The sequence below is a fragment of the Theobroma umbraticum genome, unplaced genomic scaffold (genome assembly GCF_002168275.2).
Source record: "Theobroma umbraticum cultivar Fairchild unplaced genomic scaffold, ASM216827v3 scaffold_4.1, whole genome shotgun sequence".
In the NCBI taxonomy this organism is placed as follows: domain Eukaryota; kingdom Viridiplantae; phylum Streptophyta; class Magnoliopsida; order Malvales; family Malvaceae; genus Theobroma; species Theobroma umbraticum.
Window position 1 is genome coordinate 6,109,162 of NW_018397258.1, and position 139,284 is coordinate 6,248,445.

The following is a 139,284-nucleotide window of genomic DNA, read 5'->3' on the forward strand; positions in this document are numbered from 1 at the left end:
AATATTAAATGAACAATGAATAAGCAGTTAAGCACTAACATGAGTGCAACGATAAAGGATGGATTCTTACAAAAAGTTAGAATTTTTGAAGAAACCAAACAAACTCGGTAAACAGAATAGAACAAATACAAAATAGAAACACGTTTCCCGGACTATATTAAAAAAAAAAACCAATGTACTTATGTTGAAAAGGAAGCAACCCAACACAGAGAAACTGATATAGAGGGGAAGCCTAGACAGAGAACAAAGACATGAAACAAAGCTTAACGAAATAACAAAAAACATGCAAAAATCTCTGAGCTAAGCAGCAATAATGCTAAAACGACAAAAAGATAAGAAACCCCAGAAAAAAAAAAAAGAGAAGAAGAAGAAGAAGCAAAGATGATGAACATACCCTTGAGAAGAAGCTGAAACTCTACAGAAATAGTCAGACAATATTTGACAAGGAGCAAACAACAGAAAAAACAACAGAGGAATGGGGAACAAAGGGGGTGGGACAGAGAAAGAAGAGGTGCACATAAATTTGCAGTTACTCAAAGCTTTTATGATCACTTGCTTCTCGAAGAATATTGTTTTTAATGATTTCTTTCGGGAAAAAGAAATAAAAAAAAAGTAGTATTTATTTTACAAGTAAATACAGGTGGTGTTTAAATAGTTAATTAAGAGAAATAAAAGAGTTAGGGAAATTAAATAACGAGGTGGAGTACTAGGTAATTGGAATGGTTTAAGATTCTTATCCGTACTTGAAATGCTTTGATTGGTCAGGTCAGAGACGGCTTCCGTTTAGTTCTCCCCTTCGAGTGGCACGTGACTAAGTTAAACACGTGGAGTTTTGTCCCTTGGATTTTAGTGTGTCCTGCCGAAGAACACCGCACTAGTTTTGATTTCACGACGGAACAGAGAAAACAGGGGCAACATGAATAATTCCCTTTTTTTTTCTTTTTTTTTCTTTTAAGAAAATATGTGTGAAAAATTAATAGCGTTCAATGTTCAACGAGTTATTTGGCTTTATTTAAGGTAAAAAATCTGAAAGATCTAAGGAAAAGAGACAAAGTTTGAAAGACTCAAACACTGTTATTCCCGAATCTTTCTAATAAAATCTTAGACAAGATAATCACACACTAACACAATTACTTGTTTAGTTTAGGTTTTGTGTACAATGTTATGATCTTATCATTTTGCTCAACCTTCCTTTTCTCCAATGCAAAATGTTTTAAATCCTAAATCACTGAGATTTACCACTAATGAAAAATAAAAGATCAACTTGTTCATTAAATACATACAATTATTCAACTCAATTATATAAAGTATGAGTGCTTTATATTTGTGTATCGGTATATGTTAAATTTGTTTTTTTTATATTCTAAATAAATTTATTTTTCCTTTTTCTTTTTACTAATTTTAATTATTTATTTGACTAAATGAAATATTAAAAAAATAAGTCCACGGAGGCCGTGATCATCTTAGAGCCAAGTAGTCCTTACTTAGCGTTACTAATAAATGGTTTAGCCTTAAGAAAAATCAATATATCAAATCTTCATTAGAACTATATGAAAAAAAAAATGGCACTGAAATCATTATAAGCACAAGTAGTGTAATTTACTTAGCTATTCATATATCAAAAACCGCCAACAAGTAAACTTAGAGATGAAGGAAATGATTAGGGACATACTTTACCTCCAAATCAAGAGACTGTCATAACTAATCATACCAAATACCACTGCCAGATTCTCCTACACTTCCTTTGCAGACCACATATTCATTATTTTATTTTATTTTATTTTATTTTATTTGGGTTGGTAATAAAAAGATCTCACGTTGCTTGATTCATAAGAATATGATAGACTAGAACTTGAAGTCACTTTTGAGAGTGGTTTGATTGGGATACAAGCTGAAATGCAGAATAACGGAGGGGTTTCTTCCCCTTTGGTTGGTGGCTGCTCTCGTTTGGGTCTTACGTTAAAGAGCTGATTTGTTAAGAATTAAGACCAGATTTTGCTGTGTCAACAACTCTCTTCTTTTGGTGAAAAACAGTTATCAACTTATTACTATATAATGTTCTTCTTTCTGTTTTGTCATCTTTTGGCTTTGGGTTCCTCTTCCTCACACAGTTTTATTATGTCGACACATAATCTGAAAAATTAGCCACCAACATTCTCATTTTATTCTATATATATATATATATATATATAGTATTCAGACCAAGATAATAAAAGAAAAATACTAGTGACAATAGCTTAAAAACGTTTCCTATTGTAAGGATTTACTTTTCAATCTCTTAGTATCACGACCAATTCCAAATCCACGTGCATAAATGGACATTTCAAGCCGTTAACCATTATATATACTAGTCACGCTAATTATATATAGAACAAATGAAGAATACAAACGAAAATAGCTAAAAATTGTTTTCTTTTATAAGCATATATTTTGATTTAAATAGTAAGTTATAACCAATTCAAAATTCACGTGCATAAATTTGACATTTTAAATCATTAAACAAACAAAATTCAAAAAGAAATATTAGCAAGGATTACTTAAGAATGTTTTGCATTCAAAAAATAAAATTTAATTTAAATCTGTTAATTTTGTGACCAAATCAAAATTTTAAGAATTGTATACTAGTCGAGGGAAAATTTTACCGAAAAACACTAATTAAGTTAAGTAGTGGTATTAGTTACAATACCCTTTTATTTTTCTATTAGTTAATGCTATATTATATTAGTTAATTAGTATTGTATACTAATTAAATTGTTCATATCTCGATGGGTTTTGTTTAATAAATTAAATTCGAGTACATGCAGTGGCCCTCGTCCAAACATTAATGCTCCATGCAGGCGTTGTTAGGTCATTCGTTGGAATAATATAGTAGTGTTAGTTTAGTTTGGCAATTGTCCAAGAATTTTGTAATGACCAACTTTGAGTTGATTTTTGCTCAATAAATTTGACTTTGGATCAGATCTGCAGTTAAAGAGGGAGATACACAAGTACTCCACCTAACCATTAACAATTCAGACAAAATATAATATTTAATTAAAGTCAACAGTGAACTTTCTTTTTTTTTTTAATTCGAAAATTGAGAGATTTCATTTTAACTTTTGGAATTGATAATAGCAATTTTCAGTTTTATAAATTAATTGGTCATTGTAATTTGGAGTTACATATTGAAAATTATTAGACTTATCATTACATTTTTCGTCGTGTTAGCTCATTAAATTTTCAAATCAATTCTAAAAATTCATAATTTACATGTTTAAATGAAGTATTTAATAGAATATTCACTAAAAGTTTTGATCAAATTAAGTTATTGAGTACACCATATAACATCAAAATCATTCCAAAAATATAATTAATTTGAATAAAATAAATAATAAAAATAACAGTAAATGATATTTAACGTTATTTGTTGAGTTTTATGGCTGAGGTCAAGTGCCAATTTAAAAAATTTCATGAAATAAACAAATTAACTACAAACAAATCTAAATACAGCGTTAAACCGAGGTTAGGGGGACAGGAAGGTCGGAGTGAAGAAATTAAGCAGGCCCAAAGTGGTTCGTTAAAAAGGTGAAGTTATTACTTTATTTATATTTAATTTAATAATGAATAACACAAGCAGCTTGTTGTAATCCAAGTAGGAGAACCAGAGTAAAGCAGCCTGTAACAGTCCAAAGCTCTTTATATATGATGGTTAATGCTGAATTCTATATAATAGTTAAATTAATTAAGCTGGTAAGAGGACAGGTTTCCCAATTCCTTAGCTTTAAAAATTTGAAAATAATTAAATATGTTTTTTCTAGGGACCATATTGTTATGATTGGTAGCTTTATTGAGACGATAACATGCCAGGGTTGCCTACATTCTTCAATTATTGGAGAGTTACACTCGCTTTCAAATAAATAAATTGCACAAACAAAGTTATTATGGTAGTTACACCTGATTCATGATTTATAGCTGTACATATATATATATATATATATATTTATAGATAGGTATTTCAAAGTGCTAGTTGAAATATTATATTAGGCTCCTATTGCTTCCTCTGTAGTCTTTCCCTACTTCCACAATTTATATATAAATATATTTCAGTGTTTAAATCGTGAAAGTTAAGAATATTGATTCCTTTTTTTGGATAATATTTGAATATTTAATTTATTGATTAATATATTATTTTAAATTTTTTGAATAAAGAAAACAGGGATAGAGACTTTTATGTTTGGATTAAGTAAGGAAATAAATATGTTCGAATCTCTTTTTTTTTTAAATAAAAAAATTCGCTTCCGTCGATATATTATGTTGAATATATGTAAAATTTGATGTCCATTGATCGCCCATCGAAGCATTTATCAAGGACTGCAGCGTCAAATCCGAAGCAGCATGTGCTTCAGGCCAATTGGTTCTTACCAAAGACTGATGTTGTTGCAAACAGAGAGGTAGAGACTTTGGTGTTTGGATTAAGTTTAAAAAAAACACAAAAGGAAACATTGATCATATAATGACATAAAACTTACGACGAAAAATACCTATCAATATAAAATATTTACATAAAATATTTTTATTTTTAAAATTTAATCAAAATTATATAAAGATATATTAATTTTTAAAACAGATATTTTATTTTAAAAAAATATTTTTCATTAGACATGTAAATTTAATCCTTAATCAACTGTTAATATTTTTGTTAACTTGTTAATTAATAAGAGTAAAAAGATAATTTTATTTTTAATTAATTTTTATAATAATTTTTATATTTTTTATTTTTTATTAATTAAATAAAAAAAGCTCCTCATGTGATAGCACTAGAGCTCCCTTTGGAAACCTGGGTGCTCCCCTTTATTGGTGAGTTGGAAAGCACTGATAGATGTTTTTTATTTTTTAATTATTTAAAAATATAATAATAATTTTTAAATTAATAAAAAATATATTTTTTAATATTTTTATAATTTTTAATAACTGTATTTATATTTTTAAAATAAAATATTTATTTTAAAAGTAATAAATTTTTATATAATTTTGATCTAAACTTAAAAAATAAAAATATTTTCATAATTACATAAGAAAAGTACGGAAATGGAAGAGAGCTAACCTCATCAAGTCATCACGTATTGTAAACAAAACAAAATTTAACAATTTCGACATCAGTTAAAAGTGATTTTCAGGCAGGGAGGGTTAATTGTTTTTGAGTTTTCATTCATGGGTTATTGTATTTGGTATAAAAATATAATTTTTTTTAATTTTAAAATATAAAATTTAAATTTTACTCATTAAATATAATATTATGTATCAATTAATGAATCAAATATTAAAAATATAAGTTACTTACCATATTTAAGGATGAGACCAAAGGCAAAGATTATTGAAGTTTGTCATAGTTGGATGCTTGGTTTCTACTTTCAACGACGGAATCCAAAACGTCTTGTTTGGTCGGGAAAGGAAACCATGTAAGAAGGCAGAAAAGCCCATAGTGGCAGACTACATCGAACAAAAACGCACAGCAAGAGGGGAACAAGAAGCAGCTTTTTAGAGGGATGGTTTTGCTTCAAGGGTGAAAGTTCATATTGTTGGCAGGCAAAGGCATCTGGAACCTTATTCTGAGAAAAGGAAATATATATCCATGGCCACGGGGGACCATTTCTGTTGTTCCCCTCTGCTTGAACCAGTTTCAAGGGTAAAATTGTTTTCGAAATGGCACAACTCAAAAATTGAGATTCTTGACTTCCTTGCTCTGATTGGATTCCGTCCGGGGACTGAACTTTGTAGCGTGGCATTGGGATAGAAATACGCCATATGTTTCATCATAGACATTAGCCGACAGCACCTTTGCTTGTAATAAAATCGTATTAGTCTCTGTCTATTTTGATTTCAAGAATATTCTCGTTCTATTGTCGATAATATTTTTATATTATACAAGGGATTGAAATTTAACCATACATTAATAAAGAAAATAAAAGACATTATGTTGAATTGAAAATTATTTTAACTTTGGAATTTAGCACAACCTTGTTCTTTTCCTTTTTTTTTTTAAATTCTTTCCTATACAAATACTGATCAAATTTCATAACTCATTGCAATAACTAAGCATTTTTCTTTCTTTAAACAATTAGCAATAGCAATTAGAATATCTAAATGGATTGATTTCTAAGGAAAAAAACATCTGACTTATATACAGGTCAACATCGACTTAAGAAGCAAAAACCAACCACGTCATTAAATCGACGATATAACACGACACAACCTTCCACGAACTTGCCAGCTCGTTCTCAGCCGCCCCTCCCCCCCCCCCCCCTCTCTCTCTCTCTCTCTCTTCACTTCACTGTTCTTTTGTTTTGTTTTACTTGCCTCTCTCTCCCTCCATCCTCTGATGCTGATGGCGTAACACAAGAAGCAGCCCGCGTTGCTCTCGCAGCAGTGTCTGTCTCATTAATCACGTCTCATCTCCAACTTCTCTCCTTTCCTTTCCTCTTTACAAGTCAAAGCTCACTAAGTACAACTAAAATTGAAAACCAAAACCCCTCCCAACAACTCCCACTTCTCTCTCTGTTCATCTGCATCTCCCCAATGAATTGCTAACTAATAACCAATTCCTCCAAATGTCCGTTCAGTTTCACCATCTTCTCTTCTTCCTCATCCTAACTTTCTTCCCATCGTTACCACTTGCTCAAGACAGTAACGTATCATGTCCTTTAAACTTCACCATCCTGCGCCCGATCCTCTCCAACCCCAACAGGCTCCGACAAATGAACACCTCCATGGAGTGCCACTACATTCGCCAGGGCCTCCGCCTCGTCCTCTCCGACTACCTTAGACGCACCGGATCATTCTTTCCACCCTTAAACTCCTCCGAGTCTTGTTGGCAATCTTACCAATCCCTCGTCCCAAACTTCGACATCCGTTCCTCGTGCGGTTTCGAAACCGCTTGGATCTCCCAAGGTTGCATGAACCTAGCCACAAAGTCCGAATTCGAAGGTTTGATCCCAAACACTACCTTGGCTGACGTCGTTTCAAACTGTAACCAGTCTTTGCAGGGTTCCGCTTGTGCTTCCTGTACTAGAAGCTTAGCCACTGTGCAAGCTTTGTACTTGCCGGACAATTCAACTGCAAACGTGTCCGACTGTACGGCCTACCCGTCTATTTATGCAGCTGCTGTTGCTAATTACTTGGGACCGACTGATGAAGGTACGGCCTCTTGTTTGTTTTCATTTGATCTTAGTGATAATAGTACTGGCAAGAGTAAGAAAAAAGGTGTGATTTTGGGTGTTTCAATCGGGGTTGGTATCGGTTTAGCCGTTTTGATTGGTGGGTCTTGGTTTGTTTATAGGAAATATCAGGATGCTAAGAGGAGAAAAAGGAGGGACAAAATTAGGAATCTTGAGATGGGTAGTTTGGGTGGTTCTGGGTTGGGTTCAATTAGTGAAAGTACTAATTTGATTAAGTTTACATTTGACGAGATTAAGAAAGCTACTAGGAATTTCTCTAGAGATAACATTATCGGAAGAGGTGGTTATGGCAATGTGTACAAGGGTTACTTGCCTGATGGCTCTGAGGTTGCTTTGAAACGGTTCAAGAATTGTTCTGCTACCGGTGATGCCAATTTTACGCATGAAGTTGAGGTTATTGCTAGTGTTAGGCATGTGAATCTTGTTGCTTTAAGGGGATATTGTACAGCTACAACTCCATTAGAGGGTCATCAGAGGATAATTGTTTGTGATTTAATGAAGAATGGGAGTTTGCATGATCATTTGTTTGGTTCCATGGAAGGAAGACTTAGTTGGCCTATTCGGCAAAAGATTGCACTAGGGACAGCTAGGGGACTGGCTTATTTGCATTATGGGGCACAACCTGCAATCATTCATAGGGATATCAAAGCGAGTAATATACTTTTGGATGAGATGTTTGAGGCCAAGGTAGCAGATTTTGGACTTGCAAAGTTTGCACCTGAGGGAATGACACATTTGAGCACTAGGGTAGCTGGGACAATGGGATATGTAGCCCCTGAGTATGCGTTGTATGGGCAATTGACTGAGAGGAGTGATGTGTATAGCTTTGGTGTAGTGCTTCTTGAGCTGTTGAGTGGAAAGAAAGCGCTTACGATGAGTGAGGAGAACCAACCTTCTCTAGTTGCTGATTGGGCATGGTCGTTGGTGAAGGATGAGAGAACTTTGGATGTTATTGAAGATGGCATGCCAGAGTTGGGGCCACCAGAAGTTCTGGAGAAGTATGTGTTGATTGCTGTCCTTTGCTCTCATCCAGAGTTACTATGCCGGCCATCCATGGATCAGGTTGTGAAAATGTTGGAAACAGACATTTCAGTCCCCTCAATCCCTGAACGCCCAATTCCTCTGGTAGCGCTTATTGATGACATTGAAAGATCTATAAGCAGTAACGGCTCAGGTCAGCTCTCCAGTCCTGCTGGCTATCAGATGTTTACACATGAAAGTAGCCATCATTCAGGAAGTAAGGAGGAAGGGACAAGTTCAGGCTCTTAAACAGAAGGTTTATATAAGCACATCCTAACATGATAGGATCATTGAGCTCTCCAATGGTGCTTCCCCTGATTGGTATGCTCACCTTAATTTTTGTTGGTTGAGATTTTGTGCCTCATAAGTTAAAAATTGTATCAGATGTTGTAAAAATACAATAGGTTTACAATCAAGTTAGATTCATTTGAAATTAAGTGATATAGGGCACAAAATAGTCATTTCACATTTGTAAGTATTTAGTGGTGTACAGTTTAGCAACTTTCTCTATAACATCAATGATTTGTTGAACAAATCATGAGCTGTGTTTTCCTGAAATTCTTCATATATAACTTGTTTTTGCCAACCAAGCGAGCATGGAGTTTTGGTCTAATGTAACAAAGGTTATTGTGAGAATTTGATTTATAACTTTGTTGCTTCATTTGTAGCTTTTTGCAAATTTTGTGGCTGTTGCTCGATTAAATCCTATATTAGAGAATGTAGGCATGGAATTTGATGCAGATGAAACTTTCTGACAGCTTCTTTTATTTAAAGGAGAAGCAGTTTAGTACTTCTGTTGATGGATTCTCTATGTATTTGTTGTTTGAACATTAGAATGTTGGTATAGTTGCCAAAGCAAATCACATAATGTTTGACAGGCAAGATTGTGCGGCATGTTGTAGAACTCATGCAGCTCATACTGGAGTAAGCTTCGCTAGAAAGTGGGTGATGCTGCTATGGCACGTTCTTTGTATGCTCAATCAACAGAGAACAGTGATATCTAAAGCTTTCACTTAAGAATTGTGCATCTTGAGATAGAGGTAAGTAGAGTGAACCAATTGCGGTTGGTAGGAGCTGGGTTTCATATGGAATGAGGATACCTCTTAATAGACCAGGAGGAATAGCTTGAGGATTACTGAAGATAGTTGGCTGGAACCTATGGGAAAGGGTATGAGAACTGAGAAGCGTGCGAGATGGTGAGGTGTAGTTGTTCTTCCACACTGTCTGATTCTAGAGTAGACCAACAATATTGTGAAGCACCTCTCTTAAACCTGAATTCAAATGTTCTTATGAAATCTGTTTGCAGCAGTTATTGTAGATATTATGTTGCTTAGGGTGTTAACAGAATGAAGAAAGTGTGCCTCGGGATGTAGTAATCACTGTGAATTTTGTTGTGTAAAGAAAAAAGATCTCTGAAAGGAGATGAATTACCATGAGATATTGTGCTATTTAATATGGAATCTCATTTTTGTGATGAGCTGCTCCTAGTCCAAGCAAATGTGGGTGGCTTAAGTTATCAATTGAACATTGTATGAGGTATATCGGCTGGAAATGCTAGTTTTGTCAAGTCTGGCGGATTTACTCGCAATCTCAAGTGGTTTCACGTCTTTATAGTCTCTTTGACTAGTCAAGGCAGAAAAGAGGCTGGTAACCATTAATCATATTATTTGCACTTCTCATAGTTGACAGATTTGACCTGAATTCGGAGGCCAGGAAAATTGGATCACCCAATTTCGTTTTACTTCCATTATTTGGAGGGAGACATTTCACAGTGGCATCCCCCAACCAAAAAGGAGGCAGTTCACACCAGAGCTCTCAACATGTTCCGAAACTATGAAGGAGGCTAAATGCTCAAATAACCTTATGGGCTATATTAAAAAAAATTTTAATGAAGTCTTTAATCTTTTACTATATTTAATTAAAATTTTAAATTTTTTATTTTAAATTAAATAAGTTTTTTTTATTAACAATTAATTAATTTTCATTAACTAACAGTACAGTTGTTGATAATTTTGTCACATTTGTCATGTACATGTCACTTTGATGACGGTAATATTACATGTGAAAAACATTTATCACTTATAAATTGTGTTTTATCTTTTTGTGGTTAGAGATTTGAAACAATAAAAACCCAAAAAAAAAAATCAAACTAAATCTTCATTATTATCAAATATGTATCTTTATTTAGGGTTTTAATAAAATTTAATAAATTATTTAGAAGATAACAAAAATTTTAAATTTTATTAAAATAAATTATAAAAAAAACCCTAAACTTAGAGATTTGTTTGGACACAAGCAAGAGGAGAATGTCTTTGCATTGAAGTATTTAATTAATTAGTTAATGTGTAATCGTTCTATTTTAAAAATAAAGTTCGAATTTTTTCTCGTTCAGTAAACTTGGTTTCTGGTATGCGTGGGATACTTCGTTTCCCTTCAAGCCCCTTTCCTCCCAATTAAAGTATGGCTTCAAATTGCCAACAATGATGCATTCTTACATCACATTCATGTGGAAACTTATTGTTTTGACGATCGGGTCCAGATTTGACTTTGAGAGCTCAGATCCAGCCTACATTTTCAATGGCATGACGCCGCCAGCCACATGTTTTGCTCCAGATTTCTCTGGTCTGGCTTCTTTTCTTTCTCTTGTCAAACGGATGAAAGTCGAAAATTCAACGGAAAATCAAAGAGAAAATAGATCTTGGATATCCTTCTTCATATAGTCTTAAGTGGTGGCAACTCCACGACACACTTAGCCAACTGCCCAAGTAATCCCCTTGGAACATAGCGAAGGACACAAAGATGGGATCCATAATTAATGGGTTTAAGCTTAGATCCGCCATGGATATGTACAAAACTAAGATAGAGAGTTGACTGAAAATGAAGAAAAATGGAGAAGAAAGACATTTTTGAAGGGAGAAATAATAAGGTGTTACAAGGCTCAGACATTGTGCTCAGTCTTGGATAAATTATTTAAGATGACAAAAAATTCCTAAATTTTAATAAAATAAATTATTAAAAAATCCTACACTTTGAGATTTCTTTTTGTCTTTTTATATAATTTTATTAAATTTTATTAAAAACCCTAAATCAAGGTTAAGGAACATATCCAATAAAGACCTAGTTTGATGCTTTTTGGGTTTTTCTTTTCAAATATCTAAACTAATCATTTTTAGACATATATCAAAATAAAAAGATAAACACACAATTCTTAAGTGACAAGTTTATTAGTATGTGGTAGATGATATGGTATAATATTATCAACTATAATGTCGACTAACTTCGTTAATTAATAGTTAGTTAAAAAAGTTAATTTGATTTAAAATAAAAATTTAAAAATTTAATTTAACGTGATAAAAGATAGAAGATTAATTAACTTTTTAATTTAGGGGCTTATTGAGTATTTAGGCTAAAACTTATCATTATTTCTATTCTTGTTTCCTTGATACCAAGTATTTCTTGCTTCCTATTGGTTATTCATTTATCCAATAAAAAAAGTTATTAGTCGTCTGATTTTGATTTTGTATGAAGTTTAAAAAATTTTAAGTTAAATTTTGGCTTTCATTAATTATAATTTTTTTAAAAAATTTATCCTTTGCTTGAAAGAAAAAAGTGGTGGTTATTTTAAGAGTAATAAATGAGAGTAAGAGTTTTTTTTTTTAAATTTTCAAAGGAGATATCAAATGGGACAACGAAAAGTATGTAAACAAAATCGAATATATGAAACGGAAAAAGAGGGAGTATTATATAGAAAGTAATTTCAAAAGAATTATTACTCAAATAGAAATAATAGCCTTGAATAGATTTGGTAATTCATTTTAGGTAAATATTAAAAGTTAACATAAACATAAACACAATATTATTAATTAAATGAATTAAGATCTTAAATACGTACACAAATATGCTTATTACATGTGTTATATGATATGACATGATTAGCACATTGAATTGAATTTTATATGACATTATACAGTTTAGGATAATTAACCTACTTAAAATTTTTTTGAAAGAATCACAGGTTTAAACAAAAAATTAGTTCCTAGTAATACTTTAATTTTAATATATACAAGAATAAAATCATAACTCCATTATTCAAATTTAAAACTAATAATCATAAAACAATCATGACAAAGTAATAATATTATTCAAACGATCTTTATATATTCACATTTAAATGGGTATCATAATCAAGTTAAGCTTGTCATATTATACGTGTTTATACCATAACATGATTAATCAAATGAGTTAGACGTGACATATTTGTATTAAGCTTAGTTAATTTATAAAATTATATTTGATACATTGACAATGTATACTTTCTACATATTGTCACGCCATGAAATAGTACCATTTCTTAAAAAAATATAATTCTTTGATGAACTTAAAAATAAATATTTATAAATTTCTTAAAAAAGATAATTTAAATAACAAAAAAATAAATATTTTTTATCTCTCTTCAACTCTCTCTTACCCAATTTCATCTTCTTCTCTCCTGTTTTGTCCATTATCAACAATAGAAACCTAAATCTAGTAATTGTTACTATAATTAAACTTAAACTCAATCAAAACTTGAACGAAAAAGCTGGTGTTTGTAATCATTTATAATCAACCTAGTATATTTCAATTAGTAACTCTTAATTTTCATATTGGAGTAGATTTTGTAAAGCAAAGCAAATACAACATGTAATGAAACATTGATGTATCATGCTGTAGTTTAATTAAAATAGAAAAAAGTTATTAGAAAATCACCAAGAAAAACTGATTCAAAACTAAAAATAAAAGAGGAAATAAAACTAATTCAAATTCATTTTAAAAAATAAACCTTAAGAAATAAAGTTGAACTAAAGTCATTGTCCTGTAGATACTACATCTAAATTATCAGCCATCTAGTAAAGACACCAAAAGAATTAAAGTCAAAGTAAGCTTAATCATTTAATAGTTGTTAATTTTCCATAATTTTCCTTTCATTGAAAATTAATCATTAGTTTTTCTTGTTAATTTTTCTGATGAGTACTCTTTTATCTTTCTGTTAGATAATCGGGCCTCAATGTAGCAGTTTCACAATATTTTATATTTGCTTTTACTTTACAAAGTCTATTTCAATGTGAAAATTAAGAGTAGCCAATTAAATTTTATTTGTTCATTATGAATGATTGCAACACTAGTTTTTCTGTCCAAGTTTTGATGGAGTTTGAGTTTAATTATAGCAATGATCATTGGATTTAGGTTTCTGTTGTTGATCATGGACGAAAAAGGAGAGAAGAAGAAGAAGAAGAATAGATTGGATAAGAGAGAGTTGGAAAGAGATAAAAATTTATTCTTATTTTATTAAAAACATTGATAATATTTATTTTTAAATCTCTCAGTGTATCAAACATAATCATTTTAATCTATTATCTACATGTGAATGCATTTATTATATGAAGTATGATTAGTTTAAATATAAACTCGTTTAATTACAATATCATAATAATGTGTTATGATTGTGTCTAAACTATACATATGATTTTTTTCTCTCAATAAAAAATTAATCAAGAATATAAATATACCGCGAAAGGAGACGGGATCATAAATATGGTAAAATAAAGGATTGAAATCAATAAATTTACATGAAAATAAGATAATGCAGTTTCATTCATTATTTTCTTATGGAAATACAGATAATAAAATATAATGTATTTGATTTCTCAAAAATTCAAGTTCTTGGAAATCCTGTGGCTTTTATTCCAATCTTTATGCATTTAACAGGAAAAAAAAAAAGAAAACCCTTCAATCTCTTATTCTTCTCCTCTTTTAAGGTCAATTGATTGTGTTACAAGTATTTAAAGATTATCTTAAATTATACCAAGTGCCCTGTACCTTCCCCTTTTGCTCTTGAAAACAATCCTTGTACAAACTATTAGAAATAAAGCACGTGCAGTGCACATGACCAGTATTTGTGTATATCTGTAAATAGTTACAAGTGTAAGGGCTGTGTTTTGCGATTGTGTAACAAACTGATGATGGCAGACTTGTAAATGCTAGGGGTTAGCTATTGGTACATAACAGAAGTTGTAACAGAATTCTTGGATGGAAAAGATCAGCGAGTGCATTAATCTCTCAATTCCTCACGCAATTCCTTCTATAAACTCTCACATGCTAAAGTGTGCATCTTACTTGTCTGCATTCTAATCCTCACGCAATTCCGTCATCTTACTTGTCTGCATTCTAATCCTTAACGTGCTAAAATGTGCGTGGCTCATAATTTTTTTAATTTAGAGAATGGAATTTTAATATAATTTTTTATTCATTCCAGCTGTGTAGCAAGTGGTTTTTGACTTATACGGCAAATTAAAGCTCTAGTCATCACATGAAAATCAAGTTTCATCCCGGATATGGAGCTTGACAGATTAACTAACAGGGATATATACATATATATATATATATATATATATGACGTGATCATAACTTTGATGATCACTGCACATCTTTTTTAAATTTGGGTGCATCTCTCTGTCCATGAACTTGCTCAGATATCATACACATGTCATGGGGTTACTCTTCTTTGTTAGTTTAAAATTGCTTGTCAAGCTTTGATCATGGACTTTTGAAGACAAGAGTTTGGCGGGAACAAAACGTTGCTATCCTTCATTAATTACTTCATGGTTATCTCTTCAATGTTATCATGTTGGTTGGTGTACGATTCTTGGACAATGACACATCTCAACTTCAATAAACTTACTGCATATGGTAAGAATAATTAATTGACTGCCATTAAGCTTGTGGTCTTTGCCCTCCCCATGACACCGTTTCATCCTCAGGACAACTCAGATCCATTTCCAAGAAAACAGAAACTAATTTGTCGTTGTCCAACTTTGATTAAGAAAGATCTAACAGACTCACCAGATTGGCTGATAATGTTTCTGCTTTTTGATAGAGGGTGACAGCGCTAGGTTGCCTATAAATATCTTTGATGGATATTGATCGACGCTGCAGAAAAAACATTAGAACCGAAACTACCAGTCATTTTACTAAAACTGGTAGCTATATGTGCTCACTGTTTGCGAAGATGGCAACTGCTCAATCGTACAATTACAAAACTCCATAATTGAAGAGAGAGATTATATGTAGCAAGCTGTCTACCTGTATGATTTACCCTCCGTTTTCAATGGTCTTCAGTAGTTCTTGAAGCAGGATGCTTGTCTTGGGAGTTCACCAGCAGGACAACTAGCAAAGCATGTTAGCCACAGAAGACAGAGTTGAAAGGGACCTTCTTGTCTCGATGAGGAAACGAAACGAGCATGGACCACAATGGCGGCCTGTCTTCATACTGAAAAAAATATTATTGATTTCTGAGATGGTGTTTTTGTTTAACAACATCATGGATTTTCAATTCGTGCCTGCTTTGCTGTGACATATCTCTGTTAAAAGTCAATTCTTTTGTTATTCGAAATTTGCATGCATACCACAATGCTTTATTCACCTGCGTCAAAGTATTGTACTGCCTTTTAATTACCCAAAAAGTTTTTACAGAAACGGGGAGCCATTGAATGAAGAAAACAGATAGCACGCCTATACACCTCATCAATACACATAAGCAATAACACCAGTGGGAAAAGCAGCACAGAAGAAACGTAGTAAGTTTGAAAAACAAAGGATATTCTGACCTGGATTTTCCACCTTCCATTCTCTAAGGTGCCAGGAGATCCATTTTTGCGTATCTTCTTGATCTCGAACATATTGCGTCAAGCTTCTTCTCTTTTCAATTTGAATCAATATACAGAGGTACCGAAGAAGACATCCAAAGTTAAATAGAGGAACAAGAACATGGCCATCAGGGAGGATATAGAGAAGGGTAACAACAGTTTTCATGAAGAGGCAAGCGTACCTCTCTTGCAGGAACAGAAGAATATGGCTGACGAGGAAGATGGGCATACCGATCAAACAAGCAGCAAAGCAAATTTTTGGATGGTTTACGTCAGCACCTTTGTTGCAGTGTGCGGCTCCTTTGAATTTGGATCCTGTGTAAGCCCACCGCCCACCCCGAAAAAATGTCCGAGAATGAGGTTTGCTACAAATATTACCTTTTAAGTTCTAATACAAAATGTCAAATCATTTTCAGGCAGGCTACTCGTCACCAACTCAGACTGCCATCAGGGAGGATCTCTCTCTTACTATTGCAGAGGTATTATGGGAACTCTAGCTCTTTTCTTTTTTTTTGAAAGGCTTTGAAAACTCTAGTCTCTAGTTACTTTATAAACATTCTAGCCCATTTAACTAATAACAACCATAATTGGCTTGTTTTCTAGACTCACGAGCATAAAAATGAAGGAAGCCATTAATGCTTATGCAACAGTTCAACAAGCAGTAGGTAGCGATAAACAGAACATGTTTTTTATTTTAGCAATTTAGTAACAAGAAATAGCAATATCAAGCTATGGTTAAACTCTGGTGACCTTTTAACTGGTCCAAGGAATTCCTAGATCTCCAATGCCATACACTATCGACTAACATGGTGGATAGTGCTCAAACTGTTCGACTGACTTTGTCCAGACGACAAACTAGGATACCATAATTATCAAATTCCAAGTGAAGTTTATAAATTCAAAAGGATTTGGGTACGTATACAGTTATGTCAAACATTATTGACATCTATCATTATGTCTGTGTAGGAAAATAATACAGTTGATGCAATTGTATAAAGGCTGGTGACTAATCAGCTGAAACACAATAGGAACAAGTTGCATAATTGAAACCCAAGATGTTGAATGGTTTTGAACATATTATGAACAGATTTTAGCAAGAAAAGAACACAGCAGAGAACAATTCTTAACATTTCATTGCAGCTTAATAAGATTGGGTAAAGCTAGCATTCTCATAACATAATCAGTATGCTCATCACAGAAGCAACTTCAAACTGATGCACTTGATCTTTGGATGTGCAGTATTCAGTGTTTGGATCTATATTGACTTTTGGTGCAATGATTGGCGCAATCACAAGTGGGCCAATTGCTGATTTTATTGGTCGGAAAGGGGTAAGCAGATGAATGGATCGATCAATCCATGCTAAACTGCTCTTCCATTGAACATCTGTGTCAGTGATTTTGCTTTGGTATGGACACCAATGATGTAACATCATGCTCATTGCTAAACATGTACAGGCAATGAGAACAGCTACTGGCTTCTGTGTTGCAGGGTGGCTTGCTATTTACTTTGCAAAGGTTTTAATTAATCTCCGTCCTGAATTTTTCATTGCTTAAGCTGCAAATTAACCAGAACCAGTTATCAAAAATATGACTTTATGATCTTTGTCTATGTCTTGATTGAAACAAAAGGGGGCTTTGGCTTTAGACATTGGAAGACTAGCAACCGGATACGGGATGGGAGTCTTCTCATATGTGGTGAGTTTCTATATCTCATCTCAAAGTTCACTTCTAAACCTTCTTCAGTAAATGATAAACTACCGGTTATAAATGACTGTGATGCCTTTATTGGATATATGACCAGGTACCAGTGTTCATTGCTGAAATCGCACCAAAGAATCTTCGAGGAGCACTAACAACTATAAATCAGGTAACATGTGCCTGTTAAGCAGCAGCACTCATTATCTAAATATCATGACAATTTCTTGAGTTGTGAATGTAAATTTATGGAAAGGCATCAGTTGTCTGAATGTGCAATATAAATGCATAACAAAGATAAAAAACAATGAATCTGCACAGATTTATCTGATTATTCTCATCTCATTCTACAGCTTATGATCTGCTGTGGAGTGTCAGTTGCCTTCATAATAGGGACAGTTCTAACTTGGAGGACTTTAGCATTAACTGGTAAAAGTGTTTATCAATTTATTTAAACTGAATGTTCTTCTGCAAAACCCTGCATGTGTGTTTGTAAAGCTAGATGACACAAACTGAGATTCACACGTGGGGTGATTGCAGGACTTATTCCTTGTGCAATTCTGCTTTTTGGACTCTTTTTCATTCCAGAGTCTCCCAGATGGCTGGTATAAAATAGCAGTGAAAAGAGGGTGGAATGTTTTTTCTTTACCCTGAATTATAGTAACAATAAATGGGCATTGGATAACAATCTCAGATTAATGCAGGCAAAGATAGGACGTGAAAAAGAGTTTGAAGCTGCACTACAGGATCTTCGTGGCAAGGATGCTGATATATCAAAGGAGGCAGCTGACATTCGGGTTCTTAATCTAAACTCTATCATCCTAATCAACACTGACAATGAGTTAGAGCACTAGGGAGAAAATGATTAAGAAAAGAATTATTTTATTGCTTGACAGGACTATATAGAGACTCTCCAACGGCTCCAGAAAGCCAAAATGCTGGATTTGTTTCAACAAAGATACTTGCGCTCAGTCATTGTAATTATAACTCTTTCTAAGCCCAGTAGTACAATCAGACCATTCTGCTTCAACATTAGCAAACACAACTTGTCACTCTTAATTAATGTTTTTTTATCATGCATTTATCTATGACCAGATAGGAGTTGGATTAATGGTCTTTCAACAATTTGGAGGAATCAATGGAATCTGCTTTTATGTCAGCAATATTTTTGAGTCAGCAGGTAATGAAACCGTTGAGTTACACCTGATGCACAGGAAAATGAGTAGAAAGAGCCTGGCACATGCATTTCATAAGATGATGATGACAAAGAAAGTGAACCTCGGGATTTTGACCTCTAAAATATACATCCTGGATCTAATTGGATAAAACACTTTTCTCAGATAGATTCTTGTGTCTATAACATTAATAGAAATTCAACTTTTAAACCTAACAAATAACAATAACAATAAAAAAGTCTTCTATAATTAACACAGTTGCTTTTGTACTTCAAATATCTCAGGATTTTCTGCCAGTGTTGGGACAATAATTTATGCTATTCTTCAGGTTTCACCTCTCCCTTTCCTTGATATCTATGTACTTCTTCCTGGCAAACAATAGCTTAAAACAATCACCATTGCAGGTTGTGATTACTGGTCTTAATGCAACTGTGATTGATAAAGCTGGAAGAAAGCCTCTATTACTGGTAAATTCTAGAGCAATTTAAATTGCTGGGCTAAATACTTTCATGGATAGAAAGTCAATCTCATTTTCTTTTATTCTAGGTTTCTTCAGCAGGATTGGTCCTAGGCTGTATACTATCTGGGATTTCATTCTATCTTAAGGTTAAAATGCTGAACTATATCATCTATAACTATACTACCTTTTATCGTTGTCAAATGCTAATATTTTGAGAAAAATTGCCAACATGCAGGACCATAATTTGGCACTCAATTCAGTTCCCATTCTTGCTGTAACAGGCATATTGGTAATGTCAAAAATTTTTATCAAGTCATATACCCATTCGATTTCTTCATTGGCAAAGTATGGCTTACCAGCTCCCCTTTGTTATTTCTGACACATATCTTGATTGAGCTCAGATGTACATAGGATCCTTTTCAGCTGGGATGGGTGCAGTGCCTTGGGTCGTAATGTCTGAGGTAATGAAAAAGTAGTATGCAAGATTTACCATTCTACTTGATGTACTAATCATTCCAGTCCTCTAACTATGGCATTTGGTTGCAGATATTCCCAATAAATATTAAAGGAGTAGCCGGAAGCTTAGCAACACTAGTGAACTGGTTTGGTGCATGGGCAGTTTCTTACACTTTCAACTTCCTTATGAGCTGGAGCTCCTATGGTAAATAGAATGAAAATTTCCTCTTTTGATTCTATAATCCCAAAAATTAAGCAGTAATTGATACAATCGAGATTGCAAAGCAAGTTAATTTATTCAACAAAGAAAACTTTGAATTTTGAGAGCCAAGTTTTGTAAAGAGTACATGCACAAACTATGAGGACGACCTCCAACAAAAAATAAGACGTGAATTTACCTGCACCTCTTGTTGATTTCAGGTACATTCATTCTTTATGCTGCAATCAATGCACTGGCTATATTGTTTGTGGTCACAGTGGTTCCTGAAACAAAGGGGAAAACCCTGGAACAAATTCAAGCAGCCATTAATGCATAGAGAATCAAGAAGATGAAGCAGCTCATTCTTCAGTGAAGCAGATGTCTTGAGAGATTGGAGATGCTTCCTAGCAGTGAAGAACATTTACTGATGGTTTCAAAATCAAGCAAATTGGATGCTACATTTGGGGTAATACAGGTATTTTACCATGGAAATGAGATTTTATTAACACTGAAGGAGATGCAAATACAAAGGCAGCACCTCTTCGCGAAAAGAAAGCAAGTGAGAAAGAGACATCAGGCTCTGCTGGCTTTCTTAGAAGATGAATTGCCAATCAGAAATTATTTACAACCCAAAACGTTATACTCATAAAACTAGAGTATTTTCTACGCAATTTTTTTTGGTGTTTGATTTTAATATTATTATTAGTGAATCATGGTCATGGATCCTTACATTCAAAGTCGAAAACCACTTACACAAATCAGTGAACCATTCCTTTCAAAATGATAGTTCTTGGGGTCTACCTAACTTGCTGAAAGTGCTACATCACCATGATGATTAACACAATTATTAAAGAAGGTAGCAACAAGAATCATTCTGCCAAATACTTAAACATAATCTATTACCAGGAAGTTTGTAAACCGTACAACTTGTTCCACGCAACCAGTTAAAACAATCTAATAAGCTCATTGGCAAAAGTCAAAATTACAATAATAAAATTTACTTAGTTTAGCAACAGCTTATTGCTTATTCATTCCTTTTGGAGAAAATATGACATTTTTTGCTTTCTACATTTTGTGGCCAAAATTATTAAAAAATAAATAATGGAAGAACAAGATAAAACAAGCAACAAGAATATTTCAGTTACATTACAATTATGATGATAGATTACATCTGATTTCTAGTTAGCATGTATGATATTTCAATGCTCATAAATATTTAGGAACTGATAAATTGAGAGAAATTTATGCTCTTTAAAGCATATAGATAACTCTATCGAAGATTCACCTTCTAGTTATTCCATTAAGCATAAAAAGGGTAGCAAGTCATTAAGCACATAGAGATTCTAAGCATACAGTCACAAGAACATATCCTTCCATAACATTGACAATGTCACAGTTTCTTATGATCTTAGGTGGCTTATATTGACTAGCTGCTCCATTCTTGATTGCTCCTTGAAGTAACCTGTCAAAGCTACCACATTTCAAAATTGATAGTGATAAAGGGTGCATCTCGCCTTTATCCCGCTGCACCTTATAAATACTTCCCAAGCTATCTTCAAGAGCAAAACAACACTTTCTAAGGAGCAGAATTGACTCCTGCAACTTGTCCTGTGAAAACATATCACAGTCTTTGACTTCAACAAAAATCTTCAGCCTCTTAGGACTCAAATCAAAGTCCAAGAAACTAGTAAACTCCACAATCTCTACTTCCATGCCCATGATACTTCTCAGCAAAGGTTGAAAACTTTCCATGGCAGCCATCAAATCTCCCTCAGACACAATCTCATATGAAGTTTTAGGAGCTCGCATCACAAACTCCAGCAACGGAGATGAGTTATAGAAGTCAACAACTCTTACAATATCACCCAGTCGATATCTATAAAATCCTCTATAAGTAGTCACAACCACTTCATACATCTTCCCTACCTCAACACCGCTAATATCTACAGTTTCTTCACCAACAACCTTGTTCTCAGTTGAATCAAACGGAAGGAACTCGAAATATGCGGCAGTTGGAAGCATAACAAATTTGGTCATATCTGGTGGTTGCTTGATATCCAAGTTAATGGCCACACAGCACTCTGATGAAAAGTAATCCCCTCCTAACAGAGGTATCACTCCTGCATAGTACTTAAGTTTGGAATAATACTGCTTCATACTCCCAGTTGTGATGCATCTAATATATCGAACATTAGGCCATAATTTATGCAAAATTCCACCCCAATCCTTCTCTTCACAGATCAATCGAATTCTATTTGACAAATCCGGTTGTGGTCCACCAAGAACCTCAACAACAGAATCTCTCATCAGAACATCCTCAATCTCCAAACATGGAAACCCTTTTCTGATATCCTCACAGAGTTGCTCCCACTTAGATTCCAATAAGCCCAAAGCTTTAATCAAACCCGGCGCATATGGGGCATGAATAGCATCCACAAAATCAGAATTCCTAAGACCACAGAGAAGGTGGCAGTACATTTGGTGCTCAACATTTGAACCAAGAATCACTTCCTTGGGGCTAGTGAGAGACGTAAATAGAGAACGATTTGCATTACTGCTACTATTCTGCAAAGGGAAAGAAGAAGCAGCCATTACCTTGAAACCACCTTTCGTAGTTGTAATATTATCGGCATATATAAATGCCAGTCTTCTATTCACTTCAGGCCTTGGAGGAAAAAACCTAAATAATTGAAAAAAAAAACTAAATTAATAATTATATTATTAACAAATGTCTTTGAACTGAAAAGAAGACTAAAATTATAAGTTGTTACTCTCTCCTTTTCACTTTTCTCAAATCCAAAAACTAAAAAGAAATTGAATTTGAGTAAAGGTCATTTCTTTTCACTTACCTAACTTAAACAAATTACAAAAATAATAGTAATAGAAATAGTAAAAGTCTTTACCTTCGAAGAACAGCGGCACTTCCTTGATGAGCTATATACGACGCCGCTTTTGAAAGCGCTGATTCAAAGTAAGGTATCAGTTTAGGCTTCATCGAGCTTGTTCCAGAACTACTCAAAAAAGCAAATAAATAAATAATTAATTAAAAACTCTAATGTAACTCAAATGTATTCAAATATTTATTAACTGTAAATAAATCGTGTTTACCTATAAAAGAAGCAAACCAGAGGATCAACGGACAAGAGATGATCATCACTGCTGGCTCCGTCGGCTAATTGATTGATGTAATCAGCGTAATCATCGTAGCAAGATAACGGCACGGAGCGTCTAAAAGTGGCAGCGTCGATCGGGGCATTTTGATCGTCAACGTCGGAGAGGTAGCGTTGAAGATAACGCACGCCGCGCTGGTGTTGAAGAATTGAATGGAGAGTCTCGGCCTGATGACGCACCGCGTCCTTCGTTGATTCCTCTAGTTGCTTCAGCAACGCGTCGTCTGCCATCTTCAAAGTGAGGCTCGTGCGCTGGATAAGCGGGTTCGCTCACTGGACAACTTGGCGGTGGAACAAGCAGCGAGGTGGTTTGCGAAAGAGATAGGCAGATCGCGCGATTGTTTTAATAGTCAGAACTTGTCAAGCTTTTTCTTTTGACAATTTGGTCTCAGAAATGGAAAATGTAAGTTGGACCAAAACAAAATTTTGTCTTTTCTCGTGAGAGACTAATATACCCTTCAGATTTAAAGAGGTCGGCTATCGGCTAACGGTCGAGCTTGAGGATATTTGTGTCATCTCGATGGGTCAACCGCTCGAAATAATTGATTATCAACTTGATTTTCAAGACAAAAAAAAAAGGAAAGAAAATAAGTACGGTATTATTTTTACTCTGGTACTAAATAGTATTTTTGGTAAAGAAAAATAAGGACAATTTAATGTTTTCATTTAAAGTAATTAATCCGACCTCCCATGATTTACTACTGCTCATCAACACGTGAATTGTCTTCTGATTTTTGTGTTTTCCTCTTGCTTAATTGGATAGGATAAGGTATACAAACCCCATTTTGTTGCAAATCTTTAGCACACGAGTGGGACAGTTTCTCACGTGGGCCGGGCACACAAAAGGAATCATATTATTTGAACGACTTTAGGGCCATGGGGGTTTAGGGCAGGGTGCCCTGTGGCGTCGTCCATTGCACCGAACTGGGGTTGGGTGCGGTGGCAAAGCCTCTCACTGTACCGTACCGTGTCCAGCCTAATGGGCTCTTAAGAATCCAATGATTGGATTAATTGGTTGTCACTTTCTTGCCTTGAAATTGCAACGAACCGCTTAAACTAAAGTTTAAAAAGCATGATTCTTGGGAAAGAGTAGCTATCATGCTCTTTACTCCATTGACAGGCCACTAGCAGGTGTGATCCATCAAGTTTGGATGATTACGGCAGGCAGTTGCTCCTTAAATGCGTGCTGAGGTATTCATAGTACAGTGACAAAAGAGAAGCACCAAAATAAATCAAACTGTTCCAGTTTTCTTTCAAGGACTGTACAAATTAAGTTCCACACCTGATAACAACCCTCAAGTTTTCTATTTAAGCCCATGTAAATGCAAAGTTAATGATTTACAAAGCATAGTAGGATGCAAATCCAAAATCATCTGCTGCTCCCTAGAGTTACTATTGGATAAAAAGAAAAAGGTAAAAACAAAGTCAATCTCTCATGTATGTATTTTCCATACACCCTTTGATGGAGAAGTGTTTGTAATCTTTACAACTTTCTGTTTTGGTTGCCGTCGCTTTCTACTGACATTTTCTTCAACATTCTCAGTTACTTTTATTATATCAACTTTTACCATGTGATGATCTGAAGTCCCTTTGGAAGAAAGGACTGAATACGACCCTGGAACAAACTTGTACGGTGAATTTGGGGATGCCAGTATGTAATCTACCCGAGTCCCATACTTGCATGTGCCCTGCACGCCTGCATCAAATCAATGCATTTGTTTCATGTCAATGAGGGGACTATTAATCAACTAACTGTAAAAAGTAAGAGGAAAAGTTCAAAGAGAATGGTTTGCTATTTTTTTTTTCTTTTACTTTGTCCTTTGGCAATCACGACCACTGGCTCACATTCCCCTGCAAAGTCCTTAGCATCTGTGTATTGTTTATTCTTCAGAAATTTCATCACTTCAACCTTCGGTATTGGTTTTCCCATCTCCTCGTAGTACTATAAGATACAAGTTCATTTAAAACATGTCACTCTAAAATCCTGTATGACAGATTTTATTCAAGGAAATGTCCCCCCACATATACCTTAACAATATCCGTCCACCTCTCCGTGGAGTAATCTGTTTCCTCCAAGGAATTGAGGCCTCCAGCTAAGATGTGTGGACCATCATTAGTCTGAATTATTGCATTTATCTGCTTCATGCGCCAGTTCTCATCAAGATGATCAAGGTGTGTGCAGTGGAAGTCGACTTCACCTGCCTGGGGCACATCAATAGTTGCCTTGAGAACATTCCTGTCAAGGAAGTCAGCATAATGCATTATTTCTTCCCTTGTTACTTCATAACTATTCCAAGTTTCAGTCTCTTCTGACTTGCTAAGAAAATGAATTTCCAAGTTTTGTGCTAACTACAGAGGCAGTAGCGTTCATGGCAATTCAGAAACAGAAATTTGGATGACAAGTCACAACAAACCTGATTGCTACTACTTTGTTGTCAGCACTAGGGTATAAATATTTGATCACGATAATGAATTTTATATATACAGTTAAGAGGAGTCTCTTTCCATTGTGTTTTATCTTCTCGCAATGCTGCTTTTTCAAGAAACATGCATAACTCTATGTTCTTCATTCTTCTCAGTCAAGTCAACGATTTCTTAACAAAGCCTACCCATATTGCAGATATACCAGCATACATCTTACCTAACTTCATTTGTTTTACTTCAAATCATGATTTCTTTCTCCACTGAAACAAACAAAAAACAAAGTTGAAAAGTGTATAGCACTATATCTTCTCAACTTCAAGTAATTTTAACAGCTATCACTAACCCTTGATCTTTGTCATAATTTGATAATTTCCCCACAAGAAAAACAATGCCAAAAACTGTGTGTTTGGTTAAATGCATTATTCTTCTCTAACTACACCCACATAGACCACTGCTCCAATCGGTATACCCGATTGCTGACACTTAAGGAAGATTTAGAATTACTTGGAATGATAAAACTTCAATCATTCAATATTTAGAAGATAGCTAAGAACTTATCCCATACGAGAAGAAGAAAACAACTTTGGAAAAGAGAAAATAGGCTGCAACTAAAGAAACAACTTAGTACTTTTCTTATAGTTCGGAACCTTTATTGGCTGCAGTTGGAAAATTACACAACAATACGTTACGTAGAATGCATTCAGAAAACCCAATCTCCCTTCAAAGAAAAGAGTATTGGAAGTGAAGTATAAACATCCTTTTTGTGAGCTGAAAACCAGAAACTGTAGAATTCCTGGAAAACCCAGATGATGATAATGTATAAAATTCAAGAAGGGGCCGCAACTTCTTATTCAGTCTATTGGATACAGCTGTTATGACAGGTCATTGATGTATGAGAAGTCTTTGTAAGCATATGGTTATACAATTACGATGAAGACCAAAAAACTGATGGTATTTGACTTCAAAAGTTATATGATATCGGATTGGACGAGTTCAAGGAACCTTGGATAAAATAAGATTTGTCCGTCTTTAGGGACAGCTCAATCAAGAAAATGCTAAACTATAAGTAAAAATTGGGGATTACAAAGAATTTAGTGGAAATATTTATGCAACTTTTAATAAAAAATAAATATATATATTCTGTGTAAAAGCAGCATATTATTGCTGACATTTTCAAAATCAACAATGGACTTCTAATTCTATTTTGCAAAGTTATAGATTCTTCAGATCATAAAGTTGGCAAATTGACTACATAAAGTCTATAAAAAGAGACTACTTTGATTTGTTTAGTTAAAGCTAGAATGGTGATTCTTTAATATTATTCATAATGGAGAAAAAAGAACCAAAAACAGAACGAAACCAGAAGACCATTGAAAATCCAATATTCTAACTATATGAACATGAAAACAAATGTAAGACTTACCTGAAATCTGTGTCATCAAAGATCTTCTGCACTTTCCACCGCTTAATCGGCCACTTGGAAAGCACGGCGTTGCCGTATTCGGGTGCCCAACTCTCGGCAAAGACATAGTTCATCCCCAAAGCAGCAGCTAAATCTGACAAAGGTTTCATGGCTTTCTCTTCCTCTGCTTTCACATCCTGCAGAGCTAAAATATCAGCATCTAACTCTCTCAAGACTTCAAGCACTGTCTTTCTGCTTCTATAACTCTCGAAACCATGAACCCCATTTCCCATATTTGTTGGAAAACTCACTGTTGACCTCAATGGAGCTTTTCCTCTCAAAATTTTACTCCCACCACCACTTGAAGATCCCTCCTTTTCACGTTCTGCAAAGCTCAGTTGTCTGTTACGCAATAAAGAAATCTCATTATCTGGTAAATTGATTGACACCCTTAACTTAGATTTCACAAATTTTTGCTGGTTGGAGAGATTCTCCTTGTCATTCATGGAATTTGGGTGCATGGGAGATTGCTTTAGTATACTCTTTGGCCGATCATTTGTAGACTTCGCGCGTAAACTAAGATCCATGGAGCGCCTAGCACCTTTAAAACCTTCATTTTCAAAGTCAAAACTTGAAGAATTCTCCGCTTTAGGTATTGCAGGGGCCATAGAAAACAGGGCAGCATTGAAAGTAGCTATACGTATTGGCCTCACCGAGTCTAGACCACCCAGTTGGCCATTTTGATGAACTATGGAAGTCCCATTCACGATAGTGTGATCTTTAGTGTCAGTATTAGCCTTGGAGTTTGATTTGCCAAACCTTTTTATGACAATTTTGGACTTGGACCGGCGACGAACCGGCCACCGGATGCGGGAACAAAAGCGCTTGATTCTCTTGTTAAGGAGTTTGAGCATAGTGGAGAAATGAGGGTTGAACACAATGGGTTCTAAAGCTGTAGACGATTGCATGAGAGAGAGAGGGATAGAGAGAGTTGCAGAGTTGTTTTCTAGAGTTAGAACTCTGTTCGTGTTCCGTTTCTTGGTATGAAACAAAATGATGGTGAAGATTGGTTTAAATGACCAATTTTTGGGTTTCATAGAGGTGGAAGGGAGGAAGGAGTCTTCCTGGAAAGGTTTGGTGACACTTGGCAGTAAAGCAAGGGCCGAATATGACTTCAAGGTTCTCTAGAGAGAGAAAAGGGGAGGGAGGGAACAATGCCATAGCAAGTTGCCAACTGCTCCAGGGAGAGAAATGCAATTTGCGTGGCTTTTTATTGGGCAGTGGAGACATGTCGTTTAGGGTTTTTTTATTTTTTTTTATTAATTAAGAAGCCCATTTTTTAAGGAGCTAATATGATTAAGATTATCGAGAAAATCTTTTTATAATTCATGGGAGATTAAGATAATGGAAAGAGCCAACAACTCCAACCCAATGTATTAAGTCTTCAGTAGGATTCTTATTTGGAAAGCCACGTCACTCCAGATCCGGCGTACCAGACTCCCATGCAATTTCCAAGGTGGAGGAGGAGCCTTAAACAATTGGAGTGAGTGACACATCAGGATTGGCAAAGGATTTCTATGATATCCACTCATATGAGTTGGGTGTGGGGCTTGTCAGCATACCGTCTCTAGTCTGCTCCTATCCCATTCCTCCAGGGTAATACGAATCTGAAGTTGCCTTTTTGCGAGTCCAAACACCAGCTTGTCAATGTCAAAAGGAAAGAGAAAAATGGCTTCAATCCCGACCTTTTTCTTCTTCTTCTGACATTACACCACGCCATGGAAGGTCATATACTTCTATAAAAAGGATGCCAAAATCTGGAGTCTTTTAGCTTGGAATTTAAATGTTTTCAATAGATAGGATTCACTCAGCTTGTTCTTCAACTATCTTCTATAATAACCACAACATCTTGGTCTATGAACATCGGATCTCTGTCTGAAAATAATGGGTTCTTTTCTTCATAAACAAAAACTTCCATTATGGTTTCTATGGAATACCCAAACCATCATTTTCTGTGCTATTTAAATACACAAGCTTGAAATTCAACTACCCTTTAAGATATTTTAGCTAGCAATATCAGCTTCATCCCATAAGGGTTTCTATATGGCCTGCATCACACATATAAAAACACAATTCATAAAAAAACTGAGACCCATACGTGTAGGCGGTGACAAAATGGCATCCACTCATAAAAAAATGAAAAAAAAAATGGAGTTTTAAGAGTTAGGTGAAGAATGATGTACTCAAAACCGAATCCATATGTGGGTCTAGCTGGGATTTGCTGTATCAAGAAAGAAGCCTAATACATGCGTTTGCGACTTGCTTCTGAGGAAGCAATTCAAATCTTAGAAACATTGACAGCCCCTCCCTCTGCCTGTTGGGAGATTCCCTTCACATAATCTCACTTACTCATGCTGCTAAAATCTTGTGGTCTCACTGTGATGGTTGCCGTGAGAGTTTTAGAACATTAGTTTAATGAATTTGCAAATTTATTATACCAGACATAAATCAAGGATCTGTGTTTCTTAGGAAAGTCAACTCAAGTACCGTAGCATGTTCCATATTGCATCTTAATTTAGCACTAATAATCTGGATTTTAAAATTAAAGCATATAAATATGTTTTAAGAAGTTATCAGTCACCAGCTTATATCATGACCACGTAATTTTATATTTGTTCATCTACAGGGAAAAAACGACCCATCACATGAAAAGGTTATTATATATATGAAAAGGTCTTCTTCTTTGTCAAACAGGGTAGTCATATAGGTTTCCAATGAAAAAACTTTAGCAATTAATATTAGATTTGTTTGTTGTCATCCTTATGATATAACTTGTTATGTTAAAACTTAAAAGTGCCTTACCTGACAGCAATTCTTTCTTCTTTTGTCTCTTCTTATATAAGATAGACATTTAATGTCCTACAATGAAATCACGTTATAAAAAATGTGATTGTTGAAAAAAATAATATTACAGTATTTAATATATTAAAAAAATAAAATTACACCATTTGGTTTATAAGCTTTTTTTTTTTGAAAAATTTAATGTTCATTTTTCAAATTATTCCTATATATTAAAATGTAACTTTAATATACTTGTATAATTTTTTATTTTAAATTTTTATATGATATCATCTCTTAAATAAATTTTTAATCTCATATATTTTATTTTTATTTATTGTAATGCAGATTTAGTATATATATGACATAAATAAAAAGAAATATATAAAAATTTGATTACCAAACTTCATAGAAATAAATTATTCTATAATGTTACCGATATTGGTTGAACTTCAATTATTGATTGGAAAGTAAATAATGTTCACCGAAGGGTCAGAGAATCTATTGGACAATTGAGAAACAATCCCAAGTGCAAAACTTGCCCATTATAAAACACTACAATAAGAGAATCGTAACACATAGAGGTGAACTCTCTAAGAGTTTAATAGAAAATAAAACGTCAAAGCTGATTTACAGCAACAATAAAACAAAACTAACATTCTCTCAACAAATAATCAAATATTAGACAGGGTAATCTATTTTAATATTAATTAGAAAATAATTTTTTATTTATTAAAATTTTTGAAAATTTTAAAATATATATTTTTTATTATTATTTTGAAAATTTCCTAAAATTTAAAAATGAAAAAATCTTTTTAAAAAATATATAAAATAAAAAAAAAACAAAAGAGATTTTTTTTAAAAGAAATTGAAAGTAAAACAGAAATATTTTTTACTTTTACAAGTTTATTAAAAATTATAGAGAGAAAATAATTTTTATAATTTAAAAAAATTATGAGTATAAAAATGAATATATTTTATTTTTTCAAAAATTCTAAATATTTTTTATTTTTTGAATTTTTAATCTTTTATAATTTCTTAAAATAAAAAATTATTTTTTATCATTTTAGAATTTTTTTTAAACTATTAAAAATTATCTTTAGGTTTTTTAATTTTTTTTAAGAATTTCTAAAAATAAAAAAGTAATTTATTTTTTATATTTTATAGATTCTTTTTCAAAATTTAAAATTATTTATTATTTTTTTAATTTTTAAAGTGATAAAAATTAAGTTTTGAAATTTTATTGAATGATTTGTCTATTTTCTTATATGAATTGTAAATGTTATACTTGGTTATATTTATAATTAATATATGTATATTCATAAAAAATAATTATATTGATTCACTGTACAAGTCTTAATCTATCTATTTGACAATACTTGAAAATGTCAAATCAAGAAGAGTAAATTATGTTAAAAAGATTTTTGATCATTTTACAAGATAAAGAAAGACAAAAATCTCAAATTAAATTTGATAATATTGTAGAGTAAGTTACAATATGAGATTGCATTGGTGTTTCGGTATAATCACATTATATTTATAATAGGAATGTGATTGTATTGTAATTTTACATGAATTAATTTATTTTTAAACAAACATTATAATATAATCTAATTAAATACATTCATGAATATGGGTACACATATCTCATACTGAAAACTCTCAAAATTATTCCTTCCAATTTATCATAGAAAGTACTATAAAGAATTCAAATAAAATTTGATATTCAGAAAAAAAAATTTGGAGATTTTATTACCGCAGTCAGGGGATACTGATATACCATCGATAAATGCTTCTCCTTACAGAAATTATATAAAATATCAGTTCAGTTGGTCACCATATCCTGTGGAGCAAGTGCTAGTTGAAGTACGCCATATGATTAGGCTGCAACATTCATGACCATAATCAATAACTAATCTCATCAGAACTCTGACCAGAACTTTTATTTTTGCATGCTGGAATAATCGCATGTTCTGCTTCTGGCTTCTGACGTCTGTTAGTGGGGGCTATAAGGATCAAGAAATTGACGGAAAACAAAGAGCAGAACCTTACTGGCTGTTGCCAATTAACTACAACTTGCCAGAATAACTTCACTCCAGTAGTGTAACTGGGACCAAATTATACATAAATTTCACAATTTCCCATTGGTTTATTACATTTATTCCGATCCCCCACAACCCCACATCAATACTTGAAGGGGTTCAGATATTTCACAAGCACCTCAAATACCAGAAGCAGAAAAACCCAGCTTAATGGTATCTTCGCTATAGAAGGTTAGTTTAGAGTCTTAGGTAAGACCTCTGCACTGCCTTTCTGACATGTCAGTTTAAGGAATGGTAGGTTGGCAATCATCAATATAGTTGGTACCCAAGTCTCTAGAAGCCTACACCTGGTTTTCTGAGTCTCTTAATTCTTACCTTCCTTGCAATCAGAATTCAGAAAATACATAATTTCTTCACTGTTTATGAGTTAAGATGATAGGATATGATATATTCATTTAGTTACTTGATGGAGTTCTTTTGGGGGCTTGTGCTGTGCTTTACGTAACTCCAATTTTCTCTTCTTGTGCAGCTTGCAGAAGAATATATATATATATATATATATGTAAGTATGTATGTATGTTTGTACGAAATTGTCTGATCAAAGCATGGAGATAAAAACAAATGCCTTATTGCTCTCTTGTTTTACAAAGAGAATAACGCCAAAGCTGTAGTTGAAGTAATTTAAAGAATAGCAGCTAGCATACTCAATTTGCAGAAAAATAAGGCAACCTTGTTCTAGCACATTGTGGAGAAGGGGAGATACCACCAGAACATAACAGAAAAGCTTTATGACATTGGAAGTCAAAGAAAGTTAGACAGAGAGTCACCATAAACTAAAAGGAAAACGAATCCCAATAGAAGCAGCTGACAGAAAAGAAGAGTGAAAATGGGAAAGACAAGGCAATAAGAGCAGTAGCAAAAACAGGACAGCTCACCCTCGGCTTGGCAACTTCAAAGGGGAGTTGATGGGCCATACGCTATGCGATGCTGAGTGAAACCAATCCACAGAACCAGAAAACTGGAGCTACTTCTTCAACGTCACCATTCCACAGACTTCAGAACATATAGTAACTTATAGTAAATATTCACAATCAAAGAATAAAAAAACAAAACAGTAGAAAAATCAGCTCGTCGACAGCAGGGTTCGAACCTGCGCGGGCGGTGCCCAACAGATTTCAAGTCTGTCTCCTTAACCACTCGGACATATCGACCTCTCATGCGTATCTCGCCATACTCCCTCTCTATCTATTGAAAAGAGATAGACGTTGGTTCAACCAGTGTTACTTAAAGATGACTCATTTTTTCCACTCGTCCTTGGCTTGGCATTTCATCTTTAAGTATGAGTTCAAAACATGAAGCTATTAGAAAATACTATCTCATGAAGCATCAGGTATCAGAACTTGCAAGTTTGTTTAGTTGCTTATCAAGAACCCAGAACCTTTTGGAAGTTTGAATGTTAATTAAGACCCTTTATTTCACCTGAAAAAATTTTTTAGTCAAACGGGGGATTATGAGTGACGTTAAAAGTTTACAAACGCTTGAAGAAAGGTGACATATAAAGCTAAACTTCATATTTTATTATTATAAAGAAAAGAACGAACTATACAAAGATGGCTGTTAGCTATAAACTTTCCCCTCCCACCCTCTTTCACTTCCTCTCTCTCTCTGTTTCATGTATTTCGTATTTGAACTACTAGTATAAACAATTCAAAAAGACCCAAAACAAACAAAAGGCATAATGAGTTCCAACGGACTTCTACAGAGCTCCTTTTTCACCTATCTACCATTAAGTCACCGCCCTTTCTACTGGTCATAATTATTTCAGAGAGGCTATGGCTTAGCAAAACGAGCACAAATGCGCCAATCTATCAGGGTCCTACAAGCAGGGCAATCTTTCATCCCTTGTTTCTCATGGAGCTCATTGCATTTGACACATAGGACCTGATGAGCACATGGAAGGAATACCACAATCTTCTCTTCTGATAGGCACATGACGCACTCACGCTCCTGTTTTAAACCTCTGCTCCCAGAATAATCCTTGATGTCAACCACCCTTTCAAAGAAACTTGGAACCTGATTCCTCTCATTGACAGAAGAGCATTGGCCATTGCCACCATCACTGCCTCTTCGAAGTAGAGCTATTTTTGAAGAATCCAGCTTCATCTTCAACTCAGATAACTTATTCTCGAGCTCTTTGATCTCCTCCTCATATTTGTGCACATCTTTTTCTGCTTTCTGCTTAATCTTATCCTCCTCTACTTTTGCTGCAGCTTCAAGACCTTCTCGTTCCATCCTTATGGAGGCAGCCTGTGCAAGGAATTTCTCCTTTGCCAACCTCTCCTGTTTCCATCTCATCTGCAACTTTTCATTGTTTCTCATGAGAAAAGACAAAGAATTAAATAGAATTAATCTATTTGAAGGCATAAACAGCTAAGCGCACCACTTCATGCACCTTCATGCCTTTGGCCAAATATGGTGATGGAAAATTTTGGGAGAGAAGTTGTCAAAAATAAGACTTTTTTTATAAGCTCAAAAATAAGACATTTGACTGTTGATGGTATCTGATTGTGTGATTACGAATTCCAAGAGTTTTTATTCCTCTAATTCTCAAATAATGGATGTAGCAACATAATTTAAGCAAATAAGTTAATTCAGTACAACATTAGAGAATGGACTGTTGATTAGCATAATAATGTCAATATTTGTCTTATTGGCTTATACACTTGAGGAGAGGCAAGGTGCTAGGGGATTTGCAAAGGTGTGCAATCCCTTTGACTAATTTCATGGTGCTTCCCAAAGAAGAGTAAAGATTGGAAGTTAGTCCAACAAATTTCTGCAGTTCTTATGGTCTCTTTGACTTCAAAACAATTTTGTGTTCTCTTGGAGGCTTTTTATTCTATAATCTAACTGTCTTCTCCTCAGCCTTACAATCCTAGAACCTTCCTAATCTGTTTACTTAAGATTAAGAGCCATATACTGGCTTAACAAGGCAGAACTATATGTTGAATTAAGACCTATTAAGCAAAAGTACTAAGGCCTATTTAGCAAAAGTACAAGCCGGTGAGTTTTGTTCAAGGAGAAGCATACCTCAGTTTGGTTGTAGACATTTTTAGCCTTGCCTACTTTCTTTTGCAACTCCGCAGCCATCTGCTTCTCCAATGCGAGCTCCTCTTGAAGCAAGCTCCTTTGCCCATCCCATGATCGAACATCCTTAAGTGCCTTCTGTTCTCTCTCAAATGCTTCTTGACAACTGGCAGCTGACTCTACCACCTGAAGTTTAGCAACCTCCATCTCCTTCTTCAGCATAGAATGCTCCATCTCAAGCTTCTGGACAGTAGAGTTAGCATCCTCAACCTGAGTAGTTGCATCATTCAAGGCTCCCTCCATCTCAGCCACCCTCTTCACGGTGTTCTCCTCCATGGTTTGCTTCTCCTTTTGGAGCTGTTCTGCTTCTTCCTTCTCTTGCCTCAGCGCTTTAAGTTCAGGTTGCTCCTTGCTAAGCCTACGAGCAGCCTGCATGACCTTCTGATTGGTCCACTGAGTCCAACTATGTAACTCATTCTGCAGTTCCTGTACCCTTGGTACTAGCTTCAAAATCAGTTCGTCCTTCTCATCTTGTGGGATGTGTTTTCCCAGAGACTGATCATATGGAATTCCAGCATAGTAATCAGGTGTCTTAGAAGACATAGAAGTGCTGCCTTCAGCTTTTGAGGCAGGTTTCTTTTCTGCATCATGTTCAAGTGTCTTAGAAGATACAGAGGTTCTGCCTTCAGATTTTGGAAAAGGTTTTCTTTCCAAAGATGATGATGATGATGCAAGCTCAGTATCTGCTGTAGGTACTGCATATTTAGTACTCCTAGTAGGCAATGTTGGAGACTTATCTGTCAGAATTAAACCAGGTGAAGAATTAGTTAAAACATGATGGCTTTCATCAGCTAAATCTCCTGCTTCTGCATTTATTTTCGATGAAGCATTTTTCATATTCACAGCTGGTGATTTAGATGGAGACTTCATTCTCTTTTCGACAACAAAACCACCAATGGTAGCAAGTTTCCCAGCTCTAAAAGCACCTTTCCCATAAGACCTGTATTTTTCCATATTGAATGACTTTTGCCGGAGTGCAGCTAGTTCCTTCTTGGAGCGGCCCTTTCGACCAGTCCCTGGTTTTTCTTCAGAGACAGATGTAAGTGGGACATAATCCCCGGAAGCACCCACAGAAACCAAACACTCTTTCTCTGGTGTCAGCCCTTCATAAGTGAGAGGATTTTCGGGGTTAGGTGAATTGGGGAAACTTCCAAATTTGAGTGTTTCGGGCAGATAATTTTGGGAACAGGGGAATGAAGGTTTTGAAACATTGGGCTTACTGGGGCTTGGAAGAAAGGTTTCAGGGTGTTGAGTTTCTGATCTCGAGAGGGGGTTAGAATCAGAGGAGTTCTCTCTTGAGACTTCCGTACAACCAAAATAGTGAAATATATCTCCTTCCACTTCACATGCCACTGAAATGTTCAAGTCGCACATTAACAACCACCACATTGCTTCTGCAATAGATAGAGATGGTTTAACCTCTCTAAGCACACCAATCATCTCCAGCATTGTATACCCTACTAGCTGCTGCAAATCCTCAAACACATTACTTGAAATATCACCTTCTTCTCCTTTCTTCAAGGAAGCCAGAGCATCATTCACAACATTTGACACAAGATCTTTACCCCCTTGGTAAAGGCCATGCCTTGAAATAGCCTTTTCAGCAATATCTTCTTTATATCCACACTCTATAATCCTTTTAATTGCAGTTTGGAAAATTGTCCGCAAATTAGATAACAACAGTTCCTCAAGTTGACATGCAATTGGATCATCCCAATCAGAATGTTCAAAATCTTCTCTAAGTGGCACCCTGGAGGAACTTGCCTCCAATGGTCCAAGTACAGGGCCTCTGAATATCTCCGGAGGTAATTCATAAAGAGGGAATTCAGTCTTAGACAAGGGAACATGTACTGGATTCTCTAGAGAAGGATCATCTAATTTTCTCTTATTCTTGCTTCCTTTGTCCTGAGGTACGACAGAAGAAGACCCTAGTTTGCTAGCAGCAGCAGCACCACCACCACCACTATCAGTCTTTTCATCCATCTTACGAACAACAATAAGAAACTCCCCACAAGTCGACTCTCTCTAAATAAACCCTATATAACCAAGAAAGCAAGCAAAAAATGAACGAAAATGGGAAAACATAATAAAAACTCAATTTGACAAAACAGAATTAAAAACACATTCTTCCAAAGGGAAATGATTAACAGTTTGATAAAACAATTAAACAACATTGCAAAGTAAATACAGCAATGCTCTAATGAACAATCATTAACTACAGGATTAAATCATATAATACTATAGTCTACGTTACAATAAGGAAAAAGAATAAAAAACATACCTGTATCACTAAGAAATGGCAAATGAGGACGAAAACCTTTTAACCTGTAAGCAAAAGAAAAAAATGAATAAAAAACAAAGCTATATAGCTATCAAAACCAACCATCAAACACCTACCGAACACAACCATTTAGCCAAACAAGTTAACTCTGATTGTTCCACAAAAACCTCCCCCTATTATATATAGCCATTTTCACAGATACCCATATCACCAAACAGCACACAGACTCGTAAAACCCTCATCTTGATCTGAAAACAAATTTTCCAAAAAAAAACACCTATAACATACGCTTAAACAGATTTTTTTTTTCCCACTAGAAAGGTTCAAAAACAACACCCAGAAAGAGAAGCATAATGACAGCTTTCTCATACCTAGAATTGGATTAGATAAAAACAAGATGAGTAGCTTAGTGTTACAAATGCACGATAAGAAGATGAATCTTTTTTTTTTTTTTTTGTGGGGTGCGTTACGTTGGAGGGAAAGTTAATGGGGGTGAAGTTGTTTCCATTCTCTTGCTGTGGCCGCACTGCAGCAGCCGCTTTCAGTGCCGTGTGTTTTCCTGTTTTTAATGTCCTTTTCCTTGAAGGGAATGGGTTTATATAGGAGGTGATTTACCAAGTACTCCACCCAAATGTGGCCCAATCCTTGGCTCCTTTCTCCATAAATGGTTGTGTCTAACTTTCAACATACCACCTTGGATGCATTCAATGGATCACAGCATAATTACACCCCTTTTAAATTTCAGGTTCCATTAATATGTTTTCAACGGAAGACATGATTCATGAATTATTATTTGGGAAGTTTTTTTTTTTTAATTCTTTTGTTCTACCATTACCCTTTTTATGAAGTGTTGAAGATTTGAATATGGTAATAAATCTAAAGGGTATCACCCATCATTATCAGTTTCTTAAAAACATAATAAATAAAATGAGTCAATTCCTTTCCAACTTGCTCTTGGTAATTCTGTGTGTGTGGGAGAGAAAGAGTGGATGATGATGATGAATTTAATGTTTTACTTAGTCAATTAGGCCTATTAGACAAACTGGGTTTCCAGACAGCCAATGGTGACTTGCCATGCCAATGACTAAGGGACTGTTTAGGCAGTTTCACTTATGTGGTGAATGAATGGATTTCTTTATTCACTTTTCTAATATCACTGAAACAAATTTTAATTCAAAAGGATGAAGTCTTGATAAATCCTTTTATGTAAAGATGATGATCAGGCAACTCTATCTGTGTGAATCCCAATGTATTTCCAATTTTTGGTAAGTTGTAGTGGTTTTACCTTAATTGGGGTATACTAAATTTGCAGCTAGATAGTAAATTTTGCATTTCTTATTTCCAACTCTGGTGGTTTTCCAGCTGTAACTTTTAATTTTCTTTGGTTGTTTTGTTATTTTCCCTTCCTGGGATTGTTGGTGGAAATCTTTTCTTTTTGGTCTATGTGGTGTCCTGTTTTTTTGTTTTTGTTTGGTACTGAGGTATATGCTTTTATTCTTTTGGCCTAAAACGGAACGATATGATTGCAAAATGAACCATATTCAACCTCCCATTACTGACACATCTCAGGGCAAATTCAATTTACGGACTTTAATCCTACTGAGCTGGGGGATTTTACATCAATAAGGGGGAGAGTAAATTTTAAATATATAAATATAAAAATTTTATTATTTATTAAATATATTTTTTATTAAAAATGTAAACTCATCATTTATATACTTATAATACATCGAGGTCATTATACAATTGAATGGATAAAATATCATATATTATTTTACAAGAAGAGAGGGAATAAGTCTTGAATATATAAACTATATCAAAAATATTTTTTGAAATGAAAATATGGACTTATGATTTATTAGTTTACTTAAATTGTATATTCAGAGTATCAAGTCGCACGAGGTTAGATTTAAGTTTCGATCCGAGACACTTAAATAATAAATTATAAATTTAAATATTTATTTAAAAATTAATAATTATAATAATTAAGTACTTGCAAAAATCTATATATCTATTCTTTTCTTTGAAAAAAGAGTACAATATATTAAAAATATATTTTTTCACAATTGTAAATTAAATTTTATACAATCAACCCTATGCATATCAAAAATAATATTATCCAACGTGAATTTCATTTCAAGAGTCATGAAAAAAAAAGATTTAATAATGTTATTTTAACTTTTGAAATAGTGGTAGAAGCAACTAAACCACACAGTGATATTCAATATCAAAATTATTTAACATCAATTAAGAGTAGGAGATTGCTCGGAAGTTTTATGTAATGAGATAATCAAAGATTTTTGTTAAAATAAAAAAAATAACAATATGCATTATCGATTTTCGAAGATATTTGACGCTCGGGAATGATGCTAGATATGCAAAAACATTATTATCATTTAATCTTAAAATCTAATCACAAACAAGCAAGTGAGCCGCATTTGTTAAAAGGGTGTGAGACTGTGAATGGTCTTCTGTATAAGAAAATAAAGTCCCCGATGACGTAATGTAATTGACACCTAAGATTTTTGTTTTTTAACTATTCCATATTAGCAAAATAAGATAATAGATATAATTAATACAATAACTATATGGACTGCACAATTTCCTCTGATATCTATTTATTTATATGGACTGCAGATAAAATATAATCTTATTTCGAAATGAAACGATTCTTTATAATTGTTTGATATAATTTTTTAGTAAGTCAATAATTTGAATTTATCTGGTATCTAAATTGTCAGAAGTCAAAAAAATAGTTAAAGAATCTTATTAAGATAAAAAATAAATATAATAACATAGAGTAAAAAATAAAAGGAAAAGAAGAACCAACAAAATTTCTCAATAAACATACCTGTCGTCTTGTACAAAATTAAAAAAAGTTGAGTGCCATTTACCTAAATACCTTGAAGTCGAGTGGGGTGTGTGTAATTGTAAACAAATATGAAGTGACGTCACTGCATGGAAAATCATGTCCCTTGCAATTCCTGATTGCGAGCTTAATAAACGCATGCATGCCTGGTTGTTTTCGTGTTATTATGTTTCCTACTTTTTAAAAAAAAAATTGAAGAAAGAAATTTAAATTTTATTTTTTTAAAAAAAAAATCATACACTCGTTAATGGATTAAATATTTAGATGCATACTATCATGTTTCGTTAGTTGCTAGCATTTTCTAAATTTTTAATTAACTGCTCCAAGAATCAATGACTCATGCAATTATGATGAATATTGACTCTGTTTTTCCCCATTGCAGCTCAGCCCGATAGTGGTTTCAATCTTTTAGTCTTTGATTCTCCATGGGAAAACGGAAGTGCTTGTCAGAAATCAGTGTGTGTAATCGCATTCTTTAGTGTATCAAATGCATTCATGATAGCTTTGACAGTGTAGAGCTTGCTCACCATCCTCTTGGGGCGTTGCTCTTGTTCATGCATTTTCACACGTTTGGTTTCCTCATTGCTTCAGCTACCCAACTTACGCACAGAGTGAGCGCACGTGTGGCCTTATGGGTGACAAATAGAGAGAAATTGCGTCGATCATCGATGGAAACCAAAGTTGCTAGACTCGGAGTTTGCTTGTAAGGTAAATTCTTGATATCCAACAATGATTAAACACATTAAAAAAAAAAACCAATGATTAAACACCTGAAAACACTGACAAATGTAAGGCGATAATTCTTGATATATAATTTCTTTGGGCCATCGGAATGTCATTGTTTTTGAATGGGAAATAAACACATCGCACGAGGTTAGCCATAGACAAAAACCACAGAGCTAGCTACGCCTAATCCAATTCCCTCGAGCATAGGCATCGATATCATCCAGGGGAATTAGGGAGTCTTGTCTTATATGATATAAGAAGCACCTGCATCAGCTGCCGAACCTTTTCATCTTAGCATTTCAGCTAGAGTAACAGAGTCGCAGTTTGTTTAAGGCACTTCCTTGGTAAGAAGAACACTTAATTCCAGATTTCCACTGGTAAAAACCCACAAGATGGCATTACATTGGATAAGTTATGCATTCACTCTCTTTGAAAATATCTTGAATCCTGAAAGTGAAGGGGTTCATTGCCCCAGGATGCCCAACCACCTACCATTTCTCTAGCAAATAGTTCAATACATCGAGCAGGTTTAACTCCTGGAACATGGCCCAACAGTAATTCTATAAACATAAAAGGAAAGAAGAAACAAGTTAGAAATGAGAGAAAATTCAAGCTTTGAGTAGCCAAGTAAAAGTTGGTTTATTAGAATAACAAAGGTTACTCCACAATCTTAAAAAGATGAATTAACATATACAATGATTTTTTTAATTCAAACAAAAGAAAGGCATTATTGGGAAAATAATTCATCTTTCAGTCAAGAAGATCCCCCACAGCATGGCAAAATATCTATAAATACTTAAATACTTACTTACCTCCAATTGGGGGCTTCCTTGAGTAACCTCCTGGAATGCTTATGACGATCTGTTTGTCTTTTACTGACCTAAATTCTGAAAGGTATTCTGAATCTGTTTCCTGCAAAATTTCAACAGTGTAAGCAACAGAAAGAATCCAGGCAAGAGCAATTAGCAACTAAAAACATGTTCATTGCCACAGCATACATTCATCACTTTTCCATGACAGTATCCCAGGAGAAGGCATTCATATGGCCGATGATGAAACAGGTCAAGATCACTGATCAATGAGCCATCTACTTTCACCTAAAAATCACAAGAAAAGCCTGATAAGTGAAATCATAACTCGCAAATCAGTGCTGTTTTAACTTCATGCAAACAAACACACACAGACAGAAAAGGTGAAGAGTTTAACCTTCAACCAGTAAACAGTAGACAAATATCTAACTCCCCATGCCGGGAATAGCTCTTTCTCAATGACATTATGCAATTTCTCTCTATTTGTCACCCATAAGGCCACAAGTGCGCCCTCTCTGTGCGTAAGTTGCTTAATAGGAAGGGATAAGAAATACCGGTGTGGTAAAGTTGGGTAGCTGAAGCAATCCGGAAACCAAATGAATGAAAATGCATGAACAAAAAGAAAGCCCCAAGAGGATGGTAAGCAAGCTCTACACAGTCAAAAGCTATAATGAATGCATTTGATACACTAAAGAATGTGATTACACACACTGATTTCTGACGAGCACTTCCGTTTTCCCATGGAGGATCAATTACTATAAGATTGAAACCACTATCGGGCTCAGCTGCATTGGGGAAAAAGAAAGTCAATATCCATCATAATTCCAAGAGTCATTGATTCTTGGAGCAGCTAATGAAAAATTTAGAAAATGCAAGCAAATAACTAAGCAAGATAGCCAATAAACAACCTCGCATGCATGTATTAATATCACAAGCAGGAATTGCAAGTGACATGATTTTCCACGCATGACTAAATGGTTGAAGATGGTTCCTCAACAAGAGGTTAGAACAGTACATACCATGGTTAAGGAAAAATACTCGACAATGGTAATGGGTTTGATGTGCAATAATTACCAGGAACAAGGTTGTGAAGCTGCCCCAAATCGGACTTCAACATGATATAAGACAAAACATATAAGAACAAGAAAGACACAATAAAAATGAATCTGAAACACATTTGCATTTATAAAAAATAAAGTTCAACTGAATCATAATATTATACCAATTAAAACATTCCCACCAATTCTATGATTGTGATAATTTTTCTTATTCTTTTAGAAAAAAGAAGAAAAAAAATCAACATACCATATAGAAGCAACTCTCTCTGGGTAATATATAATGGCGGTTCAGAAATTCAGCCTCCACTTCATCATGTGTGTCATTCACGACTAAGTTATTAAAAATCGGAAGCACTCTCTGCCCACCGTTTCCATTTTCTGAAACAGAGATGAAAATCAATAGCAAAGAATCAATTAATAAAAGTAAAAATCTTTATTTTAATCATTAAATCAGTGAACCAAACCTCCATTATCACTCTGGTTTGTCAGTCGACTAAGTTTAAAATCGAGAGTTATATCATACAAAGGAGCTTGCCAGACCCTTCCAAGCTCAATGAAAGAATGTTCTTCGCCACCGCATAATTCCTTCGAAGAACAAAAATGGCTCCTTAATTTGCTCATAATCGCTAGAAAATCAGCCGCTCCAAGTAAAAGTTCATGCGCCTTTAACAATAAAGGCCTCGCCTCCTACAAGGAACAGGAAAAAGAAATTAAAACTAAATTAAACTTCTAAAAGAATGCTGACATAACTGGTCGATGAATTACCTGGTGGCGTTGATCGGCGGCTTGTTCTTTTTCATTGAGGGAGTGAGGTTGTTTCTTCGGTTTTCGTTTTCGTTTCTTCGGATTAGAGGAGAGAGTGAATTCTTGAGCGGGGTGTTTGGATTCGAAGAAACGGGAGTAGTAGGCGGAAGGAGATACCTTAAACCGGGAGTAGGATCGGTTGAGCACGCGAACCGGGTCGATGAAGACGGCATTTGAGTTGGGGAATCGGTAAATACCGGAATCTAAGAATCTAGATAGCTCGTCGCTTGGTTTCGACTCGCCCTCCATTTTCGCAACTCAACTCAGATCAAGAACAGAAATTGTTCATGGACGAAGTATGCACAATTTTATAAGCCAAAGCCATGATCCTTCAGCCAACATCATTTGCAGAACTTCCTTCAAACACTTGGTACCCATTACTTTAACAGGACTAGTAATTCCTAAACAAATACGAAGAGATTCTAAAAGGAACAAATTACAGACTGTATCATATTTCTTGTCCATCAACATTCATGGCCATAGAAAAATAAAAAGCCTAATAAATTACAGAATCTGTATCATATTTCTTGTCCAACAACATTCATGGCCATAGAAAAATAAAAAGCCTAGAGCTTGAAATCAAGACCAATCTTCCAATAGAAGGCATTTGTTGACTATTCAAGGATAACGCAAGGGTGAGCTTTCCTTGCGGTGATCTGGTCGTGAATATTGACTATGTACAGACTTGGGTATTTGAAGGCTTTATCTAGTAGAAGGTTTTTGTCCGGGGAGGAAGAGCGGTTTACTGTTATGGGATTGAAGGGTTGTTAAATTGGAGTTTACCGTTTTAGCAAATTCTTAAGTCAAACATGAATAATTATGAGTCAAATATTTTCGATTTTTTACTATTAAAGATTATATTGATAAGTAGATGAAAAATCATATCACATATAATAAAAAATCATATTAAAAATTTAATTATTAAATATCATATTGAAATTTTAATTATTACATATTATATTAAAAAATAATTATTATATTTTATTTTTAAAATTTTAATTATTAGACATTATAATAAAAAAATTATTTCAAGTCAAGTTATATTTTGAACTGTTTTAATCTTATAGAAAATTTTTTTTGACAAAATTACCTTTACATATTTTACCTTTTCAAGTAAACTTATGTCTCACTTTAACTCTTAATTATAAACTTATGCCCCTTTCTCTGTAAATGTTAATAAATTTTGAAATATTATTTTATAAGACAATACCTTTCACCTAATAGGGTTAAAAAATTTTAATTTGTTATGCCACGTGGCAAAATTTTATGAATGGGGCACAGAATGGGACAGTTTTAAGTGGCAGAGGATTTTCATTCCTGTCCTAATCTGAATTTATCTGAGAAACCATGTCCACGTAGGATTCAACACGAGCGTCCAAAGAGAAGGGAAAAATTGCTTCGGCGGAGAGAGGATGGAGGAGCAGGAGAACATTACGAGTCGAGCGACCTCTAAAAGGGCGTCGAAGGTAAAGAAACAAACCTTGATTTCATTCATTTGTGTAAATTTATTTTCTTTCATGTAATAATGTTAAAAGTTATTGACACTGCTGGTGTGGTTGCTTTCTTGAACAAATTAAGTTGATCGACTTCAATTCGTGTTTGGTTGCTGAGAAATTGGTGGAAAAGCAAATAAAGATGAATTTCAGAGTTGAGTCTACAGACAAAAGATAATTTGTTTTAATTAGTTCAGTTCAGTTCAGTCTCCCTTTTGTCCGGGAAAGAAGAAAAAAAAAAAACTGAGATTCCGAAGACAGTTTTCCTTTTGGTCCACTAATCGGGAACCAGACAAGATTCAGGTAGAAATAGCTCGGGTTTTTTTCTATTTTAGTTTAGCAAAATGAGCTGTTCTTGAGCTTACTTTTTGAAATGTGCTTCGGTTTCATTTATGATGTAGTCTTTTGATATTAGTTTTGTTGATTAATGCGAGGAATGCCTTATAGATTTCACTTTTTATTACTGATTTGTAAGTTAATCCAGTGATAGGTTTTGTTTTGATTACGTAGTAAGGTTTGATGTGCCCTTTGTTAGAGAAAAAAAAAATGGCATGAAAAATGTTAAATGGGAATGAGTTAGGGAAAAAGTGTGTTAGTATTTTTCAATTTTGTTATGCAATAATGTGTTTAATCATATTATTGGTAAAAAATTCGTTCCAAAATTGTAAATAAAAATAAAGAAGATTTATTTGATAAAAAATCTTTTTAATGAATTAAGTGAAAACTGTATGACTTAAAAGATGGAGGAGAATGAAGATCTTATTAAGCATATAAACAAGTTTGATGAAATTATTGATCAATTAAAAAAAGTTGATGTGAAGGTGGATGAAGATGAGAAGTCACTATTATTTTTTGTATGGTTTTCAAATTCTTACGAAATCTTTGTAGAATTTTTTTATTTATCAGAATGAAACAATAACGTTAGAGTAAGTAGAAGTAGTGTTAATGTCCTTTGAAGCCTCTAAAGAAAAGTAGAAATTCAGGTAACTTGGTGTTAATGGTTGAGGTTCGAAAGAGCAAGTTTTCTTATAAAGAATCTGAGGGTGATAAGTCTAGACTCTACAATATTCAATACTTTTGATGCAAAAGGTATGGACTTATTAAGAAGGATTCTCTTACAAAAATAATGAGATTAACAACAATAAAAGTGAGTATGCTTTTGTTATAGATGGTGATGATTGTGATGTCTTTGCACTCTCAAAAAATATAAATGCAAATTTTAGTAACAAGTTGATATTTTATATTAAGTTAACAGTGATAATAATGTATGATGAGCTAGTAACCTTTTTGAGTGGTGTGACGTATATTTAATGATGTAAAAGAATCTAATATCATCAACCCTCCAAAAGGTATGAATTTTCTATTAATAGTAGAGTGGTAAGAGTTAGACCTGTCAAAATGAGCTTGGTCCGTTTATTTTTTTAAAATATGGGACAGGTCGGGTTAAAAATTTAAATTCATATTAAACCGGGTTTAAACAGGTTAGCCCGTTTAAGCTTTAGGGCTGACCTGGTTGGTACGGGCCAGCCCGGCGGGTCCAAAAAAAATTAAGTCGTGGGGGGGCGCGGGGGGAATCGGGTAATTCTCACCTCTCAGATGTTTTTCTCTGATTCTAGCTACTTGAGCAGGGAAAATCTTGTTCACGTACTTGAAAGTCTTGCACCAGTGGTTCATGGTTCTCAAGTACTGCATCCGCCGATGACCCAGAACTGTTCATTCCGCACCATTCCTTAAGGCCAATGCCTGACCACTTCACTTCAAGAAGGGAAAGGAAGGTGAGTGTCAAAGTGATGATGAGGAGGTAAAAGAGGAATGCAACATTTAGGCCCTGGACAATGAACTGCCCCGAGAAGAGAGAGAGCGCTGGGAGGAAGCAGTAAGTAACCAAGAAGAGGGAGGTGAAGGGGTAGAAGCCAACGTTAAGATACGCAATGCGTTGTAGGAACTTGAGGCGCCGAGTTGCAAGCAAAGGATTGTTCCTGGAGAAGAAGATTTCCCCTGAACCAGTGGCCCATCTCAGGACCTGGTGAAGGCGGTCAGTGAGGTTGATTGGCGCAGTTCCTCTAAAGGCATCACGCTTCGTCGCGCAGTATACAGACCGCCATCCACGGTTGTGCATCCTGTATCCTGTCACCACATCCTCTGTCACCGAGCCATAAATCCAACCTATTTTTCCTCCCCAATCAGTCTTATCTTCATACCTGAAAGATGAAAGAACAAAACAAATATCAGTCAAATTACAATGTACACAATTGTATCAGCTTTTTCTTCGGGAATGGTAGAAAGCTTTGAACAAGATCCACAATTTGTGCTGTTTTCAAGCTTGATAGAAGTCTATGCGCAAACAGGCACAGAAAAATAGGCTCCCACAGAAAATGGGTTAGCCTGGCCCGGCCCATGGGCTAACAAGAGGTGAACTGGGTTAAACATTTTGTAGTTCATATAAAATATGGGCTGGTCCGGCCCTGCTCATATTTTTTCAGCCCAAAGTTAGGGCCGGGTTGGGCCGACCCGGCCCATATTGACAGGTCTAGCAAGAGTCATATAAAGTGACATGATTTTAATGAAGGGAAATTTACATGATGTTTGTATAGTCTAAAAAGTGAGGCCTCGAAAGGATGTAACAATGCATAAGAGATGATAGTTTATCAATGAGAAATTGATGAAATGTTCCCATGATGTAAATGATCGTTAAAGGAAAAAATATTTTGCAAGTGTTGATGTATTGGAGAGATTGTCAAGGTTCATTTTAAAAATCAATTAGTGTCATTAACTTGACGAATACACATATGCTAGACCAAACTTGATTTATGATGTGTAGTTGTAATAATTTTAAAGATTAATGGTTTGAAAAGTTGTTCAAAGTATTTGAAAGTAGATAAAAATTAGAGAGTTGTAATTAAATGCAACTGTTAAAAGAAATTGAAGAACTTTAAATTCAAGTCAAAGTTAGAGATTTGTTAAGATTGTTGAGTTGCGCACTGAGAAAATAATGTCTATCTTTGTATTCGAAATTTGTAAAAGAGGATCTAGATGCATATATTCTCTTTTAAAAGGTCATATTCGATCATACACAAATAACTTGTTTTTGTTTTTTTTTTTTTCATTTTTTGAGAAAAAAAAATCCTGTACAATTATGAGGAACCTATAAATTTCTGTACATGGTTAGCAAAAGGGATTCCTCCTAAGAAATCATTTCTTGATGCCATTCTTAGACCACCTGTGATGCAAAATTCACGTATATCTAGCACCTGAATTATAATTATAGTCTGTAACATGGCTGTTGTTTTTGGTAGTAGTATAGCATTCAGCATTTCTTCAACATGTTAATCAATCGTAGATGCTCTGGCAAAAGAACCTAAGACCACCAGTGAGGTTCTTGGCCACCAAAGAAGAATCACAATCAGTTCAATTGGCTCAGGCACATGAGGCTGTCAGTCACAACTCGTTTCAAAAAAACACTTCACGGCAATTCTTGCAACCAAAAGGGCATGGTCATTGTCAACCTAGTCAGGTTTGGTATACTCAAGCAGCATGTGTGGTGACCTATAGATCTTCACTAGGGTCCAGTAAAGGACCTCTTCGACTCCAAGCTCACCTTCTGCTCTTGCAGCATATATATCTTCGCAGATGGCTATCAACCTACATCAAAACCAGATAAACAGATATCAAGGAACTAAGAAATGAATGACATTGTGATTCTTGCCTTCATCCTCCACCCTTTTTCTATAAATAAAGATCAATAGAAAACAGTACCTATCACAGGAAGGCAGGTTCTCATATGGTATTCTCATTCTTAAGTCAGAGCATTGAAGCCTGATAAACCGGCCAACAGCAAGCACAAAAGTTATGTAGAGACCCCAAATGCTGAACTTGCTTAGTGTGTCTCCAAGAATACCCTCTGATGCAGTATTGAAATATTAATAAGTAATAATAAAGAAAATCATAATAACTTGCTATCAAAATAGACATACAACATAAAGTGGGTTTTCCAGAACTTACGGGGTGGTGTTTCCTCAGATACTATTATGGCCATAGGTCCTGTTAAATCTCTGCAGCCCCTTACATTAGATGAATTGATATCATGGAAGGACCACCACTCAAAAGCTGCATGATTGATAACAAGATCTGCACTCACTGAACTTACCTGTTGAATTTGGTATTTCATTGTCGTCAAAAAATAGATTATTAATGATTCTATACCTTTTATAACTACTTTAATTTAGAGTCTTTTCCTGCACTGACTGAAAGATCGATAGCTTAAATTCAAGTACTAAAAGCTACTACATTACGTTTTTGCTAATAAGTCACTAGAGATGAAGAAATGCTAACAATGCAAAACAGTACTAGGTACCTCTTGCTCAAAAGGTCGGACTTCACCAGAACCGGTGACACGGAAGTATCTTGGATAAAGATTATATATCCTAAAGCTGTTTGTTGAACCATTGAGAACCTTTTGGACGTCTGATCGGTCTGGAAGATCCTTAGAATCAACTGTTTTATGATATTGCACAACTTCCTTGCCCTTTGGTCGTTCCCTAGTAAGCAGCCAAGTAGAAGTGATACCCATGTCCATGTCCCAGTCAAGGGACTGAATAAATCTTCTCTGAACCACATCAGGGACAAGCCACAAAATACTTGCATCAGCTTGGCAGCATATCAATTGTATATCATTCTTATTGTATGTGTCCAAATAATTTAGTGGATCAAGATTAACATCAGAATTGAGCTTATCCCATTGGAGCTTTTCACAGAGAGTTGTCTGATACAAGGTCAACCTTCCACCACCAGTGCTAATGTCTGTTTGAAAACTTGCATCTTTAATGGGGTTTGCCATATTTGTTGGATTGCCACTGCTGTACATCTGGCAGACAGAACAAAATTCATTGACTAATCAAGATATAGAATGCTTCTTCCACCTAACCAGAAGTAAAACTAACTAGACACTCAATGTTGTGCAAGACTTATGGTAACAGCATTAATGATGCTCATAGGCACTATAAGTACACTGCTAATGTCATTACTTTTAGTAAGACAATAGTAACATGCTAATTGTCAAGTTTAAGTGTAATATCACGAATCACTATTTTACAATTTTAAAGGTTTGATTTATGCTATGCTGTATTCGCTTGTCTCATATCAGGCCTCAAAGAACAGCAAATATAAAGAAGCTATCACAGAACTCGTTGGATCATCTGCCAACACTTCATAAAACTTCAAAAGAAGGATATAAAGAGCTCTGAGTTTACAAAGTATACATTCAAGCAATGGAACCTCCTTGGCAATGTTGCAACCATTAGTGTACATCCTAAGAAGAAACATAAAGGAAAGGGACAGCTGGTGTTACATATGATGATTTAGATTTAAAAAAGGACCATGAATAATTGACAATAGGTCAAATCAAAGTATTAAATTTTCTTCACCTTTTTCATATTATTTATTTTCCTCATTGATGCATTAGCATATCTATATATTTTAAAAACCAATTGCACTTTTTCTTGTAAAGGCACAATAATATGGGCACTCAAGAGATCAGCAGTAAATATTACATCCAAGACGTGAAGTACTTTTCTAATGCTTCATGCAAAACATTGCTAAGCTCAAGTGTTTGCTTTACATATTCAGTGTTTGCTTTTCTAATCAAATGGAATTCCTTCTGAGAAAAGTTTCTCAAACAGTTCACAGGTTCTATACATCAAAATATGCAAAATGGAACATCTGGTTACGAAGTCCCTTACCAGCATAGGAGCCCAGATAACACAAAGTAATATAAAGAACAGACATATTCCATTGCAGCATTTAGTCATTTTTGTTTGCTTTTCTCCTTGTTTGTGCTTTGCTCTGTTCAACACAGCATCACATTTGACAAGGTACAGACTTGCATTGATGTCTTCCAGCTGAAGGGGAAAGCTACATGTCAGTCTCTAAAAATCAGCAAGAAAACGATCCAATCAAAGATTCATTGCTTATTTAAAGTCAAACAACTATTCGTGATAAGATAATGAAAAATATCTTTGTCGGCCAAAATCAAGAAAAAAATTTATCTTTGCAATTATCGTTTTTATCACTGGCGTATGACTGTTGGCAAAGGATATATGTCAAGACTTTCCAATAAAAAACCCACATGATCAGACAATTTTAATTCACTTGCAAGCAATAAATGGATCCTCACGTACAAATGTAATATATAAGGTCCTAGCAGTTGGCAGTGCTGCAGTAGTACCGTCTTTATTTTCTGAATAATTTCCCCAAGTTTTCTTAATTCATTTATTTATTTTGTTTTCATGTTTCATTTTTGGAGAAGGGCAGGGGCTGGGCTGGGATGAATCCAGTTGATGGTAGTATACACAGTTGGATGAAGCCATGCAACAGGTTTCTTTTCTTAGTATGCTAATTTTAATTTGGCAAGCTTGGTATCTCCTGTTTAGGTGCAGAATTATAATTTTCTACACATCCTCTGGCCTTGGAGAATTAGGGTAAGTTTCTCCAGTTTAGTGCCTAGTATTTTAATTTAGGTTCTTCTGTCAAGCATCCTGTCTATGTTGTATAGGCAAAACCTAAATATAAGGCAGAATAAACCCCCACTAACTGATATGGGATACCAAAACTTAACACTGCTCTTCACAAGTAAGCCTAATGCTTACAAGTGAAACCAATGTATGAGCCACCTGGAATACAAATACAATGCGATAAATAATGAACAGAAAATAACAAATGGGGCATAACCTAGTTTTAGATACTGTGTTAAGCATCTAACCAAACAAGAAACTTGTCCAATTCAAGTTGATTATTTGCTTGTTTATTAGGTAGTTTCCTAATTGAGAGTCATTGTCCTTACAAGACAATAAATAGTCCAAGAGTCTGTAAAGATTACTGATGTATCCTTCATATTTTACTAGGATTTTAAATAAAGAAACAATAAACTGTTGACTACTTTGGTTTCTTGAAGGCATGGTGCCAATTTCCCTCTCTCTCTCTCTCTCTCACACAAAACCACACACACCCCACTCACTCACACACGCATGCAGGCCTGTTAAATATTCTTCAAATTAATCATGACCAAAACCTTGTTTCCTCCTCTAAATCTCCAAAAGCCAATGTTGTTACCCTAGAAACTCTCCTCATATAGAGCCAATAACCTAAAATAATCAGTCCAGATTTACCGGAACTTAACCTTTCTTTCCAGCAACTCAAACAGGTTGTAAACCTGGATGTTTCCACCACTTTCTAAGTCCTAAAGCTTAGACCTGTTCTTTTATCCTAAAAACACTAAGTTTCTTCAACCTAAGCCCAATGTAACCTACATAAAAAGATATGCCAAGATCTGTCCTTGATCACAGTCACTGCATATTTCCAAAATGGCAGGTAACTAAATAAATTTCCATGCAAACCTGGAAAAAAAAAAACACTGGACTTACTTTGAGCCAGTCATACATGGTCAAAGATGTTGTTGTGCACGACCAGTCGAGTACACATCGTAATTCATAAAGGAATGGTAGAGCCCGATAAAGTCTATAGCCTAAGTAATTAATCCGTGAAACCTCACTGGTCAAAAACTGCCGATACAAGGTACTTTTATTAGGAATCCCATGTCGGATTTGTACAGCCTGAAGTGCTAGAGAAACTGCTTTAGCAAGAAAAATAGCACGGAGTGCTAGCCGTCCAGCATTCTGGCTGGAAGATTTTATCTGCCAAGCATACTCTGTAATCGAATATGTGAAGAGAACAAGGCTGAAAAGGTAGAAAATAATTTTTCCTGTGGCGAATGAACAGAGATAAAGTATGCGATCAACAACAATCAAGAAAAAGATGATCTGCATGAAAGAATTTGACCCAGTTAGAAATTTGGATAACATGGCATATCCAAGCTTTAATAGCCCCAGACAAAATGCAATTAAAATGACAACTAAGCCATGAGAAATACTCTATAAAAATTAAGGAGGTTAAGAAGACAAAGAAGAAATAGACTTACCATTAAGATAAATACATACTCTTTAGGAAATTGATCTTCTAGCTGATAAACATCAAGAAATTCACTGTTGTTCTTAATGACAGATTGGTAGAAAATTGCAACTAAAAAGAACACAGTCAAATCAGCAACAAATATGTAAGCATACAGATCGAATTCCCTTTTCCCACCACCAATAACAGAGAGGATTTTGTATGGGAATCCCATCTCTTCAACGAACCCAGCATGCTGTACCCTGAGAATTTCTTTTGCCACATCAGCTGCTGGAGTTAGTGATTTGTACCAATCTGCTGAGGTACATCCTGTCAAAGAAGATGCATACACCACCTCAAAAACAATCAAAGCCATGTTTGGGTTTTCTTGACTTCTTTCAATGCTTTGAACTTGAACCCTACTAGCAAATGGGCAATGACTAGGGATCTTTTCAGTACATCTCTCATCATGAACCACCCTTAGCAGTTGGTTTATTCCAGACTCAACCCTTTCTGGCTGGATCCCATCCTCTGGCCACAAGTGAACATCCATTGACACTTGAACAAAATAAGGAGGAGTTTCAGCTCCCTGTATCAATGATTTCCAGTACCAGCAGAAGCTTCTAATTACCAGTTTCACCATGTTTATTACAAATTGGAGCAACTCTGATACTCTTTCACTCCAGCTATAGCGCGCAAGAACCTCTGTTCTGTAATGCGCACTCCTCCTATGTAAGTTAAAGTCGGTAGAAGGCATCCATTCACCATCTTTTGCACTTATAGAGCTCTGTAAGAGGGTAAATAAGTAGACAAGAAATAGAGGCAACGAACTCACAACAAACGATGACTTGATTTCATGTGCAGGAAATCCTAATTCATGGAGTAGGTCTGAGTTAATGCTCAATCCACAATGCTGGATTACAATTTGATACAGATACTCAAGCAAAATATAAACCTCCGTGTAAATCAGCATAATAACCCAGAAGATATAAGTCGGGCCAGTATTCACACATAGAGCATACAAGAAAAGAGCCGCAAGATACACCATAGAAAGCAAACTGAAATTCCATAGAAAGACAAGAACAAAGAAACAGTAGCACACAACATCATTATTAGACCGCATTTGGGACCATATATGGCAGAAGATTCTCCCCAGCTGCAAACTTGTAGCATCGAAACTTTTATCAGATTGCAGAGAAGATGAACGGTTCAAACACATATTCTGCATCTTTTGGCTCTCCATCTCATCATATGCCTCATCCTCGACAGATGAGTGCTCATTCATGTCTGAATCTTCTGGTGCAATGTTCAAGAAATTCACAAGGTTATTAACTGCCTGATTTCCAATAGACTGTACCTGGGAAACACCATCACCTAGAAGGTGTACTGCAGAAATCAAAGGATTTTCCTTTGCTTGGCTTTTCCTCTTCTCTGTATCACAAAATGCACTATCAACATCATGTTCAATTTCAGTAATCTCACAAGGTGCATATACCATTGACTGCTTTGGAGATTGCACTACTTCTGGACTTTCTCCTTTCATACGAGCAGCATCGGCTTGTGCTTCAAGGGGGAATACCTCCTCTCTAATAAGTTGCTCTTGCTTCCAAAGAGTGCCTTCCTCTTTATCAGGAGGCACAACATCCCTATTTGAAGTAACAGAAGCACTCCTCCTCCTTCGTAGGCCTTCATCATCAGGAGAAACATCACTAAGAGTTGCAACTGAGTTCATGCTATGAAGTTGTATTTGCAAGTTGAGCATCTCAGATTTCATTTTCTCTACTTGAAAGTTACGCTGACGTTTCTTCTCCTCAGATTCACGAATCTGTTGTAACTGTGCAGTTTTCCATGCAGCCTTTTTCTCTTGCTCGCGTACAATGGCACCAATTTGCTCTGCTTCCAGATATCGTGACACATAATCAGACTCTTGAGAGGAAAACATATATGACTGAAGGGATACCAACATAAATATGATAATCTCAACAATTGCAGATCTAGCAGTAATCCGAAACCCATAATCATACTTGTAAAATCCAATGACCTCATATATGTAGTTCACAGTTTTGCACTTCCCAGAACTGAACTCCCCTACAAAAGGAGATTGATAGGCAAGAGAAAGAACAATGACTGCGAAGTTGTAGATACGCAAGAACTTGAATAATTTATTCTTCTTCTTGAGAATTTCAAGCCTCATCCGGAAGAAAACAAGAGCGAAAGCAAGATAACCAAGGTGCAGAATATCATACTCAAGAGTTCCAGTAATCAAAATCAATACAAGGACAAGGTCCAACAGATGGCAATAACAATAAAGCCTTAGGTAGTCAAGAAAGGTCCACATGCTTTTGGTTTCAAAAGAGAGATCTCGCCAAACAAATGAATTTTTACGTTGAGACATCATTTGCCGATATGTTGATGACCCTGAGAAATCGGACAAGTGATCTGCACGAAGTTTGAAACATGCTAGTAGAAAGACCACAAAATAGCTGAAAAGCATTCGGGGATCATCAATGATCAGTCCTGCAGGGGGAAATTATTAGCAGATTAAATTGAACCTTCTTTAAAGTGCACATAGAACAAAATGAAAAAAAAAAAAAAAGGTAGATAAACAAGGACCATTGACAGGAACACCACCAACTCTTGTAATGGAAGCTAAGTTAGAAAGCAGTCTAAAATTTGTCCAAAAGCCCATATCAAATATACCATGCTTCTTAACGACAGCAAAATGGTTAGACATGGCCAAGTAACCGAATAACATGACTATCTAAACAAAATGTATGGGCTAATGCTAAAATAAGAATCATTAATAATCAGTCAAGTTTTCTTCTACCAGCCAAAAGCAAGTATAAACTATGTCATGCTTGTCTAGCCTATTTAAGTTGTAAGTAATAAGAAGATTAAGAGAGTAATACCCAGCCAACAGCTCCTGCAATATTGGAAATATGAAGATGAGCTTCTCCAGCAGTCATGGCAATGTATTTCAGCCTGGCTTGGTTTATTTTGATTCAGAGGAAACATATTCTTCCAGATGGCAAAATATTCAAGGATGAGGATGGAAGCAAACAAGAAGACAAGCACTGGCCACAGTTTACGAATAATCCGCCGATTCAAAAGAACACAAACAGCAAGCAATGAAATATATAGCATAGAGATGGCATTCAACAATGCGAAACTTGCAAGAAGCAATGCAATCATGTTAATCTCAAGGCCATAAAGGTTAAACATGTTCTCCATCCAGAATTTCAAATATAATTTTAAGAGAGCCTTCTGTGTTTCAAATCTCTCTTTCCTTAATGCAAGGATCCGCTTCTTGTTCCATTTATGACTTTCCTTGGTGCTTCCCCAGAAATATCCCAATGAAAATTTTCTAAAGCTACTAACTTCAGAGCCTCCTGCTTTGGAGGACACAGGATGAGGTGCTTGAGAAAAAGCAGGGTTCAAAAATGACCATGAATCACTTACTGCTCTGTCTTGTCTTGTAGGCACTGCCCCAAAACTAGATGATGGCTTATCTTCCCCATTAGACATAAAGCCATTGGTGAAGGTGTCCTCTGCTGACAAAAATAAAGGACAAGGCTCTTCCCACTTGCCTTTGCTTGAAATACCACTTGGCATATTATCCAACCAATGGAAGACATTGTATTGAAAGATGCATGCCGCAATTACCAGCACCTTTCCCCTCAAGCCTGATTCTATACCCCAAAATCCCAGCTCGTATACACGAAAACCCAGAAAGAGTGACAAATCAGAATGCTTTTGCCCTGGAAACATTCCAGCCTGTTTACCCCACATCTGATAAAGATACTCTGTTGTCATCAGAAATCCTGTATAAAGTAAGAATGATTTGGATGGGATCCGAGACGCTTTAGGTAAAGTTGAACATATGACAAGGCCAAGTAGATACAAGAATCCACAAGCAGAAATTGGAGATATAGACGCATAGAATAATGAAACAAACAGGACCTTCTGGCTATGCCAAATCAGAAACCGCTTGGCAAACCCAAGTAACCCAGAATCTAAAGGATTGGGATCATCAGTCCTGTTGTACTTGCTCTGCCTCCTTTCATAGCTATAAAGTTGCATCACAATTAGAACTGCTAGAGATTGCCAGATATTATCCAACAATGAACCTTCTGGGTCATAACCCAAATAAAAATACAGATCTACAAAACTGGACAACCAAATCTTAAAGCTGGTGAAACTGCTCAAGCTATAGACAAAAATGAACACCATGATCGCATATGTTTTTAATGGAAACCATAGGCGCCTTTTTGTTCTCTCAACAAGTTGTCTTCCAGTAATCCAAACAAGGAGAAGGAAGATGTATCCAAAAGATATATAGTTGGGTGTCACCATGTATACTGTAAGAAGAATAGTCAGCAAAGCAATGTAGGTTCCACATGATCGATATATTGATAAAAACGTCTGCCCAATTTCACTAAGGAATGCTGCTATCCTTCTCTCTGAAATAACATAAAACAACTAAGTACACAATGTTGACAACAGAAGCCGTATTGGTAAAAGCTGTAAATAATTTATCAGTAGACAAACCGGTAACAGCAACAACACTTTAGAATAAATAAATGCCTTAGATACAGCTATCATTGAAGACTTCTAAAGTCCCATTTCAAGGAAAGCAGTCATCTTATAGAGGCCTAACATCAAGCTAAGAACCAGAGACAGAGTAATCTAAAAGCATTCTCTATCACTTTTAGGTCCATAAGACCTGCACATAATACAGGGATAATACCAACTTGTTCTAGTTTTGATTTGCTATAATCTTTAAATGTATTGTAGGGCATGCAATCTATCAAATTGATAATTCTCTTACAGAGTACAATTACAAACACACAAAAAGATGGTCAATCTTACTACTAAGTTTCGGACACATCTTGAAATAGCATTCCCCCATTCATTTCAAATAAGCTAAAATAAAGGCCTGCCTATTATAATTCTTTTAGCATTTGCAATTGATTTGGGAAAACTAAACCATTTTTGTAGGTTTTTCCCAAATTATTACAGTCAATTTAGATAGAAATTTTAACACGCATAAAGGAATGATACCATAAGAAGCATTATCATGGCAATACGATGGGTTTGGGGACGCATATACTGACAATAGAACAGATTTGTTTAGACCAGCTCTCAAGATGCTAAACCCAACAGGAGGGCTAGGGGTGTGCTGCACAATTGCTGAGAATGAAAATAGCATCTCAAACCCATGGTTATGAATTGCACAGAAGCAAGCAAGCAAAGCTATTTCCAGAAACTCCCATGAGCTATTATGTTTAAGCAGACCTGCATCAATTTACACAGAGAAGATTGTTTAGTTTGTTTCTCTTTTCTGGGCAAGCGTTTTTAAGAAACTTAATTAATAGCCATAATCATGTCCTACAAATCAATTTAAATATCCTAAAACCAATGCATTATACATACCTAACTGCAATATGATTTCCAAACTTAAGGAGCCTTTTTGCTCCAAAGCATTAGAGATCAACTCAATCTGAAGAAGGTACAATAATGCAAAGTGAGCTTCACATAGAAGAATCAGAGACTGGCGTATCTTTCTGCTGATGTTGTGGCTCAAAAGATATATCAAAAAGAATATCACTGAAGCAGAGGTCAGAACATAAAGCCAATTAGAAATTGCCACAGATAAACTCACTGTAATAATACCAATTTGCACTTGCCTATGTGAATTGTATAAGAACATTGGAAAAAAATGCCTTATGCTAAAGCCTAAAGGTCAATAATAAATTAACTAAAAGCTGGAATAGAGAAGGTTTAATAGAACATACCATATACAGCATGAATAAACCCAGGTTTCATAGCAATGACAAATATCAGTGCAAGCATGATAGCTCGAGAACATTTGCACAGTCCCCATGCAATTGTAGCCACAATGAACACCTTGGTCTCTCCATCCACTGTATTTAAAGGACATGAGAAAGTGATTATATAGATTATAGTGTAACTGCCACCCTTTTGTATCCATAAATAATCTCAAAAAGCCTAAAGACTACACCAGAGTAGAAGATGTAAAGAAATTAAAACCTGAGAGAAAATAATGTATTTTATGTGTTGTCAGGAAGCAAGATTATCAAAAGAAATTTTTAAAGATATATTAAACAAAAAACTAACAACTCTTCGCTCACCGTTGTAAAATACAAATGCTCACTCCATTAATATGCAAGTTTAGAAACATATCCCTGCTGAGGACTTCTAAAGAAATATGCCAAAGTCAACCTAACTGTGGTCTTCAAAATGTGGATCTCAATAAAGAATTAGATTGCACTCAGAATATAGAGTTTCATACCTTCCACAGCAGAGTTGTTGTTTGATGATAGCGCATCCTCATCAGATGAGTAGACGAAAACAGAATTGTTTACAAGATTACCCAAAGCAACCAAAATCCCAAGACAAAATTGTGCAAGCAAAAAAAATCCAGGTATGGGATAATGCCAAAATCCAACCATCTCCCAAATTTCCATATCCTGCATGTGTCCAAAATGTTGATAAAAACATAAGGAAAAACAAGTCAACCATTTAAATTTATGATAATGAAGAATTTGCAAACCTCCAAATAGAGCAGTACCTTCCCAAAATTCCTATTCAAGAATGCAAATGCCACATTGAAAATATAGGTGCTAACAGCCCACAAGAGAATGAAGACAAGAAGCAGCCCATTTAACCGGTGCAAACGAAACAGGGAAGGAAAGGCATACACAATGTAGCCAACATATGCAAGTAGCCCAAAAGCACATATACTTGCAAAATGAAAACTCCAAAAGGAAAGAGCAAACAAGGATACCTGTCAAATTTTGCCACTGATAATTTACATATAAACATATTGATAAATAAAGACATATGAGAGTGAAACAAAATATAGTAAAAGGTAGCGATCATACTGGAAAACCATATGTGAAAAAGTTGATGGTAAAAGTCCGGAAAACCGTGCGCCGTAGTAAAACATTGGTATGTCTTACACCAGATCTGGAGAATTAAAACAACTCGTTACGGAACTCAAAACAACCAGTCATGTAAAGCATGAAATTTTTATTTTTGAAAAAAAAATGCAAAACTGATGCCAAAAAATCTATTGCAGCATAGTTCATCAGATCCAAAACAAACATGGTGGCAAAAAGATATTAGTATATAAAGCTAGTAAAAAAGAAAAACTTGAACTAAAATGAGTATTGATAATTCAAATAATTCACAATTGCTTTTCATTCCGCAAAGTGTAATGATGGAAAGCAACCATTCCACAATTGTAAATCAAGTAATTCGTTCTTTCTTGGTATACTGTGACTACTGCATCTTCTTTTCAGGACAACTCTATTCAACAAAAAGCTTGCTCAAAATAGAAAACTATCGAAAACAATTTCAGGTTAAGATAAATTTCCCAGGATACTACATAAGTATAAATAGATATTTGAATTAATAAGCTACTTCTAGATAACAGATTCAAGAAATGGACTAGATCTATGAATAAAATTAAGTACCATTGAGCTTGAAATTTATGGTGTACAGAAGATCATTCCTTCTCTTTTAAAATTCAAAGAGGAGAACCCTGGAAGAATCAGAAACAATATCAAGAAAGTGTGTTACCTTGATTCACGAATGAAGAATGAATGCTTTGAGGGAAGTAGTTGCTCTGTCAATTTACTTTCTCGCATGGACATGATAAAATCCATTTCCTCCAAATCACATTTGACATAGGATAGCTGCACTACAAGGCAGAATATTTAAATAGCAGAACCCAAGACCAAAGCAGTACAGAAAGATTTGAAAAGCCAAATAACACATTAAATAAGATATTTCAACATATATTCATATTTATTTCTTACAAGTATTCCAAAACGTCAGGGTTAGCATATCCATATAATTGTTAGGCAAACACTTAAGATGCCAATGGTAAAAAAATTCACAACAGAACATGCCATATTGCTGTTATGCAAATAAATGGAGCTGCTCCATCTTGTCCTCAGTTATTTCATCACTTTATAATCATAAGTTTAACTTGTCAAAAATTACTATGAACATGTATATGAATACATGGATTTGGATCAGGAAGCTCTCCAAATTTCCAAGTGCAATTTTACTAAGTAAATAGAATTACCATTGCAACTAGAACCCCACCAACGTTATCCAAACTCCAAAGTCTACTTTGCAACTGAATAATTCATATCTATCCAGGGAAATTTAAAAAAAAAACACTCCAAACCATCTTAAAATTTTATTATCAGGAAAAGACTAAATTAGAAGGACAAATGTCAGAGACAGGATAGAATAAAATGAAATAAATTGCAGAATCTACGATTCTATAAGACGGATGAGTGTTTTGCACTTCATTTGAAGGTTCAGCTAGAATTTTTAATCAGAACCAAATCTACAGTAATACAACTAGTACATACCATGATATAAAAAAGTATAAGAGAAACAGCAGAGCATATTTCAGGCCACTCAGATGCTGTGGAAATTTTAAATAGACCAACAAAATCAGCTATCCTCTGTAACATATTTGAGAACTCTATAGGGAGCTGATACACATAGAGCAAAACAATGTTGAAGCCTGCATAAAGCTGGAGCGCCTTCCACAACCTTGAGAAGAAAGTACCAGAATGTAAGCTACTAAAGGTATTGACAAATGGTAACAACAAATACATTGGAAAAAAAGAAATTGAAACACTATTGAGTGGTGGACAAAGGGTGACAAGCCAATCACCTAAACAGTCCTAGAAAATTGCTTGTCAAAGACCAATCCACTAGCCCAACACAGCTACCAATGAAAAATGGCAAAGACACCCATGACGGATGGCTTATTCCCACGACCAGCTGAATAGGAGGTAGAAGCAAACACGAAGCAACTCTAAGATGGGAACCTTTCATGAAAGAAAGCATGGAGATAATTTTATATCAGTTTCACTTTTAACATAAATATGAGGGATAACATACTAAAAGAAATTTAAAACTCTACTGTAATTTAAGTTCAGAAACTGAAAGAAAATAAGGATTGACTACGAAATGCTTCAAAATAGTTTTAGCTATCCTTTCTTTTCTTTTAGTGTAAGGGACCAACACTTGTAACAGTTCCTTGACAACAGAGAAGGCTTAATGGAGATTGAGATTGATGTGTAAGACGTATAAAGTTGACTGGAATTCAGTTAAGCAGCACTACGATATCAGTTGCCTAACCCGTAAAATAGCAGCCTATCAGGCAGACATATTAATTCATTCTGCACATATATTGGATATTACGAATTTGTCAGGGGTACAACTCATAGCTACAGCAAAGCTGTAATGCGGAAAATACCAAGCATTTGTGCTCACAGCAAACTCAACATGTTATTTTTCTAGAAGAACATTCAACATATTACCATATAAGAACCCTCAACCAGAATGAGAACTTTACATCTGACAAAATCATATGGGAAAAAGATTGTTTTAGAAGTTCTAGTAGCTAATTGATAAGCATTTCAAGTAGGCTAAAAAGTCTCAAAAATTTCATCTCAAGTCCATATGGCCCAAAAGACCAAAAGAGAAATACTCCAAAGATCACAAAAATTGCTATCATTGATCCAAAATGAAAAGAAGATAACAAGAAGACTTTATTACTGCTTTAGAAAGGGATGATCGGGGGGCAAGGGGTATGAACATGATTGAATCATTTAACAACGAGAATAAAATCAGCTCTTGCCCATATCCTCTTCATACAATGAGCAAATGTCCAAATTGCAAAATATGCATATCAGATCCGCTAAATGGATCCTTCTTTAGGGTGGAGAGAGTACATAGTGCTTCAATGTCATGAAAAATTATTAGAAATATATGGAAATACTTACAAACCTAAATGTTCAACAGCTGTTAAGAAATGACCCCAACAAGAATACCGCCAAGGAACAAGACCAAATTTGGTCCCATGTATATCAAGTAAAGCAACAAATACCACTAGCAATTGTACAACCAAAAAATAAATCACAGTGGGAGATTTCCAAGACTGGATTCTGCAAAAGCATACCAAAAGAGACAAATTATCAAAAGATGCAGAGGCAGTGAAGAAACAAAAGAATTAGAGAAAACAAAATATATTCTCACATCATAAAACCAATTAGCTTCATCCACCAAGCATCTCCTACACTCTGTTTATAACCATCAGCGGCCCATATAACAAGATACACAGCTTGTGAAAGAAAAACCAGTAGGGAAAAGATAATAACAGGCCACAGTAACAAATATTTCCTCCGAAAACGAAATCCTACAAGAAAGTAATCACATGTTACTTTATAAGAAAAGAGTACAACTTCAACTAAAGCAATAAAGGAACAATAATCAGAACCAGAAGTTGAACTTCTAAATTGAAAGACGCCTGGAAAATATCTCAAACCTCTTTGCTAATTTTCTTAAATATCAAAAAGAAAACAAGACTCAGGATTAATTTAGCATTAAATACTGTTTTCAGTGAACCTACAATAAGCACTTTGTAAAGCTCATTCAATATATATTCAACTAAACCCAAAGCACCAACCAGAAAAAAAGGTAGAAACTCAAAGCAACAACGTCAAAGAAGTATGACCCTGCTTAATTATGGAACTAGAGGACAGCGAAGATAAAACAAAATCCTTACTAGCAAATCTTCATTGCTTACCTATTTTAGGTGCAGTATACTGAATGAGAAGGAAAGCTATCAAATCAACAAGAGAGACCAAACTCCAATTAATCAATGCAGCTGCATAAAAGGTAAAACAGGTAAAAATCATTAATTACTCCAATGGCAAAGCACATATGCATTTGTCTATGCCTATGCACAAAAATGTATTGCAATTCTGAAACAGTAACTCCCAAAGTACATCAAAGAATACAAATGAGAATCTCAACAAAGGGTATTTTTCTCTCAGTGAATATTAGACGTAGATCGTTCTTTGTGTAATTTTCTAGCAAGAGCTCTCAACTTCTATTAATTAAACTCTCTGTTGTACTTTGCTTAAACCAGGCCTCAAAGCGCATTACAAAGCAAACCTGTACCTCAGCAACCAGAGTGCCAATGGAACTTTTTCACTTTTCAAGTGACTTTTAACTAATACAACACCTCTACACTTGTTATCTTTTCAGGTTCCAAAGTGAAGACAATCAGTTGATAAATATTATGCAGAATAAAAGACTGCAAGACACCTGGTGTCACAAGCTAACTTTAAGATCAGTTCAGGTATCAATAGGTTAGATTTTTGTCAGTCTCAAAAACTCCAAACTTACACATTCCTTGTCTAGTTCAACATTGACTCTTTACAAAATAGAAATGAATTCCAAACAATAGAGGAAATGAAATTGAACAGGTTGCTATTAAATAATGAAAAGACTAGTGTTCACCACATGAACTCATGAGTTGGAAACAAACGTAGGATACAGGTTTCCTCACTCTTAACACCAGCTTGGATAATTCAATAAAGGTGATTTAGACTCTCGTGAACTTCCTAACACATCCCCATGGCATTCAGACTTAGTTATTTCCCTATGTTACAGCATCCAAGAATGAAAACTTATGCAGGCAACTAAATTACACTGATAAACATAAGCACTCATGAACATAGCCCATATAAAAGCAAACAAAAGGTGGATTCCAACACAGAACCAACATAATTTAAATGAATTGCTATTAAAAAAAGAAGACAAAATGGAACTAAAAGAAAAAACTTTCAGCGTCTTATATACAAACAAACACTCTGATAATCAATTTATAAGGGCAAAAAAAATTAAAGGAAACTAAGGTAATTAGAATAAATAGCAAAGCATACCCGTTAGAAGCAGCAGAGGCAAGACGAACCCAGCAAGAAAACTCCCCATTGAGATTAGCACTTTAATACCAACAACACCAGATCAATCCAGAACAAAGACAAAATCCGCTCATGGGTTTTCAGTTTTTATTAAAATATACGAAACCCCATTCCAAGGCAAATCAAAAATTTCCTCCAAACGAATAAAAAGAAGGAATTTTGAATTGAAACCCCCCAAAGAAAGCTCGGGTCATGTGTTTTTCTGGTGTGGGGAGAAAGTAAGAAAAGAATAAAAGGGAATACACGAAGATTAGTTAATTAGGCTTTCCAACATTACGGACAAAATCGAATCATCAAAATTTTGATGTAGTAAAAAATGTAATGAGAAACAATAAGTATATAGATTTATAATTATGACTAAAGCGTGATAATGATGGGAAACTACCAACTGCTAACTACCGGTCCAAACAGCCAGTGTCGCATTGATCTGAGGCAATAGAACGTAGTTGGAACTTGGAAGCGAAGCGTATAAGATTTTGTTTTCTGTTCTCATCAAACGTTGAACCTTTTCTCCGTTAAAGTAAAGTACAAATGTCCATGGTGGACGAGCCAATGAGAACCTTTTTTTTTCTCATTTTCCTGTTTGGGGCTTGAGATAGTTCTGGTTTACTTTGAAAACCTGGAGGAATTGCGGTCCGTGTTTGAGGCTATTATGGTCATGAAAGATTGCTGCGGGGGTGAGCAGTGTTGGGCCGGGTTTGAGTAGTCCGAGGGGGAACGGCGTCGTTTATATGGTGACAATCGCGCCATTTTTAACAGCAAAATTTAGCCTCGAGTTCCTTATCTCTTACCCATCTGGTATTTTTGGTTTCAAATTCAAGAATTTCTGGATTTCAATGAGAGAATTGATTTGAGAGCGTGTTGGTCATTCAACATGTACTCGTTGATTTCAACGCCTCTTTGCAACTTTGGCGTTTCAAAGTTCCCTTTACCAACTTCTTTCAATTTCAGTTACAACAATAATCCCCAGTTTCTCAGCTGCAGAAAATCCCTGCAAATACATGCCAATGCGGCAAATGAAGTAGATAGACAGATTGAAACTGTTCAGGAAGAACCCAAAGAAGAAAACTTAGAAGCTGAACCCCAAAATGGAAGCAACAACATCTCCAGTACTCCCTCCCCTTCCACTGCACCCCTTGACAAGGACCTCAAAAAGGTTGGGTTTTGATGTTTGGTTTATCTTTACATGGAAAATTGGTTGATTTTGGAATTTCAGGCTGATTTTGAGGATGTCCATCCATTATAATTGAAAACAGGTGGTTCAGAAGACTGCTGCAACCTTTGCACCAAGGGCTTCCACAGCTACTAAAAACCCTGCTGTGCCTGGAACTGCCTTGTATACTGTTTTTGAGGTTCAAGGTTATGTCTCAATGTTGTTGGGTGGAGCTTTATCTTTCAATCTCATATTCCCATCAAATCAACCTGACATATGGAGATTGATGGGGATGTGGTCTATTTGGATGTTCAGTGAGTTAAACTACCCTAATCCCTGAAAGCTTTTAATTAATTTACTGCATATTCTGGTCCAAGGGTTTCAGTAGATGCATTGAAAATTTTGCAGTGCATCATCTATTGCATGTTCAGCAAACTACAATATTCAGCTACTACTTACTAATGCCTATTTCTTTACAGCAATTCCCTCCCTTCGAGCCCGAGACTGCTCGAAAAATGAAAAAGAAGCTCTTAATTATCTCTTTCTCATCGTGCCATTGCTCAATGTTACAATCCCTTTCTTTTGGAAGTCTTTTGCGGTCGTCTGGTCTGCTGACACCATAGCCTTCTTTGCCATGTATGCCTGGAAGGTACTTTTACCCGTGGATAATCTCCTCCTTTTTTTACTATTACACAATTACCGTCTGTGAGCATTTTTCTTATTGAATCGATATGTGCTTCCTACAGCTTGGATGGCTACAGAAAACAGAGTAGGAATTAATTGCATTGGCCTTTGATTGGATCATGGAGCTATTATTCTTAAATGATCCCCAGTTTCAAACCCATGATGCATGCGAGATACAAAATTCCTTCAATCTGATTATTGCGGTAACTCACAACCAGAACGATGATTATTCATGATTAACATGGCAGGGGGTGGTTGTTTCATCTGAGTAAGACTCAAATAGATATCTCTTAGAAATGTAATTAAAAACTGATACCGATTCATCTATATTCTTGGGGTCTTGGCTGGTTCTCTCTTTTCTTTTGAAACTCAAGCTTCAAAGCTGTTTCTCAGGAATTTTGTGTACACTCACAAGTCCATTTGGAGAATCTACGGATTGAATTTTCTGAATCTCTTCAGTGTCTTCTTTTGGCATGCAAACTGATAAATCTGTGAAATTGTCATGGCGCGTTTGTAGTTATTGTATTTGAATAGATGTCACAGGAGATTACTAGATGCCGTTAGGTATTCATTTCTCTATTCCAGCATGAATCAGATACCCCACTAGGCGGAGCCTAAGGGGACGCTGCTATTGGTAGGTCATTGTAATTCGATAGCATAGCAATGGTAAGTAGGATGATGGTTTTGGCAGAGGTAGCAACAGAGGCTCCGGTGGACACCTTTCACTAATGAGTTTTCATGGACTCAATTAACAACAATACATGTAAAACCTATACCTTGCAAGTTAAACCTGGTGAAGCCAAAGAAGACAGAATTACCATCACCAAGGATTCATTCTCAAGAATTCATGAAAAGCATCAGAAGAAAAGGATGAAATGAATGTCATATACGCTACACAAATTTTTGTCAGAATTCAAGTCAGTAGTTACAAGATGTCTCGTATTTGAATGCAGATGCTGATATCTAAACAAGCACCTTATTATGTGGTAAAAATCACAACTGAAAAAGAAAAGAATAATTGTAAACACACTGGAGAATCGAAACATGATGCATTGATATTTATGGTGTCTACTCTAGGTATCTGTATCCATCAACAACCACATGCCAAACTCCAAAGCGCACTATATCAGAAGGAACATCAGTCTCCGCCTAAGTATGGCTGAAAAAACGAAGGTGGATTCTGGTAAGTGGTCAATGATGATACATTTAAAGCTTATGATAAAAATAACACTCAAGCAATGAAACACACAGAATAAGAAAGAAGAGGAAGGAGAAAATGCAACTACGGCAGTGATGCACATTACAACCCAGCCAACTACAGCTAGTCATTATTTCTGCAAAGGATTTTAATGAGATCCAGCCACAATGGCCAACTGAGGCAAGTCAGCAACAATGTTCTTAGACCACCAGAAGTGTACATACTTCTATGTTATATGTATTTCCTAAATGAAACCAAAATTGTCACATCACCCTAACTTCAGACACTAGGACTTACCAAAACCATGTCTTTTGTCATGTGAGGCTATGCAAAATATAAGACAACATGGTTAAGGCAGTCTGCGACATTCAATTAATAAAGGCAGAGATAGTCCATCCATCTGTTTCAGCTTAACAGAAAGTTTACCTTTTAAATATTGCATCCACCTTCTCCACATAATGATCTGATTTGAGAAAACCAAGAATCTCTACTGTGGAACTGTATCTGAACCTGACCAACTGTTTTATATAGATTCATCATCACTATCCTCATACTCAGAATCAGACTCATTGCTTCTTGGTTCCATCAGTGAATTCATATCAAAAGAAGGCATCATTTCCATCTCCTCCATCTCAATGGTGTCATAGTTCATCCGTTCCTTAAATTTCTCATCAGAGCAGTTAAGGAGCCACGAAAGAGAACATTTAAAACCCTTCTTTGCAACAATCTTGTGTCTAAGCTTTATAGTAGACTCAAGACTGTAAGTAAAGAATGCGGGGAAAGCAACCAAATCATCAAGTGGCCTCTGCATTTCCATTTGAAAGTAATCAAAGCTAAGTTTCATGATGTCAAGATTCAAAGCAAGCACTTGGGGACAGCCCACAACCATGTCCCTCACTTGTTGCGAGGAAATACCACAATCCTTTAGGAAATCCACATGCTTCACCATAGAAGTATTACTGAGGCTCACAACCTGAGGCATTTTCTCCACAACGGTCCCAAAATCCTCAGGACCCAAATCAGTAATTGATTGAAGCAAACTCCTTTGACCAAGAAGCTTTGGTATAAGATCAACTCCTACAATTTCAGGATACTGTGCTATTATAGATGGAAGTGATGCTCTTCTAACATTGAACTCAAGAAGGGATTCAACATTTGGTTTGACCCTCTCCTCCAATCCAAACCCAAGGATGTGAGGCCTCTTCTCTATCAATCTAGCTACAGCTAACCTTGGAATACCCAAGCCTTGAAGATACTCCACAAATGGCTTGATCACACGGCCTACTCGCATCCCCAGAATTTCAGGGTATCTTGTTAAGACCCCTCCAACTTCCCTTCTTGACACCCCAATGCCTACTAAATAAGCCACCGATGTGCTCATGGTTCCCTCAAGCTTGAATCCTAGGACTTCTGGATATCTCTCAAGGACCCGAGGAATATCATTAGGCTTGATATCCAACCCTTGAAGATACTTCACTACTGGGGCAAGGTCAACAACAACACTTGCATGGAGAACTTGGGGGTACCTTCTCAAAAACTCTGTGAAGGTGGATTTTCTAACACCCAATTTCCCCAAATAGTCCAGCACAGGAATCATGTTCTTTTTCACACTACAACCAAGAACAAGTGGATAATTGTTGATGTCTTCAATAGTAAGCCCCAATTTGTGAAGAAAATCTATACGTTCCTGCATAACCTCAACTGTGACAGGAAGTTCTAGCCCATCTAGCTCATCAGGAATTATACCAAGTCCCCTCAGAAACTCATAAACCTTGGCACGATTTGCCATCCTCTCCTTCTTCATCTCCAACAAACTAGGGCGACTATACAAGGACGAGGAATCGTCTTGTTTCCGACCCAAACGAACACTTTTTGGCTTTGATGCAGATGAACTCACAGATGTAGAAGCAAAGGTTCTATCAGCAACGGAGCACTGAACCCTTGTAATCAATCCAAAATTCCTCTCATAGTTTCTAGGGACTCTAAGAGTCGATGTCCAAGTTAATTTGGGTTTATGGAAGGTAAGAGCAGGTAATTCTGAATGTACGAGCAAAAAACTAGGATTTGTAATGCCAGCATAGCTTCTGATCTTCATAATTTCACAGTTCACACTGGTAGGAAAGATACAACACAGAACAGCAGACCAAATAAATTACATTTCCAAGAAGCAAGGAAAATCAACTCTAAAATGGGGTATTTTAGATGATAAGAAGAAAATGAATTTATACAATGAGACCTCAGAAAAGGTTATATTGTTACTGGAAAAATTAAGAAATTTCTACTTTTAGGTGCTTGGGTGGAAACCCAAGCCGCTAAAATGGCAATTAGGCGTCATTTCAGTAAAAATATACCATCATTTTTATCCAGACTCCTACACCAAAGAAAAAGACAAAGCAGACCAAGAAGAAGAAATAGAAGCTAAAGAATCTACCTTTCTCGAATTAAAGACACTAAATTAGCTAATACTCCAAATTTCACAGCTCCTAAATCTTGTTTTTGACTTGTCTATTATGTTTTCAGCAGCTAGATTATCATTTTCAGTAGGAACGTACTCCAATATCAAAAGAAACAGTAAAGCAAAAAATCAATATGAAGAATAACCTGCTCAGAATATTAGCCGGAGACGACCGTTGCCGCCTTGCCGTTGGCCGGAGAAGGGTGGAACAGTGTGGGTGCAGCCTAGAAGTGAAGCCCCGTGTTTCGAAGTGAGGTAAGCGGTGACTGGTGAGGACGCGGGGGTCAATCAAATTTAGAACTAGTAGATTTTTTTTCCCCTCAGTTGCTCTAGTTTTGTTTCTTTTCTGTTGCTTTTCCTACGTGGCGCACTCCGATGACATGGCAGAACAGATGTACTGTAGCCATAGCCCATATAAAGGTAAGCTCTTTCCTCTTTTTGACTTTTCGAACATGCCTGAATAGGCTTTTTCATCTGCATTTTCACCATTTCATTTGTACTTAAAATATTTACTTTGAATTTTAAATTTAACCAAGGATTTGGAATTATTGAGGGAAGGAAGTAATCCAATTTGTGTGGCCCAATTTTATGCACAACAATTTATTTCTATTTTCTATATTTATAGATTTTTAAAAAAATATATATTTGATATATTATTAGTATATAATTTTTGAATTTATTTTTAATGCACAATCAATGTAGAGCTTCTATACAAGGTTTGGTACCTCGTTAATGAAGTAAAATAAACAACTTTAAAGGCTTAAAATTAAATATTAAAAAGTTTATAATAACTAATTAAATAAAAAATAAAATATTTTCAGTTGCCTATCTCTTAACCTTTCTTTTTCTGGTTTTCTTTTTCTCTCTAACTCCACCATCCTCTTGTTCCATTAAAATTAAATTTTGCAAAAATTGTGCAACTTCAAAGGCGATTTTTAGATTATTTTTTTTGTTTTTTAAAACTCTAAGAAAGATTGAGAAAGCATACTTTTCAAAAAAGAAGATTGAGGAAACAATATTTAAATAAATAAATCTTATTAGTAAAATTTTTTTAAGTTAATAATTTTGCTTTTAAGTAACGTGATTAAGTCAAAAAATTCTCTTTTCCTAAAAGCCATATCCCACCTCTCTTTGTCGTCGCGTTGCAAAACGAAATTCACTTTTACTTAAATAGGTTGATTTTGAAACGTTTTTTAAAATAATTCATAATATCTCATCTAAAAATGGACTGATTTTTATGTAAAATCTTGAAAATATGAAGTTTAGTTAAAAATTCAAATGATTATGTAACATATACTAGATAATGATTTTAGTTTAAATACCAAAAACCATGTAATTTGGTTTAACATCTTAAATTTAAACTTACTAGCATTTTAGATTTTAGTAAAATGGTTAAATAACACCTCAAAAGAATTTTGATTTTGATAGGATTTTAGAGTTTTATGATTATATTCAATGAAAAAAAAAACCTAATGTTTGTGGAAAAAAACAATTTTTGACTTAATCTTGTTATTTAGAAGCAAAATTGTTAACTTATAAGATTTTGCTAATAACATTTATTTATTTGAATTTTGTTTCCTTCATATCTCTTTTTAAAGGTTCAAACCAAAAATAAAAAAAATTAAAAATTACTCTTGAAGTTACAGAATTTTACAAAACCTAATTTTAATGGAAAAAGAAAATGATGATAAAATTGAAGAGATAGAAAAGATAAAATATTTTATTTATTATTTAATTAATCATTATAAACTTTTTAATATTTAATTTTAAGTCTAAAATTTTTTTTATTAACCTATACTATACACTATTATCACATCAACTATAAATTCATAAATTTTATATACTATTAGCGGATCAAATATTTTATCTCGTTAATAAATAATTTAAAGGTTAAAAATTCTCAAAAATAAATGCTCATAATTTTAAATATATATATTTAAAAAACTTTTAAATTTTTAGCTTTATATATTAATGAAATCAAAATAATCTAGGTGATTAAATAATAATATATAAATTTATAAAATCAAAATCACACTTTGTGATTAAATAATAATATATAAATGCCATAAGAATGGCATTAGTTTATAAAAAAAAAAACTTTGCAAGGACATTATATTAAATATAAAACATTTCTTTTAAATTATGATAGGGGACTAACTTTTACTTCCCATTCGTTTATAAAAGGGAGGCTACTTACTTCCCATTAACGTAGACTATTACTTATTAAAAAACAAAATTTTATTTCGGGGGGGCAAGTTTAGAAGATTTGTAAGAAGAAAGTCCAGATACGCCATTTTCAGAACCAGAAAGGAGATGAGCCGGTGGCCTTGTTTCATATCCTTCTTTTTAACCTTCCTTTTATTCTTTCAAACCCTTGAAGCTTCCCCATACCCCATCAATGGTCAGTTTTGCCCTTTTTTTAAAGACCGATGGGCAGTTTAAATGATTGTTGATCACAGACGACTTATGTGCAGTATCTTTGAATGGATTTTTTGATGCAGGGTTTCCTCTGGTGAGGAACATTAGCGAGCTTCCAGAGGGTAGCTATGGAATTAAAGGTTTATCCCATACAACTCTTGCAGGTTCTGTCTTACATGGGATGAAAGAAGTAAGCTATTCACTTTCACTAAAACTCTGTTTGAGTTGAAGACGTTGGTTTCTCTCTCTTCTTTAGGTTTTCTAACAGTCGTTTTCTTTTTTCTCTTTTGTTTTTTGGTGGGATTCGTGCCACAGATCGAGATATGGCTTGAAACATTTTCGCCAGGAACACGCAGGCCAATTCACGGGCATGCTTGTGAAGAAGTTTTTGTTGTCCTCAGAGGGACTGGCACTCTGTTTCTTGCCTCACCTTCAGATGAAAACACTTAGACCATTATACGACCAATTATGCCTAACAATGTCCCTTTCCCAATTCCCAGGATTATGAAAGAGCAGAGAAGCTTTCAGCTTGTTATAGATAGGCATGCTCATAGTTATATCAGGGGAAGAAAGAACACTTTCTTCTATGGAAAATTGGCAATCTAGTAGACCCTGTATAGTTGTTCTTCACTGCCTGATGAATAATGTTTATGATCCTCACTGCAGGTATGGAATACAAATGAACTCGAGGATTTGCAAGTTCTTGTAATAATATCTCGCCCTCCTATGAAAGCGTGAGCAAGTTTTCTTCTCCAGTCCTTTTCCAAAATTCCTGAACATGCATCTTTATTATTTTCATATTACATTATCCATTTAGTGTAGACAGCATTCACTTTCCCCGGAATCACCAGATCATTAAACTTGGCCATTTTACTGTCAGTATATAGTATTCAATTCTCCTTTTTATGGATAGGATGTCCTTGGCCTTCATTACTTATTTTCCTTGTTCCTTTGCTGATTTCAAGTTTCTTTCATCCTTTTTTTACAAAGGCTAAGCTGAGGAAATTGTTGCTCTGTTTGCTTCGCCTTTCAGGTTTGTATATGAGGACTGGTCCATGCCTCAGACTGCAGCAAGGTTGCTGTTTCCCATGCCTTGGGATGAACAATGTCTTCAATCACCGCAGAGAGATGAGCTTTAATGTTTAAGCCACCCCCTCAGACTCTTGTATTGAACGGCCTTCCCGCCTGGGGCCATGGCTGGACTTTTACATGTTCTAAGTTTGCAAACTACTCAAACATGAATCTGCAAACCATTATATTGGTGGTCAAAGTAGAAGTTTAGATCTTTATATTTTCCTTTGAATTTCAATGTTTACAAAACCCCCATCTTCTCAATCTAGTACTGTTTTCATTATCAAACATATTGCTAGATTTATAGCCCTTTCTCTGTGACAAAATATTATATGGAAATAGTGCTATAATTAACCATGTTTTTCCTCTATAAAAATATTAGACAAGTTTACGAATTATCTCAATTTAAAACAAAAAAACACTTCTTGTTGCATTCATGATTAGTATTTTTTCACTGAAGACAAGATAACATGATTTTTTTAACCTAACAAAATTGACTAAATAGAATAATCATGTCTTGAATGGAAAACTTTTTCACTTAACCAATTTCGTTGAGTCAAAAAAGTGTGTGTCAACATTCATATCTGCAAAATATATTAGCTAGACATAGATGTTAAGGGCACTTGATACAAGTGACATTTGCCAACCAACATAAGAACTTATTTGGTATGAATTATAAGATAAAATTGATTTAAGTACAATAAAAAATAAATTTATTTAATAAAAAAGTTAAATTATCAACTTAGTTTTTGTATTTTATCAAAGTGGTGGATTTGTTCTCTATACAATAATTCGTAAAAACTAAATCCTTATACTTTTTAAAATTAACAATATTAATTTAATTGTTAATAGTATTCAAACTTTACTATTATTTATGTTGATATGATGTTTTTTTATTGATTTGACGTAATATATGATAATGCATTAATGATGATTTGACATTTTTTATCTGTTTCACAATAATTTTTTTACTATTTTAAATTATAGAAGACAAGAATTCTATTATTTTCTGTCCAACAACATTTTTTACCTAAATCTCATAAATCTATTCGTATTTTTAATATATTACTTTTTCAATCTCTTTTGAAACTATTAGCTCACATTGGGTTACTTCGAATCCGTAATTATAAATTCCATACCAAAGCTTGATCACATCATAGCGACACTATTATTGCATCATTCATGAAATGTAATTTTATCATTGCAATGTCATTAGATTCATTATCACATTGGGAAGAAAATGTCATGTCAATGCAGTCAAATACCATAACAATATAAATAATAGAAAATTTTTAACATAGTGGACTAATATTATCAAATTTGAAAATTATAGAGATTTAATTTTTATAAATTATTATATTGGGACTAAATCTATCATTTTGATAGGGAATGGGGACTAATTGTAAAATTTTACTTAATAAAAAAATTCAAGGAAGTAATTAATAATTTGGATTCACCTTTTTCTTTTTTAAAGCTTAAAATTAATAAAAGTTCAACTTATGCTTCATTTAAATGTCTACATAGAAGAACAAAAAGGAAAATAGTTTTCTTTTTTTTTCATAATAATTCTTTATTTCTCTATATATGCCCTTTTGCCATGAATTTTCTAAAAAAACTCCTTCCACATGAAAATATATTCATCTCTTTGATGAAATTCAAGAATATTTTTATTACCCTGAAAATTAATTAAGTTTTTGGCTTCTATTTCATAAATTTCATATCATTTTCACTATTTAATTAAAATATTCGAATTCAAACTATTAAAATGTTTTTGTGAGCACTAATAAAATTGAAGATGGTTTAATTAAAATATGACCATGAATGTAAAGATATGTTCAAGTGATGTTTAACAAAATACATTTTAGATGACATGATACTTAAAAAAGCTAACTCTAAACTATTTAAAAAATTAAAAAAATTCTTCTATTTCATTCAATTTTATATATTTTTACTTTAAATTTAATAAGTATTTTATTATTAATAATTAATTAATTACTATTAATCAAAATATTACTTGTTATTTTATATACATACGATTTTGATATAAAATTTATGTAAAGGGTAAAAATGACATATAACTATATTATCCATTCTCTCTTTTTTTTCAAAAATTAGATAGAAAAAGGAAAACAATCTATTTTATAAAGAAAAAATATTTTTTTCTGAACAAGGAAAATGTTATTTTAAAATGTCTTTTTTCTTGGTGGCATTTTCCCACGTGGAAGGATAGTGATGACCTGGCAAAAAACGGCAATTAGATTAGAAAAAAGGCCTTGGGTCAATTTTTAAAGAGGGGAAATGGAAAGAGCGGTTTCTGAAGTAGCGACGAGATGGTTGGACCTTGCCTTATTTCCTTCTTTTTCTTCTTCTTCAACTTGCTTCCATTCTCTCAAGCTCTCGAAGCTTCTCACTGCTCCATCAAAGGTGACTTTTTTTTTCGTATATTTTTCTTTCTGGGTATGTTTAGCTCAAAAAGCAATTGCTTTTGCCAATTTGCCCCATTTTTGCTAATGGCTTGTTTTAGTTTGCACTATATATGTTTTATATAGACTGGAAAAATCAGTGGAGGTTGTAGTTTCTTGGTCTTTGATTTATGGGGTTTTTTTGATTTGATTTATTTACTTTTTAAATATTGGGAAAGTTTTTTAAACACAGTAGCAGAATTTTCTTCAGTTTTCTTCTTCATGCCCTTTATAAGTGGCTGTGCTAAATGATAAATCTTTTTTTTTTTTTTTTTTTTTTGTGGGGGGGGGGGGGGTGTGGTGGGGGTTTGATACAGGGTTTACTCTGGTAAGGAACATTGGTGAACTTCCACAGGGTGATTATGGAAGAGGAGGCTTATCCCACATAACTGTTGCCGGTTCACTCTTGCATGGGTTGAAAGAAGTATGGATACACTTACTTCATTTGAATAATTACTTCTCTTGACTCTTTGAAATGTTTATTGCAATATTATTTTGTTTGTAATATTGTTAGAGTATCATAGTTAATGACATAGAAACCGCCAGTAAATTTATATGGTTAAAAGAGGTTTTATATAATAACCAACCTTATCCAAATTCAGTTTGTGATGTTTCTTTTGATATATAATCTTGCATTTTATAAATTGACCAACTTTTCTGAATATTCACAAACATCAGATAGAGTTAGCAATGAATAGTTTGAAGTTCAACTTTTATGTAGTAGGCAAAATGAAGATGTTGAATCTCTTTCTATGGATTGTATGTAAGACATATTTGGGTTTCCACAGGTTGAGGTTTGGCTTCAAACATTTGCTCCAGGATCGCGCACACCAATCCATAGGCACTCTTGTGAAGAAGTTTTTGTTGTTCTCAAGGGGAGCGGCACTCTCTTTCTTGCCTCAAGTTCACATAAGTACCCTGGAAAACCAGAAGAGCACTTTATATTTTCAAATAGCACATTTCATATCCCTGTCAATGATGTTCACCAGGTAAACCATTCTCCCATTAAAAATTTGTTGATGTGTAGAAACAGAGATAATTTTGTATTAGGTTTTGCCTATAATAATTTGATGCGGTTATTGTTAATGGGGTCAATTACAATAATTATGATTTTTTTAAAAAACTTGTAGGAACCAAGAATTCCCTAACTATTTAGAAGAAAACTGCAAAGCTAGTTATTATGAAGCTGTCAAATTTAAGTAAGTTTAATCCACTTCTGGCCATCTATCTGGAACATTGAGCCACTTCCCCAGCCAGTGAATCAACAATCCACGTAATTAGTTTAGTCTTTACTCTATAAGTTTGTTCAAGGTGCATTGCCTTTGTTTGCTTCTATGCTATTGAAGATGCTGATATGCCTTGAGTATCTAACCTCCTTTTCAACACTGGAAAACTTTCTCACTATTGATTCAATCTCATTTTCCGAAGTGCTTGCCGTTGATTTGGAGGACTGTTAATGTTGTCAGTTTAATTAGGTATGTCCACTAAATGCAAGTTTGGAGGGTGAATTTGCATTTTCAAAAATGAGTAAACCATATACTATGTATTCCTTAGAGTGATGACCATAAGAATTATAGTACAGAGAGAGAGAGGGACAAAATGCACACTCAAAGTACTTTGATGAATTTTGTGGGCTGCACACACACACATACATAGACACAGCACTTTGACTAATGTTGCAGGCATCATGTTGCATCTGCGGTTCACCTTCGCAAATCTCTACTTGTAAATATATCAAAATTGTATATGGCAATCTATTAAACAGACATTCTTCATTTTCAATTGTTTGTGATCATCATTTCAGGTATGGAATACAAATGAACATGAGGATCTGCAAGTGCTTGCAATAATATCTCGCCCTCCCATCAAAGTGTATGTAATTTTTCTTCAATCCTCTAGCATCAACATTTTTGCCACTAGTTAATGGATCTCTTATATTTCTGTTGTCATTAGAGAACCAAGGTTAGTAGTTTGGCTTCATCCCTTCAAATGTTTGTCGATTGAAACATTTGCATGGATTCTTTCACTGGTTAGAGCATGGTAGTTCCTAATGGCATCTTCCAGACCTTTCAGCCAAATGGCCTGAGAGAACCAGTTATAGGAGGGCTTTTTCCCCTTTTTGGCTTTATCTTTTGTAATCTAAGCACCTATAACAGAGTACATCAGGAAGGAAATTTACTTGGTACTTTGAAGCTTAACTAGCATTCAGTTTTTTAAGAAAAAGAAAGCAAAGGCAGGAGGTGTTGGAAGCTTAAAGGGAAAGCCATCCATCGTCGTTTTAAAAGCATGTAATGCTACTGTCTCTTCCTCAAAATCATTTGTGGATAGGTATATAAAAGCACAATCTACATATCTTTCCCTAAACATGATCTATTTCCATTATTTCTAATTGGTTAAGATTGCATGACAATTTTAGCGCATATTCTTTTAGTTATCTTACAACTATTGAATCAGGATTGCAACCGCACAATGCATCTTGCATCATTGAAGATGCGGCTTAAGAGGCTATGTGGTGAATAGAATTTACAGAGCAACCCTTAAAAATAGTTATTTATATAACTTGGAAACTGTATTTTGAAAATTTCCTTGTATGTACTGGGTATCCGCACCTTGTTTTCCTAGTTCTATGCTGTTCTTTTCCCTTCATCTCTTTTATAAATGCTGATGATACTTTCTTTTTGTCCGAATTTGCATTTAGGTTTATATATGAGGACTGGTTCATGCCTCACACTGCAGCTAAGTTGAAGTTCCCGTACTCTTGGGATGAACAGTGCTTTCAAGAACCTCAGAAAGATGAGCTTTAATTCTTGACCACCCCTTTCCATAGTACTTAGTACATTGTCATGGGCTCTTTTGTGCACTCAAAAACTGTTTGATGTCATTTTCTCAAAGAAGAATTTGGGACTAGGGAAATAGCTGATTTAAATTTGCAAACAATGAGTGATGAAGAAGGCTTGAGGGCCTTGTAATTAAGTTTTCATGACATTGGCATATACTCTGCATGATAGTAAATGAAAAATTTTCAACACGGATTTTGATGTTTATCCAATGCAAATGTTCAACAGAGGCATATGTCCGGAATCATGGATCATTCAACTAACAAGAGCATAAACGCTAATCCCACTTTTCTTGTAGAAAATCTCCTTTTGATCAGAAGAAAATACCAATTTAATAAATGCTTGCCCTAATTTCCAAGCAGGACGGTTTTTCTTCCTTCATTAATGGGTATAGTTGATACTTAATAAAGAATTAGCTAAGCATGTTGTCGCCCACACTTACAAAAAATAAATGAAGCCCTACCTACAATTTTTCCCCTTCTCTTTTCTTGTGATACCTGTAACACACAAATCCCAGAACAGGTAAGTTGCTGAACTAGCAAATTTTCTCATTTTAGGGAAATGGAGAAAGAAAAGAGTTGTTTCAGCCCCATGATTTGATTGCCTTCTATCGCCTCGTAGATAATGCCCTCTTGTTCGAACATTAGCTCATCATATTCTCTGACCTCAGGAAACCAATGTCTAAAGTTCCTGCTCGTTTCCAGTTCTTTACAGCTAGCCAGCCTGCTAATGCTGTACCATTTTCAGCACCACGCTAATTTACCTAATCTGGTCCCCCTAGCTAGCTAGCTAGCTCTATGGTGTCAGAAAAAGAAAAATTACTCATGTATTGAATACCGTAAGTCAAAATATTATTGTCCTATATTAACTTTTACTAAAATTCACATACTGGAAGAAAAGATTTCTATTTTGTATTAATTGCTGTAGTATATATACTAAGCCATTTTCCCCATCGGCACCACCCTTATTTGATCTGAGCTTATATTTTTCGATAACATGGCAGACAAGTAGGCTTTCATTATTTGGGAAGATATGTTTTACTTTGACTAAACTGACTTAAAAAGCAGCACAAAAATGCAAACAACTTCAAAATGTGCACTAAAATGTCCTGTTTTTCTTGTCCTTTAGGGAAAGGAAATAGAATGTAAGAACCCAAAGTGGAAGGTACACAGAAACATAAACAGAAATGGAAAATAGGTTTTTGGTTTCATTTTATTACACTGGACCAAGTTTTTGTTTTGCATTTTCAGTTCTTCCTTCCTATATTGTCCTTCCGAGGTTTCTTCTCTTCCTCACAATTCTCTACCAACCTCTCTCCTTCCCATCTCTTAATAAAATGAAAACAGCAATTTTCAATCATTAGTTCCTTCTAACCTCCCCTAAACCTTCTCTTAACCAGCCTTTGTCAAAATGGCTGCCCTCTCTCCTCTTCTACCCTAATCCCATCCCCACCGTACCCTTTTGAAAACCTCCTATTGAAGGCAGGATGGCCTCTCTTCCCCTCCTCGGCCTCCTGTCTCTCATTCTCACCACCAACGCCGCCACCGCCACCACCAACTCTGCCACTGGAATCCGCCATGGCATTATCCGAAAACCTTCTTCGGATGTCCCCGTATTCAAAGAGGCCCCAGCCTTCCGCAATGGGGATATTTGCGGGTCTAATGCCTCGGACAGAATCCACATTGCCATGACACTGGACGCAAACTACCTCAGGGGCACCATGGCTGCTGTTCTTTCCATCCTGCAGCATTCAACGTGCCCGGAAAACGTGGAGTTTCATTTCCTGTGGGGAAAGTACGAGCCTGAAGTGCTTGTGAGTATCAACTCAACCTTCCCTTACCTCAACTTCAGGGTTTACCGCTTTGACCCCAACCGTGTTCGTGACAAGATATCAAAATCTATTCGCCAAGCGCTGGACCAACCTTTGAACTATGCCAGGATTTACCTAGCTGATATCCTGCCAGCAGATGTTAAGCGTGTTTTGTACTTGGATTCCGACCTTGTTGTGGTAGACGACATTTTGAAACTCTGGGAAGTTGATTTAGAAGGAAAAGTGTTGGCCGCACCAGAATATTGTCATGCAAATTTTACAAAGTATTTCACGGACTTGTTCTGGTCAGACAAGGGTTTGGCTAGTACTTTTGATGGAAGACATCCATGTTATTTCAACACTGGGGTTATGGTGGTGGATGTTGATAAGTGGAGGCAGGGAGGGTATACGCAGAAAGTAGAGGAGTGGATGGCTGTGCAAAAGCAGAAGAGGATATACACCTTGGGTTCATTGCCACCTTTTTTGTTGGTGTTAGCTGGGAATATAAAAGCTGTTAATCACAGGTGGAACCAGCATGGATTAGGGGGTGATAACCTTGAGGGTAGGTGTAGGAGTTTGCATCCTGGGCCTATTAGTTTGCTGCATTGGAGTGGGAAAGGGAAGCCTTGGTTGAGGCTGGACTCAAGGAAGCCTTGCGTTGTTGATCATCTTTGGGCACCATATGATCTTTATAATTCATCAATTCAGTCTCTGGAAGAATAAGGATGGGGAGGGGAGAGGAGGGACGCTGGGAGAAACTGGTAGAGGGGACTTTGCATTTTTAGAGGAGTTAGAAGTGGGACAAGAGGTAAGATATCAAAAAAAAAAAAAAGGTTGGCAATTAATTTCTTTTAATATTTTGTTTGGTTCTTAATTAGAATATATGAATATTGGAAGGAGGGGGAGAAGAATATTAATACTTGCATCCCGAAAAATAATTGCTGACACATGCCCTTATCTTTTCATTCTGCCAAATATTCCGAGAACCATGACTTTGAAGTCTCAAAAGAAATAAGAAAGGAAATTTTACGGAATTAATTTGTTTTGATGTGAAGTTGTACAAGAAAAAACCATTGTAGAAAGTTTTTTGTTCTGACAAAGAGAGGGAAATAGAGGGGTTTGTGCATGAACCTGTTGCGCTAATTAACTACAATTATATGGTTCCTAGAAGCATACTTCAAATTAAAAGGATTATTGTGTTACAGAGGAAGGATGAAGTATACGATGATTTTAGATTTAGATTGGAAGAACCTCTATCAGAGTAACTTCCATGTATCTCTGAAAAGCTTTGCAGTGTAATATTTACCTCCAAACACCGTGTAGTGGGCTATTCCGTTCATAAGTTGCCCAAACAATGTGTTGTTCTATATATTTCATTTTGTTTTTACTTTTAGGTATTTTGTATGTTTGCTTGTGCTGCTGTGCACCCCTGCCCCTTCATTTAGCAGCTCATTAGTTATATCCCTTAAAATCTATTCACAAACTAACTCATTTATCTAGAATATTGATCGTCATGGCTTTTGGAATATGATGGTTATCAGTAAAATCTGGCATTTCAATCTCTAGCAAATTGCCAGATAGCTGAAAATAGATGCATTGCGTATGCATACTAAGTTGATACTGAACTCTTATTCTAAGCATCTGATCATGACGATACAAATATCAAAATTAAGCCATTTCACATTTGAGCACGCTGGGTGCATGCCTCATCAATTTTTGTTTGGGAACAAAGAGAGTGTATTTAAACAATAACCCAGAGGCTCTGCCTATATTACATTATGAACTAAGATTCTTCGGGCTCCATCCAGCTGACGTTTCTGCTCATTCTTGCCCTTGTATTCTGGATAAATGTTTCAGAAATTTCATTAATATTCAAGCCCAAACCTGTAAGTATTGGTTTTGAGACATCAGGTTGTTTTGCTGTTGGCAATTTTGGACTAGGAAATTTATTGCCTGCCTTCTTTTTCTTCTCTTCCTGACCGGCACTATCAGTTATAGAAATAATGATATTTGGGTCTGTTGAACCTTCATCTCGAATACGTACTTCATTTTCCCCATGGACTTGGGGTTTAGTAGTGCCAACTAAAGTACCATTTAGCAGTGGGATCTCCTTCTTCCCCGACGAGCCAGTGAATTCGTTCCCCTTCTCCATTGCTTTGTCATCTTTCGCTGCCACATGGTCGGACGAACCAAGCTTGTCAACAGGAGTCCAAGAGTCCAGCTCTTCTGTTAGCCTGAAGTGAATCTGAATTGCAGAATCCGGATCATCCTTGAGCTTCGAGTTTACGCTTTCCTCTCCATTTTGTTTGTCATGGCTGATGAGTGGTTCGTGCACCCCATTCCTTGCATATTCATCTTGTGGCCCTTGATTGCTTGAGCCTTGGGGAAGAGGATGGCCCAGGGTTACGCGTCTAGGGCCTCTACCAATGAGGCTATTCATGATGAAGTTGAAGAGCCTGTGGCAAAAACCAAGACGCTGAAAATCGTTTTCCCTTCGGATCTGCATGACGTGAATGAAAGACTCAGCCACAGAGAAACAAGTAATGCAGCTGGATGGTGAAAATGGGAAGTATGAGAGCTGTTATTTGAACACGTGTCTTACCTTGCTTGGATGATTCTATACTTGGGATTTGGGGTATCAAAAAGAAAGAATGTGATTTCCGTGGAAGGCTGGAAGCATTCTTCTCTCTTCTAGTCCCAAAATATGTCTTATTTCTTCACCTGCTTTAGTGAAAAGCAAATACAGCTTGCAAGAACAAGCCAATTTACTGGATTCCTGGAAGTGGAATTCTACTTTGCTTGAAGTTAATATATTCCTAAACAGCAACACGAATCACCGAGCGAACCCGCAAATCAGTTAGCCTGGTGATTGGTGGATGTAGCAGAAATGAATTAAGATACCATGTTAAGTGAAGCTTTTAAGCAGATGCTTTTATCGCAAGAGGGCCATAAAATATTCCTTATACACTCCAGGTAAACACCACTATGGAATAAAGCTGATTGAAACTTTGATTTTTGGTGCATATTAAGAATCTTTCCCCTGGCCCTTCAAGCTGTGTGAAAACCAGGAAAAACTCAAGAACAAAGAAAGGGAAAGTTGTGAAATGAATATTTCATCACTTTCTTTAAAAAAAAGTTCAGGTTCAGATATTTATACTGAAAGTTACTTAGGTGGGAAATGAAAACTGCTGTTAATTTCTAATTAACTATCCAACTCAGCTAACAAACTATTAACTACAGGAAAAAGTAACTCTCAATACAAACTTGTTAAAGTACTTCATTCCGCGGTTACTTAGATTAAACCGTGCATCCAAACTCTTCAAGTTATACTGTGTGTTTTCACCTTTGGTGCAAGTCCCATGTCAAACCCGATCTTCTTCTTCGTCAGCGCTTCCTTAATCAGCTCATTTGTTACTTAACCCAAGACTCCCCCTCAAGGTGAATTGTGAATGTTATGAACATTCAGCTTGCCTAACATTTGATGGAATCGTTTAGGTTGCAGTGCTTTAGTAAACAAGTCTGCCAATTGTAACTCAATTGGAATAAGCACGGGTTCAATAACTCTTACTAAAACCTTTTCAAGTACAAAGTGACAATCCATTTCAATGTGTTTGGTGTCAAGGATTATATTAGATGTGGAACAAGAATAGAATCGGAAGAAACAAAATGATAAACCAGTTGGTGTCTATTTCACATAAAAGAGAATCTCAACTTTTACTACTAAATCCATGTGAAGAGAAAATCAGTATTGAAAAATTTGCAATATTGTTATGGCTTTCTGTGTTCGTAAGAACAAAATGAATCAGAACTTTGATCTCCTTACTCATTCCTATGCCAGAAGATTTAAACCTCTTGCTGCTTTTGAAGGGCTTTTTTTCTTTCTTTTGATCTCTGTCTCTGTTAGCGTAACATAAAAAACTATAGAAAGTCCATCCTGGAGACTTAATTCCACCAGGCTTCACGATAACTACGAAAAGCAAGTCAAGTTGTGTTGAGGTCTTGGACCTGATCTGGGCTTCAGGGGGTGGGGGGTTGGGCTGGACTGAACCTGCAAGAAACCGAGAGCAGCATCAGACGTTTGGGTTGATGTCACTCTCTCTCGGTTCGATCATCAAGTAGAAAGCCGAAAAGGGTGAAAGAGAGAGAGAAAATGAGAGAATATGGGTGTACCCGGCTTCACGTGATTCCCTTCCTTACACGTTAAGGATATTCTGAAAGGTGACGTTGGTTGTAGGTGCCACGTGGATTCACCATCTTATGGCTGGGCTCTTTGGAGCTATGGTTATTTGGGCTATGGGCTTAGGCATAACAAAGTTCATTCAAATGAAACTTTGCTTTGCCCAATTGTCTTGGGTAACACCATTTGCTACAGAGATAAATCCAGGATGCAAAGAGACCAGAAAATGCAGTGAATTATCTGCATTAGTTTATTGATAGTTGATGCAAACTAAAATTACACCGCAATGCTAATTATAAAACAAACTATTGTAGGAATATAAATTTTAGAATTCTCTTTGCTTATCAATAGCAATTATCAAAACATATTAGGTTACGAATTTAAAATTATTTAAAATGTTACACCTAAAATCAGAGCAATTCATTATTATTTTCTTTTAGGATAGATACTAGTAGCTTCAAATAAAAATGTCAATAAATACCTTGTAATCAACTACTTTACATTACTCTCAACTCGATTAAGTAAGATTAAATAATTCTTAATCAAGTTTGGATACTATTGATAGTAGAATTATTATCAATCATGAATTTTGGTAATGATCTTAAGTTACTTATTATCAGAAGTTAATTACAAAAAATAAATTTTAATTATATATTTTTATTACTTACTAAAATTTATTAATTGTTATAAACATAATTTTAAACTTTAATTTATTTTTTCTGTAAATTAACTTTAATTTATTAATTGAATGTTTATTAATAATATATATAAATTAATTTTTAATTTTTTTAATTAAATATTTAGCAATTAGTATTTAAGATCATCGAGTGGGAGTGTAAATAACAATTCAAAAATTTAATCATATAATTATAATATTTTAATATCCAATCAGATAATAGAGTTAAAATTAAAATATCTAAATAATAAAGAATACTCCGTTGGATACGCCAGAACTCAAAGAGCAAAGAGTCTAAACTGAACCGGTCTGGTTCACCGTCATAACCAACCAGAAATTGCCCGTCTACCCCCTTTTGATGCGCACTTCACACAGGCCTTTGATGGCAGAGAACAAACCAAAGCTTTGGCCTTGTTTTCCCTAATTTATCCATAATTTTCATTTCCCTTTCATTTCACATCCTCTTGAAAATTTCCCCCAAATCTCTATCAAGGCTCAACCCCACGAAAAAAACCCCTAATTTTCTTCATGGATTTCTTCAAATCAGTTTTCGAGGAGGATCCAGGTCCTCCTCAACGCCAATCCGGATCCGATTCCCCCAAAGCCGAAGACTGTACCGTCGATTCCCCTCCTAAACAGCCTGATCCCAATCATACTCCTAACCTAACCGGATGGAGCTTCGGCGGTCTGATCAAAACGATCACGACCAGATCCGAATCCGTAATCGAAACCTACCGTCGTGATCTCAAGGAATTCGGTTCGGGTCTAAAAAAAGAAATCGAGGTAGCGCAGGGCTCGCTAGAGAACGTAGGGCACGTGATTGACGAGTTCGGGAACTCCGTCTTAAAAGGAACGGCTCAGATCATCAATCAAGGCAAGGATGCAATCCTAGCCGCCGATAACGAATCCGATTCCTCTTCCTCCGAAAGCAATAGTAAAACTTTTACTGCTCAACGGAGTTTGAACTCGAAACGATACAGTCGATTTGATGCTCAAGTGAGGGCAATTCAGGGAGAAAGTAATACTTTCAGTGAAGCGCCAGAGGATTTGGAGGATTATAAGAAGTGGAAATCAGGGTTTGTTTTGGGAGATAAGAAGGAAGAGATTGAGAGATTGATGGAAGAGAATGGGGAACTGAGGAGTATTTATAAAAGGGTTGTTGGTGTTTCCAATGAGGTTGATCATGAGACATTTTGGTGTAGGTACTTTTTCAAAGTTTTTAAGCTGAAGCAAGCTGAGGATATGAGGGTTAAGCTTGTTAAGAGAGCGATTTCAAGGGAAGAAGAGGAGGAGTTGAGTTGGGATGTCGATGATGATGAAGATGATGAGGAGGAAGAGGTAAATGAGAGAAATGTGGGGTCGAACGCCTCTGTAAAGAAAGATGATGTGGGAAGGAAAGAAAAAGATGAAATTGTGGAAGAGAAGGCGGTGAATGTGGAATCTAAAGGTGAATTTTCGGAGAATAAGGAGCAAGTTGAGAAGGAAAAGGAAAAGAATCCTGTTGAGGAATTGCGAGTGGAGAGTTATGATTCAGATAAAGAGGGGAAGGGGAGTGCTGAGCAGTCAAGTGTAGGCGGTGTGGTGACTGAGAAAGTCAATTTGGAGAAGGATGAAGGGGTATGCAAGGAAGATTCAGTGTCGAAATCTGTTGAGAAAGTAGCTTCTGAAGGGAAAGGTGATAATGCGGAGTCTAGTAACGGCAATGGTAAAGACAGTGACTTTTCCGTGGTGTCAAGTCATCCATCAATGCCTGAGGAGGAGGATCTTGGGTGGGATGAAATCGAGGATCTCAGCAGCATTGATGATAAGAAAGAGACTCATTGTGGGAGCCCTAGCTCCAGAGCTGATCTGAGAAAGCGACTAAGTACTGCAGAAGAAGATGAGGATTTGAGCTGGGATATTGAAGATGATGATGAACCGGCTAAAGCTTGATGAAAAATGTAAAGTTTCTTCTGAAAATGTTAAAGTTTATTACTCAATAGAATTTATTGCGTTCTAAGTATTCCTTGTATTTGTCCCTTGTTAAGTGTTATATAGTGGGGAGGATTCATTTTCCTTTGTTTTTTGAAATGCTAATATCTTCTATGATTGTGTACTTTTAACACTTCATTGAAATGAAATGGAAGTTGCTATGTTGATAGTAAATTGATTTTCACTTATTTCCAGAGCTGTTTAGAGGTTGAAATGAAAGACACTGATTTTATGCACTTGCTAACCTGGATGTTGATTGAGAAGATTAACAGATTATGTTGGACATTAAGCTTTCAAATTTGTTCACTGCGTCCGCTAAGGCATTCTGGAAGCACTTAGCCTTCGCTTCCCTCTCTTCTCTTTGATGTTTGCATTGGTTAGTGCTAATGGAAGTTTAGACACCATGTTTTGCTGTTACCTTCCTGTTCAAGGGATTCTTTTAGGACAACAATTGCATTAACCCTGCAAATAGAGGTTAGGAAAATTGCCAAAAAACAACAAATGAGATGCAAAATAGTGCACTGGAACTCTAAAACAGATGGTAGGAAAATTCAGTTAAAACTCTCTCTTGGGAATTGCTTTTCCAAGGACTTTCTGCATGTTTTGCATTTTTGGACAGCAAATGAGTTAATGATCTCTGCTGACCTATGCCTGTAGTAATGGATGGATACCATAAGTGCTTACTGACCTAGATATCTCACTGCTCTTGTACATCACGTGAAAATGACTAAACCAGTACCATTAAGTTGTTTATAGTAAATAATATCAGTATTTCAATCAGCACAGCTTCTATGGGTTAAGCATAGCAGAAATAAAATGTGCATCTGTAAAATTTCAAAAGCTGGGGAGCAGAATCTATAAGATGATGCCAGGATCTACCGCAGATCTCTCTGAGGGTTGAACATATTAGCTTTCTTGTAGCTGTTGCTAAAAAGTTCTGTTAAGTGTAAAAAGAATTTGGCTGACATTGCTGTTAATTAACAAATAGCTTGTGATTAGTAGGTCATGATAGTTTAAGAAGTATAATCATCATGTATCATTATTGAAGAACTAAAAAGAAGGGAAGAATGACCTGCTTATTCCTTCTAATCTCAAGTTGAACATCGAAGCATGGAGTACATCCAGATAGGACCATATGATGTTTTCCTCAAGTAAGGGATTTTGATGATGAGATGACCTAAGTTTTGTCAACTTCAGCAAGATTCTGACCAATTACATGCTTCTCAATTTTCTTGGTTTCTGGGTTTTTCTCTTGCTTGGCGTGTGAAATGAAGAAAGCACAAAATAAAATGAGGTAGGAAAAGAAAACTTCCACACTTGCAGATGCTACCTTAGATAGACGAAGATTCTTCAAATCTAAGAAAGGGAATGTTCAAACGGACTACGAGGTAAGAAAGAACAGATAGATCAGTTCCTCAGATAAATAACATCATTTTGCCCATTGTGAAATGTTAAGAATGGATTATGATCAACTTTTTAAGGAATAGCAATAAGATTCAATTTAACATTCATGTGCATTCACCTATCCTGGTCAAGTAAGAAAGCCGTGGAAAAGATTCAAAATAGATAACCACAAACTAATACTACCATCTGTCTGTAAAAGGAGATTAATATAAATAATGTAATAGCTTAATACAAAATTCGGCCCTCCAGTAGTGCTAATTCACACTCCAACTTAAAAGCTCAACTACCTTTAAAGCCCTACCATGACATTCAACAAGTGTGGTGACAATTGCTGGAGCCTAACCTTGTTGAGGAAAAGAAAAAAAAAAAGAAATAGAAAAGAGTGAAAATGGAGGGAAAAAACAAACAAACTCTTCAGCACTTGAGCTGCATTTGTACAGTAAGTAAATGCTCTTTCAGAGCAAGATGTGTGCCTGAACAATGCCTTTGACAATTCATATCACTTGCCCCCAGGGCTGCCACATGCTTAGCTTATGCCGATTTCCCTTCAGTATTGATGCCTGGTTCAGAAGTAGACTCTGCTACATGTGGTTCAACAGGAGAAGGTAATGCAAGCATTCTTCCTTTTTGGGCACGGGGTGGAAGGTGCTTAGTAGGCTTTCTTGATCCTCCCATAGTCCAGGGCAAGAAGACCCCTGTACCGCCACGAGGAAGTTTTCTGGGGCTCACTACCATTGGGCGCACAGGAGCTAGCATGACAACAGGTCCACGGACGACTCCCCATTTTGGCATCATATCCAGTGCCTCATAGCCATTAAGAGCTCCATTTGACATTGCATATGGACCTGGGACACCTGGTTGCCACAGAGCCATGGCACCAGCCTGGGGGCTGGCTGGTGGTGACTGACCTTGGTTGGAATCAGGCCGAACTCGGAAAAACGTAATGCTGACCCTATTTCTCGGAGATGGGCACATGACATGTCTTGCCATGTCAGCACTGTTTCCCCTCATAACTAAAAGAGACCTGCAGAATAGCAGTAACATATTACAAACTTGCTTGTCAAGTAAGAATTAGTATCATAAAGCACACATGGTACATTTTATGAAGGGAGACGGCCCAACATGAAGGATAACATTGAGAGATGTGATTCCTCTGTGTTTGAAACAAGATTCCTGCTCAGTTTACTGCATTGACGTGATAAATTCTGACACAATGTAAAAGGAGGAAGAGAGAAAAAAATATAAAGGAGAGAAGTGGAGAAAATAGTGCCATGAGCTAAGAAGATTTTTAGCTTTCAGCTTCCTACTCTAACACATGATTATCTAGGATTTTGTTGCAATCAAAACATCTTGGCAGTGTCAGAGAGTAACATATAAATTGGAAGCTGCCCCCCGTGTTAGTTTTCAAGGTATGATGCTAGCCAACAATATAATCAGAAAGGAAAGCCGCTCTTATGCAAACTCTTAAGATTATAAACAAACTAAAATTATAGATGTCACCCCATCACCAAAAGCTTGCCTCTCGTTCTATTAATAGATGCATTGAACTATGATGGAAAACTTGCAAATATTTCCGATTCTGATACTAAGCTGCTTCATCAGTTCTTTTTTCATAGTTTACTATGGTTCCCTTTTCAGCTAACTTCCAAAAGTACAAACCAAATTCAAAAAACTCTAAACAGTGAACATACCCTTCTTTCAATGAAAGCTGTAGTGGACCCCTATAGTTGCCTTCACTATCACTCACAAGAGTGCGCCCAAAAGCCATTGTTGATTCAGAGAGAAAAAGAGTGGAGATAGGTTGGTCCAAATGTGGTGGTTTAAGAAAAGGCTGTGAATATTCACCCTGCATAAAGTAATATAATTGCATCACTTCTATCCTTACTCTCTTCAAATATGGTTCAACACTAAAAGCAAGATGGTACATGGACATGGTGGCCTATCTACTCTTAACAAAGAACAGGGAAGATGGGCATGGCAGTGCAGCAAAGAAGTATACCTCATCAAAGAAGTTAATGATGCAACCATTTGGTTTCTTATATTCGGGTATAAGTTGCCACTGGACAAGGTGTTCTATGACATCTTGCAGAAGAGCCGGAATTGGTTCTATATTGACTGCAAAACATATAAAGAAAGAAAAAAAAAGAAGGGCCAATTAGAAAGTTGTTTAGTAACTGTAGTCATAATTGATCACTCTTAAGTATCAAGAACAAATTAAGAAACTAGAGAAACCAAACCACATCAGAAATTCATAGGGGTAGGTCGTACTTGTTTGTTTGTTACTTGTGGGCTCCTCTATAATGTGTCCAAAAATTGGAACACCAAGCTGAATCAGCTCTCGCTTGTTTCCTTTAATTTGTTTGTTGAATAAAATAAAAGTCTCACCTGTAGTCATCCAGCAACAAGCTCAGAAACAGAGACTTTGGCCAACAAATTGCAGTCCTAATCTTTTTCAACAATGAAGACAATATTTTCTAAAACGAAGACAATGTTTACTAAAAACTCTTGAATATCACTCAAAAGACAAGCAATTGCAGATTAATGAAACAAACAGCCACGTTACAAATCCTTTTCAACGAAATGGAAAACTGTTAATCAGAAGAGAGAGAGAAAAAAGTTCACATAAAACATTAAATGAGAAAAAGAAAAAGCTATTAAACATTTGTCTCTGCCAATTAAGAGCTTTGTGAAATCTACATTTACAACACATAAGGCGACCCCAAGGGTTGAGGTATGTGCTTCACAGGAACCTCCTCCATCAAAAGTCTAAACCCCTAATTATCGACCTACAGCCAACTAATTTGCCTCTCTAGGTGCTTGACTTAAAGTTCTCTCAGAAGTTGGTCTATTGATCTTAGAAGTGATTAACATCAAACACCCTATATAACTTGTGAATATTATTTAAATTGATCAAGCAGGAAACATGAATGACTATACCTGTTAAAACAAAGCTATAACAGAAGAGATAACTATTTCAAATCTTCATCTTAATATTCTAAAACAGGCCTCAATTCGGCAAGGCTTTAAAGTGGGATGGCACCTGACAATTCCCCATTCTGGCCAGCAGCTCGAAGTTCACTCACGAAGTCACCCAGCTTAGCCAGCTCTGAATCAGTGAACACATCCTCATACAATTTCAATCCTTTCACAACATTCACCTGCATCATAGTTATCAGTAATAAGTTTTAAAAAAAACTACCAGAATCCATCTTTTCTTCATTTTTCTTTTCTGAAATAGCATACAGTATAGGATATCAGTTCTCTCTAATTCCAAATTTTTCACTAGAACAATGCCTATTAAATTGTGAAAGACACAACTCACCATGTGACCTTTTACATGCTCCTTGGCTGAAAAACCTTTGGTCAACTTGATCTGAGAAGGGCGTGCATCACATTCTTCATGGTTAGAACAAATGTCAACGTTTTCCTCAACATGCTGAACTTCCTGAGATCCTGCATCGCCAGAACAAGTGAAATCATTAACCAAGATGTAAATATAACTGTAGAATAAAAGGAATGATACGGACATACAACGTGAATTAATTTTCGGCATTTGTCACATTATAGACTAAATAAAATAGGACACAAAAGGGCAAATTTTCAGACAAAGTAGCCTTGGATAGTAAAAGATGACCACATTTTCGCCCCACCTCAATTTGTTGTTTGACTAGTAAAATAAGCCACCATTCTATAAAAATTCAATGTGTAAATTCTTAATCTATTGATAGTGCACTTAATTATACAACAAATTTGGCAGTCAATCATATTACCTTAATTGATAAAAAGCATTATATTTGTAAGGCAAGTAAAGTTGATTAATTGACAAGCAAAACTAGCTCCTGGTCTGTTATTTTAAGGGTGGAACTGAGCTTTTATCTTCATCTATTCTATGGACCTTAATGTAGGTTATTTAATTATCATATTCATTATGTTACCTTATTAAACATACACATTCCTTATTCAAAACATTATTTAGGAAGCTCAGCCCTCAGCCAGCGCCTTACCCGTCATCGCTGGAAAAGGCTGTGCAACTTTTACACACAGCTGTCAGCTGTATCACGACTTCTCACTTTTGTCCCTATACTTTATTAGCTACCGTGTAAGACAGAAGCTGCACGTTGTCCCAATGTCGGATAGCACAACTGGCTATCCAAACACTCCCCCAGTTTTCCTGTCGTGAAATTCAATCATTGGATCGCTCGCACGCCCGCCCAAGGACAACGGAGTTGAACGGGCAAAGCAATCCAGTCAAACGAGTCGACGCAGCTCGAGTCAAAACATTTCGGGGATAGGAAATTGGGCTTAGTAGCCATCTGCCTAATGGCTTCCTCCAACCAAAATGTCAAAAAGGCCAAAGCCATAACAACCCCCAGCAACAACAAGCTCCACGTGAAATCAACAAACAGCAGCACTGACGTCAACATTAAAATCTGACGGCTGTGATCAGAAGCCGCCTACCATTAAAATCATTGCACGCATCCCGAGGCGGCGTCCCCCGGATCAACGTATTGAGATGGCTCACTCCCCAAACTAACTGTAACACTGAGTGCAGTCAAACCCTTTCTCTCTCTCTCTCTCTCTCTCTCTCTCTCTCTAAGCTTTCACCTCGAAATCCTCAAACCCCCACTACAACCTCGGGAACATACCAACCTCATTACTCCACCTCTGAAAACAAAACAAAAAAGAAAAGAAAAGGAGAAATAAAAGAACACTTTTCCAGAGTAAGAAAATGATCTCGTGAAAAGTTTTATGTTTTTTTTTCTCTCAAAGCAAACAGCGTAAGAACATAAAGCCCATGAAAGACTGGTAAAACCAACATCATCATAATCTAACCCCACGTTGAATGAATTCAAAGTCAGAGAAATTTAAGAAAAGGCATTGGAAACATTGAATATTCGATCCCGTGGATAAATATATGATTTTGTTTGGTTCCTCCGAAAATGGAGGAAAATGATTAAATCTTTCAACTCTTTTTTAAGATACATATAAGAAAAGGCATAACATAATGCGCTTGCTTTATTCCAAGCTAAGCTTTCACTTTCTGGCTTTACCAAACACAGTGCAATCTGAGATTCAACGCCTTATGCCTTACGCCTCTCTGCTTTCCGCGCAGCCAGAGAAGAAAGAAACAAAGAGAAAAAAAAGGCGATCTTTCTCCTTGTCCTTTGGTTTTTTATTGATTGATCGAGAAACAAAGGAAGTTCGAAGAATTCAATAACGGAACGGAAAAAGATTGAAAACAACTGATCGCCATGGCATTTATGAAAGAAAACTGAGCCAAGCTCAGAGCTTTTTTTTAGTACTGGGACTGTAATAAGAATCCCAGTACCTCGGACCGATCTTGCGTCACGAATCCCAAAAAGAAACACCAAAATAAGTCCCCCAAGGAACAAAAATAGAAAAAGGAAAGCTTTACCTAACGATCAAACTTGGCATTTGAGAGGAAAGAAAAAATCAAACAGAGAAACAACACGTAACCAATATGCAAGTAAAATAGAATCAAACTTTATGATCGGAATCACTTTTCTTTTCTTTTAATTATGAAGTTACCTGAATCAGTGATATCACTGTCAGGGGAATCTTCTTCTTCCTCGCCACCATCTTCCCCATTTCCTTCATTTTCCATCACTTTCTCGGCAACTTTCTCTTTATCATCATCCAAACAACCGCCTTCGCCTCCGCCGCTACCTTTCACTTCCTCCTTGTGATCTCCATCTTGTCCTCCTTCTTCGGTCTTCTTGGCAGCCACCTTTTTTAGCTCCACTGCCACATCAGCAACGGAGTGGTATTTCTGCATCTGCAACACCGGGATCCAGTTCAGCCTCCTCCTGTGGATCGCCGCGAATACTGCTTCGTACTCCGATCCCCCGCTCGCTCTGCCATGAAGCTGCGCCAAGTGGGCGCATAGAGCGTCGATGATGGCATTGGCCGCCGCGAATTCCCCTCGGAACCAAGAAATGATCGAGTCCTTAGCAAAAACATCAGCAACCGCCGGCACAGCTTGCATCATCGGTACCACGGCAGGCCCCACCGCATGAGCCCGTTCCCTCGGAGATGCTGGCCCCGCCGCCATTGGCATCTCACTTTCTACTAAATTCTACCCTTTCCTTTTAACTTTTTACTATTGACCAAATATGAGGAACCCGGAACTTTTTATTTTTCGGATGCTCCGAACTCCGAACTATTGGGTCTGGAGAGTTACCTTTCGGCCGATATTTCAGCTGTTTTGTTGAGAGAGAGAGAGAGAGGGGGAAGGCTTAAAGCAAAGTGTTGGGATGGCTTTTGTTTTGTTTTCGTGTTTTTCTGGTGTTTCAGCAGGGAAGGGGTTTTTGGGCGATGGGAGGGGTTATATATTTGGAGTGGCACGTCCGTACGGGTGGGGACCACTGGAAGAGGGTGACATGGCTATCTCCGAGAGAGGTGACGTGGCGTAACCAAATGTAGGTTGGGTGGCTTACCAAGGAACTGCAAAACTTTAGTCCAAAAATTGAATTCGAGACCAGACCACGATCTACCCTGAAATTACCCTTTGGGGTTCGCTAGGTTCTACTTTTAGCCAATAAGGCAAATTTTAGTTGGAATACAAGAGTTTCTCACTCAAAAATTAATTTTGGTTAATTAGGTTAAAACTAAATTTTTAAAAAAATCATCAATTTTATTCAATTATTATTAAATTTGAAAAATAATTTAAATAAAATATTAAACTTTTTAAATTTACTATAACTCTTACGAGTATTATACAATGACAGAGTTAGAATTTAACATGTTAGAGTGAATAAAAAGTGAATTGATAATTGACTCTTGTAACCGTGGGACTTGAAGAATAATTCTGTTTTAAGAGGTTTTACTTTAATCCATAAGCCTACTAAAATTAATTGAAAGTTATCTCTCTAATGGTATAACTCTCATTATTAATATAAAAATATTTTTCATAAATAATATCACAACAAGTATTCTTAATATTTGTTAGCAAAACTTAACTCAGACATACATACGTGTATATATGCATATAATCTACTTAACAAAATACTCAAAAATTTTGATTTATAATTGTAATATAAATCATTTTCGATAATAATTTCATCAATGTTGTATTGAGAATTTTGATTCAATTCTTTAGTAGATATATCAAATTCTGTATTTCCTAATTCCCATACCCACCCACCTTCAAACAAAACAAAGAAAGCACCTAGCACATGCATATGGGACATTTCGCGTTTGGCTGGTCAAGACTCGAGGAGGTAAAAAAGATGTGGAAACTTCAATTTCTTTCATTTGGAAATTCCTTGTATGGAGGTTGAGTTGAGTTTCATTTCAATGAAATGAGATATCCCTTGCTTATGGTTTAAGAGACTTTATGAAATAAAAGAGTTGTAATGAAGATTGGTGAGCATTTCTTTAAATTTGAACCGAATGATGGAGGAGAGGCATTTATATGAAATTGGAGTGTTGAAAAATGACTGAGAAATAGGTGAAGAGAAAATTAATTTTAAAGATTTCACCAAACTCCTCCTAGTTCTGTGATGGATATATTTAACCAAATCTGAGAAATGTGAATTAATACACAAACTTATTCATCCAATATATTTTCTTACTTTGTTTTTCTTATCTTATAAATTAACACACAAACATTTTTTTTTTATATGAATCATTTATCCAATTATATTATGATATTATCTTATTTTAAAAATACTTTACAAAAATTACTGAATCACATATACAAAACAATAGAATAGAATCCCATCATAGTCCAAAGAATGGAGATGAAAAGTGGGTTGAAGTTTTGAATTTGATCATTCTATTATCTCAATTATGTTGTTTTAGTCCCTTTACCTCATTTTTAATAAATTTAATTTTTATACTTTTATTAAAATTTGATTAAAAACAATTGATGACTTTTGCAGTTAAATTTAACAATATGAACATTTTTGTTGATGACATTATATGTCAATTTAAATTTCTTTATTACATGGCACATATTTAGTATAAAAGTATTATTTTTAACAAAAGATATTAAAAAATGTTTTTTAAAATTTTAATTAAATAAAATATGATATTTTCTAGATTAATATGTGTGTCGTAATTAAAAAATTAATTCATCCCAATACGTCGAATTATCACCGAAATATCATATCTTTCAAATTAAAAGCAAAATCCTAATATCATTATCAATTATCTTTAAATCAATTTTTAATAAAAATAGATGAACTATATAAATTCATTAAAATTAAGATAATGAGACTAAAGTTATGGAATTGAAATAGTAAAAGTATGATGTAATACTTTAAAAAGCGTCTCAATTATTTAAGAAAATTCAATATGTCCTCATTCTCCAATTGCATTCAATTAATTTATTTTGAACTAAATAAAACTTTATGATTAATGTTATCAGCTATCATTAATTAAAATATTATTTATTATTTTATATTCATTCAATTTTGATGTGACATTAATGAAAAATCATTTGATTTTAATGTGACAGATGATGTAAAAGATAAAAATATCATAAGATTATGTCATCATATTATATCAATATTTTATATTTATAATAAAAATATAAATATTTAATTAAATTTAATAAAATAATAAAAAATTATTTTAAAAATTTTTAAATAATTCAAAAAATAAATAAAATATTATTCCCAAAATATCAAATTCAGTCTTTGTCTTATAAAAATTTCAATTAGACAATCAAATAGCTCGAAGAGGGGAGGGCATATTGGTGAATGTAGAGGAAGAAACCGAGCCAAGTAGGCAAAGGGCTGCTAAATGACATGGACGACACGCAAGATGCCATATGTGTGGCTCCACGTTCCATCATTCAATGGAGGGTTCGTTCTCGGTAGTGGGGTCCATGTTGGAAGCCTCTATTGCTGGCATATAGAGGGGAAGGGCAAGGTGTTGGCGACCCATAGGGAGCGAAGGCTCGGATGGGGCCCGCTCAGGGCCGAGGATTTGTTGCGTTGTTCGCTGTGGCCACCCAACCGCATTGGTGCTAATACGGACGATGCCCTTCCCACCATCACAAAATACAATCTTCAAGACGGCTCCCCTATCCGGCTTTTGCTTCTCTCTTCCTTCACTCGGCTTTGGCTCGTGGCTTTTTCTCTTCTTTATCTTTCTTTTGTACAACAAATTAAAAGGGTTTTTTCTTTTTATTTTTATTTTTTTTGCAGTTAATGGAAAAGGGGTTTATTTAAAAAAAAAAAAAAACAAAGGGGTTTGCCGTCTTATTCTCTAATCTTGAGCAAAAGTTAAAGAAGTTTCCTCAATTGTTTCAAGACTTTTTGTTGGATGAGATGGATTGTGCTAGAAGGAGAACATTAGTTAGGTTTTTCTTTTCTTGGTGATAATAAATATTACAATTTATATTCAAGTAGATAATTTTTTTTTATTTGTTTATCTTATCTTAATTATTTTATTAATATATTTGATATTTAATTTTATTTTTAAATAATTCTTTCGTATCTTTAAAAGATATTTTTAAACATTCATAAGCAACCATATAAAGAAATAATATCAATTTTTTTTGTCAATAATAATTTATTTGAATGACCAATAACTTGAATGTAGAATACGGAATGAGATCTTAGGTTTAGCTTGATTCTTTTTTTCAATCATTACTTGGATTATTAAAACAATGGCATCTTGAACTGAAAATTGGAAAAAGACTTTACACTCATCTTAGATTAAAAAAATGCATAACCTCTCTCAATTAAATATAAAATAGACCTATTATTCGGTACTCTAATAATTGATAATCACATCTCTAACTAGAGCTTTTTTCATGAACCCACAAATGCTTGACAAATTTTAATTCTATTGAATGAGGACCAAAATTAACAAGTAAAAATTTGGTTGTTTGTACAACTAAGCCTACCACTAATCTTTAAAATTGTTGTACACTCCATTCTTTTAAAGAATATCATCTTCATTGATGCTTTCAACTTTCTTTTTAATTTTCAGAGCCACCTAAGAATCTCTCTGCCCATAAAAGTTCCATTATGTCACTTTCTTTACTCTTTTGCAAGGATGAATAAAAGGGTTGGCGTTTAAAAGATGACAAAGCCCTCCCTTTGGCTATGGGAACTTCCCTCTTCATTAGCTCATCCGAACTTTTAAAGTCTTTGGCTTTATTAGATTCTCATTTTCTATATGAAGAATAAAAACAAATAAATAAAAAGGATGTGGCTAAATTTGCAAGCAAGAAGCAAAGCCGAGCAGCTGACCCGAAAAAACTGGGGCCCCTACCCTACAAAGGGACTGAATTGCAAATGCCATTTTTAGCCTAAAGTCTAGAGTGACACATGAGAGGTCCATGTTCGAAGTCCTTTCAGAAAGGTCGGCTATTTGGATGGACACCATCCTCCCCCATCTTCTCTGTCAGTGTTACTGTTGAAAAGTCAATTCCCCCCATCTTCAGCATTCTCTTTTTCAATTTGTTTCCAAATACAACTCTACAACTATATATTAACATCAGTCTACATCATTTCTGCGCACATATCTTTCTTTCTTAAATACCATTATGTCGTTGATGATGAAAATCAAGCACTAGAGTATAGATATACAAATTTTCAACTTATCTTGTCAAATGATTTACATACTGAATAAAGTTAACATATATTTATTGGGATTTTCGAGATAATGAAATCTTAATCATAATTTAATAAATTATAGTTATACATAAACGATTGATTGAGAACCTGTACTTACCGATTGCTCCTAGAGATAACATTCGAGATTGGGAAACGAAGATTCCAATTTCCAAAGACAGAAATATTATCTTGTATTTTTTTTTTGTTCATAGGGATAGATATCTTAGCCATATAGAATCCAACCAAGAAAGCAAAAACAGTTGAAAGTAACAAGAAATGTGATGGAAGGATGGGGAATAATGTGAGGAAGGACCCGTTCCTCTCTCTCTCTCTCTCTCTCTCTCTCTGTCTCTCATACTTTTGAAGTGCTTTGGGTTTTACTTTTTGGAACTGTGGAGGGTAGAGAATCATCTACACAACTCAGAAATTCATCGTGGACCATCCAAAATAAGCAACTGAGATTTCCTCCCTCCCACCATTATGGCAAAAGCAATATGGGATAAATTAAGATGCCACATGGGTTTCACGCATTCCTCTAAAAAAGAAAAAGACCCAAAAAAAGGAACATATTCCTTTCCATGATTCAATTTTTCGTGTAAGATATAGTTACAAAATTAATTAGTCATATGCTTTGAAAGACAAGTATAACTATATAACTATATATATTTCATTTCATTTTGCACTACTATAAATGGTCTTAGTATCTCAAACTAATTGTACTTGATTCCTTGGCAATTTTCAAGATTGAAAACTGAAAACTCAGTTTCAGGTTGAAACTATTCCAAGATTGTTACCTTGAAGATGTACTTTCTTGTGTAACCATTTAATGAAAAAGGAGTTTTGGGATGAGATGGTTTTCTGCCAAAAAACTTGCAGATATGGTGAGATGACCACTTTTTCTTCCTTTTGGACCAGTGGCTGGTTTTGGTTGCGTTTTTGTATTACTAATACACCTTTGTTTTTTAGCAAGCAGCGTGCAAGTTAGGTTAGGCTGTGCTAGTCATGGGCGTTAGCTCCAAACAAAAATAAATAAATAAACTTTTTTGCTCACTTCATTTGCTATTTTGTTTGACATTTTCATGCATGGGTTTAACTCGACGGGGGGCTAAGGCTTAAAGACACCAACCATAGTAAAAAATATAAATATACAAGTTTTGACTTTAAGGCTTTAAACAATTTGTTTTCATTAGAAAAAACAGAGTTTGCCGAGTCTGGGTGTCAGGCTAAGTAAGATACAGGGGCGTGAATGCAGTAACACCAACAAACTGTCTGATTGGCATTAAATTATTTAATTAAATACACAAAACAGAGAAAACACCTGTTTGTAATTGTGCTGTGGCAACATCCGCCCCTTCAGTCTTGTGCTGATAACATCAAGAAAATGACCGATTCTTTTAAAAAAACAATTTAAGCAAGCTGCATCAAAGCCAGCAGAGGATCATAGTTGTTTAGCACTTAAAAACTTAATTTAAAAGAAATGCAAATAAAACTTCATGCCGGTGCACCACCAAAACAAATATATATAGAATTTCTCTTCCTCTCCCCATTCGACTCCTTTTCTTGGATGAGAATTCAAGTCTTTCAAGTCATGCATGATTGTACATCTAAGGTTAGAGTTGGGGATTCTCAGATTTTGATATTTCAGCTTTTACATGTAAAACAAAGTAGATTGCTTCTCGTGTCTATCATAGACCTCTCTTTACCATAGTGTCGCAATCAGTATTTTGTAGTCTTATATAGCAAAGGAGTCCCACATCTTTTTAGAGCATGAAAAATAATCCCAAACAACTTTAGAAATAATTTGAATGTAAAGTTTGATTAATCCAGCATGCCAACATGACATCAACTGCATGTGCACTTTTTATGTACCTTGCTGAAAAATTATTGCAATTTTACGACCACCCTTTGGCATCACACTGCTTTTTTTAAACTAAACCTAACTAGCATCTGACTTTTGTATCAGGCTTTCTGCATATATTAATGTAATGCGATACCAATAATAAGTTGCAATTGTTTATTCCCAATTGACATAAGCATTAGCAAAGTAATAGACTCTCCTACATGTTTATTACTATTTTCTTTCCCTTCCCAGGGAAAGATGTTTTGCAAATTTGTTTACTTTATTAGCAGCATGTTCTCGATCAATCACAAAAATCTAGTTCGATTTAAGGACTCAGCAAGCAGGTGTAAATAAACATAAATTATGTGATTTATATACCCTTTATTTTTTTTGCAGGTTTCAGCCATGGAAAGAGACCGCAGATCGTGCATGTCAGATCAGCAGCTGCGTCAGGGTTTTAGGTCAAAGGTTTACATGATTAGAGCTTGGCATGAGCTCTGCTTCCTCAGACCACCCAAAGGTCTTTTCCCAGGAGCTCCTTTTTGTGCCTTCAAGGTCAACTTGCCTCTCATGCATTCATGAAGATGGAAGCTGACACAGTTGCTTCAACCCTTGATTTTCCATTCATTAGGTAATCATTGGAATGGTTTAAGAGGCAAGTCCAGTACCATAATTAATATAAATTAGGTTTCTGAACTACATCTTTACATGGTTAATGGTTTTGCCTAATCTAACATATAATTAATATTTGATCATATTGCTTGGGAAAAAAATGTTAATTTGATCATCTTTTATTATTTGATTGGTTGTATTAATTTATTTTATTTTTCCTTTATTTTGTTTTATTTAATATTTTCTTAAACCCTTATATAATAAAAAAATAATTAAATAATCGATGTTACGAAAACAGTTAAAGCATAAAAGATTACGAAGATTGGTAAAATTAGGTTAAAAAAGCTTGGACCATTTTTAGGAGATAATAGTCCATTAAAAAAAGTAAAAAATGGTTAGGTAATGGTTGAATAATAATTTTATTGGCAAAGAAATGATGAAGAAATTAAAAAATAATATAAACAACCATATGATTAATGTGAATAAAAATAAAAATATAAAAATGTTATCAATGGTTTTGGGCTCTTATCAAATTGTTTCAGACTACAGATCATGACATGATCTTTTTAGTTAGTTCTGTTAATCATAATTGCAGAACGGATTTATTTATACAAAGAGGCATCATGTAATGATTCGATTAGATGAATTTTATCAAAATCTTTTTTCATTCAAATAATAATAATTATAATTATCTTCTGTGTTAAGATATTTATAGACGGGATTCTTTGTGTTTTGCAAAAAGCCTGCTACAATCCAAAGAAAACATCCCCCCAATCGTGTCTTTAGTTGAAGCTAACCACATGCCACATCCTTTTCTTTCTTCCATTTTCGAACCAGTGTCTTTTTAATTGCTTGATGTATTCTCTGTATGATTTTGGGGCAATCAATCATGAAGAAGAAAAAGAAGAAGAACGTGGAGGTTTGCTTAAGTTCCAAACTTAGACACACACACACATACATATATATATATGTATGTATATATCTACTGAAAAGGTATGACCTGAGCTGACAAGACATAAAATGAAATAGAAGAAAACCGAGAAAATGAAGAAGAAATCCATTACAAAACCTCTAAAAGTAACCAAAAAAATGAGGAAGAAACAGATGGAACTTTCTGGAAGTAAAGTCCAAGCAAACCCGCACTGCCATTTTGGATCATTTTAATATAGTGGTATTAATATTGTACGTTTTAGGAATTTTCTTCATAGAAAGGTTATAAAAAAAAGGAAATTAAGGGATATGTAATTGCTTATTCTTAGAAGTCTCGAACTCAAAATCCCCCCTGTTTGTTTTTAATTCATGTTCATTGTTGTCACCAGGTTTACCAACAAACCCATTGGTAGAACTGGGAACTAAATTTCATTTTATAAGAAATTTGATGAGGAAGGGGCACAAGAAGAACAAAACAAAAATGAAAGGGAAAAAGAAATTTAATCCAGGGGCTGCTGAAATGTTGAAAGCCCGGAAAGCATGTGAAGAATGGACTGAGGCCTGCAGTCTGAAGAAGGATGATGGGTTGTCCTGGTGTAGTTGGAGCCTTAACTCATTCAAGTCTGGGCCGAGGTAGACAACAAAGCATGCTGTGGCTTCTTTCAGCCCATACATCGTAATTGCCTAATACTTCACTTCCTTTTTTAGGTAATTTCTCATTTAGGAATGCCATTGTTCAGCTGACATGAATAAAAGGGAACAGAAAGAAAACTTGAACATCTGCCTAACATCTTAAACTTTTTACATTAAGTGATTTTTAATATAAATTTCTTATGATATCAAACCTTTCTTAGATTCTTTTTAGTTGGTATTTTTATTATCTGTTTTTCTAAAAAAAATCAAAGAAATCAACTTGGTGGAACTTTAATTAACTTAAAAGCTCGGTGAACATGTGTTAAAACTCATTCTCGCTCCTCATTTAGCAGTTTGAACACCATATCACTTAATTTAATGATAATTAATTGATTAGAAATGTTTTCAATATTCCCACTACAGTATCATAATCGTACTCCAAAAGGAAATAAGTCACGAGGAGAATTATTTATTTAAACCAATGATAAATGGAGTACAAAAGCAGATGGAATGTTTAGTGAGAAACAGATGGTGGAATATTTCAGTATATCTGGTTTCAAATTCATCCCAACAGCCATATTATATGGCTCAGGTTGAGACCTTAGAACATAGCAAGAGAAAGACCACACAGAACAACAAAATCAATGATATTATTCATCAAATTCAAACCTTTTAGCCTCAAGTATAGAGAATCGATCTTCGGTTTATTCATAGTTTTAAGTAACTGATCAATGTCAATCACTTGAAGAAGGACTCGCTTCTATCCTTGATGCTTGAAGTAGTTCTAATCTTCCTTTTAGTCTGGTCAATGTAATTCGAAAAGTGATGATCCTTACCAGTACCACGATGACCATGACCATGGTTATGTCCAACCACTTTTGAGGAATTCTCTCCATACTCCTGATCATGTGACATGATCCTCTTCCTTGTTCGAGAGATATATGCGGTAAATGTATCATCATAATGTGTTGGTTTCTTGCCTTCCTCCTCCCTATTGGCTTGACGTCGTTCAATTTGGACTTGGATTTGCCCCTTACTCTTTTCTGACTTATGCTTGGGCTTACTCTCTGCTGATAAGACAGATGTTCCAGGTTCAGTCCTGGAAGCAACTCCGGATACATGCTGACCGTTACCTGGGACAGTTGGTTTTCCTGATTGAACCATATCAGTCGAGGGCTTTGGCGCTTTTGCCTGTTGAGCTGTCCAGGTAAGTGCCACTTGGCCATTAATATTCCGGGTGGAACCGTTCAGGGCTGTTGGTTTTGGACTCTCAGTTGGTGGAGTAGGCAAGCTGGTGGTATATTCAAACTTGATGGGAACTTCGGAGCCTTCTTCACTTGTAGGTTTGGGGCGCTGTGGCGATGTTAGTTTGGTTTTGATATCAAGAGGTCTTATAGGAGGATCAGAGTTTAGTAGTGATGGATTTCGAGCATGTTTGGCAGATGAGGGTGTTTGTTGCCGGCTCGAGATACGACGAATTGTACTGAAAGCAGGAGCGAAAGTGATTGCTCTAAAGATTTTCTCACACACAGCCTTGGGGCAACTAGTTTGATTCTTTTCCATTGATGTGAAGGGAAAGTGAATAAGGTTTTTGAGTTGGTTTTTGGAGATATGATATTACGAACGAAAGATAAATAGAAACTGGAGAAGATGCCCACTTAAGATGGCAGAAACACCACATTTATACTTAGCATAAGCCTTGTAAAGAGAAAGAAATCCACTTCGCCAAGTGGACAACAAAACCGAGTATTGTCGTGTGTCATGTGTAAAACAAATCTTGCAGAACTCTGACGGAAAATTTGGAATGATTCTTAATAATTTCTAAAATTGAAATGGATGACTTTTCACATTTTTTTCAAACTGATGTGATGGATCAGGAATTCAGGACATATTCTCTTCTTTTTCGCTTCTTTCTCATCTTCATAAACAAGAATCCGACCATAATAAGGGTACAGCTTAGTGAGTGCAAATCATTTTTCATTGTTTTACTTTTTGACATTGAATACACTCATAGCTGTTCTACATGATGAAAGAACCGAGAAAGAGCAAAAGCTTGATGACTTTGCGACTCGAAATTGAAAGGGTATCAGATTCGGCAGCATCAGGTTTCGAAACATTAACGCGTGACGTGAACAAACCATTGGTAAGGTGACATTCAGGGCATGACATCAAGAGTTGGTGACGCCCAAGGTTTCTTGTGGCGCAGCGCAACTCTAGAAAATGGAGCGGTCTGTAGCCTACTCGGAAGAAACGAAGCAATTTTACTAGAGAAATTTTCCATTTTGAAAATGACGAATATGCCCTAGATTCGAAAATTTGTGGAAAGTGGAAACCCCTTTCCTGAAGCTGAGCTTCAGGTTTGATCGGTGACGTCCTTTCTTAACTTTATTCTTCTTTACCAGACCTTCTCCATGTTGGATTCCAGATCCAGACAGCCTTTGATTTGTTATACTTTATAGTTCTTCAATATATATTCGTTTCGCGAATAACCCACAGCACCCGCATGTTTCTCACCTTGTATTAAAATATCATAACGAATTAACCATCATCAACTCTTCATCCTATAATATTAATTGCGTTTTGTCTCTCGACTATTAGTTAATTAAGCCACTTCCAACATTAATGTATAAAATGCTTCTGGAAGATTCCTTAGCATCCTTGGCTAGTTAGCTTAATACCCAGCAAAGAAAGATTCCTTAGCATCAAATGTTACCTTGGTGGCCATTAATTCAATTACACCTTTATAATAAACTTGAATTGAGCAAATATAACACACGTGATATAAATTGCACTACGAGCACAATATGCAGTTAACTTATCTATACCTTTTTCTTCTGCTTTTTTTTTTTTTTATAAATAAAATTACCCCACCGTTTCATGTCCTGATGCTTAAAACCCCTAACCTTGGAATGCATGACCGAAGGACTGTCCCTAATAGATCAACCAGCTCAGAAGAGAACAATGGTTGAGGGAGCTGAGCACTATTGGAATAAATTTCGTCTCATCCCTCCCAAACAATTTACATATCAACTTAAATAGATATTGTGGGAATGGGCAAAACATAATCCTCTGTAGCTGTCAGGAAATTAGGAGAACAAATCATCTATCATTTGAAATAATATTTACAAGGTATCAAGGGAAATTTATGAATTTACATAAAGAAGTGGCTGCAAGTTAAAAGGATTCTATACCATCAAAATCTCACATCTCTGAACAAAAATAAATATCCTGATTTCCCAGCCAGTACAATTGCCACTAATCAAATTTCATAAGATTTCATAAGCTAAACTTCAATGACGAAAGACTTTTACAACTTGATCAATTCGTCTCCGGCAAAGAGGACAGTTAGTTAAGTGCGAAGAGCATGTCGTACAACAGCACATATGACCACATCTGCATATCATAAGCAATAGGCCATTAGTCCGTTTTGAGTTTAAAATTAGATATGAAGAAACAAACTTCAGAAGCCATATTTGATATGAAAAATTTCGATCATCTCACACGCTAGAACAAAACAAAAGAAATAATCTAGACAAACTTTATGTTTGGAAAAACATAAATATCGAATAAACATAAACATCAACACTGTTCAGAAACCTAGCAATCACCAGTGGCATAATGACAGGGAATTTAAGTGTTACTACAGCTAAATATGGAAAATTCTACATCTCATCAATGGTCCAATGACATTCTAATGCACCTCGTAGCTGATCACAGCCACCACCCAAAAAAGTGGAGGGGACAAAGAAAAGGTAGGGTACAGATGACAGTCTACGAACAACAGCATCTGCACATATCACTTCAGAGGAGAACACCCATCCTTCGTAAGAAAAAAAAATGGAATTTATGCAAAATATGGATTATATTTAATAATATATTCCTTTCTACTGGATATACCTTTAAGAAAATCAATAAACACCATATAGCCTCAGCATCAATAAGGTGCACAGGGTAAACATCTGATTTGCAACTCACAGTATGCAGTAGAGGCAACAGAAATTCTTATACAGAAGAAGTGACTGATTCAACATAATTTCTATGTTGCAGAATGGATATTGACAGAATTAATTTGGTACATAATACCTGTTTTATCCAGCTGAATTTTGAAATGCGACTCATAAGCACTTAGCACAGTTAAACATCATTATGGAAATAGATGCATAAATTAAAATCAGATATAAAACCTTCTTCCGCACAGCAAGAAGTATCTAGTTGACACAGACAAGCATAGACAGCATAGCTTAAAACAAGGCACTTTAACTGCTTTATATGACTCAATTAAAACAATGCAACTAGTTGACTTACTGAATGAAAACGGCATTGTACTCTTGCTCAAGGCATATTACACATAGATCTGGCATTATGCGGTCTCTCTTGGCTTCTGATCCATTTTCAGCTTTCCCAATTGAATCTACAGAAATTATTGTGAGATCCCAACACCTTGTACAGACAAAACCATGAACAATAACCATCCTTTAGACAGCTAATGAATTACCTTCATTATCTGGCCCTGATCTCTTCGCTGCAGCAGCAAGAACCCTGAATGAACAAAGTTCACAATTCAGTTTATTTGGTGCTCGTAAATACATGCCTCTTATAAAAAAAAGAACCTGATATGAATAGTGAAAAGACCATTGTGTAGCAATTGTTCTCTGTATCAGTCAATCTATATTCCAATCTGTTTCTCAACAAGCAATAAAAGCACTAATCAAGTATACCTTCGCTGCAATTCCCAACGGCGCCTTCTCTCCAATACGTAACGGATTGCATGCTTGGTGATTAGAAACACACCAAAGATGGTCAGTCCAAAAGATGCATACTTGTACAACCTAATAAATATAAATGCGGTTATTTTCTTCATTTTTTGAAATAATCATCAAAACTTATCTATGTTAAAAGGAATAAGGAAGCAGTCTGAGTCTGAAATATTTACAACCTTGCCCATTTCCCAAGGTTGGAAATGAGTTGCTCAATAGTTTTGGGGGACACATAAAAAGGCCCTTTATGGGGCTTCTGAATCCGAATTGTTCCAATGTCATCCTTGACAGCCTACCACACACAAGATTGGGAAAGACAAAATGAGGAAATGGTAAATGAACATATAACCCAAATATGGATGATGAACTCAGAAATTGCAGCTTTCTAAATTCTAAATCATGAAAACATCTTGAATTCAAACAGTTAGTAAGGAAAGCTCCATTATATTAAGACATTAAAGAAGAGCAATGGCAGTGTTAATTGTTTGATGCTTCAGGTGAAATATGTAGAGGACCAGGATACATATTTACTGTAGCATGCTGGTCCATGGTGATTAAGCAAAGTCTTCCAGCCATCAGGGATCTGCTTAAGCTTTGAAAATTATTGATAAAAAGGCATTGTATTCAGCAGATGGAGCTGCAGCTTAAAACATCTAGGCAGAGACAAAACTGTGGCTTGGGCCTTGGCTTGGACTAAATGGTATCTGGGCCAAAGATCAATCTCAAATACTAGCTCCAGATATGCTTCATATACATTGAAACTATCATCAAACTACTTCAACACCAAGATTTCAAAGTTGTAAGATAAGACTAGACATCATCCGACCACATTGAAACATTGCCTTTTATTCATTTAGGACCTTATAAGCGTCAGGCTGGACCATGTTACAGTGAAACTTAGGTTACCCAAGTTCTTAGGGAAAACCTAGGAAAAAAATTGATTTCCTACCATAATTATGCAAAAAGATACTTAATACACATTTTTTGCCAAGATTTTCAACTTAAAAGCAACGGTAGGAAACAGCAGACTGCACCAAGTATATAAACTAGTAACAACATTCTCATTTCCTAATATATTGATATTTTGAATATTTGAATCTGCATTGATATTTTAGCATCATTTGCCAAAAACAGAGGCAATCATTAATCGAAAACATACCTCACCCACAACAGTCAAGGAAGAACCAGTGGGAAGCACTCGCTCAACTCGCTTGACTCCAAGCATCTACAAGCCAATAGCCCATCAAACAAGCTCATTCCAAATGAAAGTGTTACCATAAAATGGACAATCTAAGGACACGGAAAAAATACCTTGAGACCTTGGAGATAGTCTAATGTTCCACGTACAAGTGATCGACCTGACTCTTCAAACACTTCACTTCCAACAGTCAGTGCAAAACCTGCTGCACTGCGAGCACCAACTACATATACTCGACCAGTTCCATCATCCTATAATTAATGATTTAAAGATATTATCAGCAAATCTGCTACATCAACAACTGTAATTCTTATGGAGCACATCATAATTCCTCCCAAGTGCGATTTCAAAAGTTAACCACCTTAACAATCCAGCATTAATAAATTAATTTTAGCATACTACTTAAACTAAAAAGACAGAAATATATACTAACCAGAAACCAAGGAACTTCTTTACTCATAGAAAGCATCAATGCAGAATCTTGTATCCAAGAACCAGCATCATTATGCTTTAGAAAATGCTGTTCAGCCTAAGACATAGGAACACGAATTTTTCAGTGCAATTAGAAAAAAGAATAAAAGAATCTACAGTTACTGCTCTGTTAATTTAAAAAAGGTTACCGTTTCCTCGACTATAACACCTCTTAATCCACTGTGCTCACAACTGATTGGTGTCTCAGAACCTACTCTTCCAGAGATTGTAACAATTAACGGAAGCACTTTACTTTCAAGGTCAAGCAATTGAGCTGAAAGGTGAAAGAAACACAATATTATTAAGACAAATGTCTTAGCACATGTATATGACAGCAACTAATCAAATCAGTCCCAAGTCCCACCCAAGTGTATCACCTAACATTAATTTTAGGGTAAAATACCTTGACCCTCCTAAGTTTTGACCATAATTCCATATGAGACCATTAGTATTCGAAATGGATAATCTGCCTCAAAAGATTATCTTTCACTGAACACATAAGTCTAACTGTTGGTCAACCATTACTATTTCTGCTAGTTTGATGGCGTGGCAATATTTTTCAAACAATTTTACCCTTCATTAATTTTAAAAATTACCAAACAATAAAAACTATAATTTTTCATTTTTAAATTTTTTTCTCCTATTCAAAAAAAAATGTCTCTCTACCCTACCTCTCACCAGCTGGCGGTAGATCTGGCTGTGGAATGCCAGATTTCCCCAAGGGAAGTGTGCAGATCCAGCTGTGGGGTGGCTGGCCGGCATAAGGGAGAACTGCCAGCCGGCCTGAGAGAAAGGAAAGTAGTGAAAAAGAGGAGAGAAAAAAGAAAGGTATTTTAGATATTTCACATTTGCCCGGTAACACCATCTATGTGTTTAAGGCCCAATGTCCATTTTGCGGGGTGGAATTATGACTAAAACTTAAAGGGTCAGGGTATTTTATCCTTAAAATTAAGATAAACATCTTTAGCATCATTAGCAGTGAAAGTGTAATAAAACTCACACCACCAATCAAATAAACATGTCCCACACCCATTTTCAGTAGTTAAAGTTTAAGGTGGACGGGACCATTTTTCCAATGTTATCAGATTTTTTTAATGCAAATTGCAAACTTATCCTCAATATTAACAGAGAACAACCTTGCTGCCAAAAATCAACATTAAGGAGAGTGAATTCATAGCTACACTCACATGTACCTAAGATGTTCCAGCATAACTAATTAGCAAAACAATCAATGATTAACAAATAAAAAACCGAGAAGCCTCTTGAAATTGATGTAAGTTTGCATAAATTATAAAATGGGTCCAAAAACTTAATCTACATTCTTACTCAGCACATTTCTCAAATTTCCTTCTAAAAGTTGTAGAAAGAACAGGAAATCATTACCCAAAAGCATAAATTTCAACCAATCATACAGAAATGCATAAAACAAAGGAAGAAGAGGCACTGGGGCTACATACCCAATTCCTTAAGCTGATTGACTCGAGTGACCGTCTTGAGAAGCTCCGCATCCCTGTTCCACCATTTTAAGTACAGAATTCGATTATCAATTTTTCAAAAAATTGTGCCAAACGCATTCGGTAAATGATGATGAAATTATCTTTATTGATATAGTTGATGGAAAGCTAACCTGCCACTGCTCCTTCCAAGAAGATAGAGAGCGGCTCCACTCAAGCAGCACGAGAGGCCGCCCCATGGAATCATCTTAACGGAAACTCAAAAGGGAGCCCTAATTTCTAAAGACCTTCAGTTACAGCCTTCATTTCTCATAAACGAGCTCAAAATTTTAGCGAAAAAAGTTAACAACAAAGCCAATTTGATCGGAAATTATCAAATATCACACCAAAATTGAAAAAAAAATATGTAGAATAATTCAAAAGAACAGAAAGGAAAATCGGAAGGCTCTTTTTAAGGAAATGGATGAGGAAAAAAAAGTGTTGAGGAAAAGGAAGGTCGAAGGAACAAGGAAATGATATAGTTATAGTAAATAACTTTTGGAGAAAGAAATAAGTACAGAGGGAATTAGATGCGAGAAGTGAAGGGAAGGGAGAAGGAAGGAGCTTATCCAAGGCACCCAAGATTCATCGTCGCCACACTCTTCTTCACCCCCAATTTGAATGCAGAAAACAGAGAGAGACAACCGACTTTTTTTGCTTGCCTGCCTGAGCCTGTGGTTGACTCAGGCTTTCATAGCCCAATCGTAATTTCTCTTCGGCCCAAACAGAAAAGTGAACCCATATATGCCTTGAGGTGTCTGCCTATACATACATTGTTGTTTCGGATTGATTGAGATTGGAATGGTTGGAATTTTTTTTCCCTTTTATGATTTATTTTAAAATGCTATAATATCTAAAAAAATTGAATTATTTAAAAAATTTTAATATATTCTCCTTTTATTGTGTTGAATCAAATTTTTATATTTTTATTTTTAAAATTTTTAAATTATTTATAAAGTATCACTAATATTTTTTTATATTATCTAACGATTATATGAAATGTTAAGCTATCATATTAAATAATGATGTGATATATTGGTCATGTGATATTTTTCCTTCTTCATGTCAGTATTGCATCAATGATATTTAACTAATAATAGTTAATCAACTTTAATAATTTACTTAAAAAAATTAACTATTATAAAACAATTTGACAAGTAATATTTGACTAATAACAAATGATTTAAAATAATTTGACTCAAATAAATTTAATAATAACAATAATCTCAATTTCAAAAGAAAATTATTCAAAAGTATCAATTTTAATAATTCACGTACAAGAATTAGCTGTTATAATCATAATAATTTCAATTTTTAATAAAGCTTAACAACAAACAAAAATTAACAAATATAATAAAAAAATCTCAATGAAAAGCAATCATTTAAAAAATATTAAGAGCTATCAATAAATAATTCAATGATAAGTAATTCCTTAAAATTAATCATAAAAATTAAATACAATATCAATAAACAATTCAATGAAAAACTAGTTTCGAATCAAAAACTTAATAGTTTATAAGAACCTAAGCAAAAAAAAAAAAGAAAACACAAATAATTTATATGAAACCAATCAAACAATCCCCAAAAAAATAAGTAATAATTAATCTAAGGTACTTAACCAAATCTTTATTTTGTTGCTTTCAACAAAATATACTAAAACGATAAATCCTGAATCAAAATCATCAAATAAAATTATTAAATAAAAAATTTTAAAATTAAAAATATTAAAAAAAATAAGTGAATAAACTAAACTTACCAACTATGATGACATGAAAATTAAATTATTGATTAAAGATTTTCTGCAGGAAAGACTAACAAGCAAAAAAGAGTGGAGAACAAGAGGTAATGATTGTGAGGTTTTGGAGAAGTGGTGTTTGGAAATAATTCTATTACAATAAATTTTATTTTAGTCTTATGAAAATTAGTTATTGATTAATTATTGTGAGACATCTCATCAATAAAAAATTATTGTAAAGATAAAATTATATAATTTCAAAAAAATTAAAATATATTAAAAAACAACAAAATTATAAAATTTCAAAAAATAAAAATAAATTATCGGGTAAAATGGATAGAGACTAAAATACATTATGTGATCTTTGAAGTAGTAGGGCTTTCCACCAGACAATCATTAATAATATAGTAAAATTTGTTTTAAAATAAAAATTAATAGGAAAAATATATAAGAAAAATACATATTTATACTTTAGAAAAAAGTCAAGAGAAATACATCTTAAACACCTTCATACTTGAGTCACCAAATCAAAACTCTCCAGAATATTTCAAGATGAAATTAATTTACGTGCTCTGTAACTTGTTCCAGGTTACTTTCATTATTGTATGTGAGATATAACCGATTCACCTATTGCACTTATTTTTATTATTTTTTATATAGCATTATATTTTTTATAAAACAATATATTTCTAGAGAAAGAATAAGTTAGTAGTCACAATCAAGTATTTACAAATAATTAATAAAAATTGGGATGATTAATTTTGGTCAAAAATATGTATATATAAATATAAAAAAAAAGAAAATGTAATGAATAAAATGAACTTATTTCAGAATTACATGCAGCATCCATAGAACTTTGTGGGAGAAAGATACAATTTATACCATGGTTTGTCCTTTTCCTACTATAGTTGGGTATAAGTTAGATAAAATGAGAATCTATTCCTTTTTGCATTGGTGAATCAATATTATACTATTTTTACTATCCTCTCAGTTAATTTATCTTCTTTAAAGTAGTACAGAAAATACGTTAAAATTAAAATTGAAGACAAAAAAATAAAAACCATGCTTTCCTGCTTGCTATTAATTAATTCTATAATGCACCAAATACGTCTTTATCTTTATGAGCAAACAAAGACTTAATATTTAGAGAAATGAAAATATTACCTTTAAAAAGAAATGTTTGTTTCTTAATGTAACCCATGGTTAAAGAACCATGTAAGTCACAGTTCAAGTTCAGCTAGCAATAGTATGCTATTTGAATGTAAAAGTAGACCATATTGTATATTTAAGATTAAGAGCCTTATTAATTAACTTACACATACCCTAAAATGAATTAAGTTCCTTTAGCTTAAGTATCAACTCGCGAAGCAAGTTTAGATTAGAAGGCTTGCCCCTGCATAGCAAGAAAGTTAGACATGAAAGATCAAAACCGATGGCCTACCTACCTTTACCATGTCAATTAAAGAGGGAAGAAAAGGAGATCAAGATCTTGTATTCACAACAAAATGAAATAATGTTTTCCTAGTTTGGTGGCTACGTAATTCCTCCTTTTCCCCTTTATGAAAATGGAATGCCGGCCCTATTGTTGATGTAAGTCATATGATCTTAATCTATATATGTACACCTATTTATATGGCAAAATGAGGGGGAAAAAAGGATTTTTTTTGTTGGATAATTCGTTTATTAATCAACATCAAGCAATTGAGCTGCCGTTTTAAGTTACTTGCTACTCTCATGCATGCAGCAACTTTCATGAATCAATGCCATGCATGGCTTTGAGTTTTGATGGTGTGTAATGTAGGATGATGCTAACATATTCTCCACAAAATCGACATTCAAGCTAATAATTGCACCAGTGATTGTTTGTTCTACCAATCATTGATTCCAAATTTACGATTTTGGGTTGTTGGCAACAATGGAAAATGATATGTCTGCATTAATTAATTGGGGTGAGCTAGGGTGGGATGAGGCAGAAATATGATCCAACCTAGGCAGCTATACTGAAAGGAATTTCAGAGGGAAAAGAGTCTGCATTTATCTCACCTTGTTTTCTTTGAATTATGATCCTAATTAAGACTCTTTGACGGCAGTTCTTCGATTGAGCAAAACCGGATTTAAGGCACTTTCAGGCCGGTGAATTTATGATTCATCTGTGTTAAATTTTCATTGGCAATTGCCATATCCTTCTTCAAGCTGCTAGTTCATCAGTATTTCGGGAGTTATAATTCATCAGAATAGTAAATGAGCCGGAGGAACTTGAAATTGTTAATTTTGTACTTCGACAAGAGAGAGCCGAAAGAAATTCAGCAACCATCTCAGACTAGAGAACTCTTTTAATGAACCTTTTTGTTTTCATCAGGAAAAAAAAACCATTTCACAGATTGTCTTTATTCAACACATTTTGCCATGCTTTACATCTATCTGCCATTGTCATATCAACTCTGATACAAACTTAATACAACAACATTCATTTTTGGTCAGGTAAGAGATGGTGCATTCGCCAAGTGAGGCGAATCAGAATAATTTCCTGTTAGTATTAGGTCTGCAACAAATCTATTCGCAGCTTCTGTATAATGAGTTCCATCCCAATTTATATACTCAGCAGTGTTGTTGCATGGATTTGCTGTCACTATGCTCCCATTCAGATCCTTTGTTAGACCACAAGCAATCCTAGAGTCAAAATTCAGCGGAGGCCCACCATAACCACAGCATGCTGCTATAGGTTGTTGGAATCCTGCACGCGAAATCCAGATCGAGTATCGGATGATATATAACATGAAAAAATAATGATAACATATTTGAAAGATGGATAAGTAATAACCTGCTTACCATATAGAGAATAATTTGAAATAAGGCTTAGCTTTATTGAGTAAATATCGACGTAAGTGCAATTAGCTTCAGGCAACTGTGCCAAGAAGTTTACACAAACATCATGGAGTTTCATGTTGAAAACATTAGCTGCTCGGTTGTGTGAATTTACGCAACCAAGCTCATCTAGGTTGTCATTTTTTCCCAATGTAGCAATAATTCTTGGCAAGCACCCAAGGGGACCTGTGTTATGAATCCAGAAATTCCTTGCTCCTGAATCATACAATATCTAAACAAAGAAAGAAAAAGGAATTAAGTATAGTAATATTTATTAAGGCTGTGTTAGAGCTAGCTAGTTTAATTTCTGGCTTGACAGAACCTTCATTCCATACTCGAGTCCTGACACAAGTTGTGGAATCAAAGCAAGTACTTTTTCCTCCGATTTCAATGAGTAGAATGCAGCGTCAAGATCATTTTGGCCTATGTCAATCATATAAAGGCCCTGCTTGAAATAACCTTCTGCAGGGAGGAATTTCTGAAGTTCCTTATCTGAAACAAAGACCAATTTTCTTAATGTCAGTGCGATTGCATAAAAACCTAAACCATTTTAACAAGCCATGATTGTGTAGTCAAAACTTAGAAGCTTGTCCAATGATGAATACCTTTCGAGAGTAATGCAAGAGCTCGTTCCTTGAATCTGAAGAATTGATATAGCTGAAGGTTAAAGGAAAAGGGGTTTATAGAAGCTGCATTGGCTGCAAGTATAGTAGACCCTCCGGTCGCAAAGTTGCACCCTGTCTCGAAACTGGGAGAGCCAACAGAATCCAAATATGGGTTCAGGTAAGGAAGCTCCATTGCTTCCACTGCAGAATTAAAGCAAAAAGTATATGTCAATATTCCAATATATATATTAGAATTAAATTCCATCTCCATGATCTCAACCATGTGCGTTGCAAATATCTATGTATGCAGGCAGTGAGTCCCTGTAAACAAACATGTTAAAATAATAAATAAATAAATAAAAGAGGATGATAACATTACTTAGAAAATCAATAATTAAGCGACCATCGCAGAATCTCCCAGAGGGTTTAAGAAAGTAGGTTTCTCCATTTGGTGGTATCAGTGGAAAAGCCTTTCCGGCAACTAATCCACCCGTGTCTGAATTTGAGTCTCCGAAGTTGAATACCGCAGGGTAATTCAAACTCAAGGGGCTAATAGTAGGCAAGAAGGAACAAATCAAAGCTAGTTTTAGAATAGAATGCATATTCAGAGCCATAAAGAATTGGAAGCTGAAGAAAACTGACCAAATCGTTGGCAAAACAAAACAATAGTTCGATTTCCTTGAAAGTGGCTGGACCGCGAAGATAAAGGTTGGTAGGAAGTTGATTCCTTGCAGTTGAATCAAAGGGTATTAAACAAAAAACCAAAACCAAAACCAAAACAAAGGGTCTGTTTTTTGTAGCCTCGAGTTTAAGCTCCCGCAAGGGGTTTAACCTGCACAAAAGCACACTCCATGACGAAAATGGATGGGTACAAAACAGGAGGGTCCAAGGCAAAAGGCCAAAAAGAATCGATTGAAAGGCACAGAGACTGGAAAAATTATTTCCAAGCCATCGATCGCTAGGGTGTCTTGTCTCCTAGAAGTTCATCCGTGACCTAAGGATGTGGACGTATATTCACCATCATTTTTTGCCGCTGAATTGATAATTCAACAAAAAAGTCAAAAGGACAACGAATCTAGTATTGTCTCTTCCCTCATTGTTTTCATTACTAGTCTTTTTTTACTTTTAAATAAAATATCATTGTTTTAATCAGACTTTTCATGCAACCAGTACTGTTTCAGCCTTTAAGTTGGCTAGCTCAGCTGGAAAGTAATCACTACAGAAGAAACACTCCCTTTGGCACAATAATGAAACACGACGAGGTTACCTCAATTTCTTATATCTCAAAAGAAAGAAACAACGGCTAAAATTGTAAGCTAAGTCTAGATTGTTACTTGTTTAAAACAGACTCGTTCACTTCTAAGGGACCATCAGCTCTAAACTCATTCAATCCCACACCCAAGACTAGCTCCCAAATAATTTCCTTTTTGTTAAAATCAAAGAAATTACAAAACTTTTATCTTAATTACAAAGAATTAAAAAACAATACATTTACTTCAAAATATAGTAAAGGAAGGGTACATTTTCTATTTCAAAATGTATTACTAGTATTTATGTAGTAATTTAAATTTAAAGATATTGATTTGAACTTTAAAAATAGAGTAAGAGGCAAGGTTTAAGAAATGACTGATTAGTAATGGGCCGGGTAACAACAAATGGATCTTTCTTTGTAGTGGGAGCATTGGGCTGGGCAGAAGCATCGTAGAGCCCAAATTAAATGGAACGGATACGATTACAACGGAAACAAACAGAAATCCGCTCTGGAGGAAAAGCCCTTTTTCTCTCTCCCTCTAAAACCCTCGACTCAGAAAAACGCTTGGAAGCTAAAACCCTCCCCAAAGCCAGCACTGAAATCCCATTACCGCCACTCTGTGTACATAAAACCCTTTGCTGTCTGCAACAGATCAAATCAGAGAAGAAAAACAGAATGGCTGCGGTCGTCCTCCGAAACCCTAATTCGAGGCGCCTTTTGTCATTCTCTTCCCGAATTTACTGGTCCTCTCGTGGCTCCATCTCTTCTTCCCATTTCTCAGTCTCCGATTTTCTCTCCGGAAATGAGGCGGCGATTTCTGCTAACGCTAACCCTTGGTGGAGATCCATGGCTACTTTCACTCGCACGTCAGTTTTCGCTTTCTTTCATTTTTTAAATGAATTAGAGCTTTTTCTCTTTGATGCTTTCAACTTTCAAGCCTTTTTTAATGTAGGGTTTGTTTTATATATTAATATTGGTTTTTGTTTATGATTTGAATTTGGTTTAGTTAGTAAAATTGTGAATTTAAGAATAGGACACGTCGTTCTTTTCCATTTTCGGAGTTTACCAGATTGAAAAAAGTGATGACAGTTTTTATGAGGTTTAATGGAGGTATCTATTTAAACATGAGAAATAATCAATGAAAGCAATGGGTTTTCATTTTTAACGATTGGAAATGCTTTCTTATTTGTATGATGGGTTTCCTTTCCAGAAAACCTCATGTGAATGTAGGAACAATTGGGCATGTTGATCATGGAAAGACCACACTGACTGCGGCAATCACAAAGGTTGTCTTGTTGATATACTTGATAGTTTCTCATCACAAACCATATCACTTTCAAATAGTTCTGAATTTGTTATTACAATGGTGATCTGCATTGTTATGATAAGTTTGGTTTATTGTGAATAGGTACTGGCAGAAGAAGGGAAAGCTAAGGCTGTTGCCTTTGATGAAATTGACAAGGCTCCTGAGGAGAAAAAGAGAGGAATTACAATCGCAACGGTTGGTAACTTTTTGTGTTCTCCATGTCATGCATACTTGCTTGTTATGGAATAGAGGGGTTTAATTCAGTTTCCCAGCAAAGCTATCACACTTGATTTGATTCTGCAGGCTCATGTGGAGTACGAGACAGTTAAACGTCACTATGCACATGTAGACTGCCCAGGACATGCTGATTATGTTAAAGTAAGCTGTTAGTTTAATATGGTAAATGAAATAATGGTATCTTTTGCTGAATAACCTTGCTCAAAATGTTACAAAGAGGGGATGAAGCTGGAAGCTCTACAAAGATTTATTATAAGATAGTGTACAGGAATGCTGAAGCTTTCATGGCAAGAAACATGCAATTTTTACTTTGCAAATGAAACTATAAATGCTTTTTTTATTTTTGGGGTTTTTTTCATCTATGTATGGGAAGGGATGGAGCTTACTGTTTTATTTGGAATTTACTTCTCTTGCTTGTCTTATCTGATTTGACAAACTTAGATTCATTTAAATGATATTAGCCATTTCGAATCATTGATTCATTTTTGTTTGTTAACATTCTGCATGAATCTACCAATCAAACAGCTTGTGAACAGTGGCCTAACTATAACATGTTTTGCAGAATATGATCACTGGTGCTGCCCAAATGGATGGTGGTATTCTGGTTGTATCAGCTCCTGATGGGCCCATGCCACAGACTAAGGAACATATTCTGCTTGCCCGCCAGGTGGATATTCTATAGCTGCTTGAAACTTATTTAGATGGAAGTATCATCTATGTGCTGTTAAAGTGTTTATTATTTACTTATAAAAAATACCTGTATGCAGGTTGGTGTGCCCTCGCTTGTGTGTTTCCTGAATAAAGTTGATGCTGTTGATGATCCAGAGCTGTTGGAGCTTGTGGAAATGGAGCTCCGTGGTAGGTGGCCTTTTTGTCAACATGTCATTTCTTGTTTGTTCATTTCCATGGCGTCTTTGAACTAATTCACATAGGTTTACATTTGTGACAGAACTACTTAGCTTCTACAAGTTTCCTGGCGATGAAATACCTATCATTCGGGGATCAGCATTGTCAGCTTTACAGGGTACAAATGAGGAAATAGGCAAAAATGCTATTTTGAAACTAATGGAGGCTGTAGATCAATACATTCCTGACCCCGTGCGCCAACTTGACAAGCCTTTCCTAATGCCAATTGAAGATGTTTTCTCGATTCAGGTAGAAAGCCATGGATGTGGCCTTTTTTACTTGTTTTTTTCTTCTTTAGACTTGCACACATTTGGCTTTGCTGCATAAGTTGCTTTAGCAGCTCCTTACTCATGGCTTTTGATTATCATCCGTCTTGGCAACATCGTATGAATGGTTTTTGCAAAAAAGTCAAGTAAGTAAGTTGTGGCTACAATTTTAGTCATTTACCTTTTTTGCTCTGTTTCATGTTAGTATGTGGAGAGGGGTTTAAAATGCTAGAAAACATGACCTTTTTCATTTAAGATGCAGTCATTTTACTTTGAGATAAATTTTCTTTTTCTGAAGTTGGGATTTTAGTAATTTTTTGGTCTGCTTCTGGTATTTTAGTAAAATTTCCATCCTGTTGCATTGGGGGTGGGGGGGTGCAAATTTTACATAGCCTGATGATGTTGGTTGATGTCTTGAAGGGACGTGGAACCGTTGCAACTGGTCGTGTTGAACAAGGGACCATTAAAGTTGGTGAAGAAGTTGAAATTTTGGGTTTAACGCAGGTATATTTGTAAATTGAATTTTCTAGTCATTTTCTGTGAAGTTCATATGCATTTTCTTGTGATAAATTTGTTGGGTTGATGAGGTCCTGGAATTTTATATTCTGAACAAGTCAGCCTGGTTAGGGTTGTTAAATGAAGGGTACAGTTGATATATTTTGATAAAATATCATTATTTGTTGTTTGATCTAAAATTTAGCTTTCTTCTGCAGGGTGTACCTTCAAAAACTACAGTCACTGGGGTTGAGATGTTTAAGAAAATTTTGGATCAAGGACAGGTAAGTGACTATTATAGAGACTTTGCCCTGCTAAGGTTTTTGCACATTTGGTAATGAACTATATTTATGTGTCTGGATACTCGACTAGGCTGGTGACAATGTGGGACTTCTTCTGCGTGGCCTAAAGAGAGAGGATGTACAGCGTGGAATGGTAAATGGCACCAACCAAGCTTCTTTACATCCGCTTAGTTCTCTAGAAATAAATTGAACTTTTTATAGTAACTCTAATCTATTTATGATTTATCTAAATTTTGGACTCACATTTGCCGTTATTACCTAAAACTTTGTGATTCTTTCATGCTTTGAGAATGTATTCAAACCTGCTAGCGTATGAAAAATTAATTTAATGGTAAATGAGTTTTCTTGGGCATGATGTGCAAAAATGAAAAAAGGATGTAGTAAAATATCTGAAATCTTCCAACTGCTTAGGTAATTGCCAAACCTGGAAGTTTGAAGACATACAGGAGGTTTGAGGCAGAGATATATGTCCTCACAAAAGATGAAGGTGGACGTCATACAGCCTTTGAATCAAATTACAGGCCCCAGTTTTATATGAGGACTGCAGATGTAACTGGAAAAGTGGAATTACCCGAAAACGTTAAGATGGTTATGCCAGGGGACAATGTCACTGCAACTTTTGAGCTGATCTCACCTGTGCCTCTTGAAGCAGGTATGCTGCCATATTCCCTATTTTTTCCCCTAAAAAAAAATCTGAGAAATATTGGAAGTTACTATTGTATCACTTTATCTGTGTCAAGAAGAGTTTTTTCCCTCCCTAGTTAATTAAAGCTCCGAAGGATAGAAAATAGGACAGTCTTAATGTGTTGCTTGCCATCAATGTAACAGGACAAAGATTTGCCTTGAGGGAAGGAGGTAGAACGGTTGGTGCTGGTGTAGTATCAAAAGTATTGAGCTAAGAAGTTGCTGTTCCTTAACATTTACGGTTTCTCCATCATGTTGGCTTGCTGAATGAAGAAATAGATGGATCAATCAGTCATTAACATCTTACAAGTCTGCATTTGGTACTGTATTCTGGGAATTATTAAAGAGATAATTAGGTGATAAGAATTTGGGGATGTTAATGGAAAATTATTTTCATTCAGTTTTCAGCAGTGAACCAGTAGTCAGCATGTTATTTTTTTTTTCCTTTTTTTCCCCAAAAATCATATTTGAACAGCTTTTTTTAGGTTATTTGAAAATAATAGCCATGTTGAACAGTGCTGATTTGATATGTAAGCTTGGTTTCTGCACGCCATGACCAATCATTTTTCTTGGACTACTTTTTGTAGGTATTAATTGTTTATTCCCTCATCTTTAGTTTTTTTCGAATGAAAAGTGTGTGTGTGTGTGTGTGTGTATATATTTTACTTTAGCTGTAAAAAGGGAATCTTTTTGAGGGAAACAGTTCTCAAAACCCTACTCAGCAATGAGCTTGGCCTAGGTGGTATTATTTTCAGGCAAAGTTGAATAAATAGCAGCTAAATTGCCATTGCCAGTCCAGTTGCCAATGGTACAGCTGGCTTCATTTGTTTCCCTCGTTAAACAGGTCAAACTCTCAAAAGGGTTTTTATGGTTGTGTATTTGTGTTACCACTGTTATTGAGGAATAATCTCCTACGCCAGTCCTTATAAGCTATTTTCTATTGCATTGAGCGCTAGCAAATCTGTGTAGAATATCTCCGAGCAACTGAATACTTAGTTAGCTCTTTCATTCATTCAGTAGATCATGCATTCAAAGAAAAACAATAAAAACGAAGTAAATTTTCCCAATTCGATATGGCATACATAAACTTGGCCCATTATAATCATCATTTCTGATTTTTTCACTGCAGTCTTGCGTACAGTGTTTGGATTGACAAATCAAATGCCATTATAGTACTTAAGAATAGCTTCCGATACAATGACAAAATTGTATTTTTTATACATATTTAAGATATTGTTTTCTTTACCAGTGAGGCCGTGACAACCTTCCTCTCCATTAACAACTTAATGATTATTTTACATACAGGAGCTGACAGAGGATGAGGTCCTGCTCATATGTGCTCCAGGCCATCGCAAGACCATGTGGATAGCATAGGATTCAAAGTTCTATTCTTGAAATATCATGCTTCAATCCCCCTCTCTATCCAGATATCCATGGCCAAGATCAATACACTTCAGTCTAACAGCTAACTACCACATTTTTGTGATTAGAACACCCGGCCAGTCAAGATGTTAGCCAAAAGACTAACGCTCTGATAAACATGAGTTTTCTTCAGAATTCATGCAAACCTTAGCACTACTACAGCCATCACCGTTGCAGCTCTGAAGTAGATCTCATTGACGCTTTTCTCCACTCTCTTAATCATCTCCTCATCCTTCAGACCCGACTTGCTAGCACTCTTGCTGATTTGCACAACCGTGTTCCTCAGTCTGTTAACAGCCCAAGAAAGCCAAACTAGACCAAAACCAATGCCAGTGCTAAAGAATTTAGCTGAACAGAATGGAACTCTCCCACAAGCTACCTTACAAATAACAGAGAAAAGAACAGCAAGACCAGTCCCAGCAATGCCAGCAGAGAATTGGGTCAATAGCTCAGGAAGTTCAGGGCCAGATTTCTTCAGGGAAAGAATTGCTGTTCTACCAAGCCGTCTCTTATCAACCATCAAGGAAAGAAGGCTCTCACATGCATGGAAATAATTCTTTTTGTACAGATCTCTCTCCCTGGCTAACTTCCTGGAGGTCTTCTTCTTTGGCAATGGCTTGAGCTTGATTTTCTCATGACTGTTACAAATGAGTTGCATAAAAATAGGAGAAATACAAACCCATTTGAACAAAAAAAACTTCAAAAGAAAGCACCAAGAACTATTGTTTTCTCAGAAGTTCACATTCTTAACCATGTATATGTAAGAACAAACCATCTTTTAGGTCCGCTAGCCAGTGGACAATAGCCAAGTGGGCATGTAAAACATGATACCAAATTAAACATGCAGGTCAGGCCTGCCATTTTTAGCATATTTGCTACATCATTTCAGTTTCTTTGATCTTATTGCTGTTTCTTACTCTATTATAATTTCTCCATTGTTGTGGTCTTTAAATGCAATTGAAATAAATTCGGAGTCACAACTCACAATCAAAAGTCATTATCCCTAGGTTGTAGAAATTTTAGGCATAAATTTCAAGATCTCAAAACAAGATAAATTCCAAGAATCTCAAGCTGACACTTTATAGAAGAATTATGGCAAGGGTAACAGGATTGATAAATGAGGACACAATGAAACATTCTTTAAACAGATGCCCAGTTACATACCTCTTTGCAGGTGCAATGCTTGCAACTTCAAACTGTGGAGAAGACAAGTTAGTACTAGCATGTGCTTCACTGCTCTGAGTCCTGTTTAATCACACTTCAGGGTCAGATGCCTTTCAAACAACATTGAAATCAACTTAGTGTTTTACATTCTCATAAGATTAAACCTGAGCAGCAAATTTAGCTTCATCACAAACCAGAAGCACAAGTCAAATGAACTTAACCAATTAAGATAATCAGGTAATTAAACTATAAATACAATTGGTGACAGTAGAAAATTTTCATTCTAAATTTACTCTTCAATAATAATCAAAATACCAGAATATAGTGCAGTCATAACAACACTTGTTTGTTTGTACTCGTAGTTTTCATTTAACTTACCTGTTGAAGTTTGGAACCAGTGCCAACTGCTTTCTCCACTTAGTTGAGTTGCCAGATAAGTAAAATTCAGCAACAATTGAAAGGATATCTGTCATCTCAGTCCCACTTCCTGTAAGTACAACTCTACCATCTGGACTAACTGTAATTTTCGAATCACGCACCATCTCTCCTACAAAGTCAGGGAGAGGGTTCTGGGCATCGGTTTTGCTACTTGGATAAATTAGAAAAGAAGCATAAGGTTGCTGATGCACACCAAACATCAATGGTTGAAGACCCATCAAATCAGATAGCATAGATAAATCAAGTTCCCCTTTCTCCACTTCATTCGATCCGGACATCAGAAACTTCAAGATTTTTTCATGCCTCATGCACTTTTCAGCTATCCCAAAGCTAAAGAGTGCTGTCTCTCGATAACCATCTGTGATCAAAGCAGGGTGACTATAAGCATTCTGTAACTGCTATGAGAGACAGTTGGGTGGAATAAATAAATAAATAAAAGGAATTGACATCGCAAATGAATCTATAAGAGTCTGATCTACAGTCACCAAAAAAAATTTCTGCTTTCTCATAGGCCACTAAATTCTTGCAGCATTGTATTGATTGGATTCCCTAATCTAGCTCCTAAAATTTTTTCTGCCTTCAAGAATCACTTTTCATAATTATGCTAGAGCTTATTCCGCCTTTTCTCATTACTCTTTCCACTCATGTTTGGGGTTGGAGTGAGGGAGGGAGGGCAGAAAAGCATGATGCAAAGACTTGAATTTAAATCTTAATTCAAATTTTCAAATACACAAACTCTCAAACTATAGAATAGTTTTATCAAGACTCTAAGAACAAGAATTGTTTCATTTAATGTATTTTCAAATGCCTCTTTCCCTTGAATACATAGCAAAAAGAAGTTACTAGACCATCCAATAAACTAGCCAACAAGTTGCAGACCTGGTTTATCAATGACCATAGGCCTTTGTGCAGCTCGATCAACATTAACAATCAGTTTAGGCTCACATAGTGCATTAACTGGTTTACATGGCTTCTCAAATCGTTTGCAGTTCAGATCATAGGGAACTGCTTGTTCTATCTCTTGTTTTACCACCTGACTTGACATGTAGGATGGGCACTCCTGCTTTGATCAAAATAATAATAATTCATTAGCAAATAACTAATACCACAACTTTTACTAAAACATTTAGTGCAAAGAGAGAGAGAGAGTTGTTAAGCACAAATAAACAATACTATAAGTAACAAAATAAGAAGAAGAGAAAATAGTTGCAAAGTACTGATGAAGCAAATCTCAATATCATCTAACTCATATCAGATATTACACACTGCGGGCACAGATTTCAATTAATCTCGATTTGACATCAACAAGACACAAAGAAAACATATAATAACTCGAAAATATTCATGTTGAAATTATTGAGAATGACCTGAATAACTAAACAAAGTAGAATTATCAATCATACATGGCGAACAGCAGCTCATAATTAAAATATTAACCAAAAAAAAATAGAAGCACCGAATTCAGATAACAATTTATCAAAACCCAAATCATAAAAACCATAGAAAAGAACTCCAATAAAAATATTACCTTGATCATCCTGCCAACGCCTTGCTCTTGCTGAAAAACAAGCCCCGGGCCCGGAGGGTACCCATGAGAAGACATCAAGCAAAGCTTCATCATATTTTACGGAGAGAAACCCAGTCCTCAAATTCCAAAAATTCTCTCCTTTAGCTTTTTGTGACCCTTTTGTCACAACACCATACACTTATCCATCTCTAGACCTCAAAATCTGGACATTAAGGCTTTTATTTAGTAGTAACAAAAAGAAAGAAAAGTTTAGGATGGGAAATGTAGATTTCTCTGGGTTTGGTATCTGTGGCAGGCGTCGCCTTGAAAATCCAGATTTGGGGACCCTGAAACAGACCAAAAAATGCCCCTGTTTTTATCTTGGATTCTTCCCAAAAGTCGAATTCGTTTCGTTCAGTAGTTAACTTCACGACAGAATTAGTTCTTAGCCCTCTGATTGAAATGTACGGGCTTGAAGGGATGTGCTCCAGTTCTGATTTTTTTGATTTGGAAAGCGTCGAGGGTGTGATGGAATACACTGGAACCTAACCGTGATAAAAGTCTCGGTGGCACCAGATTGTCCGCAAGTCAGGGTTGACTAACTTGAAGTCATTTGAATCAGCGGTTAAGATTATATCTCATCAACCGTGAATTTCTGACCTGTGTTTTTTTTTTGTTTCCTCTAAATTCGGCGGGACTCTATTAATTGCTGTATTTAATTACTTTAATTCTGCAATTAGCGCCTGGGTGACGTTGTCAGCTTCGGTCATCTTTATTTAATATCAAACAAATGGTAACTTGTTTTAATTGATAATATTAAAAAGTGTATCTATAATGTAAAAATAGCTTACAGTCAAGTAGGTTTTACGTGATCTTGATATCAAACGAATCATAATTATAAAATTTCATCTGAAATCAAATTTATTCAAAATTTTATATTTATTTGATTAAAATATTTAAAATAATATTTATTTATTTATTTATTATGAGTTGGGATTTATTAAAAAAAATCATGGTTCAATAATACTTTTAATTAATCAAATTAATCTCAAATTACAATGATTTTTTTGGTCGATTATCAAATTAATCAAAATTCCATAGCCTTATGGACATTAATGCACTCAAGTCTAATGTTTTTAGTTTCTTTTTTTATGCATTAAATAAAAAGTATGAAATAAATAAAATTAAATTATACAATCCCAACACCATGAGCTTAGAAACATTAAAATGTTTCAACAATTATAACCAAAATTACATTAAAATGCTCCAACAAATTACTTGTGTGTATATATTGGGCGTGGTAGGCCTTATAAATTTTTTATTAATTTAGTTAATTCAGTTAAAATAATTTTTAACTTTATAATAGAAATTAGTAGTTTAACTTGAATTTGTTAGTATATTTTAAGAATAAAAAGTTACGTTTCTTCATATGAAAAATTATAATTTTTCATAATTAAAAAATTATGTCAATATGACTATGTATTGTAGGTGATTTTTTATGTTAAAAGTTATATCTCTTAGTAAAGTGATATTTGAAAAAATATCTTTAAATCTAAAAATTATGAGATAATTGAAAAACATCATTATTCAAATGTTTGGATATAAAAAATTATTTTTTCTTATTATAACTTAAAGATTGTGTTTTAAGGTATGAATGGTTATTTTTTCGTAAGATATTCAAAGATTGCACTTTATAATATACAAATGTATGTTTAAAACGTAAAGATATTAAAAGTTGTGTCTTTAAAAGAAAAAACACTTATAAATCTATATAAAATATCTAACAACCATTTTGACACACTAAACAAACAAGATAATAGTAAAAAATCAAAAATAAAAAAATGTTATGTTTTGAAAAAAATTCAAAAAAAAATATAAACACTTTGAATTGTCATCATCTACCAAACGTGTATGAATTCTTTATAATATACTCATTGCAAAAAATAAGCTTTAAAATTAAATAATTTTGCGATCCTCGAATATGTCTCTCGATATTCTCGTATAAGTACATGACGAAATTAGACATTGGTTTCATCACATAATTCTCTTTTTACATAATAAGCGGTGAGATGAAATAAATTTTAAAAATAACGTTTATTAAAAGCACAAATTGAAATCAATTTTGTCGATAATTCTAACAAAACTTCGTTTGCTGAGAACACTTGCAAAGTTAATTGAATAATCAAATAAATCAAATTGTTTTAATAAATTTTTTGATTAATTCAATTAACTTCAGTTTTAACTAAGTATTACTCACCTTTGATAATAATAAGTGTATGAATCTTCCTATTCAAATAATTAAATTTGAATCTCTATTCTCTCAAATAATAATAATAATAATAACAATAAAAAATAATGTAAATATTTGACTTATAACACATAAGATTTAGTCATTGGTAAAGGAGTTATAATTTATAAACAAAAATATTAATTAAATTAATGGATTTTAACAATATTAATGAAAAAATAAAAGGTAAAATACCTTCATCTTCTAAGTTTTGATCAAAATTATACAAAGATCTATTAGTTTTCAAAATAAACACTCTGTCCCTAAAAATATTTTTCATTAGACACATAAGTCCAGTCAAAATTAACCGTTAGTGTTTCTGTCAATTTAATGACGTGATAAGAGTAAAAAAATAATTTTACTCTTGATTAATTTTTAAAATTACTATTACATAATTTTAATAATTTTTTTATTAATTAAAAAAAACTCACATTTGGAGAGCACCGAAGCTTTCCCTCTTGGGGAGCTATGCTAATTATTTTTTTATGTTTTTAATATAATAATAATTTTGAAAATGATTTAAATATTTTAATCATTTCATAATATTTGTTAACAATATTTATACTCTTGGGAGAAGTACTATTTTGAAAATTAATGAACCCATTTAAAATTTTAATTAAAACTTAAGTAGGTGGAGATCTTTTATCCAGAGATGAACATAAAACATGTCAATATGAAGTTTATTTTTTCATTATCTATTGTTAATTTATTATTTTCAGAGTTGTATGAAGAAGCACCAATCTTTTTTATTTCCTCTTTCATTCTTCCATCCAGCATTTAAATTGTGGAAAGCTGAGAAACAAAATAAAATACTAGTTGTAAATATTTTAAATATCATCTATAATATTTACTACTCATAAATATACAAGTTACGAGATTATCAAATAATTTATCATTTTCAACATGAAGAATTATAACTAATAATAAGAAAAATCCATATAGTACAATTAATGAGTAAATAAATAAATAAGATTAGATCCTTCTTCTCCTAACTGTATATTTGACTTTGGGGCCATGAAGTGAACGTGAGTTAGTTCAATTCAAACGCAATGGCCAATAGGTCATTATTAGCGATGACTTATGGATTTTTTTTTTTTTGGAGAAATGTTATTCCGTGCCTACTAACACTAATTAAGGTGATATATGTAAAAATAAAATTATAATTAATGTATTGTATAATTGTTGAAGTTAGGAGAGTAATGCATTAAATTTAAAGAACAAATAATGCAAATATAAAATATTTTTTAAACTTTATTTTTTTCACAAAATTGATTAACTGAGTCCAGTGAATAAAGTTGTAAAAAACCGACCCATTGCTTTAACATATTTAGTTAGTTCCTTAGGTTTTAAATTTAAAAAGATTAAAATATTATATAAGTTGGTGAACATTTTACTTTTTTAAAATAAATTTTTATGATTTTATTATATCCAAATAAACTCATATCTATGATTTGTAGTTGACTAATTTTTGTGTCGACGAAATTTTGTTATGATATCATGTGCCTTAATGTTATTAGGTTCTTAATCAATTAATATCTTTTACACATTTGAATATTAATATATTCTTTCAATGTGATGAAATTAGTTGAATGAAAAACCCCAAACCAAGCAAAACTCAAAAAGAAAAACAATGAAAGCAATAAAGGAAATCAAACATAGGCATGTTTAGCTTGGCTTTTTTTAGCTTGGCTTTTTTTAACTTAAATACTATTATGAAACCTTTACGAAAGAATAATAGTTTTTAAAATTAAATTAAAACTGTTTGATAAAATTATTTTTATAAGTTTTTTGTCAAATAATTTACATAAATTTTAATTTTGATTAAAATTATTATAAAAGATTTTGTTGATATTACATTTAATACACGAGAACATTTTTTGAACAAAAATAAAAAAATTTTCAAAAAACTTACGTGTTTTTAAAAGAAGATAAGAGAAAACTTCTCTCTTGAATTTTTCTTAAAGTTTTTTTTTTAGATTTTGTTAAAAAAAACTATTTTTTTTCTTTTAGAACTTTTCAAAATCTTGTTTGATCCAATTTCTGTTTTTAAAAGGTAAATAAAAGTGAGCAAAATTTGGTCAAAATCAAATTAATCAACAAATTCAATTAATTCGATTTTGGTTAAATCAATTTTATAGGTTTGGGTCGGTTAAAAAAATTTGAAGTTGGGTTAACCGAATTAATCAACTTTGAAATAAGTATATTTAAAGGTTTTTATTACATATATGCACTCACAATTATTTTCTATATATATACATATATATATATATATGAAGGATTAGATTTAATCATCAAGAGGGATTTTCTTAAATGTATTAACTCATATATTTTTTCTATACTTGTATATAAATAAATGACTTAGATTTAATCGTAAAAAAAATAAAATGCACTTTATTTAGACATTAATATTATTAAATATTTATCTAAATATAGCCATACAAAAACTAATGCAAAATATAATGAAAATTATACCCTAAGCTTAGGTTATTAATATAACTTATTATATTAACTTATTTTTATCTGAAGTTATCAATATATTATACTATATATATAGTATATTTATTAATAAACAATATGTAGTCTATACCATATAGAGTACAGTTGTAACTTATAGGATACTAAAGTAACTTATATTAATAATTAACTATATTATAATATATAACAATATATTATATAGTATACTTATTAATATATTAATTAGTCAATAACAATTTATTATTATATATAACATTATACTATTACATAATATATATGTTATATGACTTCTTAGTATACTTATATACTATATAAGTAAATATTAAATATATATAGTAAATATTAATACAATTTATATTGTATATAGTTATACGTTATATAATATATATCTTAATACACTATGTATACTATACAACAAGTGCAATTAGTCAAAAATTACATATTAATAATATACTATATTAATATATTAGTAAAATTATAAGTAATAATGTAATATACGGTAACATAAAGTACATTATCAATATATTATTAAATAAAGTAAAAAATAAAAAAAGTTAAAATATTTGATTAAAACCTATTTAACATACTAAAGTCGGTTAATCTAAAGTTGGTTAAAGTTGTTAAATTAGTCTGATTAGGTTAATATTTTTTAAAAAATCAATTAAGTTGGTTAATGGTATTCTTTAATTGAACTAACCAAATACTTATTCCTAAAGATAGATAAGTTGAAAAAAATCAAACCAAATAAGCAGAAAATATAATAAACCAAATCAAATGCAAAATTCAAGAATAGCCCCAACTCACAAAAGAAATTACAAATCAAAATACCAAAAAGTAAAGAAATCAATAAGAACAGCACCTCAATGAATCAAATAGCAAAGAAAATAAGCACCAAAAAAAAAGAAAGAAAATAAGACAAAATCAGAAAAACAAAAAAACAATGGAAAAAGAGAAGAAAATGAAAATAATAGAAAAAATAAGAAATGAGAGCGGGCGGAGAAATCTAGAGAAGAAAGGAAGTAATTTATAAATGTAACAAAAAAATATTAAAATAATATGTAAACATATTAAAATCTTCAAACCGTATTCAAGAAAAAAGAAAGATTGATGATGAAAAAATAAAAAGAAGACTAAAAAATCCCATAGTTATAAAAAAAGTCTCCCCTTAAAAACTTCATTCAATTAAATGACACTTGTCATTCAATTGCGGATCAATTGAAATTTCAATTTGAACTCGTTAAATTTTTATATACGATAAAAATTTCAATTGAAATTTCAATTGGCTTGTCATCAGAGCGGCGGACGCAGTCTGTATCCTATAAGAACAGCTAAGAACCTATGGAATAAGCTAATTAAAAATCATTAAGATGTGTGGTACTTGTAAGTCCTAATCAGCCATCTGACTCCAACTTTCTGCAAATTCTACTATTAATGGTGCACTAACACCTCCCTCTGTTTTTAGCCTTGCATCGCATGCCACTTTCTTTTAATAAAGTAGCCCGAACAGGGTTTCTACTTTTAGAAGGGAAATGTGGCAGCAGCCTGCAACTTTTGACAGTTGAGATGAAAAACAGGGTAGCTGATACTGGCAATAAAATTCTAAAAACAGATATACTGATATGTAATAATTTGCAGGGAAAGATAAATCCTACATTCAGATATTAAAACCCATTTATTCAAATTATAATCATGAAGATTTTCAGGTAGTGTTTTCCTTTTTTTTTAATTGGGCAAAAAGGAAAGCATTAGATGAACGATGAGTTGATTTAATTGCCTAATTCATTTACTTGGATAGTAAAAGATTTTGGATTTGAATATGGGTAATTTTTAAATATTATTCAAAATATGTCTCAAATAAAATGAGTAAAAAAATAATACATTTTTTATTTAGTTTAAGAGTAGGAAGAGTTTTGACATAATATTTAAATAAATCTTGAAACTATTAAAAAAATTTAAATAAATTTTTATTTTTTATTACGTTTAATCAAATTTTTATATTTTTATTTTAAGTCCAATAAGTCTTTATGAATAATAATTGACTAATTGTCATTAATCAAAATGTCATTTATTGTTTTATATTTATATGACATTAATAAAACGTTGATGCGGTGGTTGAAAGATATCTCGTAATCAATGTTCTCATATTAAATTAGTATATTACATTATCATCAATCATGTTATGTTAACATATCATATTATCATTGATTATGCTATATTAATATGTCATGTTAATCTCACGAGATATAATATAACAAATAACGTTTTGACGTTAACTCAAAATAAAAAGACATAATATACAAATAAACCCCAAAACTATTTAAAAAAATTTAAATAAACCTTTGTACTTTTATTCCATTCAATCAAACTCTTGTACTTTTATTTTGAATCAAATAACCATTAAAACAATTATTAACTTAGTGAAAATATCATTTATTATTCTATTTAGCATGACACTAATGTGGAATAGTAAAATATGATGATATGGCTTGTTAATATATATTATTTTAATTTGATAACATGTTCATGTGATATTTTTAACTTTCACATCAATACCATGTTAGTGCCATATAGATACAAAATATCAAGTGTCATTTTTACTAATGACAAAATTAGTCACTTATTAGTTATAAAGATTTATTTTACCGAAAATAAAAATACTTGAGCTTAATTGAACGTAATAAAAAAAATAAATTTATTTAAATATTTTTGAATAGTTTAAAAAGCTTATTTGAGCATTATGTTAAATAAAAATATAAAAAGTTCATTTAATTCAAAATAAAAAAAATTGATTCAACATAATAAAAAGTATAAAAATTTATTTAAATTTTTTTAAAAATGTAAAGGTTTTTTTGGACATTAAGGCCAGAATCTCTCTACAACTAAATTCTTAAATAAAAAAAATAATTGAGAGTTAAATTTGGTATTTAATCTCCACCTGATAAAATCTTCAGCCCTTTAGAAAGGCAAATGAGCAGTCTCCGTCAATAGATGTATACGACCATTTATAAGCGGATTGAAGATCTAACTAACATATTCTCTTATTTTTTGAACGGATTTATTTCTAGACACAGTGGGGTTGCTAGGATTTTCAGGATCACATTGACTGTACCCTTGACTCAAAGTAAATATAGCAAAGGACCTGAGTCCTGAGGGTATCAGATCAAGGTACCCACCACCGTAGGCCCCAGAAAGAGCATAACTGGTACCGTAAATGTCTCAAAATAATGTAAGATAAAAAGCAGTAGACCCCTGCCGGCAAGTATGTAAAATAATAATGGGAGGGCAGCACGATTGGGGTAGGAAATCCATAAGATGGGGCGTACGAACCCTGGCAGGAGTCACCCAGACGTGGTCTCTTCATCACTTCACTTCACCAAACTTTGGTCCCTACCCACCCAGTTTCTTGCCAGTTCTTTATGGCAGGCAGTTCATGTCTCGAACCTCAATGCCCATGGCCCTGTTGATCACTCAACCCTCGGCTCAGACTGCTACGACGCGCTCGCGTTACGTATTCAACGTCATCGTGACACATACATACGGCTTCTCGCTTAAAAGGAAAATGAGGATGGTGTTGTAATGCTAATTGTTTGCTAGCTTTGAAAACCTTTTTGAATACTTATCATGTTTTAACATTACAATAAAATCATCGTTATTTTCACAATTTATAGAGTTAAAATCAACATATATATATTTATATTTTAAACTGTTACATTTACAAAATAGTGATTATAATAATAAGGTAGTTAGCATTTTGTTGTACCATGAAAATTATTTTGTAAAAGTCAAATATTTTAACAAGTAGGATTCCTCCGGAAGTCGGACCTTATTTACCAGAATGCCCATTTATGGACAGCTGTTATCGTCACAAAAAGCGAGTGGCGTTCAAACCCAAAGTACATTCAGAAGAAAAACGCTTTACCGCTTTCTGTCCACCAATAATTCTCTCATTCACAAAAATAAATAAATAAAAACTAAAAGAAATTGGTACCCTAATAAAAAGAAATTCATTATTATTACGTACGTCAATAAAGTCATCATCTTCGATCATTCTCCCCCTCTCCCATTTAGCTTTCTCTCTCTCTCCCCGAAACCCTAGAAATTCACCCTCCGGTTAACTGAAGAAAAAAAAGGAACCCCTAATTTTTCTCAAAAGCCCCTCCCTTTTCCCGAGAAAATTCTTTTCAATTTAACGGAGAAGAAAATAAAACCCAATTTCGTAAGGAAACTTAGAATTGGGGGGGCACATGGGGAGGGTTCTACGGGAATCATCGAAGCCTTCCTCGTCTTCGGCCTCCTCCGTCAGCGCCACCACGACGTCGACGTCGGTGACGGAGACGGTGAACGGGTCTCACCAGTTCAAGATCACGGGGTATTCGCTGTCTAAAGGTTTGGGGATCGGCAAATACATAGCTTCTGACACTTTCATGGTGGGTGGATATTTGTGGGCGATCTATTTTTATCCCGATGGGAAGAGCCCCGAAGATAATGCCGCCTACGTTTCGTTGTTCATCGCTTTGGCGAGCGAGGGGACCGATGTTAGGGCGCTTTTTGAGCTCACACTTTTGGATCAGAGCGGGAAAGAGAGGCATAAGGTGCATAGCCATTTTGGGAGGACGCTTGAGAGTGGGCCGTATACGCTTAAGTATCGCGGCAGCATGTGGTAAGGGTTTCTTTTCTTTTCTTTTTTTTTTGGGTTGGGGGGGGGGGGTTTCTTTTGGGAGTTTGATCTTTTATTTTGGTTATTTTGATCGGAATTATGGCCTGGTTTTTTTGGGTTTTACTGTGGTGAATTTTATTTGGGATGATTGAAGTTTTGGTTGGTTTTGGGGTTTGATGGTTTAATGGTTCTTCTGTTGTAATTTGTAATGGGTTTTAAGTGTCTTGCTAGATACTGAGAAAAGCATGATGGGTTGCTTGTGGTTCTTTTGTTGTAATTTGTAATTCGAAGGTTAACTTTGTTGTTTAAGTGTGGTATCTTGAGTCCTTTTTTTTTTTGTTCCATTTATTGAGCTTTACGTTGGTTCTTAGGGAGCTGGGATGTTTGTATAACATGTATGTTGCCTATGTAGTGCATTAAATAGCAACACAATAGGGAGAATTTGGAGGAATGAGCTTCTCTTCTGTGACATAGATTGAGACATCAAAAGAGGTTGGGGTGGCTGGCAGAACATAATGTCACAAGTGCTAGCGATCTTGTGAATTTTGATGTGTTTTTTTTGGACAATCCTTTTTAGTTCACCGATAATTAATCTAAAATTATATTGTAAATGATACTAGTATCTATTCTGTGATACATGCAAATGCATTATGTTTTGCCCATTACTTGTTCTCCAGCTTACTTCCTGGCTGGCTTTAATATTCACTGTCATTATTATTATTTTTTCTTTCTTTCCTTCTCATTGTGTCATTAAGATTCTACGACATGCAAATCTTAATTTATTTTGAAAGATAAATTTAATGTCAAAATTATGTTTGTTGTTCTGGGGATAGGTTGATTGGCTCAGTGACAAGAAACAAAAGTCAATTATTGGGCAATATGACTGCTTTCTCATTTTGAGCTTTTCATGTGTATTAATGTTACTTTTTATTAAGTATTGTTACTAAATATTGAATGTTTTCAGCCAATTGTTTTAAGTTTGTACTTTTTTATATTTTGCAATTTTCTATTTGAATTATTTTCTGACGCATTGCTTGTATCTGGTTTCTGTTATGCTCAATGTCAATCCAAACAGTTTAATGCTTCTGCTGCTTGTGTATTTTGTATCATCGTATTAGTATTAAGTATTCTTTGAAGCATTTGGTTAGAGTCAAGTCAGACATACCAAACTCTTCTAATTGGTTGTTTTGTTTGACCTTAGCTAACTAGACAATAAATGTTTATTGGGACATTTGTGGGTTGCAATATATCAGCATTGACCCATGGGTTCTTAGCTTCCTATGTCTGATGGGGGATTTGTCAAGTTCTAGGGTTTGACTCCCTCTTCCCACTGAAAAAAAAACAACAAGAAGCATATTTTATTTGTTTCCCTTATTTATCGTGGTGTATGATAACCTTTGGTGAGCGGAGAAGTAAGTCATTTGATTTTGCTGCAGGGGATATAAACGATTTTTCAAAAGAACTCTACTGGAGCAATCAGACTACCTCAAAGACAATTGCCTTTCTGTTCACTGTAGTGTTGGTGTTGTTAAGTCACATACAGAGGGTCCTAAGGTCTACTCCATAGCTGTTCCGCCTTCAAACATCGGTCATCATTTTGGGCAACTACTAGAAAGTGGAAAGGGAACTGATGTAAGCTTTGAAGTTGATGGGGACGTCTTTCCTGCCCACAAGTTGGTTCTTGCTGCTCGTTCACCTGTGTTTAGGGCACAACTTTTTGGTCCAATGAAGGATCAGAATACACGGAAAATAAAAGTTGAAGACATGGAAGCTCCAGTTTTTAAGGTTCAGTACAATACCTCCTCTTCTTATGTTGGACAAAATCTCATGCTACTTATCCATGATAATGCATTGGCAATAGATGCATGGTGTCAACTTGCCATGGATAGCATGCACTGGCCTTAGATGTATGATGCCAACTGGCCGTGTTAGCATGCCTGATGTCAATAATTAGTTATTGAAAATTCCTTAATCAAAGCTATAGGGTGGGGTGGCTGATGCAATGTTTTAGAAGGCAGAATCTGAATGTGGCATGTCCTGTCTTAAGCTTTTAGTTAATTGCTTCATAGAACACTGATGTGTGTGGTCAATGGTTGTTCATATAGTGTGTAACTCATGAGTATTGGTTTCATTACATTTCTTAAAATTATGATATTTATGTCTTATCTCAAGTCTTCAATTATTTACTTGTCATGTCAAATCAAATTGACTATTAATATTCATGCAATCTATAGTAATGATTACTGATATACTATTATCTCTATGCCCTATTTTGTACTTTACAGGCTCTACTTCACTTTATATACTGGGATTGTCTACCTGACATGCAAGAACTCACTGGTCTCAACTCAAAGTGGGCATCTACATTGATGTCTCAGCATCTGCTTGCAGCTGCAGATAGGTATGGCCTAGATAGGCTGCGATTGCTCTGCGAGGCCAATCTTTGTGAGGGTGTTGCAATCAACACTGTGGCAACTACATTAGCCTTGGCCGAGCAGCACCATTGTTTCCAGTTGAAAGCTGTGTGTCTCAAGTTTGTTGCAATGCCAGAAAATCTAAGAGGTGAATATCTTTTTGGTTTGATATTTACATCAATATTGCATTGGGTATCCTATGTTATAACTCGTAAATGTCATTTTAGTAGAAAAAACTTAATTGAGTATGCTAATTATGAGTTGAACCAAGGTTCTTTGGTTCTTTAAACTGGAAATTATTGAAATTGTGGATGCATTAAGCCAAAATTGGTGAGAGGAAAAAAAATTGTCATAGAAGCATTGTATTTGAATGAGTCATCTTGTAGCTCTTTAATTCCTGGCTACGTAGAGGAGTTTGGTTGTAAAGTAAATAGGTTTTGTCATTTATTAAGATATTTCTTATTGTAATATTATGCCCCATAAATGCTAAAGTTAAATGCAGTCGCAGCTGGTTTGGCATAGAGTTTTTCTGTCGTGTGATTGTGTGTTTAGCCTTTCATGATAAATGCAACCATTCTTCTTGCAAGCAAACATAGGAAATGCTTAGTGTCCATTTCAAGATTTGGTACTTGTCTTTTGTCAAAAGCTTGGAATTTTCACCCTTCATACAACTGTTATGAATTGCTCCTTTGGGA

At 34.7% G+C, this 139,284-nt stretch overlaps 20 protein-coding genes, 1 long non-coding RNA gene, 1 other non-coding gene and 2 pseudogenes across 27 annotated transcripts in view; 10 read left to right on the forward strand and 14 right to left on the reverse strand.

Annotated features, from left to right (window-relative positions):
* LOC110413434 (Protein kinase family protein) overlaps positions 1-572 on the reverse strand; it is a 3,291-nt gene extending 2,719 nt beyond the window's left edge. Inside the window, exon 1 of one of the 2 annotated variants that reach the window (XM_021424229.2) lies at positions 395-572. The gene's annotated coding sequence lies outside the window, so the exon portion shown is untranslated. The other variant, XM_021424230.2, reaches the window with a different exon arrangement.
* Positions 573-6,289: 5,717 nt separating this feature from the next.
* On the forward strand, positions 6,290-9,733 carry RKF3 (receptor-like kinase in in flowers 3). Its single transcript, XM_021425111.2, has 2 exons — positions 6,290-8,555; positions 9,113-9,733. Exon 1 carries the CDS (start codon positions 6,588-6,590, stop codon positions 8,481-8,483), a length of 1,896 nt encoding a protein of 631 aa, XP_021280786.1. The 5' UTR covers positions 6,290-6,587; the 3' UTR covers positions 8,484-8,555; positions 9,113-9,733.
* A 5,477-nt stretch (positions 9,734-15,210) lies between these two features.
* On the forward strand, positions 15,211-20,611 carry LOC110413117 (Major facilitator superfamily protein). 2 transcript variants are annotated; one of them, XM_021423821.2, is made up of 19 exons: positions 15,211-15,847; positions 15,994-16,235; positions 16,333-16,395; positions 17,156-17,245; positions 17,372-17,431; positions 17,546-17,611; positions 17,718-17,783; positions 17,965-18,040; positions 18,152-18,216; positions 18,316-18,408; positions 18,508-18,588; positions 18,707-18,791; positions 19,071-19,114; positions 19,191-19,253; positions 19,333-19,392; positions 19,482-19,535; positions 19,648-19,707; positions 19,793-19,907; positions 20,123-20,611. In XM_021423821.2, the coding sequence occupies exons 2-19, from the start codon at positions 16,038-16,040 to the stop codon at positions 20,236-20,238; spliced, it is 1,455 nt and encodes a 484-aa protein (XP_021279496.1). In that variant the 5' UTR covers positions 15,211-15,847; positions 15,994-16,037; the 3' UTR covers positions 20,239-20,611. The 2 variants fall into 2 exon arrangements, with proteins under 2 accessions (XP_021279496.1, XP_021279495.1); XM_021423820.2 differs by having other exon boundaries at positions 15,211-16,235.
* A 340-nt stretch (positions 20,612-20,951) lies between these two features.
* Positions 20,952-23,579, reverse strand: LOC110413116 (putative indole-3-acetic acid-amido synthetase GH3.6). Its single transcript, XM_021423819.2, has 3 exons — positions 23,010-23,579; positions 22,805-22,912; positions 20,952-22,581 (listed from the first exon to the last, which is right to left on the reverse strand). Exons 1-3 carry the CDS (start codon positions 23,300-23,302, stop codon positions 21,228-21,230), a joined length of 1,755 nt encoding a protein of 584 aa, XP_021279494.1. The 5' UTR covers positions 23,303-23,579; the 3' UTR covers positions 20,952-21,227.
* A 720-nt stretch (positions 23,580-24,299) lies between these two features.
* LOC110414524 (DNAse I-like superfamily protein) lies at positions 24,300-28,124 on the reverse strand. The gene is made up of 4 exons (XM_021425765.1): positions 26,919-28,124; positions 25,100-25,307; positions 24,884-25,013; positions 24,300-24,767 (listed from the first exon to the last, which is right to left on the reverse strand). The coding sequence occupies exons 1-4, from the start codon at positions 27,992-27,994 to the stop codon at positions 24,505-24,507; spliced, it is 1,677 nt and encodes a 558-aa protein (XP_021281440.1). The 5' UTR covers positions 27,995-28,124; the 3' UTR covers positions 24,300-24,504.
* Positions 28,125-32,906: 4,782 nt separating this feature from the next.
* Positions 32,907-32,988, reverse strand: TRNAS-UGA (transfer RNA serine (anticodon UGA)). Its single transcript has one exon. It is a non-coding gene; the product is annotated as a tRNA-Ser (tRNA).
* A 405-nt stretch (positions 32,989-33,393) lies between these two features.
* On the reverse strand, positions 33,394-37,788 carry LOC110414375 (RING/U-box superfamily protein). 2 transcript variants are annotated; one of them, XM_021425517.2, is made up of 4 exons: positions 37,574-37,788; positions 37,203-37,246; positions 34,865-36,957; positions 33,394-34,132 (listed from the first exon to the last, which is right to left on the reverse strand). In XM_021425517.2, the coding sequence occupies exons 3-4, from the start codon at positions 36,902-36,904 to the stop codon at positions 33,608-33,610; spliced, it is 2,565 nt and encodes an 854-aa protein (XP_021281192.1). In that variant the 5' UTR covers positions 36,905-36,957; positions 37,203-37,246; positions 37,574-37,788; the 3' UTR covers positions 33,394-33,607. The 2 variants fall into 2 exon arrangements, with proteins under 2 accessions (XP_021281192.1, XP_089639248.1); XM_089783122.1 differs by lacking the exon at positions 37,574-37,788 and adding an exon at positions 37,319-37,542.
* Positions 37,789-40,770: 2,982 nt separating this feature from the next.
* Positions 40,771-44,240, reverse strand: LOC110413664 (Methyltransferase MT-A70 family protein). The gene is made up of 9 exons (XM_021424573.2): positions 43,430-44,240; positions 43,129-43,351; positions 42,912-43,042; positions 42,681-42,714; positions 42,316-42,391; positions 42,004-42,181; positions 41,796-41,894; positions 41,610-41,709; positions 40,771-41,357 (listed from the first exon to the last, which is right to left on the reverse strand). The coding sequence occupies exons 1-9, from the start codon at positions 43,715-43,717 to the stop codon at positions 41,218-41,220; spliced, it is 1,269 nt and encodes a 422-aa protein (XP_021280248.1). The 5' UTR covers positions 43,718-44,240; the 3' UTR covers positions 40,771-41,217.
* Positions 44,241-44,806: 566 nt separating this feature from the next.
* On the forward strand, positions 44,807-45,466 carry LOC110414316 (uncharacterized). The gene is made up of 2 exons (XR_002444997.1): positions 44,807-44,934; positions 45,047-45,466. It is a non-coding gene; the product is annotated as an uncharacterized LOC110414316 (long non-coding RNA).
* A 1,174-nt stretch (positions 45,467-46,640) lies between these two features.
* Positions 46,641-47,197, reverse strand: LOC110413336 (cellulose synthase-like protein D1; the record flags this gene model as incomplete). The annotated part of the gene is given in 2 exon segments (XM_021424105.2): positions 46,641-46,684; positions 46,687-47,197. Coding segments are annotated over 2 exon segments (555 nt in total), but the record flags the coding sequence as incomplete, so codon positions are not given.
* A 730-nt stretch (positions 47,198-47,927) lies between these two features.
* Positions 47,928-65,208, reverse strand: LOC110413805 (piezo-type mechanosensitive ion channel component). 2 transcript variants are annotated; one of them, XM_021424765.2, is made up of 21 exons: positions 64,689-65,207; positions 63,545-63,625; positions 62,995-63,154; positions 62,746-62,903; positions 61,625-61,781; positions 61,314-61,500; positions 60,508-60,623; positions 59,808-59,892; positions 59,495-59,710; positions 59,216-59,393; positions 58,698-58,826; positions 58,336-58,509; positions 57,964-58,197; positions 55,812-57,362; positions 52,934-55,419; positions 52,380-52,775; positions 50,700-50,858; positions 49,316-49,825; positions 48,964-49,108; positions 48,718-48,862; positions 47,931-48,603 (listed from the first exon to the last, which is right to left on the reverse strand). In XM_021424765.2, exons 1-21 carry the CDS (start codon positions 64,735-64,737, stop codon positions 48,468-48,470), a joined length of 7,452 nt encoding a protein of 2,483 aa, XP_021280440.1. In that variant the 5' UTR covers positions 64,738-65,207; the 3' UTR covers positions 47,931-48,467. The 2 variants fall into 2 exon arrangements, with proteins under 2 accessions (XP_021280441.1, XP_021280440.1); XM_021424766.2 differs by lacking the exon at positions 52,380-52,775 and having other exon boundaries at positions 47,928-48,603; positions 64,689-65,208.
* Positions 65,209-65,487: 279 nt separating this feature from the next.
* RPH1 (resistance to phytophthora 1) lies at positions 65,488-67,014 on the forward strand. The gene is made up of 4 exons (XM_021424770.2): positions 65,488-65,883; positions 65,984-66,194; positions 66,360-66,529; positions 66,627-67,014. The coding sequence occupies exons 1-4, from the start codon at positions 65,602-65,604 to the stop codon at positions 66,651-66,653; spliced, it is 690 nt and encodes a 229-aa protein (XP_021280445.1). The 5' UTR covers positions 65,488-65,601; the 3' UTR covers positions 66,654-67,014.
* Positions 67,015-67,146: 132 nt separating this feature from the next.
* BSM (Mitochondrial transcription termination factor family protein) lies at positions 67,147-70,509 on the reverse strand. The gene is made up of 3 exons (XM_021424768.1): positions 70,364-70,509; positions 68,189-69,873; positions 67,147-67,723 (listed from the first exon to the last, which is right to left on the reverse strand). The coding sequence occupies exon 2, from the start codon at positions 69,855-69,857 to the stop codon at positions 68,286-68,288; it is 1,572 nt and encodes a 523-aa protein (XP_021280443.1). The 5' UTR covers positions 69,858-69,873; positions 70,364-70,509; the 3' UTR covers positions 67,147-67,723; positions 68,189-68,285.
* Positions 70,510-72,448: 1,939 nt separating this feature from the next.
* Positions 72,449-73,932, forward strand: LOC110413782 (auxin-binding protein T85-like; annotated as a pseudogene). Its single transcript, XR_016351072.1, has 5 exons — positions 72,449-72,618; positions 72,719-72,825; positions 72,951-73,115; positions 73,242-73,369; positions 73,669-73,932. The product of XR_016351072.1 is annotated as an auxin-binding protein T85-like (transcript).
* Positions 73,933-75,999: 2,067 nt separating this feature from the next.
* LOC110413781 (auxin-binding protein T85-like) lies at positions 76,000-79,211 on the forward strand. Its single transcript, XM_021424735.2, has 5 exons — positions 76,000-76,130; positions 76,486-76,592; positions 76,957-77,157; positions 77,973-78,040; positions 78,867-79,211. The coding sequence occupies exons 1-5, from the start codon at positions 76,037-76,039 to the stop codon at positions 78,970-78,972; spliced, it is 576 nt and encodes a 191-aa protein (XP_021280410.1). The 5' UTR covers positions 76,000-76,036; the 3' UTR covers positions 78,973-79,211.
* A 1,143-nt stretch (positions 79,212-80,354) lies between these two features.
* LOC110413780 (putative galacturonosyltransferase-like 4 pseudogene) lies at positions 80,355-83,393 on the forward strand (annotated as a pseudogene).
* A 2,545-nt stretch (positions 83,394-85,938) lies between these two features.
* On the forward strand, positions 85,939-87,813 carry LOC110413546 (BSD domain-containing protein). The gene has a single exon (XM_021424402.1). It carries the CDS (start codon positions 86,197-86,199, stop codon positions 87,598-87,600), a length of 1,404 nt encoding a protein of 467 aa, XP_021280077.1. The 5' UTR covers positions 85,939-86,196; the 3' UTR covers positions 87,601-87,813.
* Positions 87,814-89,230: 1,417 nt separating this feature from the next.
* LOC110413798 (RNA demethylase ALKBH10B-like) lies at positions 89,231-95,353 on the reverse strand. Its single transcript, XM_021424754.1, has 7 exons — positions 94,594-95,353; positions 92,366-92,496; positions 92,084-92,201; positions 91,312-91,428; positions 91,043-91,158; positions 90,735-90,889; positions 89,231-90,067 (listed from the first exon to the last, which is right to left on the reverse strand). Exons 1-7 carry the CDS (start codon positions 95,120-95,122, stop codon positions 89,575-89,577), a joined length of 1,659 nt encoding a protein of 552 aa, XP_021280429.1. The 5' UTR covers positions 95,123-95,353; the 3' UTR covers positions 89,231-89,574.
* Positions 95,354-104,060: 8,707 nt separating this feature from the next.
* LOC149527380 (uncharacterized) lies at positions 104,061-105,289 on the reverse strand. The gene has a single exon (XM_089783212.1). The coding sequence runs from the start codon at positions 105,214-105,216 to the stop codon at positions 104,392-104,394; it is 825 nt and encodes a 274-aa protein (XP_089639338.1). The 5' UTR covers positions 105,217-105,289; the 3' UTR covers positions 104,061-104,391.
* A 1,415-nt stretch (positions 105,290-106,704) lies between these two features.
* Positions 106,705-112,279, reverse strand: LOC110413508 (E3 ubiquitin-protein ligase SP1). The gene is given in 12 exon segments (XM_021424347.2): positions 106,705-107,046; positions 107,959-107,965; positions 107,967-108,064; positions 108,149-108,192; positions 108,372-108,482; positions 108,590-108,702; positions 109,570-109,635; positions 109,722-109,859; positions 110,042-110,137; positions 110,229-110,353; positions 111,537-111,589; positions 111,707-112,279. Coding segments are annotated over 12 exon segments (969 nt in total). The 5' UTR covers positions 111,781-112,279; the 3' UTR covers positions 106,705-107,002.
* A 3,365-nt stretch (positions 112,280-115,644) lies between these two features.
* LOC110414015 (GDSL esterase/lipase At1g54790-like) lies at positions 115,645-117,526 on the reverse strand (the record flags this gene model as incomplete). Its single annotated transcript, XM_089783051.1, has 6 exons — positions 115,645-116,041; positions 116,137-116,404; positions 116,495-116,664; positions 116,778-116,978; positions 117,157-117,326; positions 117,420-117,526. Coding segments are annotated over 6 exons (1,173 nt in total), but the record flags the coding sequence as incomplete, so codon positions are not given.
* Positions 117,527-118,554: 1,028 nt separating this feature from the next.
* On the forward strand, positions 118,555-122,759 carry LOC110413544 (GTP binding Elongation factor Tu family protein). Its single transcript, XM_021424400.1, has 12 exons — positions 118,555-118,895; positions 119,240-119,315; positions 119,438-119,530; positions 119,639-119,713; positions 120,135-120,239; positions 120,340-120,430; positions 120,522-120,727; positions 121,165-121,248; positions 121,458-121,523; positions 121,612-121,674; positions 121,953-122,193; positions 122,370-122,759. The coding sequence occupies exons 1-12, from the start codon at positions 118,705-118,707 to the stop codon at positions 122,438-122,440; spliced, it is 1,362 nt and encodes a 453-aa protein (XP_021280075.1). The 5' UTR covers positions 118,555-118,704; the 3' UTR covers positions 122,441-122,759.
* Positions 122,760-123,304: 545 nt separating this feature from the next.
* On the reverse strand, positions 123,305-127,278 carry LOC110413545 (uncharacterized). The gene is made up of 5 exons (XM_021424401.2): positions 126,778-127,278; positions 126,129-126,309; positions 125,190-125,607; positions 124,812-124,892; positions 123,305-124,285 (listed from the first exon to the last, which is right to left on the reverse strand). The coding sequence occupies exons 1-5, from the start codon at positions 126,868-126,870 to the stop codon at positions 123,784-123,786; spliced, it is 1,275 nt and encodes a 424-aa protein (XP_021280076.1). The 5' UTR covers positions 126,871-127,278; the 3' UTR covers positions 123,305-123,783.
* Positions 127,279-135,527: 8,249 nt separating this feature from the next.
* The window catches only part of LOC110413346 (BTB/POZ and MATH domain-containing protein 2-like), a 4,818-nt gene continuing 1,061 nt past the window's right edge, over positions 135,528-139,284 (forward strand). The window contains exons 1-3 of the mRNA XM_021424116.2: positions 135,528-136,178; positions 137,612-137,960; positions 138,461-138,737. Coding sequence (XP_021279791.1) covers positions 135,763-136,178; positions 137,612-137,960; positions 138,461-138,737 — 1,042 coding nt within the window. The 5' untranslated portion in view covers positions 135,528-135,762. The remainder of the gene's footprint in view (positions 136,179-137,611; positions 137,961-138,460; positions 138,738-139,284) is intronic.

Bases quoted from the DNA above. Each gene is read 5' to 3' on its own strand.
- RKF3 (XM_021425111.2), top strand. From the start codon at position 6,588: ATGTCCGTTCAGTTTCACCATCTTCTCTTCTTCCTCATCCTAACTTTC.
- LOC110413117 (XM_021423820.2), top strand. From the start codon at position 16,038: ATGGCCATCAGGGAGGATATAGAGAAGGGTAACAACAGTTTTCATGAA. The intron at 17,612-17,717 runs GTGAGTTTCTAT...ATATATGACCAG, and splicing joins TGGGAGTCTTCTCATATGTG to GTACCAGTGTTCATTGCTGA. The intron at 18,792-19,070 runs GTAATGAAACCG...CAAATATCTCAG, and splicing joins CAATATTTTTGAGTCAGCAG to GATTTTCTGCCAGTGTTGGG.
- LOC110413116 (XM_021423819.2), bottom strand. From the start codon at position 23,302: ATGGCAGACGACGCGTTGCTGAAGCAACTAGAGGAATCAACGAAGGAC. The intron at 22,913-23,009 runs GTAAACACGATT...TTTTTTGAGTAG, and splicing joins CTGGTTTGCTTCTTTTATAG to TTCTGGAACAAGCTCGATGA. The intron at 22,582-22,804 runs GTAAAGACTTTT...TCAATTATTTAG, and splicing joins AGTGCCGCTGTTCTTCGAAG to GTTTTTTCCTCCAAGGCCTG.
- LOC110414524 (XM_021425765.1), bottom strand. From the start codon at position 27,994: ATGAAACCCAAAAATTGGTCATTTAAACCAATCTTCACCATCATTTTG. The intron at 25,308-26,918 runs GTAAGTCTTACA...CTTCCTTGACAG, and splicing joins TTTGATGACACAGATTTCAG to GAATGTTCTCAAGGCAACTA. The intron at 24,768-24,883 runs GTAAAAGAAAAA...GATTTGATGCAG, and splicing joins CGTGATTGCCAAAGGACAAA to GCGTGCAGGGCACATGCAAG.
- LOC110414375 (XM_021425517.2), bottom strand. From the start codon at position 36,904: ATGGATGAAAAGACTGATAGTGGTGGTGGTGGTGCTGCTGCTGCTAGC. The intron at 34,133-34,864 runs GTATGCTTCTCC...GAAAAGTTGCAG, and splicing joins ATGTCTACAACCAAACTGAG to ATGAGATGGAAACAGGAGAG.
- LOC110413664 (XM_021424573.2), bottom strand. From the start codon at position 43,717: ATGGAGGGCGAGTCGAAACCAAGCGACGAGCTATCTAGATTCTTAGAT. The intron at 42,182-42,315 runs GTGTGTAATCAC...GGATTGCTTCAG, and splicing joins AGTGCTCGTCAGAAATCAGT to CTACCCAACTTTACCACACC. The intron at 41,358-41,609 runs GTAAGTAAGTAT...TTATGTTTATAG, and splicing joins AAGGAAGCCCCCAATTGGAG to AATTACTGTTGGGCCATGTT.
- LOC110413805 (XM_021424765.2), bottom strand. From the start codon at position 64,737: ATGGGGAGTTTTCTTGCTGGGTTCGTCTTGCCTCTGCTGCTTCTAACG. The intron at 63,155-63,544 runs GTAAGCAATGAA...ACTTTCTTGTAG, and splicing joins GTATACTGCACCTAAAATAG to GATTTCGTTTTCGGAGGAAA. The intron at 62,904-62,994 runs GTGAGAATATAT...ATGCTTTTGCAG, and splicing joins AAGCTAATTGGTTTTATGAT to AATCCAGTCTTGGAAATCTC.
- RPH1 (XM_021424770.2), top strand. From the start codon at position 65,602: ATGTACTCGTTGATTTCAACGCCTCTTTGCAACTTTGGCGTTTCAAAG. The intron at 65,884-65,983 runs GTTGGGTTTTGA...AATTGAAAACAG, and splicing joins TTGACAAGGACCTCAAAAAG to GTGGTTCAGAAGACTGCTGC. The intron at 66,530-66,626 runs GTACTTTTACCC...TGCTTCCTACAG, and splicing joins TTGCCATGTATGCCTGGAAG to CTTGGATGGCTACAGAAAAC.
- BSM (XM_021424768.1), bottom strand. From the start codon at position 69,857: ATGAAGATCAGAAGCTATGCTGGCATTACAAATCCTAGTTTTTTGCTC.
- LOC110413781 (XM_021424735.2), top strand. From the start codon at position 76,037: ATGGTTGGACCTTGCCTTATTTCCTTCTTTTTCTTCTTCTTCAACTTG. The intron at 76,593-76,956 runs GTATGGATACAC...GGGTTTCCACAG, and splicing joins TCTTGCATGGGTTGAAAGAA to GTTGAGGTTTGGCTTCAAAC. The intron at 77,158-77,972 runs GTAAACCATTCT...TCATCATTTCAG, and splicing joins CTGTCAATGATGTTCACCAG to GTATGGAATACAAATGAACA.
- LOC110413546 (XM_021424402.1), top strand. From the start codon at position 86,197: ATGGATTTCTTCAAATCAGTTTTCGAGGAGGATCCAGGTCCTCCTCAA.
- LOC110413798 (XM_021424754.1), bottom strand. From the start codon at position 95,122: ATGCCAATGGCGGCGGGGCCAGCATCTCCGAGGGAACGGGCTCATGCG. The intron at 92,202-92,365 runs GTGAGTTGTGTC...ACTATGATGCAG, and splicing joins AGCATGTAAAAGGTCACATG to GTGAATGTTGTGAAAGGATT. The intron at 91,429-92,083 runs GTGCCATCCCAC...GGATGACTACAG, and splicing joins CCAGAATGGGGAATTGTCAG to GTGAGACTTTTATTTTATTC.
- LOC149527380 (XM_089783212.1), bottom strand. From the start codon at position 105,216: ATGGAAAAGAATCAAACTAGTTGCCCCAAGGCTGTGTGTGAGAAAATC.
- LOC110413544 (XM_021424400.1), top strand. From the start codon at position 118,705: ATGGCTGCGGTCGTCCTCCGAAACCCTAATTCGAGGCGCCTTTTGTCA. The intron at 119,531-119,638 runs GTTGGTAACTTT...TTGATTCTGCAG, and splicing joins GAGGAATTACAATCGCAACG to GCTCATGTGGAGTACGAGAC. The intron at 121,675-121,952 runs GTAAATGGCACC...CCAACTGCTTAG, and splicing joins AGGATGTACAGCGTGGAATG to GTAATTGCCAAACCTGGAAG.
- LOC110413545 (XM_021424401.2), bottom strand. From the start codon at position 126,870: ATGATGAAGCTTTGCTTGATGTCTTCTCATGGGTACCCTCCGGGCCCG. The intron at 126,310-126,777 runs GTAATATTTTTA...TGATCAAAGCAG, and splicing joins GCGTTGGCAGGATGATCAAG to GAGTGCCCATCCTACATGTC. The intron at 124,893-125,189 runs GTAAGTTAAATG...GTGATTAAACAG, and splicing joins CTGGTTCCAAACTTCAACAG to GACTCAGAGCAGTGAAGCAC.